At 47.1% G+C, this 144,179-nt stretch overlaps 2 protein-coding genes across 2 annotated transcripts in view; one reads left to right on the top strand and one right to left on the bottom strand.

The window, feature by feature from the left end:
• Nucleotides 1–35,736, top strand: part of DNAI1 (dynein axonemal intermediate chain 1) — a 285,479-nt gene extending 249,743 nt beyond the window's left edge. The window contains exons 16-20 of the mRNA XM_043987564.1: nt 5,262–5,341; nt 10,327–10,475; nt 10,689–10,788; nt 13,442–13,627; nt 34,089–35,736. Of these exons, the coding sequence (XP_043843499.1) occupies nt 5,262–5,341; nt 10,327–10,475; nt 10,689–10,788; nt 13,442–13,627; nt 34,089–34,181 (608 nt within the window). The 3' untranslated portion in view covers nt 34,182–35,736. The remainder of the gene's footprint in view (nt 1–5,261; nt 5,342–10,326; nt 10,476–10,688; nt 10,789–13,441; nt 13,628–34,088) is intronic.
• Nucleotides 35,737–82,423: 46,687 nt separating this feature from the next.
• Nucleotides 82,424–131,186, bottom strand: CNTFR (ciliary neurotrophic factor receptor). Its single transcript, XM_043987573.1, is given in 8 exon segments — nt 82,424–82,593; nt 83,470–83,650; nt 94,616–94,779; nt 97,173–97,339; nt 97,594–97,711; nt 117,410–117,640; nt 131,106–131,144; nt 131,147–131,186. Coding segments are annotated over 8 exon segments (1,110 nt in total).
• Between the last annotated feature and the right edge of the window lie 12,993 nt (nt 131,187–144,179).

Raw genomic sequence — 144,179 nt, 5'->3', positions numbered from 1 at the left:
AAAAGATGGAGTTCGTGAACAGCCAGTCATTGGGTTTGACTGGAACATACAGTCCATGAAGGAGAGAAGCATAAAACAAGATTTGGAAAGGTAATTGGGAGCCAGATGGTGGTAATCCTTAAGTGCCAGGCTGAAGAGTTTGTGCTTTCTCTCAGAGCCAATGAGGAGCCATGGAAGGTCTTTAAGCAGTGGAGTGACATGGTCAAGCCTGTGCCTCAGGAAGATTATTCTGGTAGTTGTGTGGAGGGTGGATTGGAGAGAGTGGGGAGTGGAATCAGGGAGAGCAATTAGAAGAGTCTATTATGGTAGCCTAGGGAAGAGGCAATGAAGATGACAGCTGAGAGAAGGGGGAGAAGGCAACAGATGTGTATGATGCTGTACAGGAGGAAACCACAAGATTTGCCAAATTGGATTGGATTGGATATGGAGTGAAGGAGAGGGAGGAGTCAAGTGTGACTCCAAGGTTATGATCCCTAAAGACTGGAAGAATGGTGGTGCCCTCAGTGGGACTAGGTAAGTTTGGAGTAGAAGTTTTAGGAGTGAAGACAATGAAATCCATTTTAATATACAGTTATCCATTCCACATCATGGAGCTTTGGGGCACAGCACCCCCTCGATCTGGAAAATCTGCATCAAACTTTTTGGTCCTACCTTTGTTTTGTTTTGTTTTGCTTGGTGGGACAATGAGGGTAAGTGACTTGCCCAAGGTTACACAGCTAGTGTCAGGTGGCTGAGGTTGAATTTGAACTCAGGTCCTCCTGAATCCAGGGCTGGTGCTTTATCTACTTCACCACCTAACTGCCCCCATTGGCCCTACCTTTGTAATGGAAAAGTCTGAATTTTTTCTTTTTCTTTTATGGGGGGTTTGCAGTATTAAAAGATAAAATATGGTGATATCATACAACATTATACATATATTTTATGCATTTCTGAGTTTCTAAACTTTTTCTGTGCCATCTGCTAGCCTTTGCATATCCTCTGTACCTTCCACAAAACTCCCAAAAAATTCCCATGTAATTTCTTATGCTGACCCATGATATCTCAAAACCATGGTAGAGAAAGTCATGATATGGAAGGGATAACTGTATTGAATTTGAGATGTCAATAGAACATCCAAGAGGAAATGTCCAGCAAGCAGCTGATGGTGTGGTGTGAGGCTATTAGGATTTGATATCTAGATCTTGGAGTCATCCTCATAGAGTTAATACTTGAACCCCTGGGAGCAGATGAGATCACTACAGAGAGAGAAAAGGACAGAAGCCCATAGCTAGTGGGCAGAAGATGTATAACATACAAAAGAAACCAAAGAAGGACAGTCAGATGGATGGTAAACTGGGAGAGAGCAGTAACTCCAGAAGCCTAGGGAAGAGAGAGTGTCTAGGAGGAGGGGGCAATGAATGGTGTCAAAAGTTAAAGAGAGGTCAAGAAAGGTGAGGACTGAGAAAAGGCCATCCAATTTAGCAGTTTAAATACCATTTAAATTTAAACGTCTTTTTAATCAAGTAGTATGGTTGGAAGCCCAATTATAAGGACTAGGAAAGGGAGCAGATGGTGAAGTAGGTGTGAATGTTCTTTCTAGTAGTTTGTCAGTGAAATGGAGGAGAGATGTTGGATGATGATCTGAGGGGATGGCAGGCTGATAGGAAGAGATTGAAAATGAATGAGACAGGGGCAGCTAGGTGGCGCAGTGGATAGAGCACCAGCCCTGGAGTCAGGAGTACCTGAGTTCAAATCCGGCCTCAGACACTTAACACTTACTAGCTGTGTGACCCTGGGCAAGTCACTTAACTCCAATTGCTCACTTTAAAAAAAAAAGAAAGAAAGAAAGAAAGAAAGAAAGAAAGAAAGAAAGAAAGAAAGAAAGAAAGAAAGAAAGAAAGAAAGAAAGAAAGAAAGAAAATGAATGAGACAGGGACAGCTAGGTGGCGCAGTGGATAGAGAACTGGCCCTGGATTCAGGAAGACCTGAGGTTCAAATCCGGCCTCAGACACTTGACACTTACTAGCTGCATGACCCTGGGCAAGTCACTTAAGCCCAGGTCCCTCAAAAAAAAAAAAAGAGAGAAAGAAAATGAATTCGACATCTTGCTTCCTGCTCAGTTGTTGTTGCTGCTCATCCTTTGGTTTTGAAGAGGACCAATGACATCACCTTGTGATGTCTTGACTTATCGTTGAAGATTTAAGTGAGACAGTTGCATCAGCCTCTCTCTTCCAAAATCATTGAAGTCCAGTGGCAGGACAAAAGTCAAGATGACCAGACAATGTCCCGGAATGCATTGGATGACCTTGGCATCTTTGATGTCAGACCAAGCTCTTCAGCCACCTTGATGGCCATTGGAACAAATTGTTCTCATTCACCTATTCTGCCAGGGGGACATCTTTATATACTTGAGGTAGACCTCTCCTCACTCACTGATGGGAATGAGGCCTATTGGTTACCTTCAACCTCTGACGAAATGGTTTTACCAGGGCGTGGCCACTGTACATACTAAGGTAGAAGAGAAATAGAAGGAGAAACAGAGGCTGGACCCTTCTATGTGCTTGTTTATGTTGCTTACCTTCAGAACACCCCTCCCCATGGTGTCACGTCCATCCCGTGCCTGGCTGCAAACAACAATAACAAAAAATCAGGAAGCCACTAAATTCTCATCTGAGATTTGGGAAGAAACACTGACCCTTAACTGGAATAAGAGACTTTTATGCTGCAGGGCAAGCTGAAACACGGTGGGGAAGAGTAGACAATGATCCTGTTTAAATGTCTCACAAGCAGAAAAGACATTCCCCAATCACACAGAGCCCCAGGCAAATATGTTTCTCACAAGCAGTAGAGAATATCAGACAAATACCATGACTTATATTTACCCCCTAGACCTTGTCATAAACAAGCCCAGGAGACATTCAGAAAGCCAGGTAGGAAGAGCCCCAGAGGAGGTACTCCTATTCCACTGAGCAATCCAATTACAAATGGGGCTGCTCCCCAAATAGAGGGGCTAGGGCTCTCCTCTACATGGCTCACATATACACTATCTTGCATTGTTTCTTAATTGCTTCCATCCTATAGGATTGTCATCCTCATAACTGGATTATAAGCTCCTGAAGGGGAAGAATTGTGTCTTATTTATCTCAGTGTCCCCACAATACCTACCATGGTAATAACAACAATAGTCATGACAGTGTGTAGGTAGTACTTTAAGGCTTGCAAAGAACTTTACAAATAGCATCTCATTTTATCCTCACCACAACCCTGAGAGGTAGGTGCTACTATTATCCTTGTTTTTAAAGATGAGGAAACTGAAGTAGACAGAGGTGAAGTGATTTGCCAATGTTATCCATCGAGTAAGTAGTTGCGGCTAGATTTGAACTCAGTTCTTCCTGACTTCCAATATAATACTCTATCCACTGTATCACCTAATGCACAAATATTTGTCAGATATATGCATATATATTTAAAAAAAGAAAATGTGTGAGTGAAATGTGACAAGCTTCTAGCAGAGAAGAAGGGCACCTGTATTTGGGTATGAACAAGGAGAAGGATCACCTCCTCTTCAGAGATAGGAGTGAAAGAGTAGAGGATGAGTAAGAAGGTAAGGGGTTTCGAGGTATAGAATACATGAAATGAAAGTGCTTATAACAAATGGTCATGATTTTCACAGTAAAGAATGACAGGAAGAAATTGGTTGGAGACAGGAAGCAGGCAGAAGAGATATTGGGAGCTTGAAGAAGGGAGAGAGAGAACAACCATTTAGGGGAGTGGGATGGAGAGTCAATCATGTAAAAATGAAAAGATTCCCCAGCAGCAGCAAGGTCCCAGTTGAGATTGGAGAACTTGAATTCCTAGTGGATGCATTTCCCACGATGGTGTATGTCTATCTCTAGGGAGCATTCATCCCATGTGAAGAAATGGCCCAAGAATAGCATATTAAATCCAGAGCCCAGAGAGATCTGGTGGACCTGAGACAGGCAAAGGGTGGGAATCCTCAGAAGAGATAGAAATGGGCCTAGTCAAGGATGGTGATTCCTTTAAATTGGGCTGTTACTTTACAATGTGTTCTAGGTGTTCAGAGAAGACTTCATGGAGGAGGTGAGACTTAAGCTGGGTCTTTAAAAAAATGGGAAACATCTGGGGGGAAAAATTAGTCAGCATGCATTTATTAAACACCTATTATGTTCCAGGCTCTAAGGAATCAAAGACAAAAATAAAAGTCACTCCCCTCAAAGAGCTTACATTCTATCTGAGAAATGAGTATGTGCACATACAAGTCAATGCCAAGTAAGCAAAGAAGAGGAGAGAATGGAGGGGGGGATAATAGAAGCAAAAACAAGGTTGATTATCATGGAAAGATCCCACCAAACTGGGAGTGAAGATATTTGGGTTCTAGTTCCTCTTGGTTCTGCCATTAACCAGTTCCTCTGCCACTAGCCAGTTTTGTGACCTTGAGTGAACTTCTCTGAGCCTCACATTTGTGCTTCATGATCTCTAAGGTCCCAGACAATCCTGAGATTCTACATATTCTGTCACTGAGGCAAGAAGAGGCACATGCATAGTCTGGGAGATTTTGTCTGAGCTGGGGAGAGGATTCAGGAAGGCAAAGAATGGGAGTTCAGATTGTATGGATACACAGGCTGTGGCCAGACTGAAGGTGACCTTGAAAGTCAGGCTAAGGAGTTTGAATTTACCCAGAAAGACGAGAGCAAGCTGTACCTGACTTGAGTAGGAGCCCTGGAGTGGGAGGCTGGTTAGTGGGTACTTGCCACACTGCTCTCCTTGACCTGAGAAGATGCCATTGTAGGCATGTAATGTGTGTGGTTCCATGGACAAATGGAACTCAGTGTTCCCCATCCCCCATGAAATAACCATTCTTAGTTTTGTGATCATAGCTGTTGTTCATAGAGCCCCATCCTTTTTGTAGAACATGGTGGTCCCAGCAGAACCTAATGCTGTAGAAGGCATCGATGGTCATTGCTTATAGAGGCCATCTCTGCAGCAGCATCACAGAGCCTGTGCCTGTGCGAACCCCTCACTGTTTGCAGAGCACAGGTGCTTTGTCCCTTGTCCCCCATCCTTTTCCTTGCTTGCCTTTTACCCATCTACTCTTCCTACTTAGCTTGAACACAGTCGGGTAGCATCTCTGAACAGAGATCCATGGAAGGCCCAAGGCACTGGGGGTGAGGACAGAACTCTGTTCTTTATTAGCTCGCAACAGACTCACATGGGGAGCCTGATGGGAGCCCAGGGTAATGACACTCTCATTTCCCTTCTAGGCTGTGGGACGTCCTTTGACTTCCACAAACAGATCGACTACTTGTTTCTCGTGGGCACCGAGGAAGGCAAAATCTACAAAGTAAGACAACTGTGCCCATCACAACCCCTAACCACCAGGGAGGAGAGAGGTCTCAAAGCCTCCTCATCTCAGGCTCTCTAGATAAAAGGGGTAAAGAAGGGAGGGAGCTGGCCCCCTTCGTCAAACCAGTCCTATCTGTCCCTATCATTCCATGCTTCCCCCAAATCCCTCCTTCCTTCTCTCTCTTCCTGTCCCAGAAGAGCACTGCATTTGGAATCAGAGGTCCTGAGTTCGAGTTCCAGCTGTGATCTTTACTAGCTATGTGGCCTTGGATAAGTCACTGCAGGTCCTTAGGTCTCCATTTTCCCCATCTGTAAAATGAGGGGGTTGGACTGATCTCTATGGTCTCTTCCAGCTCTAAATTCTATGATCCCTCCTCCCTAAGCCTCTAGCCAAAGTTAAACAACCCCAGGCCCACCCTCAGGAAGCCGAAGGCCCCAGAGAGACAGACAAGACAGATACAAAAGATGGGGAGATCCAAGGGCTGACATAAAACAGATGCCTTCATTAATGAAATCCAGTTCGTCACAGGTTTCCTAAGGAGTGGGTGGGAGGGGCCATGCTGCGCCTTGCGGGGAGGACCTGGGGAAAATTCCCTGCCTTGGAGCCCATTGGCCGAGGAAGGCTTTCTGAAGGGACCTGCTTAAATGGAAGGTCTCGGCAGTTTTCCATTAGGAATCCAGAGCCTAGCTAAAGAACTTCTGGGAGCTGATCTCAATCTAACGAGGAGCCAACAATAATTAACAACTACCGCATGCCCAGCCCTGTGCTGGGAGGGAAGAGTGGAGGGACAGAGGGGAAATAGAGAAGAATCAGACACAGTCCATCCCCTAAGGAGTTCTTAGGCTGAGGAGACGAGCTTCACAGCCCTTAGAGTGAGCCATCGAGGGCCAATTGTGGCACTGATTCTAAGAGCAGGAAGAGTTCAGAGAGAGGGGAGCTTGCTGTTGGGGGGAGCTCACTGAGTTAAAAAAAAACAATCCCCAACTTAATAGGAGAAGTGGGATTGGAGCTGGGCCTCGTAGGGCCTCTCCAGCTTTCTTCCAATTCAGTATGTTTCTGAAAACATTTTATTTGGACCAAAGATTAACAACCATCCTCCTCCTTCCCCCCGCCCCCCCAGCAACATGGTAACTCGCTAATTTTTAGCCCAGAACAATTTTGGAAAACAGAAGAGTGCTCTGCTATTAGCATTTCTGAAGCCAAGTAAATCATTATCTTAATTACCCACAGGGCTCCTTGCATTCTTATGAAATAGCTAGCGCAGGCCACCCCTTTGCCAGGGATCAGGGATCTACTTGGTATGCTAGGGGGGTTCAGTGTGGTGGCAGAGAGAGGGAGGGCCCTGAAAGAGAAACAGAACAAGACAGCTCTGGCCAAGGCTGCCAAGGCTGCCAGGACTGGGCCCCAGAGGACCAAATAACCTTAAGCACCGCTGGAGTGAGTGCCTAGGAAGGCTGATGTACTGGGGGGCTCAGAAAGTCAGCCCATCCACCGACCCACTCCAACCTGCTACTGTGCTTGAAATCTCAGCATTGGAGATTTAATTCTATGGGTGAAGGCACAAATTTCATTGCTGAGAACTCAAAGAGCATTTATGATAAGGCAAAACCCCTTGGACCCAGAATATTATCAGTCACTAACACTCTGGTATGAATGAGCAGAAAACAGCATCATAGGTAGAACAATAATAGTAACTCTTAATTCAGTCCCCTCATTTTACAGATGAGAAAACTGAGACCAAAGAGGTTAAGTGAATTACCCAAGGATATTCAGGTATTAAGGGACGGAGCTGGTTTCAAACCCAAGTCAGATCCTTTAGGGGGAAGGCTTGTCTCGCCTTGCTTTCTTACCCCCTTGCACAATGGATGATGCACCCCATTCTTTTCCCTGTCCTTATGGACCAGAGGAGGAAGTGAACTCCTCAGGTGACCCCATCGCCTCCCTCTAGCACTGTCCTCAGCCGAAGTCCTCCCCTCCAGCCTTGACAGGTTTTGGATTCTCTAGAGTCGTCAGCCACCACCCCTCTTCCTTCCCTTTCCAACGACCATTTCCCCTTTCCTCTTTTCAAAGAACTGGATTGGCAGGGAAGGAGTGGGGAGGAGAGGTGAATGTCTCTGAGACCCAGGATGAGAGCCCTGGGCTAACTCTTCACACGTGGACCATGTGGCTGCCCCGCACCTGGCTGGTTTCCCTGATTCTCTCATTTCTCCTCTTCTGGCCCGACTGTGACCCTCTGCCACTGAGACCACCCACAAAGCCTTTGCCAGGGAGATACGGGACAAAGGGAAAATGGAATCATCTGTCTCTAAAGCACCCAAGCATGTCTTCCCCTGGTTCCATAAAAGTTGGGTTGTGCTTCTAACTGAGCATGAACATTGAACATGAGCATTGATAGGTCCTGTGTCTCCCTTCCCTTCTCTAGCCCACCTCCCAAACCATGCATGTGCATCTTAGGGGCACAAGGATGGTTTGTGGTCATGGATAGGTAGCCAATCTAGGTAGGTGGCAGTGGGCCCAGAATCAGGATGACCTGATTTCAAATCTGGCCTCAGATGCTTACTAGCTGTGTGACCCTGAGCAAATCACAACCTCTGTTTGCCTGTTTCCTCATCTGTGAAATGGGGGTGATAATAGCACCTACCTCCCGGGGTTCTTGTGAGGATCAAATGAGATAATAATTGTAAAATGCTTATTATTAGCACAGCTCCTAGCACATAGTAAATGCTATATAAATGTTAGTTGTTGTTGTTGTTGGTCCTCATCTGGGTCTAAAACAAAGACTTGTTTTCCTGAGGCCCCAGAGTTTGCTCTTTGGCTATAGACCCTACTTCTCTCCCTCTGAAGTCTCTTAGCTTTGATCCTGGTCCCTGGAAGGAAAAGTCATTTTGTTTCTGGGCTCCAGAGTCAGTATTCTCACTTCATACCCCCATCCTAACTTTATGGATGCCTCCCTTGGCCATTGCTAGAGTATCCCTCTAGTCTGGTTCCTGGGCTCAGGAAATCCAATGACTTTCTCTGTTTGTTTTCTCCCTGGCTGGAGTGTAGGCCTTACACTCACCTGGGTTTGAAGATTGTCTTTCATTCTGATCTGTCTTAACCTTCTCCTTTAGCTCTTCTGCTTCTCAGGTAAGGCCAGACTTCTTCTTCTTCCCTGTTATTTTAAATGAGACACCAGGCCCCGTCTCCCCACCACCACCGAGTGACAAGATCACAAAAATCTCAAGAGCTGAAAGGGACCCCAGCTGCCATCTAGTCCAACCTTTGCCTGAAAGAGAAACCTGTCTTCAACATCGACGACAAGTAGTAATTCAGCCCTTGTTAGAAAAACTCCAGTGATGAACCTTTGGAGAGTTCAAATTATTAGGAAGTTTGCCCTTATATAGAGTGGAAATTTGCCTTTCCAACTTCTACCATCTTCTACTAGTTCTATCCTCTGAGGGCAAGACAAAAAAGTCCAACCTTTCTTTCCTATAAATCTATCAAATACAAGAAGATAATTATCATGCCCCCTCCCCAAATAACTTTCTCTTCTGTAAACTAGACAGCCTCAATTTCTTTTGTTGTTGTTGTTGTTGTCGTTATTTTGGGGGGTTGTTTTCTTTTGGAGGCAATAAAGGGTAAGTGACTTGCCCAGGGTCACACAGCTAGTAAGTGTCAAGTGTCCAAGGCTGGCTTTGAACTCAGGTCCTCCTGAATCCAGGGCTGGTGCTTTATCCACAATCAACTAGCATTATTAAGCACCTATTGTGTGCTAGACATAGTCCACTAGTTATTCCTTTGTCTGAAGACCTTTTTGACATTAGCTACAGCTTGGCCATGCCTCCTTTATCTTGTGCTTTTTTGGGGTTGGTTTTTTGTTTTGTTTTGTTGGGGTTTTTTGCAGGGCAATGGGGGTTAAGTGACTTGCCCAGGGTCACACAACTAGTAAGTGTCAAGTGTCTGAGGCCGGATTTGAACTCAGGTACTCCTGAATCCAGGGCCGGTGCTTTATCCACTGTGCCACCTAGCCGCCCCTATCTTGTGCTTTTACAGATGATTTGTTGATTTTTTTTAACTGAACAAAGAACTTCACGTTGATCCCTATTGAAATTCACTTTACTAGATTCAGCCTATCATTCCAGCTTCCCAGCATCTTCCTGGATCCTGACTCCAACCAGTGTGTTAGATCTGCTCCGTTTTGTGCCATTGTCAAAAATACTGCACCCACCATCTCTGCTTTCATCTAAATGATGGCTTAAAGTGTTGAATGTCACAGGGTCAGGAACAGATCATGCCTGGGGCCCACTACTGGAGATCTCCCTCCAGAGGGATAGGTTCTTCCTTTTCTATGTGGTCTATTTCCACCTCTGGCTGTTAGCTGGGAGGGGCCCTACCCTGTCCCTGATCTTGAGGAGTCTCCACTCTGAGATGGCCAACAAGTGACTTCAACTGCTTTTTTGGCCTGATTTCCAGAAAAGTTTTTGTTCTCTGTCTGCTCTGTATTCTACAGCAAGAGAAATTTATTTTTCCCCCTTTTCTTCTTTTTCTATTCATTCATTCATTCATTCATTCATTCATTCATTCATTCATTCATTCGTTTGTTTGTTTATTTGTTGGTCAGGAAGTATCTTTGCTTTTACAGATAGAGGGAGACTGTGGAAGGGAGATTAGCCTGGGAGGAGAATGCCCTGGGTCATATTCTGAGTCTGTCTTTGTCCTAACAAACAACAAGACACATCAGATGAGATTCCAATTCCTTCTTAATTACAGAATCATCAGTTTAGAGCTGGAAGGAAACCTAGGGACTATCAAGTCCAATACCCTCATTTTACAAAGGAGGAAACTGAGGCACCAAGAAGTTGAATGGCTTGACCATGGTCACACAGCTAGTATGTGTCTGGGGCAGTACTTGAACTCAAGTCTTCCTGATTCCAAGCCTAGTACCTAGCTGCTGCCTCTATCCTGAGGACAGAAGTGACTATTGACCTTTGATCCTACCATAGTGCTCCAAAACCTACTCCAGCCAATTCCTCGACACATTTGAGGCCCACAATATGGCAGTGGATGCAGTGATCTGGAACCCATACCATTCCAAAGTCTTCATGTCCTGCAGCTCTGACTGGACAGTGAAAATCTGGGACCACACTATCAAGTGAGGGAAAGGGAGTTCTGGGACCATATCAAGTGAGGAGAGAGGGATGGAGGGAGGAAATGACCTGGGAATCAAATATCCCATGAGATTGGGGGGGGAGGGGAGAGGGAACAGCATAGGAATCATCCCCAGGGGGTGGGACCCAAGCCCTACCAGAAAAGGCATCCAAAGCTCATTCTAATTCGTTCTCTGCTCATCCTCCTGTTGTTCTAGGAAGCCCATGTTCGTCTACGACTTGAATTCTGCTGTGGGGGATATAGCTTGGGCCCCATACTCCTCAACTGTCTTTGCTGCAGTCACCACTGATGGGAAGGTAAGAGACCTGTCGCCCAAGTTCACATTTGCCAGGCTTGACCCAGGCACCACTCCCCAAACCACTGGAGGTCAAGTGGCAGATCCTGAAGTGTCAGCCAATTTGATTGAATGGGGGCAGCTAGGTGGCTCAGTGGATAAAGCACCAACCCTGGATTCAGGAGGATCTAAGTTCAAATCCAGCCTCAGACACTTGACACTTACTAGCTGTGTGACCCTGAGCAAGTCACTTAAGCCTCATTGCCCTGCAAAAAACCCCACAAAAACAAAAACAAAACCGCAATTTGATTTAACAATTCAGCTCAGCAACCTGTGGAAGGTTAGGGAAGGATTTGGCAGAGCATGAGTCTATTCTAGCCCTGATTAGGCCTCTGAGATCACCTCCTATCTATGTTAAATATATACCTTATATGTACCTACTTATTTGCATGTTGTCTGCCCCATTAGAATGTAAGCTCCTTGAGAGTAGGGACAGTTTTTGCCTTGCTTGGAATCCCCAGCACTTAGTACAGGGCTGGGCATGTTGTAAGTGCTTAATAAATGCTTAAAGATTGACCGACTTTCTGGTGAAAGATCTCCAAGCAGAAGCAGAAACCTGAGCATTTGCAGGGTAGCCAGTCCCCATCCCCCGCCCTATTAGTCCTGATAGGTGAAGGTCCATATCCAGGCTTGGGGTCTTCCGGGTTCCAGCTGAGAGGAGGGCAGAGAGGCCCGTCAAAATAGTCCTGAGGGTCCCTAAGGTCTGGGGCTGGAGGAAGTTAAAGTGTGTTTGGAGGGGGCGGCTAGGTGGCGCAGTGGATAAAGCACCAGCCCTGGATTCAGGAGTACCTGAGTTCAAATCCAGCCTCAGACACTTACTAGCTGTGTGACCCTGGGCAAGTCACTTAGCCCCCATTGCCCCGCAAAAATAAAATTTTTTTTTTAAAAAAAAGTGTGTTTGGAGATCTGGCCAAGCCCATTTGGGATAGAGGGAGAGAAAGGGAAATATTCCAAGAATACTATGAGCTGGAACTTGGTGGCTCTAATGAGCTTGGTGTGACTGTGTGTGTGTGTTGGAAGGAGGGAGGTCAAGGTACAGAGGTGGCACTAGGTAACCCATGCTGAGGAGCTCTATATGACCACAGAGGATGCATTTGATCACGCTCAGCTCCAGCCTTGAGTTTCCTTCTCTTGGTTTCCCTCCTGCTCAGATCCTGCTCTGATGCCTGAGACCTCTCTCCCTTGGCAGGGCAGGTCCTTGGGGAGCCCCTTAAGGTTGCATCTCATAGCTCACAGGATTTAGAGCTAGAAGGACCCTTAGAGACCATCCCTTCCCGAACCCTCATTCTGCAGAAGAGGAGGCTGCAGTCCAGAGAGGAGTGATTTACCGGGAGTGAGGAAGAAAGCCAGGAGTCCAACCCAGGGCCTTCTACGCCATCCTGCCTCTTGCGGGGCTGAGCATCAAGTCACTAACTGGTGGTTGACAACTCAGTGGTTCCCAGGCCTGAAGTGGGAGAGAGAGCGGGCCCCTAGCAACGTTCTTAAGTCAAAGTTTGTCTCTAGTGGGCTTCCCACTCCCCCTCAGGTACCCAGTGATCTCGGAAGTAGCAAAATGTTTAAGAAGGTATCTCACATTGGACTGAATCCATTAAGCCAACTCAACCATCCAACAGAGGGACTTGTCAGAAGGCAGCCATTCCTTAACCCAAAGAAATTAAAGCCTCATGGTGAGATTTTAGGCACTAGGGTGTGTGGGTTAGAAGGATGTTTGTGAAGAAGGAAGGGCTTCTCACAGAGGGACCCAGATCTGGAAGGGACATGGGAGATCATCTGTTTCACCCTTCTTATTTTAAAGATGAGGGAACGGGGGCCCAAAGAGCTGTGACTTGCCTGAGGTCTCACAGGTGGTAAACATCAGAGGCAAGAACTAAGGCCAGGTCCTCTCACTCCAGAGCCAGTGCTCTCTCTCCACTGTAGCAAATAAAGATGGTGCAGGCCTTTTTCTCATCTAAGTTTACAGATGCCCTGAAATACATCCAGAGGCCTCTTGGAGGTCCGTGGACCTCAGCCCAAGAACCCCTGCTCTACCTGCCTTAGGTCCTTTTAGTGTTTACCACAAAGCAGTAGCAGCCTGTGGTGGGAATACCCACCCCTCCATCAGGGCTTTACTCAAATGAATTTCTCTGGGTTAAAAGGAGAATTGGTATGGAGGTCAGAAAAGCCAAGTCCCAATCCTGGTTGGGATCCTGTGTGATCAGAAATGAATCATTTGATCTAGGACTCAGTTTCCTTGTTTAGAAAAAGAGGGGTATAGGGGCAGCTAGGTGGTACAGTGGATAAAGCACTGGCCCTGGATTCAGGAGGACCTGAGTTCAAATCCAGCCTCAGACACTTGACACTTACTAGCTGTGTGACGCTGGGCAAGTCACTTAACCCTCGTTCCCCCCCCCCAAAAAAAAAAGAGGGGCTCAGATTAGATGAACTCTAAGGCCCCTGACAATGCTCTATGATACAAATCCTTGTTGTTCGTGGCCCTGTTGCCCAAAGCACCCCTTTTGCCTAGGCCACACCTTTGTTTACATACCAGTCACCATTACCTCATGACTCTGATGGTTGAACTGGTTTGTTGTTTTTTCATGGTCAAAAACGTAACTCTCAACGTTTCCTCCTTCCAGGCCCATGTGTTTGACCTGGTCATCAACAAATATGAGGCTATCTGCAACCAGCCAGTGGTGGCCAAGAAGAAAAATAAGATCACCCATGTGAGGTTCAATGCCATTCACCCTATCATTATTGTCGGGGATGATCGTGGACAGGTCACCTGTCTCAAGCTCTCACCCAATCTGCGCAAGATGCCCAAGGTAGGCAACTTGATCCGGACTGTGACCTCCTTCAGCTGGAGAGGAGCCAGCTGGGCTTCAGGAAACACCAGGCATGTGGAGAACAGGCTGGGGTTTGGGGAGAAAATTCTGAGAGAACTGGGTTGGTCTCCACAGCCCATCCTAGGCCAATGGAAGTAGACAGAGTTCCCCATGGGGTACTGGGTGCAATTCTTTGAGGCGGGGAAAGGGAGGAGGCCCACAAAACATATATATGCCTATGTGTGTAGGTATGTATATATGTATGTGTATGTGTATATGATGTATATGCATGTGTATATGGACAGGGTGAGCCATAGGTCATGAAGGGGTTTCCATATTAAGTAGCTCCTTTATTTTTTGTTTTTAGTTTACTATACTATAGCATCATATACTATATATGAAATTGGGGCAGCTAGGTGGTGCAGTGGATAAAGCACCAGCTCTGGACTCAGGAGGACCTGGACCTGAGTTCAAATCTGACCTCAGATACTTGACACTTACTAGCTGTGTGACCCTGGGCAAGTCACTTAACCCTCATTGCCCTGAAAAATTAAAAAAATTAAATGAAATATATATAGGAAATTAATTTATATTACGTGTGAAAAAATCAAATCTCCTAAATGGTGAAAAAATAATTTTCAAAAAATTATTAAAAAATCATGACTTTTGGCCATCTATGTCCATGTCCATGTCCATTTCCGTATATATATTTGCACACATTTAATACCACATGAAAAATGAATGCATTATAATTTATACACATTGCAAATCTGAAAATCAACCATCCCCAGGAATGGTTCAAGTATAGGTAGCATTTTCTTTTCTTTTCTTTTCTTTTCTTTTGAGTCCCACTTTAAAAAAAATTTTTTTTTTGAAGGTCAGGAGGACTCAGAATTCAGTGGGGTTGAGATACTCCTCCAGGTCAGCTACATTTGGGAGGTGAGAAGAGCTCATGAGGTCTGGTGTGGGGGTGGGAGGAACAGAAGACTGAAGCTGGTTCAGTTCAGTTTGCAGAAGGGGCTGGGAGGAAGCTCAGAACATACATGCTGGTGGCCCAGGGGCTCTGTGAGTTCATCCTATTTGTAAGCTAGGGAGAAAGTTTGCTCTAACCGGGGACCAGAGGAAAAAATAACTTTGGGAACTAAATGAAAGACATTGTTTAGGAGGCATGGGAGCATGCTGTGTTTGGGAGCCAGGGGAAGTTTTGAGGGACTGTCAGGGAAACACCCACAGTTAGAAAATGTGGGAGGCAGGGAGGGGATTGTAGGAATTAAGCAAGGAAGTTCATGAGGACTAAGAGGTATACAGACTGATTTTGCTCCACTCTGGAGAGGAAGCACAGGAGATGGGTAGTGGGAAGAAAAGCTTTTTTGGGTAGCCACCAAAGGGTGCCCTTATGACCCTGCACTTACTTGGACTCATGGCTGCCCCTTGAGCCACTCAGACTCACCACAGAGACCCACAGCTTCTCATCACTTGGTACCAAGGATGCTTGGAGAAGCAGGATCACCCATGGGCTCTGTGGCCAGGGTGATGAAGGGGAAAGAGCACCGAGCTACCCTTGGCTGAATCAGGAGAAAGGAGAAGGTTTGGGAGGAAGACAGTGAACTTGGTTTGTGGCATATTGCTTTTGGACATCCAGTAGGAGATGCCCAATAGAGATTCTGATGTGTGACTCTGGGGGGAGATGGAGGCTGGAGGAAATGTGGGTGTCTCCAAAGTGGAGGAATGGATAAGATTTCCAGGGGAGGTAGGGTTGGTCCATTATCCTTTGCTGGCCCATAATGTGATTTGGGAAGCTGAGGTCAGAGGCAAAGTGGGATAGGGGTTTTCCTCTGCAGCAGGAAGCTGGATGAGGAAAGATATGTTCAATCAGCCATGAGAACAATGGCTTTCCCTCCCTGACACTCACCACATGCACCCCCTGATCTATTGAGTCTCTCCCTCTATTCAGGTCACTGTAGCTGTGATTACAGTTTAGACTTGCCCAGAGTCCAGAGTCTACCCCAGCAATAGTTCATAGGGCAGATCCCAGCCCAGCCCAGGACAGAATCCAGAGTCCATCCCAGGCCCAGCCCAAAGACTTGTTATTCCCTTTCCAATGTGAGCTCCCAGGTGAGCTTAAGCTGATCTGTGGGCTGGGTGGGCCTGGTTGAGCTGCAGGTAAGAGAAAGGATTGGCTGATTCAGTGCCCCCACAAAGCAATGTCCAAGGCTACTAAAGCCTCAGCTGATGCCAAGGTGTTTGTCTTCCAATCCAGTTTCACAGAGTCGTGAGATTAAAAATAGGCACCCTAGGTCTGTGTACTGCCCCAAACACAACAGCCTGGCTAGGCTACCATGCAGCAAGGGGTCCAGAATCACAGAATCATATGGCTGAAAGGACCTGAGAGATTATTTGATAAAAATTACCTGACCAGGGTCACATAGCCAGTTAGTGGCAAGGTCTGGATTCCAACCCAGGTCTTCAGACTCCAAATCCATAGTTCTTTCTACTACCACACACCACCAAGATATCTAAGCATTCAGGACCCTGAGTATAGATTATCATTTGAAATGACTTTCCTGAAAGCAGAAACAGTGGGCCTAGGGCCATGACTGGGGCCAGGGCAGGGACCGGGTGGAGGTGGATTGCTCCTATCTAGCCAGGAATAGAGATTACAGTATTAATAAACAGGAGCAGGATGGTCTGCTACCATGCTCACTCCTTCAGTCTTGCATCCCACACACCACCACCCCCCCAGTGGCCCAGCTGCCTGGGGTACTCACATTTATTAACATGGGGTACACGTTTCCATGGATGGCTGTTCTTGCCAATTTAGTAGTAACAGCCAAAGGAGAGACAATGGACCCAAGATGGAGAATCGGAGCTTGGCCTGTAATTATTGCTAATGCCATTGTTGGGTTGGTTATAAATACCACAGAATAAAAGAGGCATGAAGGAGAGGGGTTTTAATTGGCTAAACGTGCCATAGTAAGCAGGAGCGGTGTATACAGCCCGGCTTTGAGCTCTGGGCCTTGTTTCAGGAGTTAGTTGTACTTGGAGATGAATCTTGTAGCTGATAAAATATGTTCTTAATTAATTTGCACTGAGTTTTAGGAGGCTGTGAAAATGTGTCTGCCTGAGAAATCCTGTTTCCGTTGCTGCTTAATGAGGACGCGTTCCTGGCCGCTGGGCTAACTCTCCTGGGGATGCAGAGAGGAAAGCATTTGGTCTCGCTAAAGGCAGGGAGCCCTAGCCAGGGGACATAGCTATAAGCGGGACCAGAGGCCTCCTGTAGCCTGGACCTGGCATAAATGGCTTCCCATCAAGTTAACAGAGAACAGTTCTCACCCCAGAGGCTTAAGGGAGTCTGGCTGAGCCAGGAGGGGATCACAAAATGGCAGGTCCAGAGGAAAAGCCTGCCTTCACCCAAAATAGATCCACAAATATGCCCAAAGAAAGGAAATGGGGGATTTTGATTAGTGGGTCCCAAAGGTACAGACAGAGAGGCATTGGCCTAGATTACCAGAATCAGGAAATCAAGGCAGTTGAGCAGTAAAAGCAGGAGGCAGCAGGCTTTCTTTCTCTCTGAGACTGCCTGTGGGCAGTTTATATAAAGGGATATAGCCCAGGGGTGTTTCTAAACTGGCACTCATAGTTTATTTTATAGGGAATTATGTTGGAGGGAAGGAGAGCAAGAAAGCCCCACACTTCAAGATATTATGGTGCATGGGTTTCCAAGAAAGCATCATGCATGAGGCTGTGCCTGAGGTCCTAGGTACCAGTCCTACACCAGAGAACTGGGCAATGACTATGTCACAAGACCAAAGATAGCTGAATCCTCCACATGAGCTCTCAGGCCTGCCGTTGTCAGAGATTATGGGACCCTTGTGTCCATGGTGGACTGTAGGGGTCACAGAGGAAACAGAGGTTGGCTTTATGAAAAGCAATTGGTCCAGGGGCAGCTAGATGGTGTGGTGGTAAAGCACCAACACTGGATTCAGGAGTACCTGAGTTCAAATCCGACCTCAGACACTTGACACTTACTAGCTGTGTGACCCTGGGCAAGTCACTTAAACCTCATTGCCCTGCAAAAAAAAAAAAAAAAGGCAATTGGTCCAATTCCTAGAGCCTGCTTTGCCATGGCTGAAACTGTCCTTCTCTCCCTGAAAGGGTTACCTTCTGACCATTTAAGAAGGATAATATCCTAGGCTTTGCTTACCACAACAAGCTTCTGGAAAGTCAGTCCCTTCTCAGAAAGGACCCTTCTCCTTGGCCCATGGGTTTTCCATCCTATAGCCTTTGCCGAATTTTCTCCCTTTGCTCAGGATGCTGGCTTCCTTTTTATCATTCAGAACTGACTTGGCTCTCTGGCTGGATTCCTATGAATTTCAATCATTGACTACATATGCCTCCCCCTTCTTCCGCCATTACCACTGTAACTTAGCACCTGGTCCTAGCACCCACGCTTTTTTTCTTCTCTTCTTATTCTTGACACCACACACTCCAGGCCAAAAAGTGTGTTTTTAGAAAGAGGGAGAAAGAATAGCATACATAAATATCAAAAATAAGATTTCAGGCAGTCGAGACTATATTCGATGGTGGGGTGGAGGGGGAAGAGACTGTACTCTTTGGTACAGACTAGGCAGTAGCCAGGCTTACAAAACTTTTCTGTGGTTAAAGTTCTCTGGGCCTTGCTTGACCTCCATGATTCCTTATGATAGGAGCCCATTATCCTGAACTCAGAACTACTCTCACCAGATTTGAAGATTCAGGATTCCCATACCTGGTACTTTGGACCATATTGGTTCAGCGGTTTACAATCCCAGGCTCCCTTTCAGCCAACCAGGATCTTTCATGATTATTGTTAGGATTTTGATGCCTCACCTCCATGCTTCCTTAATCATTGGCTAATTCCCTTCCCAATGATCAAAGAGAAGTAGAAAATAATTCAAAAGGTATTATTAGAGTTGCTCTCACTACCTAGGGAAAAAAAAAAGAATAATTCAGCCCAACACCAAGTTTAAGCCCAAAGTTCACTGGATAACTCCTTTTCCTTCCTAACCAAGAGCAGGGGACATGGCGATGTAACATCTAGGCAGGTCTGCTGTGGCAAATCTAAGCATTAAGCTGCTGTAGGGTGATTAAGAATAGCTCACATTTCCTTTTTAAAAAAATTTATAGATAACTTTTATTTTTATATCACTTTCATTTCCAAATATATCTCTCTTCTCTCCCCTACCCACTGAGCCATCCCTTGTAACAAAGAATAAAAAAGGAAAGAGGGAAAAAAGGCAGTTCAGCAAACCAACCAATATATCAACAGCATCTGAGAGTGTATGAAAATTTCCACACCCATAACCCTCCACTTCTGTAAAGAAGAAAGGTTCTTAAACTTTCTGCAGGGCTAAGCTTTGGTTATTATAATTACAAAGCATTCAGATTAGTTTCTGTTCTCTCATTTACATCATTATTGTATATATTGTTTTCTTAGATCATATCTCATCAGTTCATGATTCTTCCCTGCTTTTCTGATTTTTTTCATATTCTTTATCACAGCATACTATTCCACTATATTCTTGTACCACAATTCATTTAATCCTTTTCCAATTAATGGACACCTTACTTCCCCCCCACCCCCATTGCTTGCTACAAAACAAAACAAAAAAACCCTCTTCTTGGTTCTAAAGCATTGGAAGGTTCACAAAGCATTTTCCCCACAACAACCCAATAAGATAGGCAATACTGGCATGACCAACCCCATTTTACAGTGAGGAAATGGAAGTTGAAGTGAGGTGACTTGTTCAAGGTCAGATATCTAAGTTGTGTTTGAACCCTTGGCTCCCAAGCCCAAGCCCAGCATGCCCTCCACACATCCATGGCATTGTCTCTCTACACTGCTGACATCACTGCATATGTAGTAAACCAAAGTGACTTGTTATAAAAGGTATAATATCAACAAGAGGAGAAGGTTCCATTGCATCAGTACACCAGACCTAAGGGACAGGACAGGGCAGAAGCCAGGGGCTTCATAGGCTCTAAGCCCTGGAAAAGATCTTAGGGATTTTTAAAAATTTTAACCCCTGCCTTATTTAAAGGGGGAGCCCGGGGGCAGCTAGGTGGCGCAGTGGATAGAGCACGGGCCCTGGAGTCAGGAGTACCTGAGTTCAAATCTGACCTCAGACACTTAACACTTACTAGCTGTGTGACCCTGGGCAAGTCACTTAACCCCAATTGCCTCACTAAAATGAATAAATAAATAAATAAATAAAGGGGGAGCCCAGAGAACTTAAATGACTTGGCCCACAGCCATATTAGGAGCAAATGTCTGAGTCATGATTCAGATCTATGACCTCTGGTTCCAAGTCCAGTGTTCAGGAAAAATGTTGACTTCTCTGGGTCAGTGAAAGCCAGCAGAGTGGGATATCAAAACCTTAACCAAAGGGACTGAGTCTCAAACAAAATTCCAGCCAGAAATATTCTTTTCCCAAGCCCAGACCATGCTGCCCAGGGTCATGTGTCCTCATGAGACTTACTGAAGGGCTGGTTTTTGAAGGACTCCTCTCGGAGAAGACCTACCAGTCTCCTGAGGGCATTAGGCATTGGGGAGAAAGCAGTGAGATCACATACTCCAAGAGCTGCTGATGATATCCATTCATTCAGTTCAACACATATTTACTGAATATGTACTGTGTACAAGACCCTGAACTTGATCTCTAGCATAGGCTGAGGAAAGGGAAGGGCAAAGATGGGAGAGGTCATCCCTGAGATTCCCTTTATTTGTGAGTAGTGAATGTTCCTCCAGCCCTCTCCCCTCTTTGGCCATTCATATTGGCTTCTGAGAATGAAAGCAGAAGGCAGGTTATGTCTGATTATAAACAGGGAAGAATCAGAAATTTTTTATCCCAGGCCAATCCTGGCATGGATCCAACCTGGCTCCTTCCGTTTTTCCAAAGAGAGGGAGGCCTCGCCACATATAAGGGTGCAGGGAGTTGTGTGTTTGAGTGTCTGAGTAGGTGGGAATCTAGAAAGCTGAGTGTCTGGGAGCTAGGTGTCTACATGTATGGCTGCTTCCCTTATTACATATTCATTTAAAACACTAGCCATTGGTCCTCTTCCTTATCACCCCAACCTCCTGAGATAGGGGGAAGGAACAGGATCTCAGATGGGTTTGGAGATGTACCTTTCCTCCCTAAAAGAAGCTGATGGGAGCAAAGATCCCATTTTCCATCTTCTGCACTAGGGCAAGGACCAAGACAGAAAGAACTGGTTAGTACTGGGTTTAAAAGGAACATGAAGGAGAAAGCATCATGCAGGGCCTAGGTGGGAAGGAAGAGGAGAACTACGGAAACCGAGCTTATCTCTACAGCCCCAGGAAGGGAAAAAAGGGAATAAGAATTCTTTGTTCTCTCTACCTCCAGAGAGATGGTTTGGCGAGAGAACCAGAAGGAGCTGCCCAGAAAGCTGCCTGATGGGGAGCAGCCACCCACCTAAGATGGCATGGCCTTGGTTAGGGTGCACCAGCCATTCTTCCCTCTCTTCACTGCTGGGCCTGGCCAGGAATTGGAGGTGACCTTCAATTTGTGAGAAGAGCCCCATGGCTCAGGCTGTAGCACTGTGCTGATATGGTGCATTTGGGGTAAACAAGCAGTCCTGTAGTGCTCAAAAGCCAACAGTACTGTCTGTCCTTGACAGTGCCGGCCAATAGGCCAGTGTCAGCTGCAGCTGGGGATGCAGATCAGTCACTAGCAAGTTCTGTACCTCAGAGAAAGGTGGCAAGAGGGGCATGGGGTCAAATCCCCGGAGAAAAGAAAATGACCCTGAGGCTCCACGAGGTTGCCAAGCCACTAGGGGTGAGTGTGGGGCTGGGGGTTGGGGTGGAAGTATCCCCATGGGAGTGTGGCATGCAAGAAGGGAAGGGCATTTTGGCTTGGGATGGTCTTTTGAGCATCCCCTAAATTTCCAGTACTGACACTGCCCTTGTTTCCCTGCCTAGTTTCAGTTCCACCCACAGAAGGTGGTACTTGGGTTCACAGTGCCTTCTCTAGGTGTCAGTTCAGATGCTACCTTGATGCTCAAGTTTCTCAGATTTGGGTTTGATGCCTCAATTTGTAAACCCACCCTCTCTTTCTCTGACAGGTCAGAAAAAGCATTCGCCATGGTCTCCACTCTCTACCCCATCAAATGAGCTAATATTTCTTTCTTTTATTTATTTATTTTTGGTGAGGCAGTGAGGGATAAGTGACTTGCCCAGGGTCACACAGCTAGTAAGTGTCAAGTGTTTGAGGCCGGATTTGAACTCAGGTACTCCTGAATCCAGGGCCAGTGCTTTATCCACTGCAACACCTCGCTGCCCCCCTGAGCTAATATTTATAAAGTGCTTGGCACAGTGCCTGCCATGTCATAGTAGGTGCTTAGTAAATGCTTGTTTTCTTCCTTCCTTCCTCCCTCCTTCCATTCCTTCCTACTCCTGTTTCTTTCCTTTCCCCAGGTCAAGAATAAAAAAAAGCTTCCTCCCACCCAAATACCACAAAGGTCCAAAAAGGAAGTTTCCATAGAGGACAAGTTTCAGATTTCTATGGGCCCTAATGAAATCTGACCAGGGTTGTTCTGGCTGACCCAGATGCTTGGCTCTGAATACATTTGACTTGTTCCATTCCAGAGTGTGATGCCAGGCTCTGAATGGCAAGAAGGCAGGACCAAGATTTCAGCTAGACTCAAGGGGGCATTCATCTGAGGATCACAGTGGAGAGACCTAGAAAGTACCATGAGTCAAAAGGGCAGAGTGCTGGTCTGCACTAGTCAGCTAGGGCAGGGAGGAATGAGCAATTACTGAAGGTCCAGGCAGGGTCCAGGGTTTAGGAAATAGTGCTGGCCTACATAATCTCCAAGTCCTCTTTCCAATCTGAAATCCATCACAAACCTAAGCTAGAAGGCCCAGGAATAAAGCCTCAGGGACTCAAACCTGAGAATCTGGAGAAGGGGAGCTCCGAATCTGGAAGGGAGATCTATAGGTAACAGCAACAGAACCAATGTTGAGATTAGGGCTCGATTCTGGGCGGAAGACCTCCCAAACCAAGGGCCCACCAGATAGGTTTCCTGCTCAAAGCCAGAGCTGATTTTGATGTAAACAAGCTTGGACAGAGGTGCATTTGTTGGCCCATATCCTTGGCACAGAATAGATTTGGCTCATTCCAAAGGTTAAGACAAGTGGAAATGCCTGGCTGGCATAGGGAGAATGAGGAGGCAGGGAGCCAGGCAGCTCCTGATACCAAAGCCTGCTTTCTCTCCCTGTTTAGTCTGTCTTTTGGCTATGCCAACCAATCCAGTCTTCAGCTAGGTACTAGTACCTCAGTGGATCTAGGCTCACTCATCAGCTCTTTGCTCTGACACCCAGCCTCTGCCTCCCTGGCATCCTTGCTCCCCAGTTTGCAAGCTGCAGCTTGTCTCTTCCTCACCTCTCATCCTAGCTTTTGGTCCTACCACATGGCATCCTCTCCTTCCATTGACCAGCCCAAGACTGACCTCGTTTCTGGTCTTAAAATAGCAGGTTCCTCTTGACCCTCCTGTTTGGGTTCTGTTCCCTTTTGAGCTGCCTGGTCACCAGCTTCTTCTTTGCTCATTGGCAGATAAAGGGGTAAGTCTCCTGGGTCCTCTTTCCTGGGTCATGTTCACTGTTATCCAAACCAGCTTCCTGCACATTCACAGGATCCTAAAATTTAAAACTTGATAGTATCTTTGAAACCACCTTGTCCAACCCCTTCGTTCTGGGCAAGACCCATGATTTTATTTGTATAAGGAACTCTCTCTCCCAATCCATATTGGAGCCTGCTGGGAAGCTGCCTGGGATGCTGAAAGGTCACACAGTGTGTGTCTGAGACAGGATATAAAACTGACTCAATGAAATAGGTTCCAAGAACCTATTTTCCTGAGGTCAAGTATATATTAAGTTCGTCAGCGTGGAATAGTGAAAACTATTCAAAGGCCACCCACCCCCGACAGAGAATACATGATTATAGTATTTTACACTCAAGGAGCAGAATGGGACCTGTTTTTGGAGAGGACCAATGTGAATGTGTTTTGATGATTATTTTGATTTTTTGCAAATTTCTTAAAGGGGGGGATGAAGGAAGAGAAAATGTTTTAGTAATTAAATACTAATTTAATTTCTTTTTTTAAAAGGAAAGAAAAGTGCTAGGTCCAGAGTCCAGAGACTCTGTTTCAGACCCTGGCTCTGGCACTTACTAGCTATGTGACCCAGAACCAAGTCCCTGAGCCTGTTTCCTTATCTGCAAAATGGGAGATGATAGTAGTCACACTACCTACCTCACAAGGATATTGTGATGAAAGTATTTCATGAATCTTAGTACACTACAGAAATTGGAACTAGCATCAAGTGGCAGAACCAAAGGTCCTCTGACACCAAGTCAAGGGCAGCTAGGTGGTGCAGTGGTTAGAACTCTGGGCTGGGAGTCAGGGAGATTCATCTTGGTGAGTTCAAATCTGGCCTCAGACATTTACCAGCAACATGACCCTGAGCAAGTCACTTTACCCTGTTTGCCTCAGTGTTTTCATCTGTAAAATGAGCTGGAGAAGAAAATGGCAAACCACTTCAGTACCTCTGCCAAGAAAACCCCAAATGGGATCAAAAAGAGTTGTACACAACTGAAACAACTGAATAAGACTCCAAGCCCAATGCTATGACCACTACATCACATTTCCTCTCATCTATAGGTGCAACAACCACGTTTTTTGCTTTTCCCAAAGTAGTTCCAATTTCAAGAAAAGTGTGCTGTTAATGAGGCATTGTAAAAATAATATCCTTTATCAGACTATGTATTTCCATTTCTGGTTTAAAATAGAGTACCTATGGATTCAGAATCTGCACCCTGCAACAGGATTTCCCAGGCAATAAGTTGGAATGCAGGGGGAAACTGAGGTCCACAGTTAGTTACATGCACTTTTGCCCCCCCCCTCCCCCAGGGAGCCATCTCTTCCTGCCCACAGCCCAATTCCATTTGGCTCTGGGTCGAATTCAGCTAAAAGGCAAGTTAACAATCTCTGCCCCTCACTGGTCTCCCATGGACTAACTATACCTCCCCATAGTACCAGGCCCAGATGGCAAGGGATTAATGCCAGGACAGACATGGGTACAGGAAGGATTGATGCCAAAGTAGGGGGAGGTTTATGTCATGGCGGGGGTAGCTGTCAGTACAGGCTGTGCCAGGAGGTGGGGCAGAGGGCCCAGCTACCCCAGGTGGCATCTAAGGAAAGGAAGTAACAGCAGCAGGGCTGGGGAGGTGCCAGTTACCCCCAGCATGGGGCAAGGAAATAAGCCAGTGGCATGCAGGGCCAGGGCAGGTGCCAGGGCAATCAGCAGGTACAGGTGGCACATAGATGTGGGGGTGGCTGAGCCAGGCCAACATTCCCATAGACTCTGAGTGGGGCCTGAGGTCTACTTGACAACCTTGGACACACATAACAAGGTCCCTGCTTTATAAGGACAGACAGATGAATTAATAGATGCAGAATGGTTCCCTATGTGAGGAAACAGCTGGTCATGCAGACTCAAAGCTGGTCTAGCAGGCCTGGTGTGCAGGCAAAGAGAGCTCTAAAGGACATCATATCGGAGCTGCTGAAAGCCACTCCTCAGAGGCCCCCTCTGCGTTCTTCATTCCCCTCCCCAGCCTGTCCCCTACAATCGTTCAGTGACCTTAGGTGACTGAGTCCCCCCACCCGCCCAAATCCAGCACATTGCCACTGTACCATTTTTCCTATAAGGCATAGAGGGAAGACAAGGAAAGAAGGTCTTCAGTTGCCAGGCAGGGAGAGGTGGGAAGTCAGCTTGAGCCAAGAGAACAGCCAAGTCCAGCCTCTGTCCTATCACTTTGCCTAGAGGGTGGTCAAGGTCAGGGCCGGGTATCCCACCATGGAGACACCAAGATGGGTTCTTCGCTCCCTCCTGTTCTCTGATTGTCTTGTGTGTCTGAATCAAGACTCCTCCAAAAGAGGAGAGGAAACTGCTTGAGGGGAGAAATCCCATCTATTTCTCCTTTGCCTTTCCCACAGCCACAGGGGCCTCCCGTGATGGCAGAAAACACAGTGACCGTGCCCATCTCTCTTTTCTCTCCAACTATACAAATTTACACTGAGATCTGGAGCCCCACCTGTGGGACCCTTCAGCAAATTCTGGGCTTCATCCACTTGGGACGAGCCCTCTGCCCAGAGCTGGAAGAGACTCAAGGGACCATCTCCTCTGACTTACAGCTAAATGAGAATCACATCTCCCTCCCCATGCTGACACATCCCACAAGTGAACAGCCAACCTTGGCTTAATCAGCTCCAGTGGTGGGAAGACTTCCTCGCTCCTCAGGTGTCCCATCCCATTTTGGGGGGCAACTCAAATCTCTAGGAAGTCTTTCCTCATACAAAGCCTAATCTAGTTCTTTGCCACCTCCAACCATTGCTCCACGTTCCACCCTTCAGCAACACACAGAAGGAGTCTGCTTCCTCTCCTATGCAACTGCCCTTCAAATAAGTAAATATCTATCTCCCTTAAATTTTCTGCACGCTGAACATTCCCTGTTCCTTCAACCAGTCCATGGCAGGATCTTGTTATGGTGGAAATATGGGGTACCAGGTTTGGGGTAGGGGTTGGGGTTCTTAGGAATTCTTCTTTAAAGAATTATACCCTCTTGCACACAAAAGCAGTTAGAATAAGATGGTAGTTTATTTAGGGGCAAGGGAAGGGAAGGGGGGGTAGGGAAACCATGAAAGAAATCCTTGGACTTCTCGTGGGGAGAGAGGTATGGAACAAAGCACGTGGCTCAGAGGTACCAATCTCCTCGAGCAGGAGGCTGGCAGGTACTTTTATAGAGGACTGATGGGGGTGACCATCTGCCTATGGAAAGTTCCTTTAGTGAGGGAGGACCATCCCCCCACTGGTGGTGACTGGAGGAATTGGGTGAGGGGTGGATAAGGATCTCTCAAACCATCTCTCTCTTCAGGAAACAAAGGCAGCAGCCACACCCAAAGTTATCTCCCCAGGGGTAAGAGAGATCAGAATGAAGGGTGGAGATCCCGAAGCTAGCTCAATCCAATCTGGTTCTGCTTATCTCTCTAGACTTATCTGTCCTCTGGTTTAGTTTCTCAAGGAGAAGATTCCTTGATATGCCCCAGAGAACTTCTGGGGTACTTTGGGCCCACAACAATCTCAAGGGCCTTCACTCTCCTGGTTACCTTCCCCTGGGCACTCTGCAGCTTATCAATACCCTTCCTAAAATATGGCAGCCAGAACTGGATCTAAGAATCCCCAAGTGGTCTGATCAGTTACCTCCCTAGGCCTGGCTTCTATGCCTCTTACTCCCCTGATTGTGCCCTGAACTTTCTTCCCTCCACACCTCTGCCTATCCCTTTCTTTGTGGCTCGGATGCCCTTCTTCCTGTTTTCAGTTCTTGAAATCTTCATGCAAATGCCACCTCCTTCAGGAAGCCTTTCCGCCTCTTTCCCAAGAGACACCACTCTCCTTCCTCAGCCCTCACAAAGTACCGTGTCCTATACTTTTCCGATGCATTTGCCATGTCATATTGTGGATTATAAATATCTATATTGGTGTCACCTCTTCCTCTGCTATAGATTCCAGGGGTCTGGGTTCTAGACCAGCAGAACTAGATCTAAATTGTGTAGATTCTAAAGTGTGAGTTCCATGAGAGAAAGAATTGGGGTCTTATCTAGTTCACCCAAAATGTTCTGCACACAGTAGATGCTTGATAAACACTTGCTGAATGAAAGAATGAATGCTTGAATGAATGGCTTTTGCCAGGTGGGTTTGCATTCTATTGCATAAGGGGAAGGGAATATTGTATTCTGGAGCATAAAGGAAATGTGGTGGCCCAGGTCTGAGAGGCCTGATTTCCAACTGAAACTGACACTTTATTAACCCTAAGTCATTGTACCTGCTGGGGTATCAGCTTCCACATCTGTAAATTAATTTCAATAATTAGTAATGCTTAATTAATAATGTTTAATAATGCTTACATTACTTCTCTCACAAGACTGTGAACTCTGTTAAAAGAAAGGAAAAAATTCTATGAATATGAAACATTAGCAGTAATAATAGAGGAATTTAGAGGTGAGGGTTTAGGTTACAAGGGTCCAACTCCATAAACCCTATTGTCAGTTCATCTCTTGGTACCTTTTGGGTTCCCTTTATCAGAATCACCACAAACACCTGTGAATCTAGGGTGGGCCTTTGGACTCTTCTATTCAATATCCCCCCAAAAAAAATCCTGCATTTACTGGGTGAGGGAACAATCTGGTATGAGGAATGATTACCAAGGACCTAGAATTTAGCTGGAGTCTAAAAAGAAGGGGGTGGGGGTGATGCGGGGATCTGTAAATCCTGTCACGTGAAGAACAGTTGAAGGAACTGAGGGTGTTTACTATGAAGAAGAGACTTAGTGGAACATGACATCCGCCTTCAGAAAGTCACAGAAAAAAAGGTTGATTCGTAGTCAGGGGATCTGGGTTCAAACCGCAGCTTTGCTCTCCACTGTGTGACCTCCGGGCTGGAGTTTCCTCATCTATAGATATGAGGGCATTCGATTATATGATTTCTAAGATCCCATGGGATCTAAATCCCATGATCCTGCTTTGCTGCTGTGGGGAAGATAGATTACATTAATGCTACATTGTCCAAGAAAGCAGGGCTTGGACCATTAAATGGAGCAACAAGCTATGACATTTATGTACTGAAAGAAAGCAAGATCAGAAAATGATACAGCCAGCACACAGGGGCCTTTGAGCTTTTACTGTGACAATTTGACTTGATTTGCCTAAGGGTTAGCCTAGATTATCTCTGAGGTCCCTTGCACCCTTGCAAATCCACAGTTATAATCCTTCATGGTACTATTTCGAGTTAAATCTAGAGTTTTATAGGTTTAGAGTTAAGTGGAAATTTAGACATCATTGGAGGACAATCAGGATGCTGAAGGGTTTCAGAATAATTTCACATAAAGGCTGGTCAAAAAACTGGGTATATTTCACTCTGAAGAGAGAAAACTGGGCTGGGAAGGGGGGGGGGGGGTGGGCAGGCAGGGATAGAAGAACTGTCTTCAGGATTTAAAGAGCTCTGTAAAAAAAAGAAAGAGCAATTAGATTTGCTCCATTTGACCCCAGAGGGCAGAACTAGTGACAATGGACAAAAGTTGCAAAGAGGGAGATTTAGGCCTGATAGAAAGAAAAGACTGCCTGATAATTAGAACTACTATTCCAAGGTACTGTAGAATGGGTTGCCCTGACAGGTGATGAACCACCCTTCATGTTTGACAACTTGGGTTATGGTAGAGGAGGATATTTTTCAGATATGAACTAGACTAGACGCGCCGTTCCAACCTAGAAATATGGTTGTTTTCTGATTTAGCGCTTAAAGACCCTCAGAGATCATTTGGTCCAACTCTGTTATTATACAAAAGACAAACACAAGGGATGTAATTAAAGTCTCACAGGTAGTAAGAGGCCAAGCTGGTATTTGAATTCAGATCCGCTGTCTCTAGATGCAACATTCCAACATTGCACTTGATTTTAAATCCAGTTTTATTTCTGCCAAAGCTTAATAATACTGAATTCTTAATAATACTGAAACCTGATACTATGCCAGAAGCAGTAGTATTTCTTGGGATTAAAAATGTATGCATTAAAAAGAAGGTTAAAAAGTGTTTTTCATTGCTCACCACTCCTGATGCCTCCTGAGGCTTCTTTTTAAAAAGAAGCGGAATGTATGTTTTCTTCTCTCAAAATATTTCTCTGTATCTAGTAAAAGCACACAGAAGTCTTCTACCAACCAGGTCCCAGTAAATGTTTGTTGTCTTGTATTAGAGTTGGCGATGGTGGTGGTGACTATTTGGAGGGGCAAAGAAGCTTTCTCCCACAGAGCACGTATTGTGTATGCTTATTATGTACTTGAAGAACTTGTGCACAAAATTAACACAAGTAGGATAAAAGCGAAACAGTCAGATGAGGGAAAGGGTAATACACTTGCTCCAGAAGCAGAGGTTCAAATACCACCTCTGATTCTTAATATCTTTGTGACCCTGGACAAGTTACTTCACCACTACCACCCTGCCTCAATCTCCTCATCTGCAAAAAGGGTAGGACTAGGTGGCCACAAAGATCCTTTTCAACTCTAGATCTGTGATCAACTATGATTTCTGATAAGGGTCTGACAGTCAAGATATATAGGTAAACTGATATATGTATAACTCCAATAGGTAAGTGGTCAAAGGATATGAACATATAGTTCTCAAAAAGATTAATTCCAAACTATTAACAGCCATATGAAAGAATGTTCTGAATCACTAATAATAGGAGAAATAACAAATTAAAACAAGTATGAGGTTTCACTTCACATCCAGCTAATTGTCAAAGATGATGAAAGATGGGAAGAGTCAGTGTTGGAGGAGGGAGAGACAGACACACTCATACATTGTTGGTGGAGCTGTGCATTTGTCTGACCACTCTGAAGAGCAATTTGGAATTTTGCTAAGAAAATAACCAAAATCTCCATATCCTTTGACCCAGAGATCTCACTGTATATATCCCAAGAAAGGATATAAGTTCCATATACACCAAAATGTGTATATGAGCTTGTTCTGTAGTAGCAAAGAACTGTTTCTGCTTATGATTTCACCACATTCTGTTTCATTTGTTCTACTGCTGTTCTTTTCATTTACATTGTTTCTAGTTCACTTTTCATCAGCTCACTTAAGTCTTCCTATGAGTCTCTGTATTTGGCATAGTCATTTTTTTATATCACAGCAACATCCATTACCCTCATGTGCCATACCTTTTTTAACTGTGCCCCAATTGATGGGCATCTAATTTGTTTCCAGTTCTTCAACAATGTAATGAGTATCTGAGGCTGGATTTGAACTCAGGTATTCCTGACTCTAGGCCCAGTGTTCTATCTACTGTTCAACCAGGCACCCTGGAGGGTAAAATCTGACAATTAAATATTGGTATTCATTATATGGAGACAGGTAGGTGGTGCATTGGATAGAGCAATGGATCAGGAGTCAAGAAGATCTCAATTCAAATTCAGCCTCATCAAAAAAAATAAAAACAAACAAACAAAAATTCAGCCTCACTCACTTACTAGTTGTGTGACCTTGGGCAACTCACTTAACTTCTGTTTGCCTTAATCCACTGGAAAAAAAGAAATGGCAAACCACTCTAATATCCTTGCCAAGAAAACTCCACAGATGGTATGGTCCACAGGGTCTGGAAGAGTCAAAGACAACTAAACAACAACAATTCATTATGCGGCTTCTTTCAAGGAGCGTAACATCCATATCAAATCACAAAAATCACATTCTCTTAGAGTTAGGAGAAGCCTTTTAGTACGTAACTTAACTTCCACTCCTGCCCCCCACCCCCTTCACAAGAATCCCTTCCCTGAGATCCAGTGGAGTAGGGAGAAAGGCGAGCTGGAATGCAGAGACATCTGCAGAATGAGGGGTGGGCCTGGAATGATCGATCTCTAAGGTCTCTTACAACTCTGAAGTCCTATGATGCTGAGCCCTCGTCCCTGCTCTGCTACTTACTTGGATAACTCACTTAACTTCCCGAGCCACAGTTTGTAAAATAGGAATAATAAAATTTTCACTCTCCAGGCCAATGACTCCACTGACTTCACAGGCTCATTGTAAGAAGCAAACGAACCGCTGTTCCTAAAAGGCTTTATATTTAGTAGGGGCATGTAAGCGTAAGCTATCATACAAATGAGAATTTCAGGACTGTCTTTTCCCACAAATAGTAAAATGTATACAGCTTTCCAGATAAAAACAAACAAAAAGATACATGATTCTCTTATGAAACTATTGGTCCAAAATCCTTGACAGATAAGTCAGCCAACTTCTGCTGAAAATCACCAGTGATGGGCTCCTCACTGGAGCTGCCCTGATGAGGCATCACTTTCCCCTGGAAATAGCTATAATTATTAGATAGTTATTCCTTACACCAAGCCCAGACCTGCCTCCCTGTGACTTCCATCCGCTAATTCTAGTTTTGCCCTTCCATATGACAGTCCTTTCAAGTATGTGAAGCTATCATATTCTCTGCATCTTAAATTCTACAGACCAAACATTCCATGCTCCTTCACCAGTACATGAAGCAGAGAAAGGTACTGACTATCTTAACCTCCACCCTGGAACATTTCCTTACACCTGAATAAGGCAATGCTTAACCCAAGGGCCTCAACCTCTAAAGGTAGAATTATAGACCAGAATAGCAGTAAGAGGAAGACTTCAGACACTTACTAGCTGTGTGATCCTAGGCAAGTCACTTAATCATTTTTGCCTCAATTTCCTCATCTGTAAAATGAGCTGGAGAAGGAAATGACAAACCACTCCAGTGTCTTTGCCAAGGAAAACCCCAAATGGGGTCATGAGGAGTCAGACACGACTGAACAACAACTGAACTGAACTATTATCAGGGTTCTTCATATTTCAGGGCCTCATTCATACATTTCCTGGGACAGCCCTATTTATTTACAGACAGGCATATCTACATATCCCCAGAACCCACTATAATATCTTATACTTAATAAATGCTTGTTGTTACTATTGTAAAAAGGAGGCAGCTAGGTGGCTCAGTGGATAAAGCACCGGCTCTGGATTCAGGAGGACCTGAGTTCAAATCCAGCCTCAGACACTTGACACTTACCAGCTGTGTCGCCCTGGGCAAGTCACTTAACCCTCACTGCCCCACCAAAAAAGGAAAAAAAGGAATCATTAAGTGATTCCACTGGGTCCTCCATCCCTGGTCAGGCATCTAGTTCTCTATAAGGAAGAAGCCAATCTTCCCCCCAACATCTTCCTCCAACAGTGCCTAGTTTTCCTCTTCAAGGCACCAGCTATAGAGGGAGACGTGTATCAGCCCAAGGTCAAGATGATAATACATCACAGAGCTAGGACTTTAATACACACCTTCTGCCCCCAAGTCCAGTGTTATTCCCATCATACCACTCATTCTGACCTCTCCCCCTATATAACATGGAAGACTGGCCTAGCTCCACGGCCCCATGGCCCCAGACCCATCCAAAGGCTCAGGACTGCTCCCTCTTGGCCTGCCTTCCCCCTCTTCACAGTAAAGTGCCTATAACCCCCTCTCTCAGAAAGGCAATGAAAAGAGGGATGAGGGTCAGACCCCACCCATCCCTGGGGGTTCTTCTCAGGGAGACAGAAAATCAAACCATCTCCAAGTGGGAAAAAAAGTGAGAAGCCATCCAGTCTGTTCTGACCCGGATCAAGGAGATCCTCTGAAGTACATTCATCTAGTTAGTTGAGGGGATCCCATTGGTTTAGAGGCCTCTGATCAGTTGGAGACCAGCATGTTTCTACCTGACTCTCCTCTTCCTGTTCCCCAAAATGACTGGATTCTCTTTAGTTTCTAGTCTATTCACAGTCCAGGAATGAGTTCTGTACCCTAGCCTGTCCCCCAAACAAGTCATTGTCTCAATACCTTCTTCTTCCCAGTGACATACCGGGGTTCCCACTGGAGGGTACCTGTGCCTAGACCCTGTCCATTAAGTCTATGGTAAAGGTGCCAAAAATGCTCTTTAGCCATTGACACATTTCACTGTGAACGCCAGTGATTTAATAACTCAACAGTCACATGGTGATCCTTCCCATTTAGTTCCTTGGATCTAAATCCCCTCAGTGTGATTTCTTGTAGGCCTTGTTTAGAAGCCATTCTGTTAAGACCTTCCCATCCTTGGAAGAACTGGACTCAAGTCTTGACTCTGACACAAACTGTGAAAAGTCAAGCAAGTCACAACTCTTGAGCCTGTTTCCTCATCTGCAAAATGGGGGTAACACTGTACTACCCACTATACTGGGGTGCTATGAGAAAAGTGCTTTGTAAACTTTGAAGAACTCTAGAAATTCAGACTACTGATTTTATCCTTCCCAGAAACAGGGTAAGTCAGCAGGGCTGTCAGTGCGTCCTCTTCCTAAGGAAGCTACTGGGTGGTGGGGTAACTAAGATTTCCCTTCTCTGTCCTGCCTGGGCTGCACCCAAAGGGATGTCTTTTCTCTCAGAGCAAGAGTGGTTGCATACTCAGCCTCCACCAAATGCCCCCAAAATACTCCTCCATTATTAAAAACTACCTCTAAGTCACTTAACAGGAATTATAGCCCAAAAAGCCCTCAAAGGCCGTCCTCTCCTGCCCCACCTCTTCCATGCAGTCTAACCCAGTATGTGTAGAATGAATGAACAAAGGAACGAACAAATGAATGAATGAATGACTTCCTCATGCCATCATAGTGCCGGGGGACGGGGTGGGGGATAGCCGTTCATCTTAGATTGAGGAACAAGAGGACCTAGACAGAGAATCCGGCTGTCTCAGATCCAAGGACCCTTGCCACTTCTCCTCTCTTCCCCGCCCCCTCACCTCTTCACCCCTCTGTGTGATTTATTACAGGAGAAGAAAGGGCAGGAGGTGAAGAGAGGCCCAGCAGTAGAGATCGCCAAACTGGACAAACTGTTGAACCTCGTGAGGGAAGTGAAGAGCTGATCTAGCCTGTCTGAAGTCTACAGCCCCTCCACTTCCTGACCTGACCTGGAGCCCTAGGCCTCAGACCAGGCACCAGCCCTGGACAACCCCTTCCCCAAACCTGGCCTCCATGCCACCCCCGAAAGTTTAGCCCAGATATACCCTTCTCCCAAAGTGTTAAGGAAGGCCCACATAACAGGCAGTGATCATGCAGGGCACCTCCCCCCAACCCCACACACCCCAAGCAAAGCCAGTGGTCTCCTTCTTCTGAACCGAAGGAACAATCCCTGCAGATGTGCCTGTGGATACTGTGAATTACCACCTCCCTTACAGATATACAAAAGGTAACAGCCCTCTGGCCCAGGGATCACCCTCCTGTACCCTCAGTCAATCCCCTCCTGGACAAATAAACAGGTCTTGGAGTTCACCCACCTAGCTTTGGGGTTCTTTGCCCTGCCCAGACATAGACACTCTAAGAAGCAGCTGAACCACAATGCAGTTTATTGTTCAGTAAAAACAGCAGTGAAACCCTGGGAGAGGGCACAGATATACCCTCCTGGGTTATTGCAATGGCTTTGCCCAGGATGGTCTGCCCACCCACTGAACACACACATGATCAGGTGTGGGGTAGGATGGCACAACTCCCTGCCCCATGAACCCTAGTGCCAGAGGCTTCCTGGAGGGAGGCTAAAGGTAAGGCTCCACCAGCTTCAGGACCCAGAAGCAATTCTCAAGAACTCCCATTCTCCCCAGGAGGGAATAACTTGGCTTCTGTCCCACCCATTCCCAGGGGCCAACTGTCTGGTCTGGCCAGCTCCTGTCCTTCCTGCCCCAAAGGGTAGACAGCCTGACCCCAGTCTCCTCCATTCCTCCCCCCTTTTGCTTCTTGCCCAGAACACAGGCTTACTCAGGAGGCCCCAACCCAGGAGGCATCAGCCCCATGGGGGGAGTAGACACGAGAAAAGAGAAGCAGAGGGTGTCCTTGACCCCCCAGGGGCCAGTCCATGACTCATGGGAGACAGACAGAGTGAACAGGGAGGTCCTTCCTCTCCCCTTGTCCTTCTAGGTGCATGAGATCCTCCTTCCATGGGGACTCGGCAGTCTGGGCAGGCTAGGTGATCCCAGGATGTCAGATGTCAGGGCTGCAGTAGATGGCTGCCCTCATGTCTAGGCTGTGGTTGCTGAAGTTGTTGAGGTTGCTGGGACTGCTGGGGTTGCTGGGGTTGCTGGGACATGGATGCCTTCTCAGCACCGGTACACACTGGGTGCACCCGGCAGGCCCGGCACACAATGGTACAGAGCAGCAGAAGTAAGAGGGCAGCAACACCATTGAAGGAGATGGCGATGATGGCCCCAGTGGAGAGTCCTGCCCCCATCGCAGGACAGGGGCTTCCCTTCACCCCCCACATGCCACCATGGGCAGCTCAACCCCTGGGCCCCAGCCCATCCCTGGGGGACTTGGCAGGAAAGACGAAGGCACTGGGAAGGGGGCCCGAGGAAGCAGAAAAGTGCTGTCCCTTGTCGGATGTCCCACTCACTGCTCCTGCCCTGCTGAGAAGTGTTCACCTTGGCCCGGGGCTGGAGGCAGAACAGAAATCTCATTAGCCAAGTGGACTCCTGGACTGGGATTGGCATGGGGAATGTTTCCCCAGTAGGGCTCTGAGGTCCCCTTCCCTACTAACTCCTACCACTGGCCATCTCCTTCTGCTGTGGTGGGGGAAGTGTGTTTATCCATAAGGGAGAGAAGTGTGGGAGGATACAACTTTGCCAGAGAGAGGTCTCCTCCTCTGCTGAATCCAAAGTACAGGATGAGGGTCCTCAGGGTTTTAGGTTTGAATTGGGTTCAAACCCTAGTTCTGTTACTCCATGGTCTTGGGGAAAATCATTTCCCTGTGTGGGCCACAATTTTCATCCTTTATCAAAGGTTGAACCAGATGAGCTCTAGGGTCTTTCTAGCTATCATACATTTCTTTTTGGAAAGTGGGTAGAAAAGCAAAATTGGAAGTTCTGGGGGGCTGTCGTCATAACTGAGTATGGAGACGCAGGGGCTATTTGACCCTGATCACTGCTTCTCAGGCACCCGGCAGCAATCTCCAGGCCCCCTAAAGGGAACTCAGCCCTAACCTAGAGCAGAAAGCTCGTCTCCTCATTAGACTAAGGACAGACCACAGAGTCTGAACCCTATCTCTGTCCTATGTCTTAGCCCACTCATGGTACTGGGGCTACAGGTAGGCCCTAGAACCAGACAAGAGATGATAGGAAGGAATGATTCTATTTCTGGGGTAAAAGACAACATTCAATTTTCCATCCGGAGGCCCTCTCTGCCTTGCTGGGCCACCACCAGTTTTGCCTTCTTCCCCCTCCCCCAGCCTTAGTAAATCCAGGCTACTGAATTGGGGAAGGGGGTGTTCCTGCCAAGCTGTCTCAAGAGATGGGTCTCCTTCCCCAAGACTTCCAAGGGGAATGGAATCAAAGAAGACTGGGGTGGCTGTAGTAAGAAAATCTTCCTGTTTGGACATCTAGGTAATATATATTTATTTGTAGGGGAGAACAAGAGATTCCCTCAGCCTCTACCAGGGCCCTCTCCTTCAGAGTTCCCAACACCTCTATTTCAACTCAGTCTTGGGGTTCCGAGGAGGGAACAGGTAGGAAAAGAAGGCAAAGGAATAAAGTCTTTCCCAAAGAGTGGGTTCTTTCTACCTGCCCAGTTTATATATGTATGGCAATATATCCATCTCTGAGCTTGGGGAGGGGTGGGGGCCCTGGCTGGGACAGGGCCAAAGGACCTTAAGGGCAAGGAGGGCAGCTCCCAGGAATAGGGGACGTTAATGCACTGACTTCAGCAAGGAAAGCATGGCCAGGGGCTATATGACTCGTGGAATAGGGGCCCCAGGGACACCAGAGGGAGGGCAGGAAGGGGCAGCCACTTCCCCAAGGTGGTCTGTCCTGTGGGGGGGGGTCTACTCACAAGCACCCCTCCCCCTGGTCTATCCTATCACCCTCACCCCACCCCCAACCCGGAGGGGCCCTTCCCCGAACACGGGTGGGGCTGGGAATGGGGGGCGCGGGCCCAGTGACACAGCTCATCCCCCTCCCCCCCAAGGCAGGGAAACAGAAACACCCAGATGCCCACCAGATGTGTCCTGCCTCCGCATCCTCCCTCGGGGTCCGGGGCCCCAGCTTATGCAGTTGCCCAGGCCGGCAGGAGGAGGCGGGAGTGGGGGGGGGGGGCGGGGGGAGAGAACGGCCGAAGGGGCGGCCCACGGGGGGCGCACACAGACCCACGCGAGGAAACTTTGCAGGGGTCAGCGTGGGGGGCGTGCGGGCGGGGCCGGTACCTGGGTCCCGAGCGCGGCGGCCCGGGGGCTGAGGCCGGGGCTCCGGGGATGCGCCGCTCCGGGGCCGCCGCGGGGGCCCGCCGGGCGGCGGCTCGTCCTCCTCCGGCTACGGGTCCGGGTGCGGCACGCTCCGGGGCCTCGTCTCGCGGGGGGCTGTTCCGGCCCGGGCTCCCTCCCGCGGAGCCTCCGTCAGGCTACGCCGCCCGGAGCCCGGAGCCCGGAGCCCGGAGCCGGCGAACGGGACTGCTGGGGCTCAGACTCCGGCCACGGCTGCGGCTCCGGCGGCTGCAAAACAGCAACGAGCCCCGCCCCCAGTCGCCTGGCCCGGCCCGGCCCGGGCACTGGAGCCGGGTAACAGCCCCCACGCGCGCGCGCGCGCGCCGCCGCTGCCGCCACCGCCTCGCCATTGGCTGAGCCGCATAGGCGGCCGTCCTCATTGGCCGGGCTCTGGGGCGGGAGGCCACCCCCGAAGCCCCGCCTCTCGCCCTCCCCACCTGAGCCCCGCCCCCCTCGCCTGGGTTCAGGAGCGCAGCTATGGGGGACCAGGCTCCGGAGGGCGGGGGACGGAGGGATGAATGATGGAGCACAGTCTAACCGGGCTTATATGCACCTTCCCCTGCGGGAAGCTCGTTCCCCTTTCTGCTTCTCATCTAAGGGGGCCGGGGGGCGGGAGAGGCCCCCCCCCCCATCTAAGAAAAGTCTGGGAAGGGCTCTGAGGGAATGGGTTTAGGCACCTCCCTGCTCTTCCAGAGCCCGGCACAAGATACCAGTGATTGCCAAAGACTTTGCTGTCTCTCTACAACCCTCTTTCTACTGAGGTCCAATGACTGTCTCAACCCCCACTCACCCACCCCACCCCCCTCCTCCACTCACCCGACCACGGTGAGGCGGAATCAACTTTATGAAACAAGCATGTACTGATTTCCCTTAGGAGGAGAGAGGAGATACAGTCCCTGAGGTCAAGGAGCTCACAGTCTTTTTGGAGATGCCATTCAGGTAGAAAGAGTCAAGAGAAATATAATCAACAGCTAGAATGTGTAGTGTGTACCCTAGGCTATAGGAGTTCAATTTCAATTCAATTCGGTTTAACAAGGAAGGAGCAATTGTCAAAGAAGAAATTGCAAGAACCTTGGGGAAAAGTTCTCATGTCATCTTAAAGTTTGTGATAGCTAAAGAACATAGTCTGACCTGTGCTCTAAATTTTAAAATGTTCAAAGAAAGGGTAAGTAAAGATCTAGTGGCTTAAGATTCTGCAAGAGAAATGGCCTAAGGAAAATGGGAAGTTTTCAGGAACAAAATGATGACAGCATAAATAAACAAGTCCAATGAATAAAAGAGGAGAAATTATCTAATAATATTCATATAACTTCACAGGGAACTCAGTGACCAACTTAAATTTGACAACCAATTTTATAGAAGAAGGAAGCAGGGACAAATAACTGAGGATGAATGCAGACAAGTCACGTAGTTCTGAGAATCAGGAATACTTAAAAGCCCAGAGTGAGCTGTTGTTGTCAAGGAATATAAAAGACAGGAACTGGGCCTGTTATTTCATTAATATAGGAAAACTCCCTTGGGAGGAAGCTCCCTCTACCAATAAGGCAGCAACCTAAACTCTTAGAGAATTGCTTTAAGTACTGAGAGGACAAGTGATTTCAAGTGAAGTCACAAAGCCAACCCAGCTAAGGCAGTATTTGAACCCAGGTCTTTCTAGCTTTGAGGCTAGCTCTCTATTTATTTTGTCATACTAACTTTCAAGGAATATTAAAGCAACAAAAAAGGGGTTAATTTATAGCTATTTTGGGGGAAAGAAGAGGATCAAAGAGGATACTGGGACAATGATATTTTATTTTGTTTCACTTCTTGGAACATTTTCTATGCACTTTTTTGTTGTTAATTTTTTTTTGTATTCTGAACTTATCAACAAATATCACTGAGTTCAAGGTGGAAGGTCTTCACGGGGAATGAAATAAAATGGGTATTTCCATGAACCTAGTAGAATAAAAAAGGGGATTGTAAATGAAATTGGGAATATTATGTACAACAAGCTAAATTTAAAACATAAGTTTCAAAGCTGTCCTGATTGACTCTGATTCTTTCTGGCCTTCTTTTCTTTTAATCATTAAAAAAAATGCTTCATTGAACCTTTTTACTTTTTTATGTATTACTCTATCTATTGACCTTTTTGTCCCTCTCCAATTGAAAAAGAAAAAAATGAAAACAAAACCTTGGGACATGTATGCATAGTCAAGGAAAATTAATTCCCACATTGGGGGTGTTCAAAATTTCATGTCTTATTCTGCATCTTAAGTTCATCATTTCTTTGTCAGAGGTAGGGAGCATGTTTCATCATCAGTGCCCTGGTCTGTGATTACATTGCTAAAAGCTGTTAAATTGAGGCAGTTAGGTGGTGCAGTGGATAAAGCACTGGCCCTGGATTCAGGAGGACCTGAGTTCAGATCTGGTCTCAGACACTTGACACTGAACTAACTGTGTGACCCTGGGCAAGTCACTTAACCCTCATTGCCCTGCCCCCCCCCAAAAAAAGAGTTTTTAAATCTTTCAACGTTATTTTTCTTTATACTGTTGTTGTTACATAGATTGTTCTTCTGGTTCTGGACACCTTACTCTCCTTCAGTTCACATAAATCTTCCCAGATTTCTCTAAAACAATCTCTTTTGTAATTTCTTATAGTACAATAATATTCAACTAATATATATGTACATATGTACATATACCATAATCCGTTCAGCCATTTCCATATTAATAAGCACCCCTTTAGTTTCTAGATCTTTGCTACTCCAAAAAGAGTTGCCATAAATATTTCTGAACATATGGTTCCTTTTCTTCTTTATCTCTTTGGGATATGTCTAGTAGTGGTATTGCTGGGTCACAGTTCAGTGACTTTGGGGACAGAGTTACAAATCACTTTCTAGAACAGCTAGACAAATTCACAGCTTCACCAATAACACATTATTGTGCCTTTTTTCTTGCAACCTGGATGGGACAATAATCACAGACCGTGAAGAGGAAATAAGAGTACTCAACTCTGATTTTGCTTCTTTGTTCTTCAGCAAGGAATCTGGTCCTCAGGTAGAGAAAAATAGAGCACAATATTGGGAACCAAAACCCAAGATAAGAGAGTCTATCACCCCACTCACTGAGTTCAAGGTGGAAGGTCTTCATGGGGAATGAAATAATTAGCTGATGTGACTGGAAAGCTACTCTTAGTTATCTTCGAAAAATCATGGAGAATTTGTGTGATAGTACTAAAGACAGAAAAATGTCCTAATTTTTTTTAAAAACTAGATTATATGATATACAAACCAGTGAGCTAGATTTCAATTCCTGGTATAAAAAAATTCCAGGGGCAGGTAGATGGCACAGTGGTTAAAGCACCGGCCCTGGACTCAGGAGTACCTGAGTTCAAATCCGGCCTCAGACACTTGACATTTACTAGCTGTGTGACCCTGGGCAAGTCACTTAACCCCCATTGCCTAAAATAAAAAAAAAAAATTCCAAAACTTATTATTATTATTATTATATATTTTTGGTGAGGCAATTGGGAATAAGTGACTTGCCCAGGGTCACACAGCTAGTAAGTGTCAAGGGTCTGAGGCCAGTCCAAAACCTCCTGAATCCAGGGCCGGTGCTCTGTCTACTGTGCCACCTAGCTGCCCCCCAGAACTTATTATTACAGGAATGATTTCTAAATTCTTTAAAAGGGAGTCAGTGAATATTAGAACCAGCAAGGATTTATCAAGAATAAGTCATACTGGGGTAGTTAGGTGGCACAGTGGATAAAGCACCAGCTCTGGATTCAGGAGGATCTGAGTTCCAATCTGACCTCAGACACTTGACACTTACTAGCTGTGTGACCCTGGGCAAGTCACTTAACCCTCATTGCCCCTCCCCCCCAAAAAGAATAAGTCATACCAGACTTACTTCATTTCCTTTTTAGAACTGGTAGATTAAGGCAATGCCATAAAATAATATATGTAGATCTCAACAAAGTGTTTAATAAAAATCTTTCAAGATACACTTATGGAGAAGATAAAGATGACCTAGATGAATAGGTGGATGTAAGATGGGGGAACAATTCTATACCTGTACAAAAGGCAAAGAGGTGAGAGAAGGAATATCATGTATAGGAAAGAGCAATAAGTCAATTTGGCCCAAGCATGTTGGGGGTGGTAGTGGTAGGGAATGGTAAATGTGTAATCAGACTTCCAATTGGATGGAACTCACCACTTCGAAAGACAGATCATTCATCCTACTAGGAGAAATAGACAAGTCAGTTGGGTTCCTTCTTTTCATTCCTCCCATTATCCATGGCCAACATTCCAAAGACACCAGTGAAAGCAGTACTGTCATATGGACTATAGATTAAACTTATTCTCTTTGGCCCCAGAGAGTGAAACTTGGCACAGTAGGTGGAACTGGCAGGGAAGGAAAAGCTTCCTAACAATTAGAACTGAGTGGAATAGTCTGCTCTGAGAGGGAGTGAGTTCTCCTTCCCTGAAGGGACTCAAGCAGAGAGCAGAGGACCATTTTTCAAGTAATTTTTAAGGGAGGTTCTTGTTGGTAGATGAATTGTTCCAGCTGGCCTCTAAGTTCTCCATTCCAGTTCTGAGATTCTGGGATTCTGTGAATAAATATTTATTAAGTGACATGCTCACAATTCAAAGAGCACTTCAAGCCACGGACTGAGAAAGAGCTGCAGTTCAAATTTTCCCTCTGATACATACTAGCTGTGTCCATAGGTAAATCACTTAATTTCTTAGTGCCTCCTGCAACTCCCTAAGATTATAATTTGAATAGAAGTTGCTAAATTGTATCAGTGGAGGGCATTTCTACACAGGGAATTCCCCACACTGTGGTAGAGTTCAGAGAAGAAGAAACTAATTGAAAGCTAGGGATTCAAGGAAGGCTTCATGGATGAGGCAGGACATATGGAATTTGAAGACAGGTAGGAATTTAGACTCATTTGAGTGAGTTGGGGTTGGGTAGAGACTTGTGATAGTGTGCATGAGTGACTCTGGGTGTGTGTGACAATATATATGTGACCTCGAACAAGTCATTTAATCTCTTAGCTACAGTTAGGGGTAGGAACGAGCCTGAGGATATAGGGCTGGCTGGGGCAGAGGATACTTTTGGGGAATGATGGGGATGTAAATTGAGGTCAAATCATGAAAGGCCCTGAATGCCAGGCTAAAGAGTTTGGACTTGATAGTGTAGCAAAAAGGACACTCACCAGATTGGGTGTTAATAGGCTTGACAATTATCTTGGCTCTATCGCTTAATAGCAAGTCACTTGGGCTTTAGTTTCCTCATCAGTAAAATGACAAAATCATCCTCAAGGCCACTTCAGACCTAATATTCTGTGATTCTCTGAGAGAACTGTTGAACGTTCCCCAGTAGGAAAGGGGAAATGACCAGAAGATTAAGAAGATCCATTTGGCTGATGGTGGAGTGAAGAATGGATTGGAAGTAGGAGAGACTAGAAACAGGAAGCAATTGCCATATTCTAGGCAAGAAGTCATGAGATCCCATGTGGTCTCAGAGGGATGGACCAGGGGCATGCTAGTAACTATTTAACCACTAATTCCCTGGGAGAAAAAAAAAACGTATGCATAATGCACTTAAATTTAATCTTCACTATTAACATTTCAAGGGGCAGCTAGGTTGCCCAGTGGATAGAGCACTTGCCCTGGAGTCAGGAGGACCTGAGTTCAAATCCAGCCTCAGACATTTAACACTAGCTGTATGACCCTGGGCAAGTCAACCCCAACTGTCTCACCAAAACAAAAATAAAAACAAAAAAACCATTTCATCCATCATTTTCTTAAGTCTAGGCAAGCAACAAAGCAAGAAATCAAGCCCTGATTTGTAGCAAAAGCTGGTTTCCAAGGTGTAAAAGTGAACATTGAAAATTCGACGATTGGCTCTACCAAGCTTGTGGGAGCTGTCTCCAGCACATTTCCAATATCCTCAATGTGACATTGCCTTCCAACGGGCCACCTCCCTCCGTTCTTCCTCTGCCTCCTTTGCTGATGTCTCATCTTCCTCCTGGCCCTTAAATAAAGGCATCTCTTACACTGTTTTCAAGAACTCAATCTCCAGCACTCAGTATTCTGGGGGCCAAGCCAGGACTTAAGAACCAGTCCCAGCCCTGACTGTCTCAGGCCAAAGCTAAGGGAGCTTTGCCCAAGGGCCCAGGAAACCCGAGGAGCATGAGATCAGACCTGTTGTTTGAGCCCACACAGAAGGGCTTTGTGTGAGGGACAAAGAGCCCTGAGCTCTGAGAGAAAGAACCAGGCCAGAATTGGGGTGGGGGGTGGGGTAGGGTGCTGAGGCAAGAACTAGAGAAAGAGGCAAAGAGACAGAGTGGGAGAGAGACAGAAGGATGCAGTTTGTACCCTTGGTCAAATCTTCCCTGTCTTTGATTTTAAAAACCCTCTCCAGTCCTGAGCTGTCATTCTGTTTCTCACCTCAATTTCTCTGACAAACTTTTTAGAAAAGAAGAACATACTCACTGTGTCCGCTTCCTTACCACCCATTTTCTCCTCAGCCACTTCGATTCTGGCTTCCTTCCTCCCCTGGCCTATCTTTAAGGTTGCCACTGACCTCCAAAAGCCTCTCCTCCATCCCCTTCTTTTCATTGCCTTGCTATAAAGCATTTGACAATTGCAATCGATCCCTACTAGAAACTCTCTCCTTTCATTGTGGTCCCTGACATTCAATCTAGTAGATATCCTCTTATGCTGATGTCTTATCTCCTGACCCTTCCATATAGGCATCCCTCCCCATTTCCTTCTGTGTGTGTGTGTTTCTCTGTCTCTCTGTCTCTATCTCTATCTCTCGGTCTTTCTCTATTCTCTTAGATAATCTTATTCCTATGGCTTTAACTCTCACCTCTATTTGGAGTCACCAGTGCCTCCAAATTCTCTATGCCCCAAGCTCTAGCCCTGCACTTCCAGTTTCCTGCCAGGAGATCACCCATGTCCCATTACTACCTCAAAGTTAGTATGTTCCAAACTGAACTCTTCATCCTTCCCTAAAAGACTCAGTCCTTATTGGGGGCAGCTAGGTGGTGCAGTGGCTAAAGCACCAGCCCTGGATTCAGGAGGACCTGAGTTCAAATCCAGCCTCAGACATCTGACACTTACTAGCTGTGTGACCTTGCCCTGCAAAACCAACAACAACAAAGACTCAGTCCTTTCCCCAACCCATCTCTTTCTGTTAATGTCCCCATCATTTCCCAAGTAATCCAGCCCTGAACTTTAGAGTCATCTCCCCTTCCTCTCACTCCCTAGTTCTAATCACTTATTGAATCCCATCCATTTTACCTCTGCAACATCTAAGACTCATCCCTATCTCTGCTTCTGCTGAAATAACCCAAGTTCAGGCCTTTCTTTCCAGCACTACTGTTAATAGCCTTCTAATTGGTCTCTCCGCTTCCAACCTCTCCCCTCTCTAATCTATCCTACGCACTGCTTCCAGATGAATGTTCCGAAAGCCCGGTTCTAATCATATCACTCCCTCACTCAAAAATGTCAGTGGTTTATTACTGTTGCCAATCTCCTTGGCCTAGCAGTCGAAACCCTCCACAGCCTAACCCCAACCAACTCTTCCAGCCAATCGTCCTTCTCACATGCTAAGCTTTAGCCCATCTGTCCTACTCACTATTTCCAGAGCATAACAAACATTTCCCCACCCCTGCAGCATTGCTCATGATGCTCCTTCTACCCAGAATGCCTTTCTCTTCCATCTTCATCAGTGATAATCCCCTTCATCCACCAAGGTCCAGAGTAAACATCATTTCCTCCATGATGATGTCACCAATGATCTCCTAGATGACTGTCTCCCTCATCTAAGATCTCTTGGTTTATCCCTGTGTTATGGCTCGTATCAACCACTGTCTTGTATCATGAGTGATTATTTGGGCAAGAACATTACCTCATCTCCCAGACCACAAGTGTCCTAAGGGCAGGCATAGCTCAAGCAAAGTGGTATTAAAGAAGAGGACATGGGGGCAGCTAGGTGGAGCAGTGGATAGAGCACCAGCCCTGAAGTCAGGAGAACCTGAGTTCAAATACGACCTCAGACACTTAACACTTACTAGCTGTGTGACCCTGGGCAAGTCACTTAACCCCAATTGCCTCACCAAAAAAAAAAAAAAGTAAATGAAAAGGACACTGGGTTTGGAGTCAAAAGTCCCAAGTTTCATTCACAGCTCAGACACTCATTAGCTGTGTGACCTTGGGATAGTCAGAGAATCGGAGACTGTCAGAGGCCAGGTAATCTGATCTCTACCTGAACAAGAATCCCTTTTTATAATATTTAACATTCACCAATTAAGCACCTACTATATACCAGACCATGTGCTGGGTACTGGGTTCACAAGGACAAGAACAAAACCACCTTGGTTCTATTAGAAAGAAAGAGCACAGAGACAAATATATTCTAGACACATATAACATATCACAAATAATATTATATCATATACTCCATATTCTATATATACACATAATATATACGCACATATAACATATATTATATGTGTGTATACATACACGCACACAAACACACACAGATATACATGCAACTTCAGGGATCAGGACAGCCCTAACGTAGGAGGTGGCAATTGAACAGAACCTTGAAGGAAGATTTTCTGCCAGGTAAAGGTGAAGGACTGCATTCTAGGAATGGAGGGTGATCTAAGAACACAAAGGAGGGTAACATAGAATAAGCCTGGGATGGTGGGCTGACGCCAGATTTGAAGGACTTTAAAGTCCAGAAGTTTATCGTGGAGGCAATAGGGAGCCACTGAAGTTTCTAGAGCAGGTGAATAATACAGTCGTATTTGTGTTTCAAGACTATCAATTTGGCTATCGTGGAGGATGGACTGGAGAAGGGAGATGCTGAAGACAGGGGGACCAAATAAGGGGCTATTTCAGTAGTCCAGGTAAGAAAAGATAGGAACCTGAAAGAACTAGGTCAGTGGCCTTATGAATGGAAAGAAAGGTATATATGTGAGAGATGTTGAGGTGGTAGACTCTACAGGACTTGAGGACTGATTAGATGGGGAGTAGGTGAAAAGGAGAGGAGGAGAAAGAAGCTGAGTGTGACTCTCAGATTATAAATCTGTGTGACTGGAAGGATGTTGATATCACTAAAAGAAACAGGGAAGTTGGAAAGGGGATAGTTTGTGGAAGAAAATAATGAGTTCTGTTTTGAACATGCTGAGTTTAAAGATGCCCAAGGGACATCCACTGGAAAATGTTGGTGAGGCAGCTAGTGATATGGGACTGGAATTCAGGAGTGAGACTAGGGCTGGATATAGAAACTTGGTAATCATCTTCATAGAAGTAATAGGGGAGGGAAAGCTAGGTGATCCAATAGATAGAGCACCAGCCCTGGAGTCAGAAGGATCTGAATTCAAATCAAGAAGCAAACACTAACTGCATGACCCTAGGCAATTCACTTAACCCTGATTGCCTCTAAAAAAACAAAGTAAATAAATGATAAGGGGCATTCCTGACTTGTGTTCATCTAGACTTCTCCTAAAGACCTCAAGTGAATGGATCCTCTGTCTCCATTTACCTCTTGGACAGCTGTAATGATTAGGAAATTTCGCCTTATATCCAGTTGAAATCTGCCTGAGCAAGTTCTACACATGGCTCCTAGTTCTGCCTTCTGTTTCTGTTCTACATGAGAGCCTTTCAAATCATTAAGGACATCTGTCATTCCACTCTCCTCTTCCCCACCACAATCTCATTTCCAGGTTAAAGGTTCCCAGTTCCTTTGACCTATCCTTGTAAAGCTCCTGTCCCCTCATAGTCCTAGAAACCATCGTCTGGGCAATTTTTAACCTATTACTGTTCCTCTTAGAATGTGGTACCCAGAACTAGACACACTACTCCATGTGCATAGGGCATAGTGCAGAAAGACTCTCGGTGTGATGGATTAGTGGAATGGAACAGGTATGAATTATACTATAGTAAATGACTATAGTAATCTAGTGTTTGATAAATCCCCAAATCCAAGCTTTTGGAACAAAAACTCATTATAGGACAAAAGCTACCGGGAAAACTGGAAAACAGTATGGAAGAAATTAGGTATAGATCAACATCTCACACCATATTCCAAAATAAAGTCAAAATGGGTACACAATTTACATATAAAAGGTGATAGCATAAGCAAATCATTAGAGCATGGAATAGTTTGTCAGATTTATGGACAGGGGAAGAATTTAGGACCAAAGATTTAGAGAGAATTATAAAATGTAAAGTAGGTCATTTTGATTATATAAAATTAAAAATCTTTTGCACAAACAAAACACCAAAATCATAAGGGAAGCAGAAAGCTGGGAAAGAATGTTTACAAGTATCTCTGATAAAGGCTGCATTTCTCAAATAATAGAGAACCGAATCAAATTTATAAAAATACAAGTCATTCCCCAATTGATAAATGGTCAAAATGATTTGAACAGGCAGTTTTTAGATAAAGAAGTTAAAGCTATCTATAGTCATATGGGAAAAATGTTCTAAATCACTACTGATCAGAGAAATTCAAATTAAAATAACTCTGAGGTACCACCTCACACCTATCAGAATGGCTAATATGAGAAAAAAGGAAAATGTTGGATGTTGGAGAGGATGTGGGAAAACTGGGATGGGAATCCATTGTTAGTAGAGTTGTAAACTGATCCAACCATTCTGGAGAGCAATTTGGAACTATGCCCAAAAGGGCTATAAAACTGTGTATACCCTTTGATTTAGCAATACCACTATTGGGTTTATATCCCAAAGACATCCCCCCAAAAAGGGGGAAGGGACCTATGTATATGAAAATATTTATAGCAGCTCTTTTTGTGGTGGCTAAGAATTGGAAATCAAAGGGATGCCCATCAACTGGGAAATGGCTAAACAAGCTGTGACATATGACTGTAATGGAATATTATTGTGCTATAAGAAATGGCAAGCAGGGGCAGCTAGGTGGCGCAGTGGATAGATCACCGGCCCTGGATTCAGAAAGACCTGAGTTCAAATCTGGCCTCAGACACTTAACACTTACTAGCTGTGTGAACCTCGGCAAGTCACTTAACCCTCATTGCCCCACAAACAAACAACAACAACAACAACAACAACAAATAATTAAATAATAACTAAAAAAAAGAAAGAAATGGCAAGCAGAATGATTTCAGAAAAACCTGGAAAGACTTACATGAACCGATGTATAGTGAAGTGAACAGAACCAGGAGACACTGTACACAGTGACAGCAAGATTGCTTGATGAACTGTGAATGACAACAATTCTCAGCAATATAATCATCTAAGAGAATCCCAAAGGACTCGTGATGAAGTGTACTATCCACCTCCAGAGAAAGAACTGATATCGATTGAAGCATGCTATTTTTCACTTTTTTTACTTTTATTTGAGTTTTCTTATACAAAATGACTAATATGGAAGTATTTTACATAACTGCATATGTATAACCTATATCTGATTGCTTGCTGCCTCAGGGGGAGGGAAGGGAGGGAGGAATAGAATTTAGAATTTGAAATTTGAAATAGAAATGTTTATTTAAAAAATAAATGTTTATAGCAATAAAAAAAAAAAAGATGCTCACTACCCCCCTCATTATTGATGGACATTCTCTGCCTCTCAGCCCAACATTGCCTATATGTGCTACCATGTCAAACAGTTGACTTTCAGTCCACTAAAACCCCCAAGTCTTTTTTATATAAACTATTGTCTAGCTATGCCTCTAACAACTTGTACTTCAGAAGCCAATGTTTGAAACCCAAGTGTAAAAAAAATTAAAATTAAAATTTTTAATTTTTAAATTTAATTTAAAAAAAATTTTTTAAAAAGAAACCCAAGTGTAGACTTTACATTTTTCTCTACTTAATTCTATCTTCTTTGATTCTGTCTATCATTCGAACCTGCCAGGACCTTCTTACAATCCAAATTCCATCCACTGTGTTAGCTATCTCTCCTCATTTTTTATCCACAATGGCTTCATTCAAGTCATTAATAAGAATGCGAAATCAGAGGACCATGGAGAGAATTCTATGATATGACTGACACTGAAGCAATAGGATCACACATTAGGTCCAGCTGACTAATATCTCATTGTTCATTAGGATAGCTTTAGAAACTATTAAATGCTTGGCTGAAATATAAATAAACTATCTTCATAGCATTTTGGAAAAAGTGCTAGAATTGGAAGTGGGAGAGACGTGGATTCAAATTCCACCTCTAACATTTTCTAGTTATATGATTGTGGGCACATAAGCTCTCTGGGCTTTGCTTTTCTTCACTCACAGAGTGGAGTCAATAATACCTGTATTACTTACCTCACATTGTTATAATGATCAAATGAAGGAATGTATATAGTTGGTGTCCAAGGAGAACTAGTACCTCTGGTGTGAGGGCTTGCCAAGTCCTTTTCAGGGCTGTTCATCCACCTTTGTATCTACCTGGCATTCAATTTTCACTTGTGCCTCCAAGAAGCTGTAGCTTGCACAGCAGTTACACCCTTGATGAATCATCTCAGCAGATGGGCTAAACCAAATTGAGGGTAATCAATAGGCTACAAACCTGTGGGTAAGTTGGGGGTTGGCTACTCAGGCACATGAAAATTTCTCCCAGCAGAATGGTTGGATGAGAACAATTTATTCCAGTGGTCACAAAGGTAGCTGAAGCAGGCATGGTGGAGTACTTAGAGCTTGGTCAGACATCAAAGATGCCAAGGTCATTCACTGCTTCCCAGGCCATCACCAGTTGTCCTGACTTTTATTTGGTCACTAGACTTGGACGACTCTGGAAAAGTGAGTGAGGCTGATGACTTTGCACAACTCTACCTCACTTAAATCCAGTACACACACAAGTCAAGACATCACCTTGTAATGTCATTGGTCCTCTTCAAAAACCGAAGGACAAACAACAACTCTTTACTAATATTAAAGTGTGCTATAAACATTAGTTGTGATCATCATTACTATTGTATTCCTCTGCTTTGTGAATCTAGGTACGTTCTAAAAAGAGGAAATTAAGTTAACCTCTCTGAAGCATTTAACCTTTCAGAATCTCAGTGTTATCATCTATCAAATGGGGTTATTAACTCCTGTATTCCACAGGGTTAAGTATAATGGTGTCTCCTCAACCTTTATCCTTCTTGACCTCTCTTCAGCATTTTGCACTGTTGACCACTGTCTTCAGGATACTCTCTCCCCTCTGGGTTTTCATGCCACTGCTCTCTTTTGGGTCTCTTCCTACCTGGCTACCCTTTCTCAGTCTCCTCTGCTAGATCTTTATCCCAGTAACTGTGGGTGTCCCTCAAGACTCTTCCCTGGGCCCCTGTTCCTTCTATATGATCTCAAATGAGGATCTTAATAGATTCTCATGGGATCAATTATCATCTCTATGGAGTTGATTTGAAGAGCTTTAGACTCTGTCCTCGTATCTCTCCTGAGGTTCAGTCCCACATCACCAATTGCCTTTTGGACACTTCCCATTAACATTTCCCTCAAGCATCTCCAATCCAACATGTCACTTAATAAATGCTTGGTGATTGGTTACTTGTTATAGTTAGGATCAAATAGATATTTATAGTTCTCTGTCAACTATATAAATGCCATATAAATGTTGGAAGTTATCTATATGTACTATATATTCAACAAATGTTGAATAAATGAGTGAAGAAAAAGAAAGATGGAGAAGGGTGATGGATGATCTTGTCTTTGAGTGGTTTTGTATGATATGAGCAATTAGGTGGCATAGCAGATAAACCCTGTACTTGGAGTCAGGAAGACCTGAGTGAGTTTGAGTCCTGACTCAGACATTTACTAGCTGTATGACCCTGGGTAGGTCACTTAGCTTCTCTGAACCTCAGTTTCCTCATCTGTAAAATGGAGATAATAAGAATAGTACCTACCTCCCAGAGTTGTTGTGAGGAACAAGTGAAATAACATTTGTAAAGTACTTTGCCAACCTGAAAGTGCTATATGAATGCTAGGTGTTGTTGTTGTTGTTGTTGTTGTTGTTGTTATTATTATTATTGAAGTGCTGAGAATATATTGGTTTGCATCTCCTTGTATTCCCTTGGTTGGTGAGAGCAGGAATCACAAAGCCAGGGATTAGGCAGGAATGGGGTCAGAATACCTCCCAACTTGCCATGCACTGGCAAAAGGCTTCCCAGTTGGCTGATAGCAAGCCTAGGATTATAGAATGGATAGAAGAGCTCAGGCCCTGTGCTGTAGGCTCTGAATCCCAAATCAAGTTGGGGGTGATCTAGGGCAGAAGATACTATTCACTCCGGACTGGAAATCCTAGACTCTTGGTGCTGGAAGGAGCCCTAGGGATCGTTTAGTCCAATCCATACTGAAACAGGAATTCTCTCACTGGGGATGTCCAGGCTAGGAACTGGATCCCTCAGAGTGGGATCCCAGCCTAAAGGGGACCATGAGAACTAAAGCAGGCGTGGGAACTTTAGTTAATGGTAGGTCAGAAAGCTTAGGCACTGAAATCAAGCACTTATTATTCTCATCCGCTTCCAATTACTGGTAAGTAACCCTTAAAAATGCAACTCTTGTGGTCTGGATTTTGTGATAGATGGAGATAGGAAGGCCAAGAGGGAGCAGATATTAGACCAGAGCCTCTGATCGCATCGGTGGGGGTGAGGAGGGCAGGAGAAAGGGGGCAGAGGCAGCAGATCTCTGACCCCAGGGAGCCAAGCCGGCTGGGAGGTTCCCCAAGGGCAGGAGGATCAGATTAAGCTCAGTGAGAAGGGAATGTTTAAAATTAGTGAAAGATGAAAGCACTGGAACCAAGGGCAAGGTCCTCTGTAACAGTTCTAAGTAAGAGCCGGTGCCCTTGGGAAGCTGACCAAGATCAACCAGTCCCAAGGCTAGATCTTTTTAACCTGTGTCAGCTTTGAGTCAGGATGAATGATCCGGGAGCTGAAGTCATCAGAAAAGCAACGTTCAGTGACACCTTGTTCCCGAAATCCTCCTGGGGCCTTTAGCCTCCATAGAAATCCAGGGGGTCAGCAGGTGACCAGGGAGGGACCCGGGGAGGGGAGGCAGGGAGCAAGGGGAGGGACAATGAACCAGAGAACCAAGGTGGGCCTGACACCGCTATCAGCCAGTATGTCTAGCTGCCTTTTGCAGGGAAGCCCTTGAAGAACAAAGATGGCTGGGTAACAGTAGACCCCAAGGTCAGGAGGTCTCCCTCTTCCCCCACCCCCACTGTGGACCCAGCTCACTGCTTCTTGCTTATTAAAGGAAGCCTGCAGCTACTCCTTCTAGTCAATTATAGCTGCCTTGGAGAAAGGTTTTGTATAAAATGGAAATCCTAGAGGTCATTCCCTTCCTGCCCTTATCCCCCAGTGTTATCAATAATAAAATTAATGAGTGTGAAAGCAAATCTAACTGGGGGGAAACGCCAGCTACTACACACCTGGGGCCAACACAAGAATGATTTGAGCTTGTTAACCCCGAACTGCCGAGGAAACTTTTTGTAAACTACTATTGCAATAACCCCCTAATTGGTCCCTTTGCCTCCAGTCTTTCCAATTCTGCTCTCTAATCTACCCTTCACATAGATGCAAAAATAACTTCCCTAATGCCTGGGTCACTCCAGTTCTACAAAACTTTCCATGGCTCCCTACTACTCTATATGCAATACAAACTCCTCGGTGTAGCCTTCAAGGACCTCTGGGGTATGGCTCCAATTACCTTTCCAGATTTATTTCACACTCTCCCACCTCAAACACTCTGCACTCCCACTGAGTGAGGCTACTGGCTGTTCCTCGGAATGTACTCCCTCCACTTTTCCATCTGCTGACATTCTTTATCTTCAAGCCCCAGCTCAGATGTCACTTCTCCATGAAACCTTCCCCAAGCCTTCTAGCTGAAAATGATCTCTCCCTCCTCAGATTTTCTCTGGGCACCTCAGAACTCTCCTTTGCCCTAATTACATGCCCTATTATGCCTATGTAAGTGTGTGTTGTAAACTCCTCATTAGCTTGTGAACTCCACAAGGGCCAAGGACTGGTGTCTTCAGTTCCTCGGGGCCTGACATGATGTCTCTTATAGCAAGCACTTAATAAATGTTTGTTCACTTGAACAGAATGAGCTACTAGGACATTAAAGATGGAAGAGACCTTTGAAATCACCTTGTCCAACACTCATTTTACATACGAGGAAACTGAGGCCTAGGGAGATTAAATGCCCAAGGTCACACATATGCAATCTCACATACATACTATCACAAGTCAGAGGCAAGGTGACCTCTTGAAAAGAACCCCAAACCAGAAGTCAGAAAATGTGGGTTCTGATGCTGACATCCCACCTTCTGTGCTGAGTGGTCTCTGAATCTCAGTTCCCTTACTTGTGAAACACCAATAACAAAACTGACTCTACCTACTTTATAGTTAAATTCAAGTGAAAGAGCTTTAAAAACTTTAAAAGCAGGGCAGCTAGGTGGCACGGTGGATAAAGCACCGGCTCTGGATTCAGGAGGACATGAATTCAAATCCAGCCTCAGACACTTGACACTTACTAGCTATGTGACCCTGGGCAAGTCACTTAACCCCCATTGCCCCGGAAAAAAAATGTGAAGGTTATTGTCACAGGGTCAGCAGCTAAGTGACGCATAGATAGAGCACTGGACCTGAATTCAGGAAGATTCATCTTTCTGAGTTCAAATCTGACCTCAGACACTTACTAGCTGTGTGACCTTGGGTGAGTCACTTTGCCCTGTTGGCCTCAGTTTCTTCATCTGTAAAACGAGATGGAGAAGGAAATGGCAAACCACTTCAGTTATCTCTGCCAAGAAAACGTGAAAAAGGGGTCATGAAGAATCAGACACGACTGAAATGACTCAAAAACACAGCAGACTTTTAAAAGGTTTTTTTGTATTATTAATGTTTTGGTTTTATATTATAAACATTTACAAGATGACTATACACACACACACACACACACACACACGGTAGAAGGTCTCAGAACAAAATAAAACAATAGTAACATACTGACCTCATCTAAAAATGTGCATAACATTCCCTAGGGCTGGGTAAAAGGTGGAAAGAGTGCCAGGGTCCGAGTTGGGGAGACTTCACACACTTACTAGCTGTGTGACCCTGGGCAGGTCACTTAACCCCTGTCTGCCTTAGTTTATTCAACTGTAAACAAAAATGGGGATAATAATAGAGCCTATCTCACAGGATTGTTGAGGATGAAATGAGATAATATTTGTAAAGCACTTAGCACACCGTAGGAGCTACATAATGCTTGTCCCCTTTTCTCTCCCCCTTGCAACATCCCCTCCCCCCCCCACTCATAAAAATATAGTCTGTGGCAAAATTAAGCTAAAAAGGACAACCAACATGCCTTGAACTTGTGACAATGTGTATGGGTGATTCTGTGGGCTTGTGTCTGTGACTGTGAATGTGTGACCTTGGACAAGTCATTTAATCTAGCAACAAAATTATAAATGCATACGAAATCATGAATGATCACACATGCTCACTCTCAGGGTTGACCTGCCCTCTTGTACCCTCTGCCCATCCTGGCCCTATAGATCTCCCATAGGCCTGGCCTGCCCCCTGGTGGCCACTGTCCCAAAATCCCTGCCAAGGCCAAAACCTCAGAATCACACCACCCTTGAAGCAAGAATTAGAAGGTCCATCAAATATAATTTTTGAATCTAGTTTTCCAATTCTGTCTACAACATTCCCGATGGGTGATCATTCTGTCTCTTCTTGAATATCTGCGGTGACAGGGAACTCACTACCCAACAAAGGCAGCCATCCACTTTTGGACAGCTCTAATGGTGAGGAAGTTCTTCCTTAGACTGAGCTACTCATCTGTCTCCCTGTCTCTCCCACCTGTTAATCCTAGCTCCACCCAGTTAAACCAAGCAAAACAAGTCTAATCCCTTTCACTGTGGCAGCCCTTCAGATAACAGAAGGCAATGTTGAGTTGTGGAGCTCATAATGCCTTTACTTAGGAATGAAGAAAAGTAGCCCAGAGCCCCACTAGCTCTTTCTCTGCCTTCTGTCCCCCTGTCCAGCCCACAGAACCCTCTACCTTTCCCTGCCCAATATGCACACTCTGGGGGCTCTAGGGAGATGAGATCACTCAACTCAGGGGACCAGGTCTGAGCTCTCTACTCCCAGCTCCAAGATCTCAACACACCTGGTCAAAGAGATGGAGTCTGGTGTGGCATCCCTCCCTCTACCCCGCCCAAATCCAATGCCCTCTTTATTTTACCTGTTGGGGCCTGTTGCCCTCAGATGCTTTCCTGCCCCTTTTCTGTTATCCTCTGGATCCCTCTGGGACAGAAGTTCTAAAGGTCCTATGACTCCCTGTGTCCCTCTTTTCTTTCCTATCCCTTTCCCTCCTGTCTCAGTATCTCTTCCCCTCTTCTCCTTCCTACTGGTTTTCAAATTGTTCTCCTCCTGCCCCTCTGCATTCCCCAGGTCTGGCACTGAGAGCCTTGTCTGCCCCATGGACCCAGGGAGGAGCAGGGCTGCAGCTGAAGCTCTACATTTGTTTGGAAGGACCTGTTTTCTGGCTCAGCCCCATGGCTCCCCAGGGTCAGGGATGGACTCAGATCCTAATCAAGATTTATGATGTTCCTCTTCACCCAGATGTCTTCTGGTACCAAATCTGGAAATCTTACCTGAAAGATACTTTGAGATCTTTCTCTCTCTCTCTGCCTCTGTCTCTCTGCCTCCATCTCTCTGTTTCTGTTTCTCTCTGTCTTTCTCTATGTCTCTGTTTTTGTCTATCTTTGTCTCTCTGTCTCTCCCTGTTTCTCTGTGTGTGTGTCTCTCTTTCTCCCTGTTTCTCTCTGTCTCTGTGTGTGTCTCTCTATTTGTCTCTCTATGTCTCTGTCTCTCTCTATGTCTTTGTCTATTTGTCTCTCTTTCTGTTTCTGTCTCTCTCTGTCTCTGACTCTCTGTCTCTCTCCCTGTTTCTCTCTGTGTGTCTTTGTCTATTTGTCTCTGTCTCTTTCTTTTTCTCTATCTCTTTCACTGTTTCTCTTTTTTAAAATTTTTTTTAATTTTACAATTTTTTTTTTCAGGGCAATGGGGGCTAAGTGACCTGCCCAGAGTCACACAGCTAGTAAGTGTCAAGTGTCTGAGGCCGGATTTGAACTCAGGTACTCCTGAATCCAGGGCCGGTGCTTTATCCACTGTGCCACCTAGCTGCCCCTACTGTTTCTCTCTGTCTGTCTTTGTCTTTCTGTCTGTCTCTCTGTGTCTCTGTCTCTCTGTCTCTGTCTTTCTGTCTCTCTGTCTCCCTCTCTGTCTCTCTGTCTCTGTCTCTGTCTCTCTCTGTCTCTCTGTCTCTGTCTTTCTGTCTCTCTGTCTCCCTCTCTGTCTCTCTCTCTGTCTCTGTCTCTCTCTCCCTAGTGTGCTAGATGAACCTGGATGCCAGAAGGGAACCCAGTACACTTAAGGCCTTCCCTGCCTTGGTCTAGACCAGGTGCAGACCTAGCTGTGGACAGCCTAGCCAGAACCCCTCCACTCTCTATTTTATCCACATTCGATACCTACCACCAGACAGTGTCAAGAAAGGGTCAGGATAAATTTGCTCCAGTGGAAATTCCCTGGGAATGAAGGATTGGGAGTGGGTTGAAAAATTAGAGAGGTTAGAAAAATAAAAATCTGGGGACCCCTGCACTGCCCTCATCTGGAATTTCTACCCATTTTTCTATAGCTTTAGGGCACTAAAGCACAAACCATCACCACCATCACACAGCTCTCTTAGGGCATCTCTGGGACACCTGGGTCGGTTCTAGTCTCACATCTAACACTAAGTCCTGGGGGGTGACCTTGGGCAAGTCATTCCACATTTCTAGGCCTCAGTTTCTTAGGTGCCCTCTTAGATTCTTTCTAGCTCAAAAATCTATTATTCAAAGTAAAGGGTATGAGCTACCCAGGGGGGTCACAGAATCTTAGCATTGGAAGGGGCCTCAGAGGCCATTTATTCCCACCCATTCCTGAAAAGGCAGCTCCTGTAAATCATACCTGATGAAGAAGAAGCCATCTCACCTTTGGAAAGCTCTAATTGTTAAGAGGGGGCCAGTTGGGGCAGCTTGGTGGTGCAGTGGATAAAGCACTGGCCCTGGATTCAGGAGGACCTGAGTTCAAATCTAACCTCAGACACTTGACACTAGCTGTGTAACCCTCATTGCCCCCCCCCAAAAAAGGGGGCCAGTCATCCTGACCTATGTCTTGCAACTGGAGGAGAGAGTAAGGCTAAGGGGCAGCTAGGTGGTACAGTGGATAAAGCGCTGGCCCTGGATTCAGGAGTACCTGAGTTCAAGTCCAGCCTCAGACATTTACTAGCTGTGTGACTCTGGGCAAGTCACTTAACCCCCATTGCCCGCAAAAAAATTAAATTAAATTAAAATAAATAAGACTTAAGAGAGTAAGGCTGATAATGTTGCTCAGCCCTGCCTCACTTAAATCCAATTCACAGACAAGCCAAGACATCATGCTCCTGATGTGATTGGTCCTCTTTGAGAATGAAGGATGAACAATTGTTAAGAAAGCAGCTAGGTGGTACAATGGATAAAAGTGCTGGGCCTAGAGTCAGGAAGACTTGTCTTCATGAGTTCAAATCTGGCCTCAGATACTTACTATCTGTATGATTCTAGGCAAGTCATTTAACCTGGTTTGCCTTGGTTTCCATGACTGAACAACAAAATTAAGAAGTTTTTTTTTTTAATCAAGGCTAGATTAATATGCTTTGTTGAGCTTCTACCCTTTGCTCCACATTCTGCTCTTTTGTTCCTATCCCACCCCCACCCTACCCTACCCTCCCTGTCCTCTTAGGACTCAGCCAAATGGATGGTAGCTAACTGCTCCTCATCTACTACCCTTTGGTACTACCTTTCGGTACTCTTTGGATGCACATCTAATGAGCCTGTTGGGTCATCCATCTCTAGCTTCAATTATTGACTTCACACATGCTGAATTTATTCCTGCTACTTACTTTTCGTGAACCACAGAATTGGAAGGGATCTTGGAGACCATTTTTTATTTAGTCGTTCATTCATTCATTTGTTTATGTGTTTGTTTGTTTGTTTTATCCTCACCTTATGAAGAAATACCCTGTTCACCAATAGCATTGAGCCTTAGCTTGTATTCTCCCATTGACAGTAAACTCACTACTTCTTGAGTCAGCCTATTCACTTCTAATTTTTAAAAAAATATTGCTTCCTCATTAATCATCTTAATAACTAGAATTTCTATAAAGATTTAAGGTTTACAAAGCACTTTATATACATCATCTCATATGGTCCTCATAGCAACCCTTTGAGGTTGGTGTTATTATTATCATTGTCCCCATTTCACAGTTGTGGAAAGTGAAGCACATAGGCCTAGGGCCACCCAGTAGGCAAGAATCTGAAACAGGATTTGAATCCAGGTCTGACTCCAAGGACATGAAGCTACTGTGCTGAAATCTGCCTCCCAACCTCTGCTGCCCATCCCAGGTTCTCCTCTTTGGAGTCAGAGAGAATAAATCGAATCCTTCTTCAAGTGTTTGAATGGCCTCCTTCTTTCTCCTTGCCTACCCAAATCCTACCTGTGCTCAGGAGCCCAACCCTGGTCCTCTCTCTCTCAGGAAGCTTTCCCTGACTGTTCTCACCTACTCTCATTTACCAGTTCCTCTCCACACAGCACCCTGTCATCTCTGCCTCCTGGAAGTTCCAACTAATATCCCATTTTCTGGAGGAAGCTTTTCCTCACCCTTCTTCATTCTACTGTCTTTCCTCTGTTAATTAACTCCCATTGTCTCATTTATAGTTTGTTTGTATTTGTTGTTTCCCCCATTAGATTGTGAGCTCCTTGAGAGCAGTCGTCTTTTGCCTCTTTTTGTATCCCTAGGGCTTAGCACAGTGACTGGCACATAGTAGGTGCTTAATAAATATTGATTGATTGATCTATTGATTGATTGATTCTCTCCATTGCATCCAGGAACTTCTTCACCCAAGATGCTCACTCCAACCTGGACTTCACACATTGGAACACAACTCAGTCCCTGTGGACTCTCCCCCTGATTGGGTCATTCATCCCAGAAGCTCCATTTTTAAGGAAGGTGTCCGGGCCAGCCGTGTTAATTCCTCTCCAGGCTGTATTCCTGACTTTGCTGGATTTTCTACAATGTCCCTGTTGGGTACCTTCAGCCCTTCCGTTTTTCTACTACCGCCCCTCTCCCTTTTCAGCTAACTTTTCCCTCCATTCAAATGTAATCTTGAGGACAAGCACTGTCTTTCTTGTTTCCCAGGACTTAGCACAGTGTCTGGCACATAGTCAGGGATTAATAAATGCTTTGTTGACTTCTCTGAAGAGTGCTGATTCTGGAGGCAGAGTATTATCTGGGCTCAAATACTACCTCTGCTGCTTAGTACCTGTGTGACCCTTGGGCAGCTCAATTAATTTCCCTGGGACTCAGTTTCCCCATCTGTTAAATGAGAACACTGGAGTAGCTGGCCTCTGAGATGCCACCCCACCATAGGGCTATGCTGCTGAGCTCCTCTGAACTACTCCGACCATTACCGTGTTCTGCTGCTCTGTTGCCCCAACCACATTGTGAGTTCCCTAGGGCAAGGATGAGGTTGCTCTTCCTCTGTCTCCCCAAGAGAAGGGCCTAGCAGAGGGTTGGTCACAGGGGGAGTCCGAGATCAGCCTGCATCCATTGACTGGACTCCTCTCCCTGGCCCTCCCAGCACATGCTAAGAGGTGTTAGTGATATGACAGAGCACAGCCTCTCTCCACATGGCCCCTGCCCCAGGGGGCCATACATCAGAGTCTGCAATTCTGTCCAAGCTCTCCTGACTTCATTAAGTAGGGGAGAGGGGGGAAGGGAGAGGAGAGGAAGAGAGGGGGAGGGGAGAATCCCTCCTCCTCCTCCTCCTCTTCCTCCTCCTCCTCCTCCTCCCCCCCATCCACGATTGCTTCAATACCATGGAGGGGGGAGGGGAAGGCAAAGCTGGTGTTCTTAAGATAGAGGGGAACAGGTTGATGGGATGGAGGGAACAGGTGTGGGGGGCAGGGGAGTGAGATTTATGGAAGAGCTAAGTGTTGCGAGCTGCCTTCTGTCCTCTAGCTGGAGTCTTTCCATCTGCCAAGGGTCCTGTCCAGGTTTCCCTCCCTGCTTCATCCTGGAGGTAGAAAGAGAAGCCCCCAACCTTGAGACCCACCTTTGGGTGGGCATGGGCTTTAAAGGTAAGGTGCATGTTACACAGCTGGGGCAGCTAGGTGACACAGTGGATAGAACGCTGGTCCTGGAGTGAAGAGGACCTGAGTTCAAATCTCACCTCAGACACTTAGTAGCTGTGTGACCCTGGGCAAGTCACTTAACCCTCATTGCCCCACAAAATAATAATAATAATAATAAGCATTTAATAGCACTTTAAGGCTTGCAACTTTATTCACATTATCTCATTTGATCCTTAGGACAGCCCTGTGAGGATCCTTGTGGTTCCTCCATTTTAAAGATGAGAAAACTGAGGTTGATAAAAAGTTTAGTCACTTGCCCAGGATCCCATAGCTAGTCAATGAGGCAAGGTTCAAACTCAAGTCTTGCCAGACTCAAGTCCAGGGTTCTCTCCATTACACCATCTAGTTGCCTTGCTGAGAGATCAAACATTGTGTGGGACACAAGGCTCTAGGGATGGGTTCCATTGCTGAAAGAAGGGCCAGGCACTAACCAAGTGAGATCCCCTTCCTGAAGGGGCTGTGCTAAGGGACCAAGGACAGAGGGTCCTCATGCTGAGGGAGAGGATCCCTCAGGATGGAATTCCCTCTACCACACATGCTAGTTCTTTCAATGGCACAGCTAAGTCATGGCCAGTGGCCTTGGTATAAGGGGAGGCTCAGGATGAGGCTGAGAGGTAGGGGGAAGGTGGGCAGAGTGCCACAGTTGGAGAGAAGAGTTACATAGTTATGAGAGGCCGATGAAGTGGTCCTTGAGAAAGGCTTCAGACTGTGGATTAAAATTTAACTCATTCGATCCTAGAAGAGGAAAAAGAACCCACATGTACAAAAATATTTATAGCAACTCTGTGGTGGCAAAGAAATTGAGGGAATGCTCATCAACTGGGGAATGGCTAAACAAGCTGTTGTATATGATGATAATGGAATACTATTGTGCTTTAAGAAATGATGAGCAGGAGGACTTTAGAGAAAACTGAAAGGACTTACATGAACTGATGGCAAGTAGGAGGAGCAGAACCAGGAGAACATTGTACACAGTAACAGCAACATTGTGTGATGATCAACTGTGATAGACTTGACTCTTCTCAGCAATACAATGGTCCAAGATAGTTCCAAAGGACTCATGATGGGAAATGCTCTCCACATCCAGAAAAAAAGAACTATGGAATCTAGATGCAGATTGAACCATACTGTTTCTACATTTTTTGTTTTTCTTTTTTGAAGTTTTTTCCCCTTGTGTTCTGATTCTTCTTTCACAACATGACTAATGCAGAAATATGTTTAATGTGATTGTACATATATATCCTATGTCAGATTGCTTTCTGTCTTAGGGAGGGGGGAGGGTGAGAGAAAAATTTGGAACTAAAAATCCTCTGAAAACAAATGTTGAGAACTATCTTTACATGTAACTGGAAAATAATAAAATACTTTAATGATTAAAAAATTAACTCATTCATCCCCTGTCTCCACCTAGGGTGGATTTCAAATAGGAGAAGGGGGTCTATTCTGCTACCTTGGGCTCCCTCCCTCTAACTTCTGGGTCAAATCTTAGCATGTGAGAGCTAAAATGGGGTGTCAGAGATTGTCTCATTCGACCCTCTCATCTTGTCGATGAGAAAACCAAAGCCCAGAGAGGAAAGAACCTGACCCAAGGCCACACATCTAACCATTGCTAGCTGGGAGGAGACACTCCCCACTGCAGTTCTGCATCTGTCCTCTGCTCCTCTCACCCCATATTCTAGGGGCAGATTAGCAATGATCATTACTTGTTTCCTCTCCAAGTCTCCCAATCCCCACGGCTCTTCTGGTCACCAGGAACTTAGTTCCTATTGGCCCAGATCTTGGTCCCTAGCACTAAAACCTAACTTCTAGCCTACCTAGGTGCCTGCCTCAACAATCCCCTGACCCCAAGACCTCCAAAGCCCATGCAGGGACAAGTTCAAATTGGGGACACCAGAGACCAGACAGTGCCTGTTCCCCACAAAATGAGACCGCCCTGGAGGTGATAGAGCTTGTACTCAAGGGACCTTTCTGTGACCTGGGTTCAAATCCTAGCTCTGACACTACCTGTGTGACCTCGGCATGTCATTTAACCCCTCTGTGCCTCGGTTTCTTCATCTGTAAAATGAGGGGGTGGGACTAGATAAATTCTCCTTAGGTCCCTTCCAATGCTTTTATGATCCTGTGGCCTCCTGTTGCCAGAAGTGGGGAATCAGCAGAGGTTTGAATCCGGGCACACCACATCCTGTGACAACCTGCAGAGGACACCAGAAGGGTAATCATCTTGCTGTGACCTCAGACCCCACTTGCAAGCTCCAGTTTCCCACATCTGGAGTTTCTTGTGTTCTTAGTTCCCTTCATTCCCAGGGGAAAGTGGGGGGGGGGCGGGGGAGCGGCTGAGAGGAGGTAGGAGGGAAGAGGGGAAGGTGACCCCTCCCTCTTCAAAGAGCCATCCTAATGAATCTCCTTGAAAAGTCCCCCTGCTGACTGCTCCTTCTAACCCCGCTCCAGTTGGGCATCAGCCTTAGGCTTCCTCCAGCTCTCTGTAATGTCAGCTAGGTATCCTGAGCTCCTGAGTCCTTACCCTACACTCCTTCAATGGGAAAATGGAGGCTATTAAACCTGTCCAACCTCTGCCTCCCCTGCTGCCTCTTTTCCTTCTACTACCCACTCGTCCCAATTTCTCAGGCAGCAGCTGGGAACAAGCAGATTGTAAGAAGTGTTTGGTGATTGATGGACTCAGGGAGGAGAAAAGTGGGGAGAGATCCATGAGAGAAAAGATTGGGGCATAGATTGATCTGGAAGAGTCAGGGATGAGGAAGACTATGGGGTGAAAAGGGAGGGACAGGAAACAGGAGATCCTAAAACGGGAAACCGAGAGAGGAGAGAGGATTTTAGGGGATCAGGCTCAGCTCAATCATCTCTCTTTTCAAATCCCCCTTGTCCCTGTAATAGAAGTTGGAGCTGGATGATGGAACCAGTTTCAGCTCCAGAGGGGTGCATGCAGAAAGTCCTTGCTGCTATTAAAAAACCTAAAGAAAAAGCAATGAACGCTACAATCTACTTTGCTCCCCTAGTCCCATGTCTCCTCCCTGTTGTTGTGCCCAACCCTTTGTGACCCCATCTGGGGTTTTCTCAGTAAAGACACTGAAGTGATTTACCATTTCCTTTTCCAGCTCATTTTTACAGATGAGGAAACTGAGGCCAATAGGATTAAGTGACTTGCCCAGGGTCACACAGCTAATGTGTCTGAGGTTGTATTTGAACTCAGGTCTTCTTGACTTCAGGCCTGGCACTCTATCCACTGTGCCACTTAGCTGCTCTCCTTGAGTCCCACTGAAGAGCTGCTCACTCCTGTTCTGTCCTCAGGTGGATAAGTACATGGATTCATTCATTCATTCATTCATTCATTCATTCATTCATTCATTCATTCATTCATTCATTCATCCGGTTCATCAAGATCCTGCCCTTTTCTACTTGAGTAGGGAAGTTGGTGACTAGTAGTGGCCTAAGCCCATAGACATTCCTCCAGGCCTTGACCTAGAGATTGCTCTGTGCTCCCTGTATACACCCTGTACTTTCCAGCCACCATGCCTTTGCTCAAGCTGTTCCTAAGTCCAGAATGCCTTCCCTTCATTTCACCTGTTGAAGTTCTTCCTCCCCATCTTTCAAGCTCAACTTAGATGCCAGCTTCCCCAGGAAGTCTTCCCTGATTTCCATAAATCAGTAATGGCCCTTCCCTTCTGACCTTACATAGGACTTTCCCTTCCCAGTCTTCATGCCTTTCTTCAGACTATACCCTCTGCCTTGAAATACCCTTCTGCACTGGTTGGAAGCATACTAAAAACTCTCTTTTGAAGCTTCTCTAGAAATATTAAGAAATGATATTATCTCAGACTTTTCCCTTCAGGAAAGTGAGTAGAACAAAAGCTAAGGCCTTCCTTAGGGAAATGGATTCCTGAGGATGACCAACCCTAACTTTTGTCTAGATGAGCTTATTCCCTTTCCCACCCTTGAAACCACTGGCTCTAAGACCCACCTAAAGGGAGCCCCAGTCTCTGCCTTCTCTCCCTCTAAGAATAGATGGATTCCTCTAGGTGAGGTCCAGGAAGAATGGGATGGTTATTCCCCAATTCTGAAATATTCACTCAAACGATATTTTAAATATTCTGATTTTCTTCCTGGAGATTTCTGTAAAATGTTACTTAAAATCATCTTGGGGAACAGGGTAATATTGGTGGGCATGCAGGAACGATACTTGTTTAGACTTCTCTCTCCAAGCTAGAATAACTTGGATAGAGAATAATGATGTAATTTAATAAATAATTAACTAATAATAAATTCATAAATAAATGATTTAACTTAAATAAAATTGTTCCTGGCAGACTCAAGCCTAAGTTGCAGAGTATATTATCATATTAGTATTTTTTTTTCTTCCACAACAGGTTGAATTCCTACCTTTTGGCCAACTCAAATACCACCTCCTCCTTGAAGCCTTCCCTGAACTGATACTCCTTGTCAGTCCTCTCTCAGATATTACTTTGTTCTATACCTTTCCAGTATACTAACCATGTATTGTTATGTATCATGGGTCCATAGATTTAAAGCTAGAAAGGACCTCAGAGGCTAGTACAACTCCCTAATTTTACAGATGAGGAAACTGAGGCATAAGAAAATCAAATGAGTTGCCCAAGGACACACACATCAGAGGTGGAAATCGAACCTGGGTCTTCTGACTCCAGGACCAGTGCATTTTCTAGTGTATCACAGGTACACCCCCAAATTCCACCCCTCCCATGGCAAGTTCTATTAGGGCAGGAATCATGTATGATCTAAATTTTATATCTCCTCTCAATTCATTGCACACAGTAGGGTCTTAATAAATGTTAGTATTATATGATGTTATATAGGGAGAAGTGCCTATTTCAACAATAGGTATTTGGGTCACCATCCCTCTTTCTCCCTTTATCTCCCTCGCTCCCTCTCTTTTCCCTCTTCTTTCCAACCATTCACTATCCACACCTCAACCCTTACACATATCCTCCTGGCTTCAGGTTAATAGATTTTAATTCTCCTGAATATGTTCTTATTTAGTCAGTACAAGGCTTACTTAGTATATGCAATTATCATCCTCCCCCCCTCCACACACACACACCCCATTCCTATGTTCTTGGCAGAAGTCAGGAGAGGAAGGAGAGGCAGACAGACAAGGCAGGCAGACAGGCAGGCAGGTAGGCAATCTGGCAGGCAGATGGGCAGACAAGCAGACAGAGAACTCTGGGAGTAATCTGGAGTCTCTACTCTCATGAAATGTTTGGCACATAGTGCTTTATAAATTCTCCCTGTCCCCTGAGACATGCATGTACAGGGTACCTGGCTTCCACATCTGCCATTTCCCCTCTGTCCCCAGCCCTATCCATCAGCTACACAGATAGTACAACCCAGGCCTTATTATAGTGAACCAGAAGGCAAGAAGAGGAATCCCAGGAAACAGATGCCCTCCCCCTAACCCCCACACACAACTGTGCCCAGGAGGTATAGAATCACAAAATCTCAGAGGCAAAAAGGACCTTTCTTTGGGGGGGGGCAGGGCAATGAGGATTAAGTGACTTGCCCAGGGTCACATAGCTAGTAAGTGTCAAGTATCTGAGGCTGGATTTGAACTCAGGTCCTCCTGACTCCAGGGCTGGTGCTTTATCCACTGTGCCACAAAAAGGACCTTTCAAATCATCTTGTACAAGCTTCCATCCATGAAGGGGTAGGAGTTATAGTTAAGGGGGCATTTGGGCAGGGGTGTGCTGGAACTAGCTCTAGCTAGCTCTCTAGAGATGATTGTTAAATTTTCAGGAAATTTTCAGTTATATCTCAGAAATCTCCAAATGCTATAAATCATGACTTGAATTTTTGTTTTGTTGATTTCCAGACTTAAGAAAGTGATAGATAATATGTTAATAATGAAGATTATATTTTAAAATGTATCCTCTAAAACTTTTTTCCCCAGAGAGACAGTTGTTACTCCTGCATAAGGGTCAAACCTCAGGAGTACATATTTGAACAGATAGCTAAAAGGGAGAAGCAGTGTGTGGAAAAAGCACTGAATTGGAAACTAGGAAAGGGGAAAGGGAAGGAACCCGACCTTGTTAAGCTCTTACTATGTGCCAGGTACTGTGTTAAGCATTTTACAAATATCTTAGTCTAATATGGCTGCCACTGTCTTCCTTCCAAACTTCCCTCTCTTGAAGCCCTCCTTTCCCAGATGCCAGGTAGTCACACCTCTCCCATAAAGTCTTCCATGATTACCTTCCCCTGAAAACACACGCATCTGGTTATCTCCCAGGCATCTAGGTGGAGCTGTGTGTGTAGAATATTGGTCCTAAAGTCAGGAAGACCTGAGTTCCAATCCAGCTTCAACTACTTATTGCATCGATCAGTCATTAAACATTTATTAAGCACCTACTATGTGTCAGGAACTATGTTTAGCACAGGGGAATACAAAAAGAGCATGAGCCTGGGTAAGTCATTTATTTGCCCTCTTGTCTGCCTCAGTTTCCTCATCTTTGAAAAGGGGATAATAATAACACCTACCTCACAGGATTGTTATGAGAATCAAATGAAATAATATTTGTAAAAAGCTTAGCCTGGGGGCAGCTAGATGGCTCAGTGGATAGAGCACCGGTCCTGGAGTCAGGAATACCTGAGTTCAAATCTGACCTCAGACACTTAACACTTACTAGCTGTGTGACCCTGGGCAAGTCACTTAACCCCAATTGCCTCACTTAAAAAAAAAAAAAAAAGCTTAGCCTGGATGCCCGGCACATAGTAGGCACTTAATAAATGCTCACTTCCTTCCTTCCTTCCTTCTTGGCAGTGACCTCAAAGGCTTTCCTTTGTATCACTGGTTTTTGATTACTCGTCCATGCATTCTATTACATTAAAGCCTCTTTGATAGCAGAATCCATGTGCTTCTCTCTTTGTAACCACCCCCACAATCTAACATGATGCTTGGCCCATGACCTATGTATGATTCCATTGGTGTAAGGAACTTTCTTGAGGAAACTCCTTCTAGATTGATATCAGTAACTGTTTTGCAACTTCTGGTTTCCAGGAGTTGCCTTGGGGGCACTGGGCAAATTGTGTATTGATTTCCATAGTGGATAGTTGTCAGAAGCAGGATTTGCATCCAGGCCTTCTCAAGAAGTCAACTTGTAGCCAGCTCTCTGTCTACTATGCTAAGCTGCCTTGCACAGAATATTCAGAGGTTTTAAACTGACCTCAGTTTCCTCCTTTGTAAAATGAAAGGACTGGGCTCTAAAGTCCCTTTTGCCTTTAAGGCTTGGATGCCTAGGATGTGAGAAGCATGTTTAGGGATGGAGGGGTGGGGCTCATTTGGGGTTCAGGGTGTATACCCTGAACCCAACTCTATCTACTCCCCTTTTCCTCCAAGGAGGCAATGTGGGGTGATGGATAAGGCACTGGACTTAGAATCAGGGAAACAAAGTTCAGATCTACCTGCTAGCTGTGTGATCCTAGATAAGTCACATAACCTCTCTGTGCCTCAGTTTCCTCATCTATAAAATGCAGGGGTTGAACTTGATGGTCTCTAAAGTCACTTCTAGCTCTAAATCTGATAATCCGGGGCCCATGGTCCCTCGATGTTTTAGGGAACCTTGGGGGCAGTTGCTGTTTCCCTATTCCTACCACCTTCTCTGGGATAGTTGGCTGGCCCATCATGCCTCAGTGAACATCATGCTTCATTAGAGACTAATGTTGTCATACACACACACACACACACACACACACACACACTACCTACACACACACCCTACCTAATTGCTTTTCCATGTCACACTAATTGAGGCCAGATTACTACCACCACAGAACTATGGGTGGGCTGAGGGGCTAACCAGGAACCTCGGAGCACCAAGGAGATAGACTGGTACCCAGGGCAGATCCAGAGACTGCTCACCCATTGGTCTCATCCTTCCCTCCATCCTCCAGAAGAAGAAGGACCCAGAAAGGAAAAGCTGAGGGAGACAATAAGCTCTCGGGCTCCACTGGCCCAGAGTGAGGGAGATGATAGTAAGGCTGGCCTCTCTCTTGTTCACACCACATCTGGAACATTGATTGGGCTGAGAGTTCAGGGTGTCATGTTTGAAGAGGGGACATTGACAAGGCACGAGGCATCTAGAAATTGGTCAATCGTCTTGTAAGATGAGTGGCCCAAGGAACTAGGGATGCTTAAACTTCAAGAAGAGAAGATCTTAGATCATGTTTTTATCTGGTCCAGCCACTTCATTTTTACAGAGGAAGCTAAGGGGAAATGACTTGACCAAGGGTACACAGTAAAGTAACACAGTATGGGATTCCAACCCAGGCCCTCTCTCTCCATATCCAACGGACTCTCCCACTGCAGCACAAGATCTTGGAAGACCACTCACTAGGCAAAACTGTCCTCCCCCACATAGGGGCAGGTTCACTTTGACTTGTGTAACTCCAGAGGGCTGAACCCGGACCAGCGGATGGTGGTCATGTGGATTTCAGCTCAGTGGAAGAAAAACTTTTCTAGCAACTCAAGGGGATGGTCTTCCTTATGAGCAGCAACTCAGTTTCTTGTCATTGAGGGTGTTTAAGCCCAGCTGCCAGAGATGCTTCTTAAAGCATTCCTGCATAGGGCAGGTGGGGTCACTAGAATTAAATAACTCTAAAGGTACCTTTTAAATCTAGGCTTCCCTGTTTCTAAAATGCCCCAAATGATGCTAACATTCTGAGAGATGTGAATTATGTGTCTGTTCCTTTCCACTTGTGCACTGATGGGGGCAGTAGAGGAACAAGCATTGATTAAGCACCTACTAGCTGCCAGGCACAGGACTAAGCTCTTTACACATATTATCTTTTGTTTTGTTTTGTTTTGTTTTGCTTTTTTTACTGGGCAACAGGGGTTAAGTGACTTGCCCAGGGTCACACAGCTAGTAAGTGTCAAGTGTCTGAGGCTGGATTTGAACTCAGGTCCTCCTGAATCCAGGGCCAGTGCTTTATCTGCTGTGCCACCTAGCTGCCCCCTACAAATATTCTTATTTGAATCTCCCAACAACCCTGGAAGGTATGTGCTATCATGATCCCCAGTTTATTTTATTTTATTTTATTTTGTGGGGCGATGAGGGTTAAGTGACTTGCCCAGGGTCACACAGCTAGTAAGTGTCAAATGTCTGAGGTCGGATCTGAACTCAGGTCCTCCTGAATCCAGGGTCGGTACTTTATCCACGGTGCCACCTAGCTGCCTCGTCCCCATTTTGTTAGATGAGGAAATTGAGGCAAACGGGTTAAATGATTTTCCCAGGGTCACACAACTAATAAGTATCAGAGATTGGATTTTAATTTGGGTCTTCCTGACTCCAGGGCCAGCATTGCATCTACTCTACTACCTAGCTCTTCCCTAGCTCAAATGGGGAAGGAGGCTCTTAACCTGGATCTGGGCATTAAATTCTCTATCTGTTTAATGGATCTGAGTCTAGGTGGAGCAGGGACACAGAAACAGCCCAGCATTTTTCATGCATCCTAGGCCTGAGGTTGTCAGAAGCTGTTTGTCCCAGTAAAGGTGTCACTGTCTGCCCTGGAGAGAAAGGGATCTGGAAAAGGGAAGTGCACCCCTCGTCTTAGAGAGATTCTCCAAGTGTGGTCTGGGGACCCCAGCAGTCTCCAAGACCCTTGCAGGAGGTCCATGGGATTAAAACTCTTTTCCTAATAATACTAAGATATTTTCATTTCTAATATGGTAAACATCAATAGACTTAACCCAAATGAAGGCTCTTTGGTGGGTCCTCAATAACTTAAAAGTACAAAGAGGTCATCAGACTAAAAAGTTTGAAGACCATTGTCTCAAAGCAAGGATTCCTAACCTGGAGTTCCATCAACTTGGAAGGGAAAAAATTTAAATCTTTATTTTTTACTACTTTTGGGGTTCTTTTTGCAATCCTGTGTATTATTCTGGAAGGAGTCCATGTGCTTCACCACATTGCCTAAGGGGTCCATGACAGAAAAACCGTTAAGAACTCCAGTCAGTGGTTCCCTGGAAGTACTCTGTCCCCACCCCCACTCTCCTGGTCCCTGGGCCCATAAATCAGCTCTCCTGTTAGGGACTTTGAATCCCTAATTAGTGCATAATTAATTGCCAGATGTTCTCTATGGTAAAGGAACATTAATAAATGTCAGGGGCCTGCTGTCTGTGCACAGGACACTGAGCCTGGGAAGGAAAGGGGTACCAGGAAGTGGGTCTGAGGCTCTATTCATGAATAGATAGAGTGGGATTCGGGCTTGGCCAAACCCCAAAATTGGGCCTAAACAGTAACCCTGAACCTAAATCTACCCTTAAATGGAACCAGAGCTGGGCCCTGGCTTGCGTATCATGGGCAGGGTTGGAAAATCAGGGCCCACCCAAGGTTCTGAAACTTCACTGGAAAACACATGACTTGACTTATCATAAAATAAATACCTATGTGGCTTTAAGAAGGATATTTTCTAGAACTAGGGATATGCCTCGTAACCAGTGCCCATCTGTGCCCTCCTTATCTGTTCTGAATTATTATTTTACCTCAGGGCCTGGGGTGATGATAATTTGAAGACAAAGCGCAAAGGGACTGGCAGAGAGTTCTGACAATGATTGCCACGTTCCCTCCCCAGCACCAACCACACACACAGACACACTGGGAGTCCAGGAGCATATGCTTGCTCTAGGGCAAGAAACCTTGCTCTGAGAGGAGGGAGATGAGATCTGGACGCAGGCATCCAATTGATTTTGCTGCCCTTTCTTCACCCTTGGGAAAGATGCTGTCATTCACTATTTTGCCCTTGGGACTGAGAACTTCTAGGAGAGCTTGATGCTACCCACCAGTGACAGAGATTACCCAGAGGCCTGTGCTGCCATAGGGTACCAAACCAATCTCAAGGCTATAAACACAAGCAGTTGATGGGACCAGGGCAGGATGAGACTGGCTGCTGATTCCTTCTGGTCAGGCAAGAACGAACCAACTCTTGAGCCTGTCTCTATTTCTCTGTTGCTTGCAGAGTTGACTCCAAGTGTGTCCCCTCAACACGTGCTCTTCCCTTAACCTTCTGGATGACCAGTTGGGATGCAAGTGCTTCATAACCATGCCTCCAATACCCCAAGTGGGAAATCTGATAGGAGAAAACTTTTGAGAGATAATTGGGTAAATCACTCCATGAGGTTCTTATGGGTTTTCTTTGCAATTTTGCTAAACCTGTACTTTAAGTCTATCAATTTGGCAGGTTGTAGAGGATGGATTAGAGAGAGGAGAGAATTGAGTCAGGAAGACCAATCAGTTCAGGTAAGAGGGAATGAGGTCATTTATATCCCTGACAGGTTATCATCTGACCTACAGTAACTTGTAACTCTTAAGGGTTTTCTTTGCAATTTTGCTAAACCTGTACTTTAAGTCTATCAATTTAACAGGATGTAGAGGATGGATTAGGGAGAGGAGAGAATTGAGGCAGGAAGACCAATCAGTCTAGGTGAGAGGGAATGAGGCCCTGAATCAGGGTTATGGCTATGAGCGAGAAAAGAAGGGGACCAATGTAAGACCAATCACTTATATCTCTAGAATGCATTTAACAAACCCTATAGCTACAGAAAGTTGACTGTCTAAGTATAGGGGGATGGATTGAATTAGATTTCCCAACTGCAAGGATATGAAGTCCCTAGAACTCTAGGTTGCTTTTTCTTATAACCTAGAGAAATAATTTTGTATCACCTCTGAACTGGAATTCAGAACCTAGTCAATGAGGGTTTCCTCCTTGATCATCTCTTTTGAAATGGTATGGTTAACAAGACTGATAACCTGCAAAGACACATAGATAGTATATGTGTCAGAGAGACAGTGATAGGACCACTGGGCTGGTGACAAACATAGCACTATCTGGTGGACAAATGAACATATTATACTTTCTTGATAATTATTGTAGCGCCTAATGGTCTTATTGTGAGTTTAAAGGACCTAAGAAGTGGTTAGAGCACCGGCCCTGGATTCAGGAGGATCTGAGTTCAAATCTAGCCTTAGACACTTGACACTTACTAGCTGTGTGACCCTGGGCAAGTCACTTAACCCAAATTGCCTCACCCCCCCACCCCCGCAAAAAAAAGACCTAGGAGCTAAGTGGGTATTGGGTACTATTGCTATATTAGTTCCCAAAGGGTCATTTGAATATCCTGCAAGATCATAGGTGGGGTGGGGGGATGGAGTCCATGGAGGGGGAAGACGTGAGAGGCTGGGAGGATCAGGGTAGGCCTCCTGGAGGAAGAAGGCCTCAAGCTGAACCTGAAAGGCGCTAAGGCTTCTACAAGGAGAGGTACACTCCAGACATGGGAGACAACTTGTGCAAATGCACTGAGATGAGGGATGGAATGTCATCTTTGATTAAACATGGTTGATTGTTTCTGCCCACTCTTGGTCCTTTCCTATTTATTCTGCTGTTGTCGTTTAGTCATTTTTCAGCTGTGTTCAATTCTTTGTCACCCTATTTTGGGTTTTCTTGGCAAAGATACTAGAGTGACTTGCCATTTCCTTCTACAGCTCATTTTACAGATGAGGAAACTGAGGTAAATGGGGATAAATGACTTGCCCAAGGTCACTCAGCTTATAAGTGTGAGGCCAGATTTGAACTCAGAAGGATGAGTCTTCCTGATTTCAGGCCTGACACTGTATCCACCATGCCGCCTAGTTGTCCTGTTTATCCTGTACATATTTTGTTCGTATATAGTTTCTGTGCTGCCTCCTTCATGGGATGGGGAGCTCCTTGAAGGCAAGGACTTGTCTTTTGCCTTTCTTTGTATTCCCAGAGTGCCTGGAACCTATTAGATGCTTAATATTTATTAATTTATCATAAATAAATTAGTTTATTAATTATTATTAAGTATTTGCTTATCGACTGATGGTCTAAATGTACAGAGACCATGAAGCAGGTAAGTTTAGCTGGAACATGAAGTCAGTCAACAAACGTTTGTTAAATGCCTACTAAGTGTCACTCACTGTACTAAGCTGGGGATACAAAGGACAAATGAACACCTAGTTCCTGTTTCCAAGGAGCTCACGGTTGAATGGTGAAGGAGAATGATGGGCAACGATCATGGAAAACAAGAAGCCAGCCTCACAAGAGTTATCATTGCCAAACAGAGAAATTGGCATTTTATCCTAGGAGCCAATGGGAGTCACAGGAGCTTCCTGAACAAGAGGGTGGCATGGTCAGCCCTGTGCTTGAGGACTATAAATTTGGCAATTGTGTTAGAGGGTGGATTAGAGAGGGAAGAAAATTGAGGCAGGGAGACCAATTAGGCCAGTTGAAAAGTGATGAGGGCCTGAATGAGGAGGGAGGAGGAGGTTTGGCTGTGTGAACAGAGAGCACACAGATGTGAGACACGGTGGAAAGAGGGCTGACAGGGCTTGGAAACTGACCAGATATATGTCGGGGGAGGGAGAGGAAAGTGGCAAGGATGACTGAATTTGCAAACCAGGGTGACTGGGAAAGTGGTACCGCCCTCAATAGAAATAAGGAAGATGGGAATAGAGGCAGTGGTAGGGGAAGATCTTGAGTTTGATTTTTGACTAAGAAATATCCAGGGAGAGAAACCCAAGGAGGCAGCTGGTGATACAAGCCTGGAATTCAGGAGACAGACTAAGAATTGGGTGTTTAGGTCTGTGAATCATTTGCATAAATATGATAGTAGAGGGGGCAGCTAGGTGGCTCAATGGATAAAGCACCAACTCTGGATTCAAGAGGACCTGAGTTCAAATATAGCCTCAGACACGTGACACTTACTAGCTGTATGACCCTGGGCAAGTCACTTAACCCTCATTGCCCTGCCCCCCCAAATTATATGTGTGTGTGTGTGTATGTGTATGTGTGTGTGTGTGTGATAGTAGAGCCCCATGGAAGCTGATGAAATCACCTGGGAAAAATGGAAGAAGAGAAGAGAACCTGGGACATAACCCTGGGTACTCCCATATATTGGGAGTAGAGGGGCTGACCATGGATGATAATCCAGACAAGGAGTCTTGGAAGTGTGCAGACAGGTAGGAGGAAAAGAAGAAGCACTTGGTGTCATGAAAACCCAGGGAGGAGAGAGCATTTAGAAGGGGATGGTTAATAATGTCAAAAGCGGCAGAGAGGACAAGCATGAAGCCAGAGAAAAGGCTATCAGCTTTGGCATTTAGGCAGTCAGTGGTGACCTTGGGAGAGAGCAGTTTCAGTCGAGTGATGAGATGGAAAGCCAGATTGCAAACCAGAAGTGAATGAGTGGAGACAGTGAGAACAGACAGCTTTTTATAGAGTGAAAAAGAGGCTTTTGGATGATAGTTTAAGGAGACTGGGAAGGTCAAATGAAGCTTTTTAAAGACAAAGGACATTGGGGGATGTCTGTGGGTAAGAGGGATGGAGCCAGTGGAAATGGAGAGGTGAAACATTCAGAAGGGAGCAGATGATTGAAGGGTCAAGATACTAGAGGCGACAGGAGGGATAGGGTCAAGAGCCTAAGAAGAAGAATTGATGTTGGGAAGAAGGGCTACCTTGTCCTCTGAAACTGGAGCAAAAGTGGGAAGAGCTAAGGGTGATGTAGGGATTTCAAGGTTTTTGGGTTTTGTTTTGTTTTTTTCAGTGAAGTATGAGGTGAAATCCTGCTGATGGGGATTGCGGAAGAGTTACTGAAAGGAACTTGACTCTTTTTTTCTTTCTTCAATCAGTATTTATATCCTCAGTATTTAACACTACCTGGCACATAAAAGGCACTTAATAAATGCTTATTGATTGTCTGAAAGAAGAGGAAGTTTGGAGCAGCCACTGCAGGGAGTGGGACAGAGCGCATTAGGGAAAGCTAAAAAGGTCTGGGGTGTCGCAGTGAGGGCTCAGTGGAGATCACACAATCTAAATTTGTAGTAGATCCAGTCAGCTCCATTGTGCGACCGTATCCACAATTGCTCAGCAAAGCCCAAGTTCATGTTCCTGTATGTGAGTGCAGGTGTCTGCCCTGAGGCTACCAGGCTGTTCTGATTGGTGACTGCCTCTGCTGGACCACATTTTCCGGAAAACTACGTCTGTCATTTTTCACTTCACTCCCTACTTTACAACCATTTTCTTTGTAGCCTTGCCAACAGCCTTGGTATAGCGTACACACTCTTCCCTTAATGACCCCCAGTTCTGGAACCATTGACCTATGATCAAATCTATCCTGCCATTGTTCCTAGATGGAAAACCAAATGACTCCACTCACCATTCCTGTAACTTTCTGGACCAATATGTCTTCCTTGGCCACTTTTCTCTTTTGTGTTGTTTCTCCCAATAGAATGTAAGCTACCTGAGGGAAGGGACTGCCTTTGTTTTTGTATTTTTGTATCCCTAGCACTTAACATAATATTTGGCATATAGGAGGCACTGAATAATTGTTTTTTCATTCATTCATTCTGTGTACATAGGCACATCTGTGTGTGCATGTGCGTTTGTGTCTCTTTTCCATTTAAACAGCATCAATATTCAAGTAAGTAAAAGCCCTACAATAGCACAAAGCCATTGGAAGCACCTGGACCTATGAATTAAGTCAAAAACCCAAGTGTAGTTTGGAAATAACCTGCTAGATTGAATTATCTGTGCTCCCTCCAACCTGTTTAGACTACCTAGGGCTCACTGTCAATCTGCATTCCCCAGTGTTCCCCACTCACCTTGCTGTTGGCCAGTTCTCCTTGTTGTCTGACCTTGATCCAGTCTTCTCAAAGCTCCTCACCTTTCTTTTAAATCAACTGGGGGTGGGCGAGGAGGGGGGAATCACTGAGCTTGGGTCCCCAGGCCTGAAGTTAATGTGTCCAAACCCTTCAGAATTCCCCCCTCCTGCCCCAGTACCCTAAACCATTGTCAGATCTAACCTCGCCTGGGGTGATAGTAAATAAGGAAATAAGGATAGATACCCTTAGGCAAAAGTAAAAAATACAATAGTAATGGAGACACAGCTAGTCTGAAACAAAATGGATTATTCTCCCAACTCTCCCAACCCCTATACTCACTTCCTCCTCCTGCTGAATTCCCTATTTCTATAGATGGTAACAACTTGGAATCATTTCATTCTTCCCTCATCCTTGTCCTTTCCCTCTCCTTTATCCCTCAATCTAATCAGGTACTAAGACTTCTCTCAAGGTCTACCTCCCTTGTTCTCTACTCTCACTACTCTTACTCTAGCATAGGACCTTACTTCTTCCTGCCAGGACAATTGCAACAGCCTCCTAACTAGTCTCCCCTCACATATTACCAGCTTCACGAAGCACAGCTGTAAGGATGTCACTCTCCTACTCAAAGACTTTCCATGGCTCCCATTACCAATAGACTAAAATCCAACTCCTTAGAATGACCCTCTGCATTCTGGTTCCAGCCCACCTTTCTAGTCTTATCTCATACTATCTACTCATACACTGTTCTATAGTCAGACTGGACTCCTCACTGTGTCCCAAATAAAGCCTATAATTTGTATTCCCACTTTAACGTGAGCATTTTTGCCTAAGTACCTTTGTGTAGTTCTCTGCTCCACTCCCCAACCCCAGACAGATCCAAATCTTCTCAAGTTCCATGTGTCTTCTTGGAAGCTTCCCCTGACTTCTCCCTGTTCTTTGATCTCCTCTGGCCCTTAAAAGTACTAGCCATGTGCTCTTGGCCTTGATCACACACTGTGCTGGCTTTATTCTAAGGGATGTGTGTGTGTGTGTGCGCGCATGTGCTCGTGTATGTGTGTAGTTCTCCAACTGGGCTATAAATTCTCCAAGAGCAAGGCTGGTTGGTGCCTTTTCCTTCTCTCCCTGCCACCCCTTAAAGTTCAGCATATGGCTGGACACAAGCACACAAGGGATCTCTGGAAATAACCTGGGTGATTGATGCTCTTCCATGTAAAGTATTTAGTGAGAAGGCCCAGGATCAACTGTACTTAGCTAGGCTCTGTGACCTTAGAAAAATCACTGTACCTCTCTTGAGTCTTGGCTTCCTTATCTCTTAAATGGATTATAGGATCATAAATTTAGAGCTGAAAGGGGACCTCATGTTAGTCCAGCTCTCTCGTTTTACAAATGAGGAAGCAAAAGCCCAGAGAAGTTTAGGAGACTTTTCCAAAGCCATACAGGTAGTAAGCATCAGGGGTAGGATTTGAACCCATAACCTCTGAGATCATAATGGTTGTACTGAGGTTGTTTTGAAGTTCAAATGAGATAATGTTTATGAAGGGTTCTGTAATCTTAGAATACTAGATAAATGTAAGTCATTTTTATAGATTCATGACAATACCCAGGATTTTTATTAGCGTTCTGGCCACAACAACTCCTGGAGCCAATTTCTCCAGAGAACAGTCTATGGATGCTGCCCCTCCCCAACCCATCCCACTCCCACAAACCATCCAAGGCCTTGTCCTAGATTACAGAGCCTCTCAGAGTTGGAGCAGATCTCAAGGATCATCTAGGCCAGTGACGTCAAACTTGAAAGAGAACAGGGACCACTCCCTCCAGGCTATATATCAACTAAATTTTAAAATGTAATGTTATCTATGTTTATGATACCTTTATTTATTTTGTTAAATATTTCCTGATTACATTTTTTTTTGGTGAGGCAATTGGGGTTAAGTGACTTGCCCAGGGTCACACAGCTAGTAAGTGTTAAGTGTCTGAGGCTGGATTTGAACTCAGGTCCTCCTGACTCCAGGGCCGGTGCTCTATCCACTGTGCCACCTAGCTGCCCCTCCTGATTACATTTTAATCTGACTTGGGCCACACTCGGGAGTGTTGTGGGTGACATATTTAATGCCTCTGATCTCATCCACCCTGTGCCTGGGCAACATCCTCCTTTTTCCACATGCCCAACAGTTTGGTCATCCAGCCTCCAAGGAATGGGAAATCCATTCCTCAACACCATCTGTCTACTCCACCTGGGGACAGTGCTAATTATTAGGAAGCCCTTCCTTTATATTGAGCCTAAATCTTGGACCATAACTGAGTGCCCATCCTCCTACAAGATTAGTTTGTATTCATTTTTCTTCACACTTGAGTTCATCAATGTTTGCCTTTCTTTATGTTCTCACTGCTTAGCACAGTGCCTGGCATACAGCAAGTGCTTAATAAATCCTTGTTGATCTACAAAATCTGCTATTTGTTGCCTTGTGTTAGCAACAGCTCTTCCTCAAGCTTACTCTGTCCCCTCAGTAGCTCTCTGAAAAAGCTTCACGCTGTATACAGACTTGGAGATGTCTGTCCCTACTTTCCTTCTTTCAGTCTTCACTCTGAAGTGAAGCAATTCAACAAGGCACTTTTCCCCCCACCCTTGAATCCTTTACTACCCCCTCTAATCATAGGTATCCCCCAAGGCCCTATCCTACCCTCCTCTCTCTGCTTTCTTCCTTGTTTTTTTTTTTTTAAGTGAGGCAATTGGGGTTAAATGACTTGCCCAGGGTCACACAGCTAGTAAGTGTTAAGTGTCTGAGGCCGGATTTGAACTCGGGTTCTCCTGACTCCAGGGCCAGTGCTCTATCCATTGCACCACCTAGCTGCCCCTGCTTTCTTCCTTGTTGATCTCATCAGTTCCCATGGTTTCAATTTGTTCTACATAGAGGACTCCCATATCTATAAATTCTGCCCTTATCTCTTGACATAAATTTAGTCCTCCATCACCAACTACTTGCCGGACGTCTCCATCTTGATATCCCAAAGGCTGGGCCACAGTCAGTCGTCCTGATCTATATCTTGCCACTGAACTCTAATGATTATGGAGAAGAGAATGAGGCTGCTGACTTTTGAGAAGCTCTGCCTCACTTAAATCCAATTCACTTGCAAGTTAAGACATCACCCTCCCGATGTCATTGATCCTCTTCAAGAATGAAGGTTGAACAACAATAATCCCAAAGGCACCTCAAATCCAACCTATCTGAAACTCTTCATCATCTTCTTCCCTAAATTCATCCCTTCACCAAACTTTCTTTTGTTGAGGACATCACTATCTTGTCACCGAGGTAAGAAAATTTGGAATCATCTCTGCTTCCTCTCTCCCTCTCCTCCTACATTCATTCACTTGCCAAGGTCTGGCCACAATTCTCCCATCCTTTCACTCACACTCCCCTCTCATCCTTTTTCAGGTCTCTTCCACCTCTGATCTTGAATGTTATAATAATTGGCCTCCAATCCTACCTCTAACCCATTCTTCAAAAACATAGTTGCAAAAATAATTTTCACAAGGCACAAGTCTGTCTATGTCACCCCCTTGCTCAAAAAACTTCAGCAGCTCCTTATTGCCCCTGAGACAAAAAGGTACTTTGTGGTCTAGTTCCCACCTACCATTCCAAACATTACTATCTCAGTTCCAGCCAAAATGTTCTGTTGCCAAAACTCCCCCCAAAAGTCATCTCTCCTGCCTCAGTGTATTCACACTGGTTATTTCTAGAAAGCATCTGTCTCATGTCTGCCATATAAAAGCTTCATGGCCCTACTCAGGTGTCAGCTCCTCTGGGAAGCCCATGCCCACCTCCCCAGATGACTGTTCTCTCCATCAAACATTCCTAGAGCCTTGTGGGATTTCTCCTTTTCCTCTATCACTAATTACCTCGAACTATATTTCTCTGTATACATGTCACATTGCCCCAGTGGAATGTCATAAGCTTCTTGAGGGCACAGTCTGTGTCATTTTTATCAATGTATTTCCAAGGTCTAGTACAGTGCTTCACACAGAAAAGAGACTAATCCAGATTGAATTTGAATTTGTAGCCCCTTTTCCTTCAGGTTGCTGATAAATAACAACAATGGCCAATCTCATCACCAGTCCCCAAGGGAAAACATTTGTTTCCAGTTGTCTATCCAGAGAAACGCTACTGAGAAATTATCCCTACCCTTGTTCTCTCTCTATAAGCCATTTCCCTGTGACAAAAACTGCCTCTAGCTGCACTCTCTGATTAGGCCCCCCTACCTTCCCCTACCCCCCAATAACTGGTCTGCTCTCAGTAACTCATGAAATGGCGACGTTTAATGAGAACCCTTCTTCCCTTCCCCACCCCCCCTCCCCTGTATATATACATCTATAAAAAATTCAAATACAGCAAGTTACCACTGGGTTTGACTAGGATGAATGGGGCATTAAATACTCTGGGGAGGGCCAAGGTGAGGGAGGGCCATACAAAACAGGAGTTGGGAAGCCCTGGGGCCTGGGGAGACTGAAAAAGCATGTAGTGTGGAAATTTGTGACTGGAAGAGAATGAGTGAGCTCTGGGCGAGTTCTGAGGAACTTCTAGTCCAGCAGAGACAAAGACCCTGAAGGACACAGCAGAAGGAAACTAGAACCAGAGGGGGGCACTTGGGCCAGAGGTACGGGAAAGCTGCTGGCATTAGGGGGTGTGTGAGGCCCCTATGAGGAGGGGGCTGGGGGAGGTGGCCCGGATGAAGGACAAGGGCTATGTCTTTGGTGGGTGGGTTAGCTGTATGGTTCTCTCTCTTGCCTACAGGGAAAGGGGTGGAGGTCTCCTCTTAAGTAGCTTGTCTCCTGTCAAGGATATGGGGGCCTCCAACAGGGGAATGGGGAAGGCTGGGGACTGAGGGAGATGGAGGTTGGGAGGTCAGGGAGCAAGGGGTTTGAGTGACCAGGAGCTCAGGGATACAACCTGAGGGCTGGAGAGGTGGCAGAAAACCAGAGAGCTGGGGACGGGGCTGCAGGCTGCAGGGCCACGGGAAGGAAAAAAGTGTCAGGTAGCTGGGAGGAAGGGCATAGATTGGGGATAGGAGGCTGGAGGAGGGGAGTCAGGGGCCAGGGTTGTCTCTGTAAAGTGAAGCTGGAGACAATGTGAAACGTCCTCCTGACCGTGTGCAAAATAGAAAAACGAGAATCCCAACGGTATCTTTTTGTTTGTTTTTTTGTTTTGTTTTGTTTTGTTTTTCCTGGTTTTTTTTTTTTTTTGGTGTGTGTGTGTGTGTGTGTGTGTGTGTGTGTGTGTGTGTGTGTGTGAGATATTTTTTGTGAGCCTTTTTCTGTTGTTCATTTCTGTTTTCAACATTTTCTTCCACAGGAATGCAAAGAGGGACTCTGGGAAAAGAAGAGAACGGAGGCGGTTAGCATGGCTTAGTCCAGCTTTTCAGATCCCAACTTTCGCCCTGCCCTGCCCTGCCCTGCCCTGCCCCTGCCCCTGCCCCTGCCCCTGCCCCAAGGGCCTGTGGTCCTTCTTCTGAGAGCTGAACTTCAGGCTCTGTGCCCAGCTCTTCAGGCTGCCCAGATCCTCAGTCTCCCCTTCCCCATGACATGGGCACATCTTTTCTCTTTCTCACAGATTCCTCCCCTCCCCCACCCCACTCCCTACCTAGGGCTGTTTCTTTGGGTTCTCAGCCAAAAAAAAAAAAATTGTGTTAATTAATAGAACAAAGCTTATTTACATGTGATCTGCGTGTAATATAATTCATTATGAAAAGCATGGAAATAAGCTCAAAGTCCTCTCATTCCCCAATGTCCTGACCTGGCCCCTGGCCCCTCTCACAACAGGGGTCCCAACTCCTCTCTCTACCAATATTACCGACTGCACGCCTGGGACTGGATCTACACTACCAGCTTCCTCTCCCCTCTCACCTCAGCCCCACTCATTTCCCTCCAGCCCCAACCCTATGCTCTTCACCAACCCAGACTCACTAAATAAAGAGGCCAGTAGCTGCTATGGTGGTCACAGTCATGGTCACGGTCACAGTCACAGTCAGCAGGAGGCTGGGCGAGGATCCCACACCATCCCCAACCTCTCCAGGATCACAGATCTTCGTGGTGGGAGGGGGGACAAAGGATGTAGTGGTGGTGGTGGTGGTCTCTGGGGGGAAGGGAAAAAACTCAGAGGGTCTGGGGCTTATATGAGGCTAGGGGGGATCCCCATAAACTTTTCACCCTACCCAGGGTAAGGGAGGAAGTGAGAAAAGCTATCCATTTCTATAGTAGAGACCCTATTCTCCCCCATTCTCTCCTCACCCCAATCTGGGAACCCTGGAGAGCAGGGGACTAGACCTCCCTCCCAGATACAGATGATGGGGGCCAGGAGCAATGAAGGGCAGGAGGAGGGAAAAGGAAGGGCAGTTCTCTGATGAAAGGGAGTTGAATGAGATAAGAACTATGAGGAGGAAATATTTTTACAACAGAGATGGGTGAAGAGGAACACAGGAATAGGCAGGGAGAAAACACAAAATGACAATAGCTTGCATGTGTATAGTGCTTCAAAATTTACAAAGTGCTTTCTTCACAAAAACTCAGAAAGGTAAGTGGTGTATTATCATGCCCCTTTGACAGGTGAGGAAACTGAGGCTTTGAGATGTTAAGTGACTTAACCAGGATTGCCCAGATGGTAAATGGTAGAAGAGGACCTCAAACACAAGAATTCTGATCCCAAGAGCAGTGTATAGTGCCCTGGAGACAGGCAAAAAGCTAGCCAGCTAGCTAGACAGATACAAAGAGATAACAGATCCAAAGAGTGCCTAAGGGGATAATGAAAGGCAGAGGTAGGGTGGGATAGGGGGACACGGGGGCATTTGAAGCAGAAGAGAGGGGAGGAGGCTTCATTGTTAAGGAGGATGGCCAGAAGACGGACAAAAGGAGACAGGACAGAGATGGAGCTGTGAGAACATCTCAGCCTGAGTACAGCGGTCTGGAGGATGTGCTGGGGGTGGGACTTGGGGAATGAGCCCAGGATTCTAACCTGGAGCCTGAGCCTCTGTTGTAAGGTATCTGGGCTCCTCAGTCCAAGGTGTGGCATGGGCGGCCACGCTCCAGTCACTCCACGTCCCAATATCGTTGTCCTTAGCAGCTACCTGGATGATATACTCCTTCCCAGCATATGCATCGGTGATGGTGTGGGTAGTGCCATCTGACAGTTCCACCTGAGGGAAGCAAGGGAGGCCTTTATGCCATGCCTATTATGTTCTAGGTACTGTTCTGTGCTCTGAGGCTCTAGACTCATAAATGAAACTGCCCCTGCCTTCAAGGAGCTTAAACCCTACTAGGAAAGAAGAAAGATGCAGGGGATGGGGTGAGGAAAGGGGAGGTCCAAGAGATGGGCTGAACTGAAGGGAAGAGTAGTTTGGGGTCAGGGGTATTCTCTAGTCATAGCATCTTAGAGTTATATCAAATCCAACAACCTGATTTTGCAGATGTGGAAACTGGGCTCAGAGTTAGTATATGTCTGAGGTGGGATTCTAACCTAGGTCTTCCTGAGTCCAGATCTAGAACACTAGGTGACACTCTCCCTGCCCTTGTGTCTGACTTTTTTAGATAAAAAAATCTCTTTCTGATTCCATCCCCGGTCATGTGTCCCTTTTCCCTTTCCCTACACTTAACAATTCTTTGAACTGTATTCCCAGAGCCGCCACCCCTGCCCCAATCTCCTGCTATACCAGAGGCCCCAGATGGTCCCTTCCCACTTCCCCACAATAAACTCTCAATTCCAACCTCTGATTGTCCCCCTAATGTTTTATCCTGGCTTCATTGAAAGGAAATGAGACCGTCCTCCAGTAGTTATGTTTCTATCTAATATCAATGATAATTAGACCCCCCCAAACCCCAATGCTAAACCCCTACCTGACTCCCAAATGCCTTGAATCGTGGGAGAGTAGATGAAAGAGTGCATGTCATCCTACGGACTGCACCTCCACTACTGAAGGGACACAACACAGAACCCCAAGACCACCCTCTCAGGACTCAAGCCAGGCACTCACTGTTCCTTCCTCTGGGTCATCCTCTTAGGAGACCTCCCAGATGTTCCCCTCCATAGTCTCTCCATCCACTCCCTTCCCTGCCACCAGCTGCCTCCCTCTGTCTCCATGCCCTTTCCCTTTTTACAGCCTGTTAATTTTATGGCCTACCGTGCCCGGCCGGACGCCGGCCCTTACCAGGGTTTCCTCTCTGGCCACCCAAAGCCCCCATCGTCTCTCATTACAGACCTTTACAGCCATTAGCGCCACCGAGGGGGGCCATTTACAAGGGAGCCCTTGGCGGGAGCAGAATCTGGCTGCTCTGCAGGGGGAGGGTTAGGCTACCACCACCCACTAATCCCCCGCACTACCCCAGCCCCTGCTCCTTCCAGGCCCCTTTCTGCTTCATCTCAGCGTCACTTACTTCCTCATTAACCTGCCGATGGGATGGCCATAAAGAGCCTCATAAACGGGCAGGGACAGAGGGAGCTGGGCCCAAGTCCCTGCACTTGGCCAGCCACTGCCTTCCCTCCCTTTCCCCTGGCTGTAACCCCAAAGGGCTCTGACTACACTGGCCAAGGAGTCTTCAAATGAGCTTTCCGTGGTGTTCAGAGGAGAAGGAAAGGGAAGAGGGAAGATAAGAGATGCCTGACATTTTTTCCTCTGCCCTACCTCAACCTGCAAATTTGACCCAATGTTTTGATCTCTGCAAGTCCTAGTTTTCCACCAGGGAGGGAAAGGCTGTGAACCTTTTTTTTGTATCACCATCACTTAGCACAGTTCCTGATGCATGGTAAGAAATGCTTGTTAACTGACTTCCTGACAGAACATCATTTGGGGCAGACCCCAGGGGAAATCAGACAAGATCCTTGGCAGGACAGCCTGATTATCAGTTCAGAGCTCATGAGTGACTCCCTGCTGTTACTGGTCCCCCTTCTCTGACCTTCATCAGAATTTCTCATCATCATCAACAAGCACTTATTAAGCACCTACTATGTGCTGGGCACTGGGCTAAACAATAGTCTCAGCCCTCAAGAAAGCTCACCATCTCATGGCAAAAACAACATGGAAACAAGTATGTATGTAGATGATATATACGGAGCAGACAGAAGGCATAAGGAGTGGGGGAAGGGGGGATTTAAGTTGAATCTTGAAGGAAGCCAGGGAAGTCAGGAGGTGAGGAGGGAAAAGATTCTGGACATGGGGGACAGCTGGGGAAAACACCTGGGGTCAAGCGATGGAGTGGTGCATGTTTAAAAAAAGAAAGGCAAGGGGCGGCTAGGTGGCGCAGTGGATAAAGCACCGGCCCTGGATTCAGGAGTACCTGAGTTCAAATCCGGTCTCATACTTGACACTTACTAGCTGTGTGACCCTGGGCAAGTCACTTAACCCCCATTGCCCCACCAAAAAAAAAAAAAATTAAAAAGAAAGAAAGGCAAGACCAACATCCATGGATCATAGATTATGAGAAGGGGTGTAAAGCCTAAGAAGGCTGGAAAAATAGGAAGGGACCCATGGGCATTGGAGGGCAAATAGAGCTCTTTAGACTTGATCTTCAAGGTAGTTGGGAGCAAGCTGAGTGGGGCAGGGTGCGTGTGGTTGATGTGGCTGTATGGAAGTGGCTTTGGCAGCTCAGTGGAGGATGGAGTAGGGTGGAGAAAAAACTTTGATGGTGCCCCAGAGTTAGGTGTGGAGCCTCGGTCCCTCCCTCTGACCACGTCCAAACCCCTTCCCCAGTGTTGAGGCATGGTAAAGACTTATATAGAATACCAAAGGCTCCAAGTTAGAAGGAACCCCCTAAAGAGGAAGGTCCTTTGGTATATCCCGGCTATTTACAGCTTTTAAAGCTTATCACAGTCTACTCTGTGCCAAGCACTTTACAAATATTCACTTGATCTTCACAACAATTTGGGGAGGCAGGAACTAAGTATTCCCCCCATTTTACAAGCCAGGAAATTGAGGCAAACAGAGATGAAGTGACTTGCCCAAGGTCACATAGTGAGTGAGTGTCGGAGGCTAGATCTGAACTCAGGTTTTTCCTGATTCCAGCCCTGGTACTCCATCCACTGTACCACCCAGCTGTCTCAGTTAAACACAAGGTCCTTGACGGCAGGGACTGTTTTCTGTTTCTCTTTTGACCAGTACCCAGTGCTTATATAACTAAGATGAAGTGAATTGGATTGTTTGTCACTCTGGGCCAGGGAGATCAATCTTTCCCATGGCCATTTTTTAAAAGCCGCTCTGATTGTTCTATTGAGCTGAAACTCGCCTCTGTAATGTTCTCTCCTTGTTGATCATTTTGCCCTCAAGAGCCAAGCAAAAAAAGAAAGAAAGAAAGAAAGAAAGAAAGAAAGAAAGAAAGAAAGAAAGAAAGAAAGAAAGAAAGAAAAGAGAATGCGTTCTTTTGAATGGTCCCATCCCCCCCCCCCCCCCCCCCCCCGCTCAAATACTTGGACATGGTTATTGTGTCCTTTCCCTAGTCTTCTCTCCTCCAGGCTAAAGAGTTCTAGTTTTCTCAACTGTTTCTCATACATGATTTGGCATCTAAAGATGGTGGGGTGAACTTCATGTTACCATTGGGGCATGAGGGTGTGTTTGTGTGTGTGAGTATCTATGTATGTATGTGAGTGTGTGTGTGTGAGGGTGCACTCAGGCATGCACGAAGCATATATCTCTGTCTATTCATCTGTGGTTAATGTGTGAGAGTCTAATGTGTGCACATGTAGGATCAGTGTCTGACCTAAGATGTCCATATAATATAGCAAGACATCTCTCTCCGTTTTTTGTCAAGAACTTAGAAATCTCTCCCACTGGGGAGGGGGGTGGTGATGAGAGCCATGTTTCTCTGTTCATGGAAGCAAGTCATAACCCCTGAGTTTAAGAGGGCAGGATCAGAGCTACTTCTGAGATGGTATAGCCAAGGAAAGATTAAAAAAAAAAAGCTCTCAATTTCGAGTCAAGGATTTCCTCTGATCTCACAGAATCATAGAATCTCAGAAATATAAGGGAACTCAGAATTGGAGGTCATCTGACCCAACCACACCTGAGTGGAATTCACTATATGTCATTTCCAACAATACCTCCCTCCACCCCATCCAACCTCAGCTGACAACTCCAGGAATGCGTTTTCCAACATGCTTTACAAAAGCAGCCTTACAGAAGATGGCTCTGCATCTCTGGTACCAGAAAAGGGCCTTATTAACTCAAGAGGTAACTCATTTGTCCCCCTCTCCTCCACATTCAGTAACTCCTACATTGACATCTCCAGCCCTGATGGTTAAGCAAGTTCAACATGCCCCAAAGCAATCTCAACACCTTTCCCTCTGAGTCTGATGAGAATCATACCTGCCCTGCCTGGGTGCTAGAGTACTCAGAGATGTCGCTGAAGAGGAGGGCTGGGGTCCCTTCCAGCTGTAAGGACTCAGACCGGAATCCCAACTTTGCCACTCATCCCTATGGATGACCTGAATCACTGTGGCTGCAGACTTACATGACCTCTGTAACACAAGGGGACTGACTAGAGCACCCCAATGAAGGTCTCCCTTGGCTTAAAGTTCTATGATCCTGAAACAGGGTTAGGTCTCCAAAACAGGTGTTACAATACTATTACCTAAGTGTCTGGGGGGGAGACCATGGGAGTACTACCCCAAGCTCAGTGACCCTTGCACATCTTCCTGATCATAGGGAAGGGAGTAGAGTCATTTACTCCCCTAGGCTGAAGGGGGTGGGGGATGACAGCAAAACTAAATAAAGGAACTCTGACCTGTTCAGTACAGCTACCCTGGCCCTAAGTGCTCCTGGTTTCCTTGGACCTAGAACAAGAACATAACTGGGGCTCAAAAAGATTGGTGTGCTGGGAGACAAGCCAGAATCCGCTGCAGTGCCTCCATCTTTAAATGCCCTCATCTTTCCCAATCTCAGAGATGAAAGTCTGTCAGGGTCTCAGGCTTGTTAAGCAACATGAGCCCACATGTCCCTTCCCTTGGCTTGGTAATAGCAGACGGGGCATCGCTGTTCTAGAGAGCCCCAGGAATAGGAATGTAGATAGGTCCTGGGTAGAGAGAGGGGAACAGGAGATAGGAAGGGAGAACTCTGGTTCAATGCCCACCCCCTTCCACAATCCAAGGGACCTTCCCAAGAACAGGACTGAGTTTTAGCCTCAGTCCAGCTGTATCCATCCCTACTGACTTTGTCTTCCTCTGCTTCATCTACTCTTCCTTTTTACCCTCAGTCACATCTTCTTTTTTTTTTTTTTTTTTTGGTGGGGCAATGAAGGCTAAGTGACTTGCCCAGGGTCACACAGCTAGTAAGTGTCAAGTGCCTGAGGCCAGATTTGAACTCAGGTCTTCCTGAATCCGGGGCTGTGCTTTATCTACTGCACCACCTAGCTGCCCGCCCCCCCAGTTACATCTTGATGCTTTCCCATAGGCCAATCAGAAAGGGTCCAGTGACCAGCCCAGGGAGCACATGAACACACTATCTTGCCTATAGAGGCAGCTAGGTGGAGCAGTAGAGTTGGGAAGATGAGTTCAATCGCAGCTTCAGCCACTTTATAACTGTGTGACCCTGGGCAAGTCACTTAACCATTCACTATCTGCAAGTGTGAAATGAGGACAATAATAGCACCTTCCTCCCAGGGTTGTTGGGGGGATCAAATGAGGTAATATTTATATAGCACTTAGCACAGTGTATGGCACATGGCAGGTCCTTAAGAAATGCTTCCTTCCTTTCTCCCTTCTTCCTTTCCTCTCTCCATCCCTTCCTTTCTTCCCTATCCTCCTAAGTGAGAATGGAGGAAGACCGAACTCTTGGGAAAAGAGATGAAAACTATCCTGGAGAGAACCCAATATGATGGAAAACTGGGGTGTACAGTGGGGGTGATGAGCAGCCTCAGGACAGGTGGGCAGCTTTGCTGTAGCCACCTCCATAAGGCTCTCAATTTTTCCTTCTTGCCCTAGGTTCCTTGGGAAACAGCGACATAAAGACAGGCAGAGACACTGAAGGGAGTGACAGAGGTGGGGTGGAGGTGGGTATATAAAGAGATACAAAGGAAAAGAAACAGAAACAGCTCGAGTTTGGGGAAAGGAGCTGTTGAAGTCAGGGCTCAGTGGAAAGGCCAACCCATGGGACTCTATTTGGAGGGGTGCCATCTTGTCTGGGGGCAGGGAGGTGGAAGAGGGGATCCCTCAGTGTCTCTTCTAGGGTAAGAGTTCTATTCATTTGGGGCTACATGTGGGACAACGCTGATCTGCCATGGAATGCTCATCCCCTGGAGAGGCCTTTCTGTCAGCTACATTTGGGCACATGCATGGAAGCGTTGACATGGCCAATTTGTGTGTTCATGCATGTGAACACATAGTGTTTCACATTTCATAACATGCTAGCCACACACTAGTTCATGTTTCATGTGTAAACAGAGAGACCACTATGGACATGTATGCACACATATCCATGTGTGTCTGCTCTGGGCACATGCAGAGCTCACACACATCACCACATGGACACAGGTATGTGTGATGTATGTGCACACGTGCAAGCCAGAGCCCTTGTGTGTGTATATGTGTGTATGTATGTGTGTGTGTGCAGAGCATGTGGACACCATCGAGTATGTGCGTGTCCGTTCCGTGTGCTTGCACTCGGTGGCCGCCCCGTCTGTAGCTCGTTAACGGGTGGGGAGGTAAGGGAGGGCGGGGGGTGCTCATGAAACCAGAACCAGATTATTAGCGATGCATTAGGGGACGGCGGTCTGCCAGGCGAGGACTCCATTAGGGGAACATCTGAGTGAGTTAGCCAGACTGGCCGTAAACCTGGGGGTTGGGGGACTGAGGAGGGCCCCAGGATCGAGTTACATACTTAAAAGCCAGAGGAGCAAGGGGGATAGCCGGCGGGCGGTGCTCTCTGCTGAGGAGACAGAGCGCAGGCCCCAGCCAAAGGGGAAGAAAGAAAAGGGCCCAGCCGGGCCAGGGGCCCAGGTCTGAACACTCAGGTTCCAGGGGGCCAAGGTCACCAGAGCCTTTTCTGAGGAACTTCAGGGAGCCAGGGACATCATTATAAGCAGAGAGGACTTGGGGTTGATCCTCAAGTCCCTGCCCCCAAATTACTTTGTATTTATTTTATAATATTTGTAAAGTTGTTGTTTACAATAAATAGAATGTAAGCCCCTTGAGGGCAAGGGATGATTTGGTTTTTGGTTTTGTATTCTCAGAATCTAGCATTATGCCACATAGTAGATGCTTTAAAAATAAATGCTTGCTGAATTGACCTTAATGATACTTTATCCCTCATATCAGCCCACCATGACTAAAACATTTCCAGCACCAACCTCTCCAAGTCTTGGTTTCTTCACCTATAGAATAAGGTATTTGGACTAGAAAAGACTCAGAGACAGCATATGATAAATTAAATTGCAGCCAGCCTCCAATAGGCGGGATTCCAGCATCCCTGTACTCAGACCGTAGCTGGGACTTTGGATGAGCAAAACTGACCCACTCAAGATGACAGTCCCCTAACTCTGATCCTAAACTAGCCCCTAATCCCAGTCAAAGACTAATTTCTAATCCTGGCCACTGACTGACCTCAAAGCCATGGCTGTAGACTGAGTCCTAACCCTGGTGACAAACAGATCATCAGTCTGAGCTATGGACTGACCACCGCCCAATCCTGGCCACAGACTCCAGCCATAAACTATTCCATGTATCTTCTAGTCATCCCATAAGCTTATGCCATGAGTCTCAAAGAGAATCAGAAAATAATCTGGGTAGCTCATCCCCACTGATGGATACAGTTCAGAAAACTGGGCCTGCTGCTGACAGGTCAGGACCATATCTTGTATCTGTCCCCTTTCCTGCACCCACACAACAGTCATGCTCATGGCCCAGACTACTGCAATAGCCTCCTCACTGTTTTCCCTGGCTTGGGTCTCTCCATCACCACGCAGCTGCCAGCTGGATGTGCCCAAGACATAGGTCTGACCGTGCCACTCTCCTGCTCAAGGAATTTCAGCCCTCTGCTCTCTAGGATACATTCATTCATCTGCCCTGACATTGGGAGCCCTTCCCAATCTGCCCTTCCAGGCTGCTTCCACATTATTGCCCCTCACAAAAACCACATTCTGGCCAATCTACTCTTCTTGACTTTCACAGTGCATGACATTCAAGGTCCCATCTCCATATCTTTGTACAAGCTGTTTCCCATTCCCAAGATGCTCTCTCCCTTCACTTTGGCCTCTTAGAAAGCCTACTCCCCTTGGAGGTTCAACTCAATCTGCCGCCTCCTACAATAGACCATATCTGGCTCTCCTCACCACCCTGCCATGCTACCCTCCAAATTACTTTTTATTTTGTATTGACTTTTTTGTGTCCGTGTTGTTTTCACCCAATTGAAGTAAGCCCCTTGAGGGCTAACATTTGGTTTCTGGTTTTGTATCCCCAGAATAATGCTTGGCACATATTCATTGTCTGGTAATTAAATGTTTGTTGACTTGACTCCTGTCCCTCTCCTATAAGTCCACCATGACTAAGGCTCTTCCGGCAGATACCCTGTGGCACGCACACAGCCTTTCTATCACACAATCCCTCTACACAGGCTCTGAATGTCTCTTTCACATCTTGAGTATATCTCATAGACTACTCATACGTGCTGTGCATGCTCTCTACCAGTGTTATCCACATGCCTTGATCATGTCCTATGGACACATGCTCACACACACACACACACACACACACACACACACACACACACACACACTGTGCAGACTTGTATCCTGAACACACTGATGGGGACCCGAAATCCCTAGCTTTGGCAATCTCATTCAATATCCCTTCCCCTACCCTGCCCCCAACAACTCCACCAATTCTGCACTGTTCTCCTTGGGAATATTGTTCCTAGTTCATCAACATGAGAGCTTACAGGAAAAATCAAAAGCACTTATTTCTTCCTCTCCACCACCTAAGATCCCGTCATCCCCACCTTTGACCCTTCTCATTTGCTCACCCTACCCTCTTTCCTGTACTTTTTTTCCTGTATCATATGGTACCACCATCCAAACCCAACCAGAAATTTCCTTTTCAGAGGAGAACTTTCCAAATTCATCCCAGCTCCTTTACACATATTCTGTGCAGCTATCCATAAATTTGTCTCCATTCATATTTTGTAAGTGTTCCTAAGCCCTAGCCCCATGGGTACCTATTCTTCTCTCAGATTGGGGGCCCTTGAAGAGTAAGTTCACATCCAGACCCAGGGGCAGGGCAACAGTAGCAGGGCTATTTCTCCCACAACAGGACAAGAGTTTCCCTGAGTTAAGGACTTTCTCTTGAAGGAGAGATTCCCAGAAGGCTAGAGAATTTTCCTAACTTCTGACAACAGCTACCCAAGGACATCTGCATCTGACATCAGGGGACATCCAAGAATAGGCTTATATCCCCTTCAGACCACCTGCAATGACTGAACTTTGTTTCTCAAACTAAGGACTCTTCAAATAAGAGGGGTGTTTCTCCTCAGACTGAGGGTTCTATGAGGGTGGGGGGCTGGGAAGGGAAAGATGGATGGCCTAGAAATGCCTGGAGCAAGATTTGCACTCAGGATTTTAGGGTGTGATGGAACCAGCGCTCCAAGGCACTTAAATTCCTTTCCATCTGAGCTAGTGCTTCCCATGACAAAATATGGAAAAACGATTCTCCTTTTCCCAGGAATAGGGGATTAGGGAAGAACGTCTTTCTTCTCTCTTGTGTCGTGTGCTTGTGTGTGTGTGTGTGTGTGTGTGTGTGTGTGTGTGTGTGTGCGTGCGCGCGTTTTCCTCTGTTCTCTGTTTCCCCAGGACTGGATATGATGTCAAAAGAAATGCAGATGTGCATTTGCCCCGAAATGATGTGAATTGCAGGCCATATTCCCTGGGTTGGGGAAAAGGGGGGGGGGGGCGCATTCAGCCTGGACACAGCAAGGCACGGCTGAGCGCACATCCCAGCGGCCCGGGTGGTAGCCAGGAAATTCGGAGCGCAGCTGTCCTGCCTCCCCGACTCCCCCCATCTTGGGCCACTTCCCACCCCCACCACACATTTGAACACCCCCCACACCCTGGCTAGGTCTATCTTCTCACCATCTCCAATACCACACACACACACACACACACACACACACACACTCTGAACATGCTTGCCTTTGCTCACTCAGTTCCTCCTACGTAGAACCCACATCCCCATTTTTCTTCATCCTGGTCAGAATCCTATCAACTTTTCAGAGTCCAGCTCCCATCTCACCTCCTGTGGCCTCAACCAACTGCTCACTCCTATAGCCAGAGCTACCTAATTTCACCCATCTAGTTACAGCATCATGTCTTGTGTTGTCTTCTAATTGTCTCATGTGGGTGAGTCAGCTCCGCAAACAGACGACGACCTCTTGAAGGCCTGTGTCTGTTCCTTCTCCTGTCTCCCTCACAGCCTGGCTGGGCCCAGGGCTAGGCACACAGGAAGCATCCTGCAAATATTTGTTGATGGTATTTGAGTCACTGTAAGTATGAGCTAGAAGGAACCTAAAAGACCATTTAGTTCAACCCCTTCATTTTACTGATGAAGAAACAGACGTCCAGGGAAGGGAAACGCGTTGCTGAAAATCACACGATGAGTTTCTGGTGGGACCAGGATTAGAACCCAGACATCTTGGCTGCCAGTACTAGGGTGTTTCCCACTATACCCTGCTGTTTTCCCTTCCATAGTGACAACAAGAAAGAATCAATGTAACATCTCCTCTCCATTTTTTTTTTAGAGACTGAGGCTAAGATTGGAGAGAAAGATGGTTAATCTGTTCCTAGTTCACTTCTTTTGTTCCATAAACTACTCAGTCTGGAAAGGAGCAAGACACTGGTTAAGTAATGGGCATCAAGGATCTGAGCCCCAGCCTGGCTAGGAGCTCGACCTCCCCACGGAGTACCCCGGTTTCCCTTCCTTCCTCACCACCACCATGTCCTTCCTAGGGAAGGGGAGAAGAAATAAAGTACAATGAGGAAGTCGTGGACCTGGGAGGACCCTGATATAGGGGGTCCCAAAAAGAAGGAATAGAAGCTTCCAGAGACCATGGATATCTGTCTTCTGAAAGCAGATATCTCTGTATTCTCCTAGGAGCACTTAGAGTAGCTGCCCCCAAAGGTAGAGCCAGACTTACATGTTGCCACTGGTCAAGGATCAATGGCCGGTATCGAAGGAAGAACTTGAGAGGGAATGACTCAGGATCAGGCCAGGAGGAGGGCGTCTGCCAGGTCACCTCTAGACGTCGAGGGCTGCTGGGTACAGGCCGGGCTACAACATTCTCTGGAGGATCTGGCTTCACTGATTGGAAAAAAACATGCCACCAACATCATCATCAAGCTTGTCACTAACATTGTTCCCCTATCCATCATCCCCATTGTCATTGTCACCACCACCATTACCCACTCCATTGAAGTTATGCATCCCCAACCCATCACAGGACTTGCCTATCTGCTAGGCAGGACTATGCCTACACTACTCTACTCTAAGGAATATACTAATAAAGTCATCGTCAGATCAGGGATGGGAGTGAGGATTTCACCCCATCAGCCCTTGGCCCCTCAAGATAAATTAAGAGGATGACTGCCCACAGGTGACTATCCCTCTGGCCTTGGACCATCAAGGAGGGAGGGCGCCAAGAACTGAGGTCTATTTTGTCTTTGAATGGAGTTCTGGCTATAGGACTGATGACAAGATTTGAAAGTTCAAGGGCTAAATCAGAGGGGTCTCTGGTCGATGGGATATGGGAACTGGATGGGAAGAGGTTGAGAGCAGATTTGGGAAAAGAGAAAAAGAGCCAAGATTGAGGAAGACTGAAAGAGGCTAGGATGGGCCAGAAGACGATAGGAAGTGGTAAGAGGGTTTAGAGAGAGCAGGGTTGGACAAAGAGAGCCTAATAGGGCCTAGGGAGAGGATGTAGAAACTGGGAGGAGGCTAGGGAAAGAGTGAAAGCTCTACAATAGACAAGAACACAGAAGGAAGGCTAGAAGAGATAGGTCTGAGTGTAGAAGAAAGGGGGTTGGAGGGATAGGGTGACGATAGGAGGGAAGACCTATGGGAGAAATAGGACAGGACGGAAGGAGGTGGGGGTACATAAGGGTCAGGACAGAAGAAGCCATGGGGAGGGGGGATCTGGGAGGGGCAGGACAGGATAGGGGAGGGGAGCCCAGGGGAGACAGAAGAGGTCTGGAGTGAGGAGGCCAGGGAGGGGTAGGAGAGGCGCCTATCCCAGCCCTGTCTCTTGCTCTGACACCTCATTCATCACCCGAAACTTAAGGAAGCCATTAAGTTGGGTGGAAGGGGCTGGAGTTGGGGGCGGGGGCTGCAGCTGTTCTGCATAATAGCCCTGGTCTCTGCCTTCATCCAGCACTTCCACTCTTCCTCCCACCCAGAATGCAATCAGGTTCAGAATTCTCAGGGCCAGTTCATCCACTCCCCTGCCCACACAGAAAGGATCTATCAGTGGGTCCTTGAGGGCAGCAGAGTAGGGAGCATGAGAGCCAAGGGGAGCTTGAAAACTGGACATCTTTACCAGGAGAGTTCCTCAACAACACACCCGAGAACCCTAATGGGTTATCTGAGGAAAGACATGACTCCTGACTTCAGGGAGTCCCTAGTCTGAGAGAGAAGAACATAGCTCCTGCCCTCGGGGAGCATCCCCACCCACCCAGTCAGAGAGGGGACATCACTGCCATCCATGGCCAGTCTAGTTCCCATTGGAATCATTGAGGTGTTCAGACCCCAGGAAGGTAAATGAAGGAAGAGCTTATCTCCCCTAGCCCCTACCCTCCAGTCATATCTCAGCATCCTTTGCCAGGGAGTGTAGGGGCAGACCATGAAACCACGCTGTGGGAAGAGACCCCCATTGTATTCAAAAAGGGGGGGATGGTCCTGAGAAAACTCTGAGCATGATCTGGGTGCTTTCTAGGATGAGGACAGATCCAGGGGCCTGAGGGTTTAGAGAATCCCCCAAGGGATCCCAAAAGGCTAGAAGTCCTGGAGACCACGTGTGGTGTTCTTCACAATGAGGACTCTGGGAAATGAATCCTTGGGAGGTCCTCCTGGGCGCAGCCTTCATCTCTTCCTTTATATGATATATGAGGTCCAGACAGAATGGGGAATACTTCTCAACAGGACCCAGATAGCCTGATTTCCAGGCTTTGCTGAACTGGTGCTTTCAGAAAGAGAGCTCAATTACTGGTTCTCTCTGTTCTAGGGGAAAACCTGATGACTGCTGCTCTGGGGGGCACTGGTGTTTATTGAGTGTGTTGGAGCAATAGGCTGTTAATGATGGAAGTAATGATTTCCCCAGCGAAAGGAGATAATGGGCAGTTAATTACCTGCCTCTGGGAAATTGAGGAAGGGGCAACTAGAACTGGGAAGAGCTAAAGAAGTCAGTAGCATTGCCCCCAGTGGTGGTCACTAGCCACAGAATGAGCATGTGTGTTCACAGTAAGGCACATGCTTATGCCTCAACTCAACTCAAACATGTCCATCTGTCTGTCCATCCATCCATCCATCCATCCATCCATCGAGCAGTCTGTCACTTTTAAAATCCAGTTCGAGACTCCCCCCACTAAGAAGTACTGATCAATCCAGCAGCTACTCTGTTTACATCATCACTCTGTGCTCTTGTTGGTTTGTAGTGGATGAATTGCCCAGGTTGAGTCTTTGTCTTCATGCCCACATCTTACCTATGGTGAACTCATCGAAGGTGATGGCTGTGGAATTGTGGCCCAGGGCATTGGTGACTGTCAGTGTGACCTTGTATTTGACCGTAGAGAAGAGGTGTGTATATCGGATGTGACACCGGTTCTTGGGGGCTGGATCCTTCTCACAGCCTAACAGTTTGGAGCCATGTCTACCCAAGGAGAAGGGGAGAAGGAAGAAGAGAGGAGGTGACTGAGATCAAGGAGGACAAAAAGGGGATGATTACTATTACTCGAGGCCCCTCATAGCTCATCCCTCCCTTCTTTTCAGACAGAAATCCTAGGCTTTCTCATCCAGGAAGCCTTCCCAGATGAATCCCATCCCAGTTCCCAAACCACCCCCACCATCCTTGCCCTCCTTGGGCTCACAGGATGGCCCTTAGGTATTGGAGGCAGAGTCACTTACAGAACTGTCACATTGAAGGTGTTGGGTATGAACGTGGGTACAGGCAGGTGCCAGCTGCAGTAGAATCCCTTGGGGTAGCTGTTGGAGCGGCAGGTGAGGATGGGCTCTCGGGGTGGCACTGAGGGGAAGAGAGGGAAAGAGGGAGGGGGACAGGCCTTGCTCTTAGCACCTTCAGGATCCATCTGAGGGAACCACTCATCTACCCATCCCCTCCCCTTCTTTTTTTTTTTTTTTTTTTAGTGAGGCAATTGGGGTTAAGTGACTTGCCCAGGGTCACACAGCTAGTGAGTGTGTAAAGTGTCTGAGGCCAGATTTGAACTCAGGTCCTCCTGAATCCAGGGCCGGTGCTCTATCCACTGCGCCACCTAGCTGCCCCTATCCCCTCCCCTTCTGATCCCTGAAATGAGGACACCTAATAGTTTGTTGGCATTCCCCTTCTGTGGAGATTTGCACCTTTCCCCCCACCCAGCACCCATTTCAGTACAGAGGCCATCCTCTAGTGGCCACAAGATGGCAGCAGTGTCTGGCCCCACAATAAAGTGGGGGGAGGAGAAGAGGGGGAAGAAGCTGATCAGCCCCAAAGAAGACCCCACTTCATCCAGTTCCTCGGTTTCTACAGCCTCCACCCATACCTTCCTCCCCTTCCTCAATTCCTTCCTGTATTCAAAGTGGCCACCCTTCTTCCTGTTGCATTGCCTTCAGTGAGAAAGGAAAAACAGAGACAGAGAAATAAATGACCATGGCCTTGCATTCGTACTGTACTTTTTATACTTTAAAATGCTCCATCAAAATACATTTTCTCCTTTGAACCTGACAATAAGGTCACACAGCTATTAAGGGACAGAACCAGGCACTAGGTCCCCTAACTTCCGGTCCAATGCTCAGAATCACAGGTGTTCAGAGTCAGAAGTGATCACCAAGGCCATTTCATCCAAAAGGAGTTTCCTTGACAAAATCCCAGACAAGTGGTCATCCAATTTACACTTGAAAACCTCTAGAGATGACAAGTGAATGAAAAAGCATTTAAACTCTTATTATGTGCCAAGCACTGCGCTACACGTTGAATCTCGGGGTCATAGATTCACTTCCAGACTTTGTTGGAAGAGAATTTGAAGGACATTGAGTTCAGCTTCCTGATTTTACCAACAAGGGAGCTGAGGTTAGGGTTAGAGGACTCAGCCAAGGTCACACAAGCAGGTAGGAACCCAGCCTTTGTGGCTCCAAATCTAGGCTGCTTTCACTTCACACTGGTACACTCTCCCTGCCACTTGAGGCAGCCCACTGTTACACTTTGGGATAATGTGGATGGTTAAGGAAGCATGCCTCTCGGGAACTTGATTGCTCCTAGTTCTGCCCAAACAGAATAAATCTAATTCCTTGTTCGAATAACCATCCTTCAGATACTAAAAGGCAGCTGCCACACCCCTCCCTTCCCTTAAGCCAGATTCTGGCCTACAGACTAAGATCTCTAACTTCTTCAACTATTCCTTTCACCACCCTTGTTGCCCTCCTCTGGCATTCCAGTTTGCCAATATCCATCTTAAAACATGGCTCTTGGAACTGAGCACAATATGCCAGATGTGTCTGACCTTATCCTAAACATGCATCTGTTCCTATACTAAGACTGCATGAGCTTTTTTGGATACAATGTTGGCTCATAACATCCTTGGGGTCCACTGAGAACCCCAGATCTTTCCCATGCCATTGTCTAGCCCCATTTCTCTCATCCTTTATAACTGTCCTTTACATGAAAAATTAGAGGGAAAAGAAAAGAGAACGAAGGAGACAAAAAGAGAGATGGATAAAGACTGTTTGGACAGCCGAGTTTGAATCATCTCTAACACTTACCAGTTATACAACTCTGGGCAAAGAATTTAATTTCTCTAAGCTTCATTTCCCACATCTGTAAAATGGGGATGATAATACCACTATAATTCCTACCTCAAAGAGCTGTTGAGAATCATCAGATGGGCTAATTATATAAAGATCACTATATAAATGGCAGCTATCATCATTATAAAGATGAAGGAAGTAAAAGAGGAAAACTGGGACCCAGAGCAAAGGGAGATGGGTGGGGAGAGATGGGACACCTTCTCTCTTCCTGTCTATCCCTTGAATTAGCAGCAGCTGGAGAAATCATGAAAGACAACTGCTAGGAAATGGTATCTGATTCAGGGTTAGAAGGGAGAGAAAGAAGAGCTTCTCTCTCTCCAGTACCTGACATCCCAAGGGCTGTCCCCAAAGCCCTAGCCAAATGAGAGTCTTGCAGGCACCCCTTCAAACCAGGCACTGCTCTTCAAATGTCTTTTAAGTGAACACTGGGAGAATCAGCAAGTGAGCTGCTAGTTCCAAAAAGGGAGAAGTAACCTCCTTTACAGTGCCCAGGAATAGTGGGACCGACCATATAATCTTTGCAGATCCTAGAACCTTTCCAAAACCGAGTCCTGGCAAGGCCCATCAGTCTACTTATCTCTCCACCTCTTTGCCCCTGTATCAAGGCCCACATCCGTGGTGATGCCCTCCTGTCCCGATACCGCAGTTCTCCCAATGTACTTAAAATCTAGACAAGTCATAATCATGCACTGGTATGTAGTAGCTGGAGTGTTGGATATGAAATCAGGAAGACTTGGGTTCAAATCCTGACTCTGAAACTTACTAACTTTGTGACCCTGGGCAAATCAAACCTCTCTGAGCCTCAACCTGCTTACTCATCTGTAAAATAAGGCAGTTGGAGAAGCTAGCTTCTAAATCTATGACCCCCTCATTATCCCACTGGCTACACACATAGCAAGCTCCATGCTAAGCCTGATGTGCAGTTATGTCAATGCTCAGCTCTCTTGATGGATAACTGATACATGCTGGGAAGGAGAATGGGAACTTTTCTTATAGGGGGACCCAGGTACTCAGGTCATGGGGGTGCCCACTCTGAGGCCAACTGCTTGTGCCGTGGCTGGAGTTCCATACAGACCGCCTCTCCCTGGAGACAGCTCCCCTATGCATGGGTAAAGCCGGAAAGGGAACCGGCTGTATTGATTGGGGAAGGGGGGAGGGAATAGGGCAGAGGCCTCCTTAATGGGGTTACTGGAGTTCAGCCAAGCCCCCAGCTGTGGGGGAGGAGACAGTGACAGAGACGGCCAGAAAGACAGACTGAGGGACAGAAACAGAGAGAAGCTAAGACTTACTCCAAGGAGGGATGAGGCTGAGAGCGAAGTCCCTTCCCTGCCCCCACCGCCTCCTCATCCTCAATCATATAAGATTATAGGATTTTGAGTCAGAAGGAATCTTAGGAAACATCCAAAGCAAACCCCTCAGCAGGAAACTGAGGCCCAGAGAGGGGGAAGAAACTTGCCAAGGTCACACAGGTAGTGAGCAGCCAAGCCGAGATTAGAACATAGATCCCTTGACTCCAAACTCGGGGGTATTGGCACGGCACGGCACCGCACCGCACCGCACCACACCACACCACACCGCACCGCACCGCACCACACCACACCGCACCGCACCGCACCGCACCGCACCGCACCGCACCGCACCGCACCACACCACACCACACTACCCTCCCAGGAAATGCTGAAGAAGGTGACCTCTACTGTGCCTCAGCAGATCCATCTCCATCCCCCTCACCTCACCCCGGGCGAAGGCCTGGAGATTATTTATATGCACAGCCTGACTATTAACCCTGCCCAGATCTCCTCCCACTCAAAAGGAAAGGCTCCTTAGGAGAGGGGAAACCAGAGCTCTCCCCCAACACCTGGGTTCCCCCAGGGTAAGGCTATCTAGCTCCCTCAGGCTGAGGACTCCCTCATGGAGAGAACCACATCTCTCTCCCAACCCCCAGATCTGGGGCTCTTCAAGAGAAGGAAAGGTACTTCTCTCCATCCCAGACCACAGGCTACTTGAAGTGGGGGGGGCTGAGTTTCCCAGCCCCCCCAAACTAGGGACTCCCTAAGGGCAGGAGTTGGATAGTCCCCCTCAGACCAAGGGCTCCCCCAGGGCAGAGAGAGAGGAGAGGGAGCCCCAGTCTAGAGGAGGGGAGTACAGGGGGAGGGGGAACCTGTCAGCAAAGGGTCCATGAAGCATCCCAGACCCTGGCCAGAAACTCCAGATGTTTAATTAAAGAAAAACAACAAACCGGCACAGGGGAAGCTCCTCTCTGTTCACCTGCTAAATGAAACAACGGCGGCAGCTGCTAAGGGGTTGGGGTGGGTCCCTGGGGGGTGGGGGGGATACCCTGGCCCCTCTACTCCTCCTACCAGTTAATCAATCATCAGGGGCTGGGAGTGGGGCCTGAAGCCAGGAGAGAGCCTTGGAAACAACCCAGGAGGGCTTCCTGGGGGAGGCAGGTTCAGACAAGAAAACTATTTCTAAGTGTGCTGTGGTCTCCTGAAAAGGGCTTCCATGGTGTCTGTGTCTCTCTGTCTGTCTCCCTGTCTCTCCGTCTGTCTCTTCTCTCTATTTCTCTATTTCTTTCTCTCTCTCTCTCTCTCTCTCACACACACACACACACACTCCTACTGCTCTCCTCTTTGATTTTTTTTCTGCTTGCTAACCAGGAATGTTCCCTGGGGACTCCAGCCTGCTCTATCTCCACCTCACCCCCAGTCATGAGAATGATTCCTCAATATAATGTCCCTAGATCTGGCCACCAACACCTCTTCCTGATCATGGGGCTCTGCATAGATATTGCATCCACAGCCTAATCATGTACATCTGAAACCCAAGTTTCCCCTCAGCCCCCAGTGACTTCTGGCAAGTCTCTCCATTCTAGGTCTCAGTTTCCTACTGAGGGATTCACGCTGAAGCCCTCGAGCTGGGCTCTCTCCACTCATGGGGAGAAGGAAAAAGCAGCCTCCATCCCTGACCCTGGGGAGGTGACAGTCTGATTGAAGAGAAAGAGATTCAGGTGCAGGAAGCCATTAGAGAATAAAACAGCTCAGTCTGTGATGAAGGACAGACAGTGTGTGGCTCAGATGCTAAGCAGTTGAGGAGGCCAGAAAAGGGAGAGAGCCATGTGGCTGCAACAGTCAGGGAAGGCTTCCTGAAGGAGCTGGAATTGAGTTGGGCCTCAAAGGTGGCTCCAAGAAAGGTGGGGGAATCATAGGCATCTGGGGGTGGGGAAGGGAAAAGAATACAGGAATCATCCTCTTGGCTTCTTTTCCCTGGGCAGATCCCACCTGGGGGAAGGGAAGCCCATGAGAGAAAAACAGAGATGGAGAAATAGAAATTAGCAGTGAGAAAAGTACCCAACCACAACTCAAAATGACAGGGCCCCAGGAATAGAAATGGGGTGGGGGAGAGAGAGAGAGAGAGAGAGAGAGAGAGAGAGAGAGAGAGAGAGAGAGAGAGAGAGAGAGAGACTGGAACTAGAAATGGACAAAAAGAGACACAAGGGACAGAAACAAGGGCAAAGATATGTGAAAACAAGGACAGAGAGAAGCAGTAAGAGAGTGATGAAGACAGACACAGGCCAAAGGATAGAGATAGGCTGAAACAGCCTTGTACACACTCAAGAGCCAAGGAGGGAAATGGAAGGGGGAAGAGGGGGAGGGGAGAGTCAAAGTCAGTTATAGAAGAAGAGAGAAGAGTCAGAGAAGGAGAGGAGACAGAAATGGAAGAGGAAGGGGGAGAAGAGGGAGGAAAGAGAGGAGGGTGGGAGAGAGAGAGAGGAGGGAGGGAGGGAGGGAGAGGGAAGAGGGAAGGAGAGAGAGGGAGGGAGGAGGAGAGATGGAGAGAGAGAGGGAAGAGGGAGGGAGAGAGAGGGAGGAGGGAGGGAGGGAGAGAAAGAAAGAGGCAAAGGGAGGGGGAGAGAGAGAGAATATGCTCTCAATAGCAACCACTACCTAAGGCTCCCTGATCTTTTAGCCTTCAGTACCTAATCCTCTGCCCTGAACTCCTACCTTCCCCCCATTCCTCCCCCCATTTTGTGGGTTTTTCTAAAAAAACATCTTGGATTAACAACTTGGGAAGAGACAGATGTTGGTCACAATGACACCATCAGAAGTGACACTACCTAGGAACTATCTTATCCATTATCTCAGGGGCCACCAGAGATCGGTCCACCCACGGCATATTTACCCCTCCTCAGATTCTCTTTGGGGCAGCTAGGTAGAAGAGGGCGCACCAGGCCTGGAGTCAGTCTCTTCTTTCTGAGTTCAAATCTGGCCTCAGACATTTACTAGCTATGTGACCCTGGGCAAGTCACTTAACCTGTTTGCCTCAATTTCCTCATCTGTAAAATGAGCTGGAGAAAGAAATGGCAAACCACTCTGGTATCTTTGCCTAGAAAACCCCAAATGGGGTCACAAAGACTTGGACATGACTGAACAACAACAAAGGTTCTCTATCCTGACCTAATTTGATCTTTTAGGTCGCCCTCTGTCACCTTCAGAGGACACTTTCAGCTATCTAACCCCAGTCCCTCCTATAGTATTTGATGAAGTGTGACTGGACCAGACGAAGGGGTCTGAATCAGGGCAGCAGTAGGTCTGACCAGTTGTAAACATCTGCTAGCCGGTTGCACCGAGCTCAGCCACACCCCTCTCCTCCACTCCGCCCCTTCCAAAAGATTCATACCCTTCAAGACTAATTGGATTCTAGGGGCTAATAAACTTAACTCCTGCCTCCCCTGGGAACATGGGCCCCCTTGTTACCTCATTAGCCACCTCACAGGGAGCCAGTGACCCCTGGCCTTTGATTCCTGGACAGGGAGCAAACATCTGGCCTAGCTATAGGACTTATGGTCTCTCCCAGATCCCCCAGAGCCAGAGGCCCACCATGGCTAAGCCCCAAGGGAGAGAGAGGGGAGAAAATGGTCAGAGAATATTCTCCAGGGAGTCTAAAAGAATAGGTTCTGGTCACAGGAAGCAGAAATCACATACAAGTCAGTGTCACAGTCTGAGATGGGAAGGAGGATGAAGATGGTCAGTGAAGCTGTTGGAATATGATCTAGGATGGAAGAGGTCATGGGACCCAAGAATACCAGAGTAAAGAGATTTTCTCTCGGAGGGCCTTAAAGGAGAGAGAGACAGAGTAGCTGGGAGAAAACTTGTTTATCCCTGTCCCTGAAAGGCCTCATTTCCTCTGCCCCTGCCCCCACCCCCACCCCCACCATCCTTTTGCACGAGAAGGACCCTACTCCCTCCCACTACAGCCTCTAGTGCCTCATTCCCTCTGGGCCTACAGGTTAAGAGCCCCCACTTAGAATCAGACTGTCAGAACTGAAGGAACAGTCAAAAGTTCCTTCCTCTAGTGAAGGGGTTCTTAACCGACAGTCTAGAAACTTGTGATTTCATTGCACACACTTGTGTCACACAGAGACACACATGTGTATATATAGACACATATATTATAATGTTATGGGCCTAGCACCTCAGAAGTTTTCTGGGGTACATCAAAGAACCTTCTCCTTGAGAAACTAAACCAAAGGACAGATACATCTAAAGAGATAAGTGGAACCTGATCAGGACTGAGCTAGCTCCCCACCACCCTTCATTCCAGTCTCCCTCACCCCTAGGGAGATCAAATTAGGTGTGGCTGCTGCCTTTGTGGTGGGAGGAGCAAAGAGATGGCTTGAGAGATCCAAAGCTACCCCTCATCCAACTCCCCCAGCCACCACCAGTGGTGGATGATCCTCCCTCAATAAGGGAACTTTCCACAGTCAGACCTCTATAAAAGTACCTGCCTGTCTCCTGCTTGAGGAAATAGGTATCTCAGAGCCTCTGTGTTTGTGCCTTTTCCCCATGAGAAGTCCAAGGATTTCTCTCTTGGTTTCCCTTCCCTAGCCCCTAAATAAACTATTATTTTATTCTAATTGGTTCTGTGTGCAAGAGGGTGTAATTCTTTAAAGAGGAATTCCTAAGGACCCCTACCCCAACCCCTATCCCAAACCCCCCCCCATATTTCCCCATAACAATATAATGTGATATATGTGAGAGAGATGTCTCACATATATGATATATCCATAGATTTTCAAAGTGCTAAGTGGAGTTCACCTATATCTCATAATTCATTTATTCAGCAAGAATGCTATGTGCCTGGAGCTATAGAGATTCAGGGAGAAAGTCTCTGCTTTCCCTCTCATACGTACACACACACACACACACACACACACACACACACACACACACACACACGTGTGCACTGTCTTCTCTCTCTCTCTCTCTCTCCCCTTCTGTCCTCCCCAGTTCTTTACCCAACAGTTGTCCCTGTGGTCCACTGCCCATTTTGAGGGGTTGTTACATTAAAGAGTTTTGAAAGTCCTGACAGGGTTGCTATAAAAGAAGAGAATGGGAAAGAGAAGATGGGGCCCCCAAAACTCTCTAGATCGCCATCATTTTTGACCCGCATCACAAAGTTCTTCCTAACACCTAACCTCAAACCTTCATACCTATTTCTTCCTAACCTGACCACAGTAGGAAGAAATAATGGAGTGAGTGAAAGGGAATAGTGTATGTGTCCCTAATCTGTGAACTTTAGGGGGCATTTGTCCTCCACTGGCCCTGGCCCCCATCCTTCCCCACCTCCCCCACCACAGCCCCTGGGGCCAGGAATCGGTTACAAACGTCCGGCCACATGTGCTGTCCGTCAGCAGCCCAGCCACATTTTCCAGAGCAAAGGAAAGATAGGGCTGCATGGGAAAGGTTTGTAAGCCAAGCTCTCTCAGTCCAGGTCCCCCTCCCCACCAGGAACCAGAGGAGGGAACACAACCGGTGGGGAAGTGGGGGTGATCCTTAAAGACCTTCCATCCATTCTCTTCCTGATAGCAGAAAGGCTATAGATTCGATGGCAAAAGGACCTTCCCCATCAAGGGGCCAGGGTTGGAGACAGGGAGAGAGGGAGGAGAGGCTGGGAAGAGGGAGGATGCACCCTGGGTAAGAATGCAGGGGGAAGCACCAGCCCTGGATTCAGGAGGACCTGAGTTCAAATCCAGCCTCAGACACTTGACACTTACTAGCTGTGTGACCCTGGGCAAGTCACTTAATCCTCACTGCAATGCAAAAAAAAACCCAAAAAACAAAAACAAAAAAGAATGCAGGGGGAAGACCCACAAAAGTGGGGACAGGTCAAAGATGGTTCTGCCATCCACATTCAGAGGAGTGAAGTGAGAAAGATTTGGGTGGAGGCAGAATAGAAGTAGTAAGATAAGTGTCCATATGCCACACTGTTAAACTGTAGGGGCAGGGGAGGAGACTGTGGGGCAGAGGCTGAGACAGAGGTGTTGGGGGTAGGAGCATACAGGAAGGGCTTCCTGAAAGAGGAAGAACCATTCCCTGCCCCTCAACTCCTCTCCTTGGCTCCATCACAAACACTACCCAACCCCACCACATATAGGGGCTCTGGTAGGGATTTATGGTGGAGGAATCCAGAGGGGGATCATCACTCCTGGAAAAACTCAGAATAAAGGAAACAGGACAGACCACACCCTCCCATCATTCCCCATGTTCTCTAGGAAATTTCTCAGACTGGAAATTTATGTCTGTGTTCCTCCTCCATCATACAAGGTTGTTGCTCCCAGGTGCTCTGAGCCCCTGTGTGTATGCACATAATTCTGCATGTAGTCACATGTATAACAACATCATCTGGGCATTACACATATGTAGTTGTGTCTACATGTGACATAACACTATGAACATATGCATTCGTGTGTCTACTTGTATGTTTCCTGTCTTGGGAACTCCCTCTACAAATGTAGATGGGCAACTGTTCAGTCTGCTAGAGCTCTCTAGGACACTGAGAAGGTTGGTTACTTGCCCAGGGTCATGTGACCAAGGCAGTATTTGAACCCAGGGCTTCCTGACTATGGAGATGTGCTCTCTCCATGACTGCTTGTCTTTCCTCCTTCCTCTTTCTCTCATTATATGTGCATACAAATGTATAGATATAATACACGGGTTGAACATTTTAAAGCTTTAATAAACTGCTTTGGGGATACCCTATACATACATGTATATGCATGCTAACGTGTGTGTGCATGCATGTGTGTATGCAACCTACATTGTGGCAAGGCTAGGTGTGTGTGCGCATACACAGGTAGAGTGGGGAGTGTTTCTGTCTGTACATGTCATTATGCCGCACTGTCCTATACATCAGCAGGAAAGCTACCTGCAAAGTATGACATGACAAACACCAGGAAGATCTACTCCCAGTCTAAAAATGTCTCCCTTTAACTACCTGTCAAGGTGCCTGCAATTCTCCTATTAAAGCTTCACTGCTCTGGGTTAGAGAATCACACATTGTCAAAGTTGGAAGGGAACGAAAATATCCCCAAGAGTCAGTCCCTTCTGAAGCTCAGACTTGACCAAAGTCCCACAGGGAGTTACTGACAGAGAGAGGACAAGAACCCAGTGTGCTCCTGTTTCTGGGTATGCTGTGTGAGCATCCAGCAAAGCACTTTGTAAATATTGTCTCACTTTCTCTTCCCAACCAACCTGGGAGGTAGGTGCTAGGAGGGAGACTTCCTGGTACCACTGAGGGTAGGATGAGGAGGGGGACATGAGGGAACCCAGGAACAGCAGCCCCTCAGACATGTCATAGGATGGACACACACACACACACACACACACACACACACACACACAGAGTTGCAAGAGGGTGTATCAGATGACCCGAGAGGGCCCCCTGGCAGGGTGATCTACCTCACAAATATTCTAGGAGCTGAGGGTGTGAACTGGAGAATCAGAGAATTGAGGGATTAGTGGGGGTGAGGGGGGGTGGAGGGAGAGTGATTGCTGACAGATGGAGTTAATTCTGTCCAGCTCCCCCAGCCCTTCCCTACCAGCCTGACTTTGAGAGTCCCGGGGAAGGACATCCATGCCTCCCTAATTGCACTCCCCATTCTCCCCCTCCCTGACACCACACATCTCTGAGGAATTCTCTCCTGCTATCGAATCTTGGTTCCTCCCTTCCTGTCCTCTGGTCCCCTCCAGATCTTTTCTCCATATTTATCTTCCCCTGGGCTTTTGCCTCCCCCACAGACAGGGGAGACAGTCCCATGGAGACTAGGCTATATGGGTGCCTTGGTTGGAGGTGGCTCCTCTGATCTCTGAGGACTATCCAGTCAGCAGCCCAAGTCCCACAACATCTCCAGGGGTACTACCCCCCCCATGCCCAATAAACAGGAGTTGGAGAGGGGAAGTAATACTCTGAGCTAAGGCAAAGTTTGGATATGTGTGTATATGTGCTTGGGCACACATCCTGAAGTCTAAACATGCATCTGTCCAAGGTGTGGAAGTCTGTGTGCACATGAGTATATGCAAAGGGATCTGTGGGTCTTTCTGCATGCATACGCTGTGTGGGGCTGGAGAAAGGAGGGTGACCCCCAGTCCTCATGTCTGATCCTGCAGCTGGGAGAACACAAAGCAGAAAGCAAACAAGACTTCCCAGGGAATAAGAGATCCGGGGTTCTTGATCACCTGAGGGAGTGACCCCCTCTGGGTAACTACCTGGGCTACTTTCCTGTGGAGAGTGGGCAGAAAAGGATGACCCAAGGAGGTCACCCCATGCCCTGAGATCCTGAGGGCATTGGGGGGTGGAGATGGGGGAGGGGTGTCACATCAGCGATGAGAGTTAGCTGGTAAGGCTGGGAGTTTTCCCTTTCATGTGGATGAAGGAATGCCAGGCCATGTGCCAAGGGTCAAGTTACCCATGGCAGGGAGGCAAGGGGCGGGGGTAGGATGGGGGGGGTGGTGTTGGCAGCCTGGGCCCTGGACACCCAAGCACTGGGGGAGGGGGAGGGGATTCAGCATGGGCAGTTCACAGTGATCTGTGCTGTAGAGCACCCAAACACCCAAGATGTTCCTCCAGAGACAAGAAACAACTCCTCATCCCAGCCTCCTGAGTGCAGAAAGGGGAAATCGAGATGGATGGGCTGTGGACTAATCCACCCTTTGCTCACCTGGGTCCCTTATAGGAGAGGAGAAAAGGAACAAGGGCCTGTATTGTTCCCCTTTTCTCTCAGGTTCCATGCCCCCCACCCACTTCACAGGCCACCTGATGAAATGAGGTGCAAACAGAGGTGGGGGAAGATGGGGGAGAGGGAGGGAGGGGGAAGAGAAAGCACAGCAAGAACAAAAGACACTCCTGAGCAGCCTCAAGTATCCTGGATGGTGAAAAGAGCACTGGGGGAGAATCAGAAGACTTGGGTTTGAAACCAAGTTGTGGCCTGGGGCAAATCTCTCAGCCTCAGTTCCCTCTGTTGTCAAATGAAGAGACTAGACTAAGTGATCCTTAAGATCTCTTCCAGCCCCAAGTCTATGGTCCTATGTATGAAACTGAGAGGAGAAGAGGTGACTCAGTCATGGAACAGTTCAACATTGCCATTAGTCTCAGGAGGAAGTTACTGTAGGGGCAGCTGGGTGGCTCAGTGGATAAAACACTAGCCCTGGATTCAGGAAGACCTGAGTTCAAATCCGGCCTCAGACACTTGACACTTACTAGCTGTGTTACCCTGGGCAAGTCACTTAACCCTCACTGCCCCACCAAAACAAAACAAAAACAAAAAAAAGAAAGTTATTGCCCAGTTCAATTCTCACCTCTTCCAGGAAACTTTCAGAGACTTCAAAGGAAAGCTAGAAAGCTCCTTGTTCCATACCCTTTCCTGCCTGAACTTGGATTTCATTTGCTAAGATGCCATTTGCTTGGTTGGGGAGAGAAAGTATAAATTATGAGGACTCTCAAGAAGACTTTGGGGGGGGGCATAGAGATGGGGTCAAGAAGACCAAGGGGAAGGCAGAGGGGGAGGGAGGAGTTCACAGGAAGTATGGTTATAAGAGTTTTGGGTGGGGCAGAGGGAGTGATTCCACATGTGAGGGCCTAGGGGGAGAGGACAAAGTGGCCAACACTGGCAGGGGCCCCAGTCAGAGAGGAAATTCCTTCCGGGGAGGTTGGGATGAGGAGCCTAGCTTTGTCCATCCTGGCAGGGGTTGGGAGGAAGGCGGGAAGGGAAGGAAGGGGGAGAGGCGTCAAAGGGGGTCCAAGGCAGCAGCAGCAGCAGCAGCAGCAGGAGGCAGCACAGAGGATGTGTAGTTACCAGGATGAGGGAGGCCTTCAGGCTGTCCCCGACTACCCCTGCCAACGAGTTGCCTTGTGCCCATGTCAGAAGAGGGAGGGACTGTGTCTACCCTTAGGCCAGGGGTTCTCCAAGGGTATTTACCTCATATCATAATAATCACTGACATTTGTAAAGTACTTCAAAGGCTCCAAAGTGTTTTACACACATCCCTTTGTCTGAGCCTTAATAACAGCCCACTGAGGCAGGTGCTATTATCCACATTTTATGGATGTGAAAACTGAGGCTCAGAGAGGTTAAATGACTTGGCCACACAGTTAGCAATAGTCAAAGATCTTCCTGCCTCTAGGCCCAGTGCTATCCACCATTACAGGTTTTCCTGTATCCAAATCAAATACACTATCCCCTCAGCCACATGACCTTTCTCTCATAGATAGGGCTATAGCACCCAGTGTGGGACTATCTTCCCCCCTCAGACAGAGTCTTCCCAAGGATTGGTCTAGTCAAAGCCAGGGGGCTTCCTATTCTTCCTCTGACAGTTTTGGGGCAGCTAAGTCTTTCCCCAGGCCTCAGTTTCTCTACCTGTTGAATAGCTATGTGGGAAGGGGAGCATAGACAGCCAAAAGGTATTGATAGTTCTCTAGTCTATACCTAGAGAAAGAAGAGTAGAGTCTGATAAAAATCATTTAAAAAATATAGAGAATCAAAACCCACTTGTATCTGGACATGGGGGAAAGAACAGGATCTTCAGAATGGTAAGTCTGAGAGGTCAGTCTGCTATTGGACCCTCAGAACACATGCTTATGGTACTGGAAGTTCAGTATGGATTGAAGTGAAAGTTCCAGGGAAAGACACCCTGAGGGAGTCTTTAGCTCCCTTATTTCCTGCTCTCCCCACCTCCCCACAGCACATTCACACACATAATTCACAAAGCAGATAACAGAGAGGTGATCACACACACACACACACACACACACACACACACACACACACACACACACACCTTTCTTCTGAAATTTACCCTAGGGCCAGGAGAAATGGAGCAAAGGCATTGAACCTTCCCTAGGTGTCCTAGGTCACCAACATCAAGACACAGGGGCCCCTCCCCTATCTCTCAAGTAGGAGGGGGCCTGGAATAGGGGCTGGCTTTTCAGACCTTGGGGGAAGCTCAGACAGTCTGAAGAGCTCCCAATCCTCTCCCTTCCTCTTGCACTGGCTGGGGGCTGGGGTTCCTCAGCAGGCAATGGCTGGTTTCTGCTCAACTTCAGAGGTTAATTCAATCTACACCCTCTCTACCCTAATTTCAGCTGAAAGTCTTCCTAGAATTGGAAGGAAGCTCATACCCCCCCCACTCACCCCATGAGGCAGCTCATTCTACTTTGGGGCAGGTCTAACTCTTAGGAAGTTTTTCTTTATATCGAGCTTAATTCTATTGCTCTGAAACCTCTGCCCATTCCTCTTGGTTATGCCCTGTGGAGTCAAGCAGAACAAGACTAATCTGTTCTCTTCTGACCCAGGCTGACCCAGGACTCTAGGCCAATGTTACATGGGGTGAGGAGACTCACCAATCAGTGCAGCTTAGCTCAGAGAGACCCAAGACACCCAGGCCCCAGACCAGGACCACTCCACAGGGTTGGGGGTCACACCTTTCCTCCCAAATGGGGCGGAAACCATGTGTCTCTGATTTGGGGGCAAGAGTAGGTTGAGCATAACAGGATAGTCCGGAGAAAGGGTGGGCCTGCTGCAGGAGGAGGGGGATGGCCGGCATAGCTGTCTGGCCCTGGGGCCCCAGGGCTGGGAACAGGGCTTGGGTTTCCTCTCTGACAGGGACCAGGTTTCTCGGAGGGAAAGGAAGAAAGAAAAACAAAGAAAAGGAAGAAAAGGAGCCACTCTGTGCAGCTGGAGTCCAGCTGAGGAGTAGAGATCCCCCTCCCAGGCAGGGGTGGGGGGGCGGGAGAGGAGAGTGATGAGGGAGAGAAAGCAAGCGTGAGAGTGTGAGTGTCAGTGTGGAAGGTTTGTGTGCTGTAGTGTCTATGTGATGGTGTAAGCCTGTGTGTGAGAAAGCTAGGGCGTGCCTGTGTGCTCAAGACTGTGTGTGGTTGGGAGACAGTGTAGGACCACAAATAGATGTGTTAATGAGCGTGTCTATCAGTACATGAAGAGTATGTCTGGATAGGTACAGAAGTTTGTGTGCATGCGCACGCTCATGCATACTTGTATGGGTCTCTTTGTACGCCCATCTGTCTGTACCCACATGTGCATTTGTAAGCGTGAGTGCATAGACCTGTGTCCAGAGAAAGACTACCTGTGCCAACGTGGGACCCTTCCCACCTAGGAGTAAATACCCATGTCTGCCTGTGTCCACATGTGTGTGTGTGCGTGTGTGTGTGTGTGTGTGTGTGTGTGTGTGTGTGTGTAGCTCCCTGGAGGGGTTTGTTTGTTTTGCTCCTAATTCAGTTGTTTTTCCATGTCCTTTCCCACCAAACCGCATGTTTTTTCCTTTCATCTCGCCAGCAGGCCAGGGATGGGAGCCCACAGCACGAACGTCCTAGCAGGGTAGGGGTTGGAGGAGGAAGAAGAGAGAGAGAGAGAGAGAGAGAGAGAGAGAGAGAGAGAGAGAGAGAGAGAGTGTGTGTGTGTGTGTGTGTGTGTGAAAGCCCACAGCCACTAAAACTCTCCAAACACCCACTGTTTCCAGCCTGGCCCGGCCTGGCCCCCGGCAGAGCAGCATTGCCAGCTAAACACAGAACCACCCCCCAAGGCCCCACTTCCCCAAACAAGCTTCTTCTCTATACTCCCTGCCTCAAAGACCTAGCCAGGGGGATAAATGCCAAACTCCTCAGCCTGGCATTCCAGGCCCCAAGCTACCTCTGCGGCCTTATCTCCCACTGCTTCCCAACACCCCCCATCTACTTGAATCAAGCAGAGTTCCTCAATCCCCATCCACCACTTGCCTCCCAACCTTTGTTCAGACCTCTCACTAACCTGGAACATCCAGCCTTCTCCCCTTGGAATTGACGTGTCCAGGTCCTCTCTTTCAAAGTGTGGCCCTTAACTCTTCCTAGAGGGCTTCCCCGATTGACCCCATCCAGTTGTTCACAACATGGCTCCATGAACCCTAAGCAAATCTACTGTTTTCATTAGGACCCATGTGTGTTATCTCTATGTTCTTGTTCCAGTCTGGTCTTGCCTATGTGAAGCACCTTCCTTTAAAATAATATCCTCCTACTGCCCACCTTCCACATGGATCTACCCCCCCCCCCCCCGCCACAACAATCTGACTCCTGCCCCCACCTCTCTACTGAAACTGCTCTTCTAATTGTCAGAGTCACCAGTCTATTTGGCCTGCTGGAGGCATTGCTGCTACCAACCATTCCCTCCTCTCACGGCGCCTTCCTCATCTTGACTTTGGGGGCACTGAACTCACCTGGCTCTCTTCCTCCCTCTGTCAAAGTGAATGCATCCCAGGGAGCCAGTTTTAGAATAAGGTGAAGGCACCAACTTCTTTGCCCATGCCAGTCTTCTCTGTCTCCTCTTCTTCCAGCCCCCAAAGGAAGGTTTCCTTCATCTGCTTCGGTGCTCAGCTCCTGAAGCACCCCCTCCCCTGGGGATTTCATAGACTCACTGAACTTTAAGACCAGAAGGGACCTTGGGGGTCTCCCAAGCCAACCCATGCTGAAATAGGAATCTTCTGGATGACATCTCTGCCTGGAGACCTTTGGTGCTACATGAGTCAAGAAATGATGCTCTGCAAAAATCCAGGTTACAGACAATACTCTCCATCTCTGAAACAGTAGAGAGCCAGCTGTTTCATAATGAAAAGAAATGGCCCTGGAGCCAGGAACACCCGAGTTCAAATCCAGCCTCTAACATCCTAACTGACAGGGTAACCCCAGGCAGCTCACTTTAACCTCTTAGCGTCCCAGGCAATGCCCCAGGGCCATAAGTTGAAGAGAAGGTGCCAACCCGCATTGGTAAAGCTAATTTCCTCAGCTGAGATTTCTCAGTACCAGTGAATGCAGAGGTCCCGCTCAGCACCACCACCAGATCAATAAGTTTTCTCAGTTAGTTCTCTAACCACTTTAAGGTCTCTGCTTAGAAACATGGGGTAACTCCCTATTATTGTCTATTGAACAAAATCCAAACTCTTGCACCAGACATTCAAGGGCTCCACGAACTGATCTGAAGCTGCCTTGCCGGCTTTAGTTCCCATTGCTGGCAAACTGGATTCCTTTCTCTCCCCACCCTTATCCCGGGCACATTTCTCATCTGTGCCTTCCCTCAGCCCATTTCTCCCACTGAGAATGCCACACACACACCTCCCAGTTTGTCTAAATCTTACTCATCCCTCATTCCAGAGCAGGTCCAACTGCCTCCAAAAAGTCCTCCCTATTCCAGCCCACGCTGACCTTCCCCCTCCCTTTCTACTCATTACAGAACTAGAATGTAAACCACCCACTCTGACTCTGATCACCAAGTGCCATTCTATTTCATGTGTGGATTTTGTGTCTAACTAGACGATGAGCTCAACCAGCCAGGGACCATGTTTATTGTCTCTTTATTCTACCTAGCATGAAGGCTTCCAGAGCATAGATGCTCAATAATGAGCCCCAGGCAGTTCTCAAGACTAGAAGTTGCCCACGAGTGGCCAAACTACAGCTGTGAAAAGTTTCCACATTGGGAGTTCCCTACCAGGAAGAAATCATAGGTCTCCCACCAGCAGCACCAGCAACCACCACTGCCACACACAAACTGAAAATATGATTTTTTAAATAAAATTATATTCCTGTCTCCAGGTGTTTGTCAGCCTGGTAACTTTTTTTTTTTACTTCCTCCCTTTTGTACAAGTACCTCAAAGAGACCTTGGTGACAATGTAAGGTTTTTTTATTTTGGGCTGGACACATGATTTCACTGATGTCATCAATAAACATTTATTAAATGCCTATTATGTGCCAGGCACTGTCCTAAGTGCTAAGGATGCAAAGAAAAGCAAGACAGTCCCTACCCTCAAGGAATTCATAATCTAATGGTACAGGGATCTCCCAGTAACAAACCAAACCCTCCTAGCAATGGAAAGCAGCACGTTTTCTGCAACTTACAAGGTTATTGAGCTGCCTAGGGTAGTACTGAGAATAGTATCTATCTGAGGTGAGACTTAAAGCACACTACCTTGTGAGGGTGCGTGTGTGTGTGTGTGTGTGTGTGTGTGTGTGTGTGTGTGTGTGAGAGAGAGAGAGAGAGAGAGAGAGAGAGAGAGAGTCAGAGGGCAAGAACCCTAATTTTTCCACTCTCCCTCACTTAAACTCTCTTCTTTCCTTCAATCCAATGGTTCCTAAGACATCAGGCATTCACCCATCACCAAGGCATCTCAGAATTCTCCTCAGTTTCCACCCCACCCACTAGCTTCTTGGATAACTCACTTGGTTGTCCAGTCCTTATTCCACCCCTGACAGCTGCCCTAATGCCAGGCTCTGATGAGAAATGTATCCATTCTTCAGATAGGGAGAGGGGGAGGATTGACCATCAGGGCCTGGCGTCAATGACTTACACAAGTATCTGCAGAGATAAAGAGTACTCACACCCAGAGGGTGGAATGGGGCAGCAGGGAAAGGAAATAGGTTCATGTTCCTTCACTAGATGCTGCAGCCAGTTATAAAAGGGGGTGGGGGTGAAGGGGAAGCTTGACTCTGAATTACATCAAAGTACAGGCAATTACATTTATTTCTTTTTTTGGGGGGGTGAGGCAATTGGGGTTAAGTGACTTGCCCAGGGTCACACAGCTAGTAAGTGTTAAGTGTCTGAGGCTGGATTTGAACTCAGGTCCTTCTGAATCCAGGGCCGGTGCTCTATCCACTGCACCACCTACCTGCCCCCTGTCTGATTAGGCCTGAGCAGCCCCAGTCCCATTAGCTCAGCCTCTATCAGTGTATCTGTGTGGTCAATGGCCCTTCTGGCTTCCCAAGCCCTGTCTCCCACCTTTAAGCCTCCTCCCAGAGCTCCCTAGGCTTAAGACATATAACATACATACTCATGATCACATAAACATATAAACACAATCACCACAGACATGATCACACACAATCACACTCAGACAACCATACAACCACACGATGCATAGTCACACAGAAGACCATATACCCCACCTCGCCTACATGCACACAGGACACTTGCGGCTCCCACACTCTTACCCCAGGGGGATATTTCTCAGATTACCTATGTTTCACCTAAATTCCTCATTATGGAAGCTGTTGCCAGGATTTCTGTCTCATATCTCTGACACTCCTTGCACCATCTCCCTCAAAGGAGATTCTCTTGCCGCCCCCACCACCATGGAGAATCTACGTAAGATCCTACATCCTTAGTATTATAGTCAGTTCTCAATTATTGGAGGGAAGAGATCGCTTACTTGAGAGTGACTGTTACATTGACTCAAGGGGAGAATTGGTGACTGTTCTCAAAATATCCTGGAGAAAGACATTTTTGAATTATTGGTTCCCCATTGTGACCTCTCTTAGAGTAAAAAATCAAGAAGTGAATGAAGAAACAACCAGAGTAGAGGTAAAGATGACAGGATTATGGATCCTGGTAGAGAGCTGGAAGGGACTTTAAATCACCTAATCCAGCTCCTTCATTTTGCATGAGAAAACTGATGCTCAGATCAGTCATTGCTGAGTTGAGAGTCAGGGGTTACTGTCACCACCCACAAGCCAGATAACAGGCTTAGAGAGTGGCGAGTATCTGTCTCAGTTATTTATTATCCTGTTCATTTGGATCATGTTCTGGGTCAGGAGCAGGGGTCGTGTACTCACTGCCCACGTGCAGCAGGGCCTGGTAGCGCAGGTGCCAGGATGAGCCCTGGTAGCAGGCGTAGTGACCATTGTGGCTAAGGTCCAGGCCTTCAAGGATGAGCTGGGAGCCATTAAGGTGAGCAGCCTCCAGGTCTGACCCGTTGACCCTCCAGGTGACTGCTGTGTCCCAGGTGGCTGTCCCACAGGGAAGGGTCACGTCTGAGCCAAGGCGTTCATACAGCATGTGAGTATCTGGGAAGAAAGATGTGAGACAGGTCATCCAGACATTTCAGCCTTTGGAAAGACAGTTTTCCCACCGAAGAATTGAGCCCCACTCCCTCTTGAACCTCCCATCTTTCATTATCTCCACTGCCCAAACCCAAGTCTGTGAAAGTCTAGATGTTTGTTGTGTGCAGAAGGTTTGGGGCTTATGTAGTTTGTCTCAGGGACAATCACTAATCACACCAATAGCTCAATTTCTTCACTTAAAATATTTTATCAATGCGCCTCTTCTCCCAGCTCCAGTATACTCAGGGGACCTGGTGTCTGAGACTACAAATGTAAACCCAAGTTCTTCCTCCACTGGTTGACCTGACCCTAACAATGACCCCAAACCCGATGATGATGCTGATCAACCCAGATGCTGTCCCTAGTTCTGATCCTAGACCTACCCCAAACTTGACATCGACTCTAACGCAGCTATTAGCAGTAACTGACTCTGACCCCAACTCCAAAATCAATGTAACAACTTCCTTTTATTTTGCAACAACCTGCTTTTTTTTCCTGTGTTTATTTCAGGAAGACATCTGTGGGGTCAGGACAATGCTAGAATACCAGAAAATTCACAGGCTGATACGCAAAAAAGAATTAACTAGGAGGGCAACTAGGTGGCACAGCAAATAAGCACTGGCCCTGGATTCAGGCGGACCTGAGTTCAAATCCAGCCTCAGACACTTGACACATACTAGCTGTGTGACCCTGGGCAAGTCACTTAACCCTCATTGCCCCACCAAAAAAAGAAAGAAAAAGAAAAAAACAGTTAACTGTATACACCCTTGGACTCAGACAACCTTTCTTTCTCTGTCTCTCTGTCTCATACACACACACACACAAGTGAAGCCCAGTTATTCTCCTCTCTAGGGCCTCACACCTAAGAGACCTCAGACAAATTTTGGTTCTGACACAATCTCCAATAAATGATTCCCTGTTATCTTCATGCCCATGTCCTCAATACTTCCATGTCCCTAATATCTCTGTGTCCTCAGTATACTCATCATTGTGCCCACTCTTTTTTTTCTTTTTTTCAAAAAAAATTTTTGTGCCCACTCTCTATTCCCTTTCCTGTCAGCCTGCAAACTATTCTTCCATGTTCTATCCCACCCCCACAACCCTGAACATGGAGTTGGGCCCAGACAGCGGCAGCAGCAGGGACTATGGGCAGAGCAACTGGGGCTTGGAGACGGATCATTGTGCAGCTGTCACCTGGCGTTGGGAATTGAACCCTGGCTAGGCAGGGTTGAAGAAGGGAGAGAAGGCACTCAGGCCTGTCAGCTCACCTGCCCCAGGAGAGGGGGCCTGTCAGAGCCAAAACCAACACCCTCCTCCTCCCCCTGAGCAACCAAGGCGTGACTAAGCCGAAGGACAAGGGAGCACCTGTCAGAGAGAGAGAGAGAGAGAGAGAGAGAGAGAGAGAGAGAGAGAGGAGACAAAGAAGCAGAAAGATTGGGAGATGGGAGGAGTTGGGGGTAATGCTGGAGAAAGATGTAGAGAGACACAGAGGAACAGAGAAGAAGGTGGGAGGTAGAGAAAGAGGAAAAGGTTGGAGAGTAAAAAAGATACCGTTATATGCAGAGAAGGTAAAAGGGAGAGACATACAGTTGAGAACAGGGCTAGGGAGGTGTCATGCCATCTGCCCAAGGTCACAGAGTGACCACCTCCTCTTCAGCGTCTCCCCAAGTTCCAGCCCAGGGTACCGTCTACTGGACCACACCACTGCTTTCAGGATCATTCACTTGTCCTTGGCTCTTTTCCTCTGTGACATCAGACCTCGGAAAGACCCTCCTATGTTTGGAATGGTTGGGGAACAAGCTCAGCTAAAAGTAGAGGCATCTTGGAGCAGGTAGTTTTTCCCATTTTATCTGTGAAGATCTTGCATTTCCAAGTTTGGGCGCCACTTCCTCCATGAAGATGTCCCAGATTGCTCTGATCATGTCCCCACCCACCTTCTGCCCCTGGAAAGGGTCGGGATGGGGGGTGGGGGAGTGATGATAAATGGACAGACAGTCACCCCAGCCTGTCTGGCTCACCTCCTGCCTCTATCACCCTGCCCTAAGGCTAGCTTCTCCTTGGTAGGGAGGTGCTAGCCGACCCAGACAACACCCCTTCCTCTAGGCTCCAGCTAGTCAGTATCAAAGAAGCTCAGTGCATGCAGCTCTGCTCAGTGATGTTCTTACTGTGTGTCACTCCCTCACATTCATGAATCCCACTTCCTCACATACACATGTGCTCTGAGGCATTAACTCTCACAAAGTACCTATATCCCACCACCTGCATGAGGATGCCTATATGTACCCCCTTTTCCAAAAAAAAATAATCTCAGGTCACAGCAGGAAAGATGGAAGTTCAACTGCGAAAGCTTTTCTGGCCTCGAAGGGGACAACAGGACAGATGGGGGTGGTTGTAATTATATTTATTGGAAATAGTCTCTCCAGAATATAAGCCTGAACTCTCAACTGCTCCTTCCTACACCTTGGGTTAGATATGCCTCCAGCAGGGAAGAGTGAGTACAGGGAACAGGAAAGAAGGCAAGAGAGCAATTTGATCAGGGAAGGTAACAAAACCCTCACCCCGCCAAAAGTCTCACCCAGTCCTAGATGCGCCCGGAATGAGTGGATGCTCACCTCCCATACCATCCTACTCAGTGCAATAGTCAAAAGGATGGAGTAACAGACAGATGGACACCTCCCTCAGTGAGACAGAGACTCCAATCAATAGCTGTTGGGTGATTAGGTGGCGATACCTAAAACCTGAACCTCTGAAGAGTTCTTATTAACGTTCCTGCTAATTATTTCTCCTTCAGAAAAGCAGACCTGCTAAGTCTGGGCTGGGGGAGAGGGGGGAAGGGGGGATTCCTGTTAACAAGCCAATTAAGGCCAGGCACAGTCTATCCTCAAAGAGTCTTAATTACACTTGTTAACGAAGGGCCTCCAATCCTTCCGAGGACTGGAGGGCTGGGAGCCCCACCCCCTCAATCAGGTCACAGGACCTTGTATCTGGACTCAGGTCATGTTAATGGATCCTCTCCCCAGTTATTACCCACTTCCCCTCAGTTCCTCCCATTTAGAGTTCTAAGTCAAGGAGGATAGGATAGGGTGGGGATATGGTTCCCATACCTTGGTCTGAGAGGAGACACTTCCATCCAACTTTTGGAGAAATTCTGGCTTACTGAATTCCACCAAATTACCCTATAACATCCTCAGAACCTCAATGTGGTGAGTTGGGGATCTCTAGAGGGTATAGGTCACTCCTGCCCCTGACATTGATTGGCCTGACTTTTGATGTCGGACCTACACACACAGCTGGTAGCAAAGTGGATGGAGTAAGCACTGGACCTGAAGTCAGAAAGACCTGAATTTAAATCTGGACTAGCTGTATGACCCAAAGCAAGTCACTTAACCTCTGCCTCAGTTTCCTCGACTGTAAAATGGGGTAATAGTTACCTCCCAGAGTTGTTATGAGGATCAAATGAGATAAAATATATTAAATGCTTAGCACAGTACTTGGCATATAGTACACATTTAATAAATGCTTGTTCTTTTCTCTTCCCCTCTTTCCATGTCCTAGGACAAATCAGACACTTTGATTTGATTGCTAGGAAGGTACGGTAGGAAAGAGGAATGGAATTGGGAGTGAGAACCTCTTGTTCAATTCCTAGCATTGATACATCTTTGTGTGACCTTGGGGGGTGGGGGGAAACTGTGTCAGAGCTTCAGTGTCCTCATGTGTAAAAATCAGGAGTTGAACTAGAGTATCTTTAAAATCCCTTCCAGTACTACATTCTCTAAATGTGTGAGATTCAGTTCCTGTCTATACAGCTAGGGAAAGAAAGAGTTTGGGGAGTGAGGAAGACATATGGCCAATCAGAAAGGGGAGTCTCCCCCACTTGCCTGTCAGTCTTTACGCCCAACGTCCAATCATTCTACTTCTCCCATCCCCCTTTGATCCCTTTCACTGGGAGGTAGACAGACAGATGAATGGCGGGGACTGGATGGATGGAGTGAAATAGGCCCCAGGAAGCCAGCCTGAAACACAGATGTGAAACTCTCCTTGGCCCCCACCATCTCTCCTCTCCTCCTCAGAGGTCCAATGACCAGCGGCTAGGATCTCTGCTTCTCCCTCCCCAGCTCTGAATGCTGGCCCCACCTTGGATTCTCACCCTCCATCAGGGCTGGGCAGGAGACCCAACTCCAGCTCTCTGGAATCCTGTTTCCCGAATCTGGAACTGGAAGGAAATGTTCCAAAGGACCCCCCTTCCCTGCCCCCCCAGAGACCTCTTGAGGCCCAGGCAGCATCTCCGGTCCATCCAGCTGCATGAGAAGGAGACGTAAGAACTGACCGTCTAGTGAGACCACTGAGTCGGTAAGTCATTAAAAGAAAATCACAGTGAAACAATGCCATAACATGAAAACAGCACAGTTCAGCAATGACCCAATAGGACAACAACATAGAGGCAATGACAATGATGACACAGTAGCACAAAGACAAAAGAGTAACTGTAACAAGGAATAGTGACACCATAATGGCAGTGAGGTTACACAATAACCATTAGAATGAAACTGTTACAAGAATAAAGAAAGAGTCACATCAAAGTTATATTTGGGAGGACAGATCCTATCCAGTTCTTCAGTATTTCCACCCACCCTGATCCTGCCCCCATATCTCCTATAGTCCTTGCAAATTCTTGTCCATTTAAAAAATTTAATCAACACAGAAGAAAGGCACACAATATGGTGGTGGGGGGGTAGGGGTGCTATGGAGTTAAAAATGAGGGAGGGATTTGGGGGGTAAATGTTGGGGATATAGGAGAGAGTCAGTGAGATTGTCATTGGGGGACATTGAGGCTGAGGACAGAGCAAGGAAATGAGGGTGGTGACAATAGAGAATCAGTGAAATTGACAGGGGAGGGGAATGAGCGAGGCAGGGGAGACAGTGAGGGAGAGTGAGTGTAGGTTCAGAGCAGGGAGTCAGTGAAACTGACATTGGTAGGGGAGACAATGAGGCTGGGGGCACAGTGGAATTGAAAGGATACAGAGTTCTTGCCCTTGACACTGTGACAAAGCCTGTAAAAGAATTCGTTGTGAAAAGATTGATAGAAGGGGAGGGGGAGAGAGGGACAAGAGAAGATGAGGTCATAAAAACAAAGGGAACAAGAAGAGAGAGGGGATAGAAGGAGGACCCCACACACAATTTCATGTGAAACAGCGGTGGCACACACGATTCTGCATGCAGTCACATACACAACCTCCCATAGCTGTGGTCACAGCCTTGAGAATAGTCATACTATTCACACAGTCACACCAGAGTCTCCATACAGAGAGAATTACTATGATCTCATCATGAAGACTCACTCACACGTCACTATGTTGCATGTGGATTCAAACAGCCAAGATGACACTTGAATACAGAGTGTGAATATGGAATACAGAGACTCATATTCCAACCCACCAGGTAGGGGAGAACATACCCAGAACAGCTAAGCTGGAATGAATGCTCTACTCCTAATCAGTGTAGCTCCATGGATGCGTTGGGCCTGGGGAGGGGGTTGGAGGGGAGGAGAGGGAAGAAAGGGAGGGCTATTCTCCTAGTGCCAGAGGTAGGGACCACTCTGGGCTTTCCTGTCCAAGGAGAAGTTCCTCCCTTTGTCTTCTGTCTCTTTTGAAAGGAAAAAAAACCCATATGCCCCTACCTACAATGTGCCCCTAGTTTACTGGGGTGGGGGGAAGGAGGCGATGTAGCCCATCTTTGAGGAGCCCCAGTCTGAAGGGGGACTTCAGGGGACGAGGTTGTTTCAAGGAGAGATCTCTTTGGTGACTTGGTGCCATTGTTCTTCAAAGAACATCTTTTGGCCCCTTCTGTGGAGTTAGCCCTTGAGACTCAGAGTCAGGAACTATAACTTCTGTAGTTCCTGAGACCAGAGTTTAAGGAGATCTACCCTGTAGATACCCAGCGCTACCTGTTAGGATAACCCTACAAACACCAATTCATCCGAGTGGGTCCTCCAAAGAACCCACAGCTCCAGTCAGAATCACCCTCCTGCTCTCTCCCATTTATAGCTCTGCCCCCTTACACTTTTCCACCCCTCAAACCATGTTGGGATGCATCCTTTAGAATATTCAGGTGGGAATGGGGGGGGGAGGGGAAGAGAAGAGATAACATTAATCACTATAGGACAGGCCCTGGAAGAAGAAGGTCTACCCCAGAGATAAACTCTCCCTACTATGTGGCTTATGGAAGGGCCTATTTGCAGGGAGAAGGAATTCTAGAAAATTCCATTTGCATCTGACCCTATTCCACACTTTTCCCAGAAAAAGCACTAGACTGGAAATATGGAGACATGGGTTCTAATTCTGGCTCTACCACTGATCCACTGTCACCTTAAACTAGTCTCTTCACCGCCTCAGACCTCAGTTTCCTTATCTGTAGAATAAGGGTAGAACTCCTAGGGGCAGCTAGGTGGCGCAGGTGGATAAAGCACTGGCCCTGGATTCAGGAGTACCTGAGTTCAAATCTGGTCTCAGACACTTGACACTTACTAGCTGTGTGACTCTGGGCAAGTCACTTAACTCCCATTGCCCTGCCCAGGAAAAAAAAAAAAAAGAACTCTAAGGTAGATGCCTTGTAGTCCTAAGGTTCTATGTCCAAGGTTGCCCTTGTGCCTGGAGGAGAGATGGAAATGTCGGCCTGCACTGATTCTAACTCTTCTGTGTATAGCCACTCAGCCCCTCAACTCAACTCTTAGGTGAGGAAGAAAGTGAAGAAAACTGTGATGGGATCAAGGAGCTCATAGAGGAGCTAGTGAAGGGAGAGAGGTTGGGTGCCTGAAGCCCAAGGTATGGGGGAGGAGACCAAGCAGGCAAGCCAAGGAGTCTAAAGCGTGGTAGAGGAGCAGAGGGTTAGGGGGCCCAAGGTTCAAGCTGGATTTCTGATCCATCCCCTGAGCTGCCTGCGGAAATGAATTGAGGCCTCCATGGGCCTCCCCAGCCACTGGCCATCATCACATCTCAGCAACAGCCCATCCATCTCACCTGACTCTCAGCACCACCTGCCACCCCCTCCCCAGGGCTCCGTGCTGTGGGAAAAAGGGGCTGGGGCAACGGCTTCGAGTAGCCCCTAGTTGTGGGGCTTCCCAGAGAGTCTCTGAGAAAAACCTTGGTTTGAGAGAGAGAACGGGCCCCAAGCCAGGAAGGAGACCCTCCCTGATCACAAGGGAGTGATAGCCTTAAAAAAGTCTCCAGTCGTAAGGACCAAAGATCCTCGCCCTCAGCTGCACAGAGAGGCAAGTACACAACCCAACAGACCCAGGTTTGCACACTCTCCTATAGTACATACAATTAGCTGCCAGGCCCCTCGGCAGAACTCTCCCCTGTCACCTAGCCTCAGAACTACATGCCCTTACACTGACAGTCACATTGGCACGCAGACCAGCACAACCACAAATACATTCACATGGCTACCATTCAGGCCCAAAATTACAGGATATTTTGGTAAATCAGCTGGAGCCCAGAAGAAGGAAGTGGGGAGAGAAAACCAGACCCCTACCCTGCTAGAGGGGGGGAGGGGGGGAATGGGAAGAATATACCTACCCCCCCTCCTCCCTTCTACAAGTCTCTCTCAATTCATAGGCTCACTGGGTTAAGAACTAGAATTTCAGAAATCATCTAATCCAACTCCTTCCTTTACATATGAGAAAACCAAGACTTAGAAAAGTTAAGTGACTTACTCAAGGTCACAGGTGGCCAAGTAATAAGCTGTATAATTAGAGGTAGCCTTAGCATTCCTTTACTCCAGACCTTTCGTTTCATAGATGAAAAGCTATGGTTATTTTTGCATTTCCCTTTGGGAAATGACTCTAAACTTCATGCTTTTTCTGGTATGCCATTATGTTTGTCTTTCTCCTCTTTCTGCTTTTCCCTGTCCCCCACAGCCAACTCTCTCCTCTGTCTCTCCAACCGTGCCTCTGCCCCATCTTTGCCCCTGGCTCTCTGTTTTGAGAGCTATCACCCCCACTCCTCCCTGTACCTGCTTTGGTACAGAAAGCATCCCTGAGGATGCCACTGGGTGGCAGGGCCAGAAGTCAGAGAAAAGAAAGCCCATTACCTTGGGGACAGTGACTCATGTCATCAGTGCTGAGCACCGTCAGGCAGCCAGGAGGGGAAGCAAAGAGGGCAGAGTGAGGGCACACTGAGGTCCCTGGGGGAGGCAGGAGGCAAAAGCCGAGTAAGGAAAAGCTCCAGGAAATGGAGCAGTCGTCCTCATCCCCTTCCACCTGCTTCACCCAGGACCCCTCCTGAGGGATGTCTTCCCCAGACCTGACATCACACCCACATCCCCTCTCCAGGTCTTGCCTCTAGGACAGAGAGCTGAAGTGCTGTTCAGTGCACATGTCTCTGTAGCCATTCCTAAATCTTTTTTCCCAGGTATGTCCCCTCTCCCTTCTCCCTACTCAGACAGAGACTCCTGAGAGATAGCAGGGCCTAGAGGCCCAGTGAAAAAAGCCCTGGATTTCAAGAGCAACAGCCTGAAATTGAACCTGACTCTGCTATTTTACACTTTTCATGGCACCTAAAAAGTGAGGGGGATTGGAATATATGATCTCCAAGGCTCCTTCCCTCCCTGAATACCAGCATCAAAGCCAGGACTGTATAGTCACATGATCTTGGAAAGGTCCAGAGATGTCAGCCTGGAAGGAACCCTAGGAGACCGTTGAGTTTTCCCCACTAATATCAGACTTCCTAATAACTAACATTTATGCAACACTTTAAGGTTTTCAAAGTGCTTGGCACACACCATCTCTTCTGAGTCTCACAACACCACGATGAGGTAAGTGCAACAGCTATTATTCCCATTCAATCAAAGAGGAAACTGAGTCCAAGACCAGTTCAGTGACAGAGTCACGGAGCTAGTAAACATCTGCTGAGGGATTCAAATCTGGATCATGTGACAGCAAATCCAGGCTTTGATCTACGATGTCACCTAGTACTGCCATTGCTTTTGCTTATGTGTAACCATACATTCCCTCCATTCCTAACCTGTGATTTGGGATTTGTAAATATTTTGATGTTTTTCAATATAACTGGTTTTCTTTGTAAACCTATGTGTTTTATTTTATACATTTCAAAAAATTACTCTGAGAAGGGGTCTACAGCCTTCGCAAACCCACCAGAGGGGTCCAAGACACACAAAAAGTTCAGAACCCCTGCTGTAATGCATCCCCATCAAATGCTCATCGGTCTTTGATAGAGTGGAATCAGTCCATAAGCACGTATTAAGGGCCTACTATGTGCCACGCACTGTGCTAAGCAGTTGGGATACAAAAAAGAGGCAAAAGACAGTCCCTGCCCCCAAGGAGCTCACAATCTAATGGAGGAACAAGCCAATATATACAAACATGAGAGAGAGAGAGAGAGAGAGAGAGAGCGCGAGCGAGCGAGCTGGGGAGGGTGAGCTAGAGATATGAGAGAGAGAAGGCACTAAAAGTAAGAGAAAGGCTTCCTGTAGGAGATGGGATTTTAGTTGGGACTTGAAGAAAGCCAGGAAAACTAGGAGGCAGAGATGAGGAGGGTAAGCATTGCAGGCATGGGGGACAGCCAGAGAAAATGCCCAGGGACAGAGATAGAGTGTCTTGTTTGTGTCGTGGCAAAGAAGCCAGTGTCACTAGATCAAAGGGAGTAAAGAGGAAGAAGACTGGAAAGGTGGAGATGGGGGGAGGGACTAGGTTATGACAGGTTTTGAACACCAGAGGCTTTTGTATTTGATCCTGGAAGTGATAAGAAGTCACTAGAGTTTACTGAATGGAGGGGCAAGGGGGTGAGACTTGAGGTGACACAGTCAGACACGTGCTTTAGGAAAGACTTTAGCGGCTGAATGGAGGATGGAGTGGAGTGGAAAGTGACTTGAGGGAGGTAGATGTGGGTCTACTGCAATAGTCTAGGTGTGAGGTGATGAGTCATCAAGGCCTTGGCAACAGATTGGATCTGGGGGGGCGGGTGAGAGATAGTGAGGGGTCCAGCATGGCACCTAGGTTGGGAGCCTGAAAGGACTAGGAAAAAAGTTGGGAGTCAGTGGACCTGGGTTCAAATACTACTTACTACCTGTGTAACCTTGGCCAAGTTGCTTAACTTCCCTGGGCCTTCATTTCCTTATCTGCAAAATGGGAAAGGGGGAGGGGGATGTTGCCCTAGATGCTCTCTGAAGTCCCTTCCAACTCTAAATCTATGATTGTGTGACTGTGGGGTAGAGAAGTCCCTACCTCTTGGGCTGGATGATTATACCTTAGCTTTCCTGCTGTCCTACCTTGGGACCACTCTAATTGTTAGGAGAGGTCTTCTGAGCTCAAACCTGGGAACATCCACCTAGTTCTGCTCTTCAGGACCAAGCAGAGCAAATCTACTCCCTCTTCCTTCCATCTCACCTTAGAACTTCCCTCAGAACCTGGGGCCTCCTCCCCCTAGAATATCTTTCTGCTGAGCTGGCTCCCTTCTCCCACTGGTGAATTCCTCCCAGGGTGTCCATCTTGGCTCTGTTTCTGACTTTCTGGACTCTGATACTCAGCCTCAGCCGCCATCTCACCCTGGAACTTCCCTGGGAATGGACTCAGGCCGGCTGAGTTCCATTCCAATCTCAGCCATGCTGCTGACTCTCTGGACTTTTCCACCAGGACCCACTCCCACCTCTTCAGTTCCCTTTGATGGGTTGTTTTCACCCATTTGAATGTAAGCTCCTGTGAGGGCAGGAACTGTCTTTTTGCTTTGGCTTTACATCCCTGCCACTTAGCGCTTGTGACCGGCACACAATAAATGCCTTCTGCCTTGCCTATTTCACATCACAAGGTGTCTAAGTCCCTTCAGGTATCTGAAGCCCTCTCTAAATCTCTGCTTCTCTTTCTAGGGAGACAGCGTTTCCTTTTTGTTGCCCTGTGAAGCAACTTTCTGCCAGAGGGGCAATTTGTGGGGTGTAAGGAGCCATGGCCAGATCAAGTTTCAATCACCAACCCTCCCTAGTCAGAGTGATCCCAGGAACAAGTTTATTGAGCAGAAAATGAAGCTAATGCTGCTCAGCCTGAAAAATCTAATTAACACTCATGTTCCCTCCACAGCAGCCCCTGTGGCAGGAACCTCCCCACGGACCAAGAGATCTTCCATGAGCCCAAAGTAGAACTGACTTCCATCTTCTCATCTCTAAAAGATCATTATCTTATGGGGCAGGAAGTAGAAGATGGTATGAGACCATTTGGTATTGTAGGAAGAAAACTGGATTAAAGTGAAACCAGGAGGCTTGGGCTTGATTTACAGTCCCAGGTTTGGTTCTGAACTCCTTAGAACTTTCACATTCTGGGCCTCAGTTGCAAAACAAAGGGGGAGGTGTTGACCTAACTTCCTATATGACATGAAGCAGGGCTCCCACTGCCTGAGCCCTCAGACTTTGATACACCTTTGTCATTGACAAAACCCCCTTCCCCCACAAGGGCTTAGAACTTAGAACCTACCCCCCACCCCAGTAAATGGTACATGGTATAATGCATAGTGCATCATGTTCAGTTGAAGGACACAAAAGGAACAGAGATAGGACAAAAAAGGCTAGCTGGGTCTAGCTGAAGAGATCATTTTCCCTGGGAGACTCCTTGGGCCAGAAGGCCTCTGTTTTTTCCCTGAGGCCAGCACATTCCTGGCCCAGGGCCTTCCCTTCCTGGCCCCTCCTCCTGGTCTAGGACCTTTCCCAGAGCTCCCCTGACCCATAAGGAAGCAGTTGTATAGCTAATCTTAGAGACTGAGCTTGCCCATAGCTTATCCATAACCTGATGAGAAGCAGGGAGCTTATACTCCTCTAGAATTTTCTAACAGCCTCCTCTCTGGGGAGTCAGGAGATGGAATGTCTTGTGTGAGGAAGAGGAAGGAGGCTGGTGCCACTAGATCAAAAAGACTGTAGGGTGCTATAAGGTATAAGAAAACTGGAAAGAGGAGAGAGAGGGGAGAGCTGAACAATGAAACTTTTAAACACCAAACAGAGAACTTTGCATTTGCTCCTGGGAGTGCTAGGAGACACTGGAATGTATTGGGGTGGGGGAAGTAACATGGTCCTGCCCTGTGCTTTAAGCAGGTCACTCTTGCCACTGAATGGAGGCTGGAGGAGAACGAGAAGAGACTGGAGGCAGGCAGAGCTTCCAGCAGGGTACTACAGCATTCCCAAGTGATGAGGGCCCACGCCAGGTTGCTGGCAGTGTCAGAGAAGAGAAGGGGGCATCTTGGAGATACGTTACAAAGGGTGAGATGCACAGGCCTTGGATATGACAGCGAGGGAGTTGAAGATGACACTTGAGTTTTGAGCCTGGGGGACTGAGAGGATGGTGGTGCCCTCCTTAGTAACAAGGGAGTTAGGAGGGAGAAACAGTTCAAGGAGGGAGCTAATGAGTTTCTCAGAGAGAAAGAAAGCTAGGCATCAAGTCGGGGAGGTGGGCAGAGGAGAAGAAAACAGTCACCGTCCTGATCCTCATCCTCGGGCAGGCCTTTCTAGCATCTAGCCTCACTACTTCCCGCTGTAAAGGTTTCCTTTTCTCTCTTTCCTCAGGAGCACATAGGAGAATGGAAGGAGAGGAGGGAGTTAAGGGGGAGGGGGTGTGAATTAGCAATTAGAACCAAGGAGAGCACAAAAGAGAGGAACTGGGAACAGGTGTTAGGAGGACATGAGGTATTGGGGAGGGGAGGGAGAGTTTGGGGAGCTGAGAGAAGGCAGCCTCAAGGACACCAGAATCAAATGGCATTTTATTCATTTGTTTGTTTATCTATTTGCTATGATGACAGGTGAAGCTGGTGTCACCATGGCAACGAGACACCAATGATTCCCCAAATTAAGAATATACATTCTGTTGAAAGAGGCTGAAGGCCGTGAGTCTTCCACACATCAAGGTCCCTAAGGGCAGAGAGCATGTCTTCTCATTCTTTGATGTGCTCCCAGAGTGCCTAGGATGGAGCTGGACACATTATTTAGGCAATGATAAGATGGATGACATCAAACTAGGAGTCTGGATTATCCAAAAACATTGGCTAGGTCACAGCTCTGTTTTCTGGCAATAATTCTGGTCTCCCAATCCCTACCTGAGAGCACAGGATTGGGGGAACTGGGGCAAAGTCCTTCTCATGGTCTGACCTCAGTCCCTCGAGCATACAGTGTCCCCCCAGCTCCCAGCTCAAGCCCAGAAGGCATCCTCCATCCCCTCCCCAAACCAAAGCCATGATGTCCCAACACAGATCCATGGAAAGCTAGAACCCGGGGATGGGATGTACTCAAAGAAGAGACATACTGTGTGCTACATGTTTGATTGTCTGTAAATGTTGTAGGTGCATGGTTCTGTCATCTAGAGCCTGAAGATACAGGTGTGGCATGTCAGTGCACATCACTTTGTGACTGGGCATGGGGCTCTGGAAATCGGAGAGTCACTCACCTTGCTGGCTGTGTCTCTGGGCATAGACCACGACCCCGCCGCAAGAACCACGAAGCAGGCCCACAGAACAGGTGTGGCCATCTGGCAGGAGACAGGGGATAGCAGGGGAGGGGAGGGAGACCAGGAAAGGGGGAAACATCAATCCCAGAGAACTCATCAGAAGACCCCCCTAGCCCATTCCCACATCAACTGCCCACACTCACAACTCAACTATTCCCAACAATACTCCCCCTCATTGATTCCAAACCATCCATCCCCCAATTGTGATTCTCAATGACTCCAACCCAGACCCTCACCCACCCCCCCATCATCCCCAACACTCTTGCCCCATCAAAACCAATAACTCCATCAGTCAAATACAAATACAATATACATTTCAGGGCCAGCCTAGTGCAATCAGCTGATTACCAATCTGGGGCAGTTGTGAAGTGAGCCTTGAGTCTTTTCACATACCAGCAGGAGCCCTGCTCACTCATACTCAGTAGGACATGCAAGACCAGCTAGGATGGAGAGCAACTAGCCTCTGTTTGGTGGAATTGTGGTCACTAGTGAGGACCTACTCAATTCAAGCCCAAGAATTGGTCCAGCTGACCTATAGAAAACCCTTCTCTGCCTGTCCCTTCTTGGTTTGGCTGATTGCCCTTGATGCTGTCTGCTCTTTTTTGACTGGATGGTACTTGCATCCCCTCTCTAGATTCTCTAGCTCCTTTTCTCTACATCAAACTCCATGGCCCTGACATCCACGAACTTCACGTGAACCATATCTGGCTCTTCCTATCCAGCCTGGCAAATGGCCATGACCTGGCATTCACACACAGAGGTACACAGATGCAGAGAGACAGCCACAGTAACACAATATATGCTCATCGATATACTTAGACTAAGCACAGGCACAGACTACACACACTCACACACACACACAAAACTCTTTGGTAGGATGACCTCTAGGGTGTGAGCTGCTTTCTCTCCCCTTCCAGCTTAGTGTCAACCCCCCCTCAACAAAACAGTTCTGTCTTTCCCCCCACACCCCCCCCCACTCCGCCTGGCCGGAGCGTGCCGTGTCCTACGAGGGAAACTTTTACCAGCTGCAGCTGAGAGATCCATGTGCTAGCCTTGGCCCCTAGCCCCCGAGCAGATAACTACCACCCCCCCAAAGCCAGTCTTTCCCCTCCTCAATGCTTCCATGGTACCCTTATACCCTCTGCACAAGCCCTTTCAATGCCACCAGAGTCCTCCATGGTCCCAAACTCTTCTTCTGACTCTCCACAAACACAAAACCCCCTTCCCCAAACCTCCAAGACTCCCAGATCCCTCCATAAATCCAGCCTTAGTTCCTCAAACCTCCTCTAGCTCTCCCTAGCCTCAGTTGCACTCCATCTTGTCTTTATATGTATAATCCCGTTTTCCCCCCCAGGGTTCACCTTTCCCCACTCCAGCTCCCTCATGTGCTACCCTCCCCAGGCTCCAGCTTCCTACCCCAGCGCTAAATGAGATCTTGTTTTCCTTTCATAGAGGTACAAAGACCTGGCATGGGCTAGGCTGGAGAAGGAGGGTGGGATGATCTGGCTGGGCCCAGGGATGGAAAATAGCCCCCACCCCCATCACTGACCAGATCCATCACTTGTCTGATCCCCATCCAGCAGGCTCCTTCCCAACCCCGCTATCTCATCAGGAAGACAGAGCTTAGGGGAAAACGTGGGGGTGGGGGGTGGAGGGGACTGTTGGCCAAACTGACCAACACCCCCCATCACCAGACTGGGCGCCTCCCCCCAGCCATGATATCACTTGGAGATGGCCGTGTTTGTTTAGACAAATCCGTTGCTATTCTTAGCTGCAATGGCCCTCGCTGTCTCCAGAAATCGAAGATGCTGGAGAAAGGGTGTCCTCTTAACTGGAGGGGGGGATCCCCCAAGCAGCTCAGTGCTAGGATTCAGATTCCAGGTTTAGGACCTCAGGCCCAAGCTTCTCTCTAGCTAATAGTTCCAAGGGCAGCAACCAACCTCCCCCCCCCATTAAAAAAAAAAACAACACAAACCCACCCCCAGAGGCTTGGGGGAGAGGAGGAATAAAGGCCCAGGGGCCAGTAGTATTCTAGGCCTGCTTCCTCTTCAGTCTAACTATACTTCCCATCTCTCTACATGCTCTCTTATAGCAACCAATTCACTCCCCTCTGACTTCTCTGACCACCACCCCGCCATGAAGTCCATGTGTGGGCACAAACACATACCCCAAGACAGGGTTTGCAGAGGAGAAGGAGGAAACATGATAAGTCTTCTCCTTGAAAAGTCTCCTGCTGACTATGAAGAAGGCACGGCCCCATACTCAGGGACACCTGAGAGTGGGGTCCTGAATGCCCAGGGACTGATAGACAAAAGGAGGCAGTTGCAGCTCCACTCAGGATTTGGAGGATGAAGCAGTTGCAGAGGAGATGGAGGGCAGGGTAGGAAGAGAAGCTTTTGGAGGGAGGGTCTGAAGAAGTCCTGAGTCAGTGAGGAAACAAACTCTGACTCTTCCATCCTCCCCTGCCTCTGCAGAATTTCCTTCCCCTCAGCCCTAGTTACCCCCCTCCACCACCCTCTTCCCAATCACTCATTCTAACCTGTCAAGAAAAATGCCTTTAATCTCTTTTAAACACTCTGTCAGCCTGATCACAGCAACCCCTAAGGGGGAATCTGGGGAGAAGGGAAATAGGGTAAGATGATATCAGACAGGCCATGGTCTCAATGTGATGATGTGTCACTATCTCAGCCTCTTACTCTCTTATCTGGCCCTCTGTCTCTAAGTCTCTCCTCTCTCTTTTCTCTTTCTTCCCTCTCTTCTCTTCTACCTTCCTTCTCTCTCTCTAACCCTCCTCCCCTCCCCTCTCTCTCCCTCCCCTCTCAGAATCATAGAAGTAGAAGTGAGAATTAGTCAGGACTGGAAGGGTCTTTTAGAAATGGGCTAAAGCCCAGAGACAGTCTACTTCAATGTCATCATCTTCTAGATGAGGGGCCTCAGGACTGGAGAAGGGAAATGACTTCCCCGAGGTTATGGAGTTAGTTCCTGCCAGTGGAACTAGAACCCAGTCCGTTCTAAGTCTGGGCTTCACAACCTCTCCAGGTCACCATGCTCCCCCTGCTTTGTTCTCATAGTTTCTCTCTGTGTTTCTCCCCATCTCTTCCCTCCTGGCCATTCTCCAGGCTCAAGTTCTATCCTTGAAGGATGCTCTGGACAAGCTTCCTTGAGAGGCTTTTGGGTGCTCTGCTTTCTCCACTCTGTCCCAATCCAATCCATTATCCCAAGTCCCAAGGGAGGCAAGCTGGGATGAGATGCTCCTCTGGCCTCAGCTACCCCAACAAAAGCTAGGCCTTGCTAGTCCTCTAGAATCCCTTCAACTCCTCCTCCTGAGTCTGCTATTCCTTGGCCCTCAGCTACTCTTCTGTTCTAAGTGTTCCCCTTGGGAATCTCCATTTACTTTTAGTCATCAATCTATGTCTCCCCAGCCATCTCCTCATTTCAGTCTCAGTCTCAGGAAAGGTGCACATATTATTTAAAAGATATCATCCCTGAATGGATTATTCCATTTTTTATTCTCCATCCCACTCCGCCTCCCCATGAGTCTGGCTAACTGGGAGTCTTCTCTAGCTGAGTTCCTGTGGCCAGGGCCATCTGGTGATGCTTCCAACCCACCACTCCATAGACCCTTCCCCCACCCGAGCTAGAGGGGGGGCACAGATCACCTCCCCCTCCCGACCATCTCCCAAGCCCAGAGCCATCTCCCAAGTCTAGGGCACTCAGCCAAGCAAAGCCATCTGTTCCAGGAATGATAGGGCTGAGGTGGGGTCTGCATGCTAATGGCACTGAATAGGGAGCTGGAGGGGAAGGAGAAGGGGGAGGATCCTTGTTGACTGAGCTTGGCACAAGGAGGCAGGAACAGCAACCTAGCTCTGGCACCAAAATATGTCAGAAAATATCAGTCACCTGCCCCTCTTTCTGGGAATATTGGCCACCAGAGCAGGACAGCATTCCCTGCCTCCAACTTTATCCACTTTATCCACCTTGATCCTTTCCTTCCTCAGTCTCAGAGAGTCTCCATCCTGCAGGGGCCCCCAGACCCAGAAAAGGTCAGAGCCATAAAAACAAGCCCAGATTACTCTGGTCTCAGCTGAGTCCTTCAGGAAGCTAGGCAGTACAGGAGATAGAGTGCTGGCACTGGAGTTAGGAAGCTCTGAGTTCAAATCCAGCGTCAGACACTGAATAGCTGTGCCCCTGCATAACCCCTGGGCTTCACTTCTCTGCCTGCCTCCTGAACGGTAAAATGGAGACAGTAATAGCACCTACCTCGCAGGGTTGTTGTGAGGATCGGATAAGATCATATTTTACTAGTGCCTGATCTATAGGAGGTACTTTAATAAAATGCTCAGTCCCTTCCTCCTGATGGGACTGATGGGACACAGATCAATGGAGTGACATAAATGGGGCAGGATCAGTGTAAAAGAACTTTCTAGAATAAGTAAATCCAGGGTCATGAGTTGCCTGAGATGAAGGAAAACTTCAGGGATGGAGGATGGTGACAGGGTTCATCCCAGGTAGAGTCCAAGAGGAACAGGAGAGGAGTTAAGGGGGGAGGTGCTGTGGGAAGTAAGAGGAGACCAGGCTGAGAGAAGGAATCAAGATAGAAATATGGGCATATGGTACTTGGAAGATCTCAACATCTGTGGGGTGCTCACCCATTTCACAGTCCAATAAATAGAGCCCAAAGGAAAGAGGGGAGATAGGATTGAAACTAAGAGCCAAGACCCCAGCTTTCCTGGGAGCAGGGACATAGACTAAAAGGCTACAAGCAAAACCATGTCCCACCCCAAACTGGGTATGCATTGGCAACCATTTTGAGGGGGAGACATGCTCTGTGATCAAGGACTCTGGATGTGAAGTCTGGAAAGACTATGGCACCTCCCCTCCCCACCCCCATTGGCCCAGCCCTGTTTATTCAAGTTTTCATATAGACTTGGCTTTTTGCCATGGGAGGAAAGGGTGGTCTCACAGACATGGTTACAATGTTCTACCCTTGCCTGTGATATGAAGGCCACCTCCCCATTATTCACAGTGAGGAGAGAGACGAGAAAAAGCTGAATAAGCTGATTTCCCATTATCCCTTAAGAAACATACTCATCAACAGAGAAAGGCCCATCCACAGGAAGAGAAGGACTGAGAAGGAGACTGACATCAGGAGAGGAGGGAGACAGAGATACACACGGTCCATCCTCTTCACTACCACCTCTCCCCAACCCCATATAGTCCAGCCAGGTTCTGCCCATGCAGAGGTCAAAGGGACTGATGAAGTGGTCTCTGAGAGGGGAACTTAGTCTTGGGCCCTTCCCCCTTCATCCCCCCCACCTCCACTGCCATTCCCATTGCCAGAGAGATGATCTGTCCCAGTGCCAGCCACTTGGCATGTTCCCCAGCCTGGCATACAGCCCAAAAGGGTGGGAGGGGGTAGCCACAGAACTGGGGTGGTGGGGCCTGAGGAGGAGAAGGCTGAGGGGGACAGCGTCACTGTCTGAAATTCTCTGTGGGGGTCACTGGATGGGGAGGGGGGAATGCGGCTACAGTGCCCTCAGGGAAGATCTACAGGAACTGAGCTGATCTTCATCAGGAGGGATGGATAGAGGGAGAATGGAAGGAAGCCCTGTCTGGACATAGAAGCCTCCCCTGCCCCCCGCCCTCCACTGCCCATCCAGCTTCTCCTTCTCTATGGATCTGTTTCTCACTTCACCTCTCTCTTCCCATCCCCCCATTCCTCCTCTTGCTCTCCCTCTCTCCATGTATTTGTCTGTCTCTTTCTGACAGCCCCATTAAAAACCTCGGGGAGGGGAGAAGTATCCCCTCCTTCACCCTCCCTCCCTCCATCAGGATCAGTCAGATCATCCATTAGTGTAGCCCTGGCACGCATTCACGCACGCACACACAAGTTAAGGGGGGTTTTGGGGAGGGGTGGCGCTTCCATCAAAGTTGCCTCCATCACCCTGATGAGTTACTGTAACAGCACCCCCCAGCTTGGTGGGGGGGGGGGAGAGAACCACAGGCACGAGCAGAGACAGACACAGAAATACTGGGAATGCCATCCCTCCTCTCCACCTCCTCCCCCCAACTCATTTCAGAAGCTACAATTCCCCTCTCCAAAAACAGAGGCCTTCTGCCAAGCCTGGGACTAGGCGACCAAAGTGGAATCTGTGGCTACTCCAACCTCACCACACCTTCCCAGGCAATGAGGCTGATGGAGTCCTCTGTGTACCCCCCCACACCCCTTCACACACTTGCCCCTTCAGGGAAGCATGTTAGGAAGGTGAGGGGTTCATGCTGAGTGAGATTGACCAAGGGCTTTGAGATCCTGGTACAAAGGACTTGTATTAAGTTCTTCCCAACACAAGGAGAATTGATGCTACAGCATAAGAAAAGAAGTCCGACAGCCAGGAGAACTGCCAGTCTCAGGGAAGTGGAAGGAAGAGGGAGTGCAGAAGGAGCTCATTAATTTTTGATGGGTCAGAGAATCACCAGCCCAAAGGCTAGGTGAGAGAGATAGACTGACAGAGACAGAGACAGAGACAAGAACAACCAGAGAGCCGAGATGGAGATACTGAGGAGGGAGAGAAAGACAGAGCCTGACCACTAAGAGGCATAAGTAAAGACAGAAAAAGTAGCCAAAACAGAAAGAGAAAGAGATGAAGACTAAGAAGGAGAGAGACAGACATACAGAGAGCATGAAAGGAGAGATAAAAAAGACAGAGATACTGAGGAGACGAGGAATCTGAGAAAGAAAACACATTCCAAAAGGAGATTGTTCCCCTGCCTCTCAGCACAGGTGGAAGGAGACCAAAGTTTGGCCTCTATTTACCCCTTATTCACCTCAGACATTCCTTCTTCCCCACCCCCACAAACAATTCAGGTCAGTCCTCACCCTTCCACTTACTCCATAGATACTCACTCCAGTCTCCTGCCCCTTCTGAGAACTTCCAGGAAAAGGAATCCAGGTAGGGGGGCCAATGAAGGCATATTCAGAAGGGACTGTTAAGAATTTTCTGTAAGACTTTTGGTGGAAAATGCTCTCCATATTCAAAAAAAAGAACTATGGAGGCTGAATGTAGACTGAAGCATCCTATTTTCACTTTTGTTGTTGCTTTTTTGTCATTCTTCTTGTTTATTCTTTCTTGTGTTTTTCCCCCTTTTGTTCTGATTAATGTGGAAATATGTGTAACATGATTGTAATGTATAACCTATGTCAAATTGTTTGCTGGCCTTGGGAGGGGGGAGGGGAAGGGAAGGGAGGGTGGGAGAAAAATTGGGAACTCAAAAAAAATCTTTACATGTAATTGAGAACAATTAAAAATTAAAAGAAAAATTGTAAAAAAGAAAAAAAAGAATTCTCTGGCCCGAGCCCCATATTTTACAATAAGGGATCTCCTGTGCCAGGGAGGGCTCTTTCCACTATTCCATCAGGCTGTGAGTCTTCCCCACTGTTTGCCTGAAGGATAGGAAGGTGAGGAACTGGAGGGCCCCAGCTACTGAACATGGATCAGCACCTCAACACTCAGTCCCCACTCCCTCCCCTGAACCTGTTTGCTCAAACCTCCCTGCCATGCCCCAATTTCCATCCCCAACTTCCTAGCCTTAGAGAGCGGACACACACACAGGACCTCTAGACACCATCCCATTTCACCGTCCGTTGGCCTCTAGCATTCTCCTTGCTTCCACATCTCTCCTAGTTGCAGGGGTCCTTCTGCATCCGCTTTTCTCTCTCAGTAGCTGTCTCCCTTTCCCCATCTAATCTCTCCAGCAGGCAGACCTCAGCCCCAGAGTTAGACACTATCTCTGCTTCCCTCCACACTGGCCCAGTTAGCTGAGTCTCACCTCACCTGCTTCCTTCCAAGCTTTGCTCTTTGCCCATTCTAGCCAGAACCCCTCCTGTCTGGTTTCTTGTTCTTTCTGCTTACCTCCAGCACATGTCCTTGAACTTCAGGCCCTCTAGGTAGTACAGTGGGCCTGGGCAATCATTACAGACTGGAGGGGAAACCCAGGACAGAGACCCAGCATCTATACAAGCCCAAGCAGAGGGAAACTTCAGATATTCCAGGTGCAGCAAAGGACTAACCAGGTAGGGGATGATTTCGAACAGCAGAATACAAAATTATGAAAACCAAAAACCCGGCAACCCTCCCAAACAGACAAGCCAAGGAGAAAATGCTCCAAGAGTTGATAACACAGTGGATAATTAACAATCAGTAAACATTTATTAAATACCTACTATATACCAGGCTCTGTGCTAGGCCCTGGAGATATAAAAATGAAAAGGTTCCTGCCCTCAAGGCATTTAGATTCTAATAAGTGAAACAACAGTTACCCAAAGAAATCTACACAAAATAAATACAAGGTAATATGAGGGAGGGAGGTTCCAGCAGCTGGGAAGAATCAGGGCAAGTTTCATGGAGGAGGTGTAACAGAAGAGGAGACTTGAAGAAAATGAGAGCTGAGGCGGAGATGAAGAGAGAGTGCATTCCAGGCATATGTGGGAAGAGGCACAGAGAGGTCCTGTGTGAGGAACAGCAAGAAGGGCAATCAGGCTGCACTGGAGCTTAAGAAGGGGAGTAATCTATAATATGGCTGGAAAAACAGGCTAGATGTGACAAATGGGGGATAATTCAAGCCAGTGCTTAAGCCAAGCCTCTTGGCTGAGTCCTAAAAGAGAAGGTATCCCCTTCATTTTTTGTTGATTTGGTTTGGTTTGTTTTGTTTTTGGTAAGGCAACTGGGGTTAAGTGACTTGCCCAGGGTCACACAGGTAGTAAGTGTCAAGTGTCTGAGGTCGGATTTGAACTCAGGTCCTCCTGAATCCAGGGCCAGTGCTCTATCCATTGCGCCACCTAGCTGCCCCTGAAGGTATCCCTTTTAGGACTTAGCCAAGAGAGCAAGACCCTCCCTCATCTCTTTTTAGTGTGGTGAGGTGGAAAGAACCCTGAATTGGGAGGCAAATGTCCAGGGTTCCAACATCTGGGCCTCCCTCATCTAGGACCAGTCACACTCCATCTCTGACCTTCAGGCTTCTTCTCTGTGATCCCCAAAGATGGCCCCCTCCGGTCTGAAATCCAGTAAGCCCACAGTTGTTCCCTGGCCCCAGAATATTTCATTTCTGGAGCACCTTCTCCCCACCTCCCACCCTCTGCTAATTCTCTTTTGGCTAGAGCCTGGGTTCCAAGAAGGCAGTTGGTGGCATGGAAGGTCATAGAGGGGGGAAGGTTGGGATTCCCGGGGATGTGGAGAATTCCCAAGAGTAGAGAATTGGGGTAATATGCCGGGGGGTAGAAGCTGTAGCTTAGCAGGAAAAGAAACACAGAACTAAGGTCTTCCTGACTCCAGGCCCTAGGCTAGCTAGGTGCGCACAAATGGATAGAGTGCCAGGAAGAGAGTCAAGAAGACTCATCTTCCCGAGTTCAAATCTGGCACTTACTAGTTGTGTGACCCTGAGCAAGTCACTTAAGCCTGTTGGCCTCAGTTTCCTCATCTAAAAATGAGCTGGAGAAGGAAATGGCAAACTACTCCAGTATCCTTGCCAAAAAAACAAAAAACCCAACCCAAATGGGGTCACAGAGAGTGAGAGACAACTGAAAAACAACAACAACAACACACTCTAAAGGCGTCAACTTTCCCAGCCCATTTCTTCCTCTATTCTGGTCGGGGTGTAGCAGAGAGGGTACAGATGGATGCACACGAAGAAAAAGAACATACAAAGACATATATACAATCCCAAATGAATCCACGAACCCCCTTCCATATAGTCACACGTGGCTACATTGCAGAGAGTAGTTGACACAGTGAGGACCACAACCTGTTTCTCACCTACCCATCCCCTTCCTTGTCCAAAATCTGGTAGTAAGATATAGGTCAGGGGGATATGGGGGGAGAGGTCCCCACTGCTTCCAATGCCACCTCAATGCATACCAGCACCAGCAGCAGTGTGTCACTGTCCACCCCACCCCCCTCTCTGCCCCCTGGAAAAGAGGGGAATGATGCAATGCCCTGGCTCCCTCCCCCATGCAATCCATCCCGGGCTCAGGCTGAAGCTTGTCATTGTTCTAGGAGCCCAGACTCCCCCCTCCCTCTGCAGGAAGGAGCAGAGGGAATATCGATGGCTGCTCCAGCCCAGAGCCAGGTCTAATAGGAGGAAGGGAAGGAAGGAGGAGAAGGGGGCACCTTCTGTGGGGCCCCGTGGCTCACTTTGTGCTTTCCTTCCCATGGGATGCTCAGAGTCCGGTCCTGCCAAGAGGCAGGCAGTTGGGTCCGTGGCCTCTCAAGATTCTTCCAGCTACACCAGACAGAAATCACAGGGGAACTGGAAGGAAACAGGCAACTCCCTCTCCCCTCCTCTAAGTCCATCCCCAGGCTGAATTCCCCTGCCCTTGGTGCTATTTCTGAACTTGGGTAGCTAAAAATAGAAAAGCTGCATTGTGGAAATCTCAGGGAAACTGAGGCCTGAAATTTCTTCTTGTACCACATTCTAGGAGGTCCACAGGAAGCCACACTGCTCCAGCCAGGATGGCAGACAAGGAAGAAGGTCATGATTGGCGGTGGAGGAGCCAATAATCCTAGCATTTGTGGTGGAGTGGGGGGAAAGTTTCATTTGGCCTAGAGGGATGGGGGAGGCCCACTCACAAAACTGGCATATTTTCCAGAGGTGGAAGGGACAGGGTTAAGAGGTAGGGGGCAGAAATAAAGAGGAAAATGACAGTATGAGGGTCCCAGTGCTCTCCAGGAAAAAGAAGGCATTGCTAGCCCCTCCCCCATCTCTCTGGGCTCTACTCTGGCCACTGACCACTAGGGAACTTCCCCAGTCCAGAAACAATCCCCAAACCCACACCAAGCTTCATCCTCCATAAAGCCTGCAGGCACCTCTCTCCTTTAGAAACAAGACTTGAGTTAAATAGAAACTCCTTTGGTTGGCATTTACAGCTCTTCCCAAGCTGGCCTCATCCTACCTCTTCAGCTTTATTACCCATGGTGCAGCCCCCTTGGCCATACTGCCTGTTCCCACATGTCTGAGAAGCTCCCCGCTCCTCACCTTGGACTCCCAGAATTCCTGGTCCCCTTCAAGACTCAGCCCAAAGGCCACCTTCTGAGTAAGCTTCTCCTGGGTCCCCCACTTATAAATGTCTCCTACTACCCCTAAGTCACTTGGTATCTATTTTGTACATGCCTACATGTACAAAATGTTGTAAGCTTCTTGAAGGCAGGGCTTCTTTCTATTTTGTCTTCCTGGCAGTGGCTAAGGTTTGCAAAGCACTTTACATATGTTTTCTCATTTGATCCTCTGAGGAAACAGAGGTTAAGTGACTTGCCCAGGATCATGCACCTACTAAGTGTCTGAGGCTGAATTTGAACTTAGATCTTCTGGAGTCCAAGTCCAGAACTCTATCCTCTATGCTGCCTATGAAGTTAGGAAGACCTGGGTTCAAGTCTCATCTATAACAAATACAGGCTGCGTGATTCTGGGCAAGTCACTTAACCTCTCAGTGCTTTCTGGGTGGTTTGGTGAATAAAGCACTGGCCTTGAAGTTGGGAGGACCTAAGTTTAAATCTCACCTCAGACATTTACTAGCTGTGTGACCCTGGGCAAGTCAATTAACCCCGATTCCCTTAAACATCCAGGACCATCTCTAGTCATCCTGATATATATCTCGCCACTGGACCCAGATGGCTCTAGAGGAGAGAGTGAGGCTGGAGACCTTGCACAGCCCTGCCTCACTTAAATTCAATTCAGGGCAAGTCATGACATTACCCCCAATGTCATGGTCCTTTTTGAAGTAGAAGAACAAACGACAGCTTTAGTCAACTTTCTAAGACTAACTTGAAGAGAAAGTGCCAACTTGCATTGAGAGTGTCCTCATACCAATGAAATTACAGGTTCAGTCCTTAGCACATTCCTTTTAAATCTCCACAGTCTAATATAATGCCTGACTCTTAGTAGGCATTAAATAAATGCTTGATTGACTGGGGGAGAGAGAGAAAGTGGGTGAGTGAGTGAGTGAGTGAGTGAGTGAGTGAGTGAGTGAGTGAGTGAGTGAGTGAGTGAGTGAGTGAGTGAGAGAGTGTGTGTGTTCTCAATTCTCTCCTGCTCTTAGAAATAATTCCTGGTAGTCTTTCTGTTAAATCTTCCTTTCAGAGCCCTCCTCTACCCAGAACCACCCTATTCCACTTGCCCTTGAACCCACAGGTTCTCAGTGAACACAGAATCTGAACTCAGATCCTGCCCTTTCTGCTTCTGGCCAGATCCACAGACTCCTCCTACTCAACCCACAGGCTAACCATTGAGGAAATATTTTTCCAAGAATTTTCCAAGCCCATACCCCACCCATTCTATGATAAGGGGAGAAGATTCTCCACTAAGCAGGGCTGGGCTTGGCCACCCAAACAAGGCACACCCAAGAGCAAAGAATTGAGAACCTATTTCTTCTCCCAGGGCCTGACCCCAACGCGTAGCCTTCTCAGGCCCCAGAACAGGAGTGGCTTGGTTCACAGCAATCACAGCTGGAAAGGACCTGAGAGATCATCTGGTCCAACCTCCTCATTTTAAAGACAAGGAAACCCAAAAAGGTTGTTATTTGCCTATGATTACAAAGGACTGATGAAAAGACTGGAATCCCAATTCTCCAATTCCAGTGACAGTGGTCTTTCCATTGGATCATGCTACCTTCTTCTCTGGCCCATCCCAAGATTGAAGATGCCCACTTTTTTTTTTACTTTTTTTTTTTAGTGAGGCAATTGGGGTTAAGTGACTTGCCCAGGGTCACACAGCTAGTAAGTGTTAAGTGTCTGAGGTCAATTTTGAACTCAGGTACTCCTGACTCCAGGGCCTGTGCTCTATCCACTGTGCCACCTAGCTGCCCCAGGATGCCCACTTCTGACCTAGAAAGGGATATGGGTAAGGAGGAAATGAGCCATGATGGTTACAGATGGGAAGAGTGTCTGTGAGTATGAAATGCTAGAAAGAAAATTGTGGTCAGAACCCTCACATATATATGCATGCTAATACTACCAGATCCAGATA

Source organism: Dromiciops gliroides, chromosome 1, assembly GCF_019393635.1.
Source record: "Dromiciops gliroides isolate mDroGli1 chromosome 1, mDroGli1.pri, whole genome shotgun sequence".
Lineage (NCBI taxonomy): Eukaryota > Metazoa > Chordata > Mammalia > Microbiotheria > Microbiotheriidae > Dromiciops > Dromiciops gliroides.
Note: the sequence above shows the minus strand (reverse complement) of the source record. Positions and strands in the feature narration are given on the sequence as shown.